The 144179-nt window shown below is 41.0% G+C and overlaps 3 protein-coding genes across 3 annotated transcripts; 2 read left to right on the top strand and 1 right to left on the bottom strand.

Annotated features, from left to right (window-relative positions):
- The first annotated feature begins 11423 nt into the window (after nucleotides 1-11423).
- On the top strand, nucleotides 11424-22630 carry asb4 (ankyrin repeat and SOCS box containing 4). Its single transcript, XM_033974890.2, has 6 exons — nucleotides 11424-11750; nucleotides 14254-14553; nucleotides 18256-18498; nucleotides 18864-19111; nucleotides 19822-19935; nucleotides 20842-22630. Exons 1-6 carry the CDS (start codon nucleotides 11462-11464, stop codon nucleotides 21028-21030), a joined length of 1383 nt encoding a protein of 460 aa, XP_033830781.1. The 5' UTR covers nucleotides 11424-11461; the 3' UTR covers nucleotides 21031-22630.
- A 1164-nt stretch (nucleotides 22631-23794) lies between these two features.
- Nucleotides 23795-43895, bottom strand: pdk4 (pyruvate dehydrogenase kinase, isozyme 4). The gene is made up of 11 exons (XM_033975645.2): nucleotides 43664-43895; nucleotides 40478-40619; nucleotides 35712-35783; nucleotides 34792-34976; nucleotides 34321-34407; nucleotides 32431-32508; nucleotides 31453-31529; nucleotides 31285-31383; nucleotides 29389-29502; nucleotides 28675-28788; nucleotides 23795-26344 (listed from the first exon to the last, which is right to left on the bottom strand). The coding sequence occupies exons 1-11, from the start codon at nucleotides 43779-43781 to the stop codon at nucleotides 26216-26218; spliced, it is 1215 nt and encodes a 404-aa protein (XP_033831536.1). The 5' UTR covers nucleotides 43782-43895; the 3' UTR covers nucleotides 23795-26215.
- Nucleotides 43896-46047: 2152 nt separating this feature from the next.
- Nucleotides 46048-111051, top strand: LOC117378497 (cytoplasmic dynein 1 intermediate chain 1). Its single transcript, XM_033975108.2, has 17 exons — nucleotides 46048-46138; nucleotides 47142-47266; nucleotides 47765-47879; nucleotides 48589-48676; nucleotides 51535-51594; nucleotides 52066-52181; nucleotides 76767-76865; nucleotides 82306-82474; nucleotides 85604-85703; nucleotides 86091-86216; nucleotides 99868-100014; nucleotides 101274-101387; nucleotides 101692-101825; nucleotides 103631-103775; nucleotides 108586-108726; nucleotides 110723-110848; nucleotides 110941-111051. Exons 2-17 carry the CDS (start codon nucleotides 47150-47152, stop codon nucleotides 111049-111051), a joined length of 1908 nt encoding a protein of 635 aa, XP_033830999.1. The 5' UTR covers nucleotides 46048-46138; nucleotides 47142-47149.
- The last annotated feature ends 33128 nt before the right edge of the window (nucleotides 111052-144179 follow it).

Here is a 144179-nt window from a genome sequence, read left to right as displayed (position 1 = left end):
TCTCTGTGTAACTGTTGCAACTTTAAATTTGTAAATTGAGAGACTTGTAGTCCTTTGACTTGTTTGAGGCTCTGAGACTGGTTTGTTTTTGTATTTTTTGTAATTCATATTTTCTGGTTTGTTAGCTGTATTACTTTAAGTTATACTTTGAACTACTCTGTTAAGAGAAGATTTTTGTTAGTTTTTACTAAAGCATACTAAAAGCATTCTTTTTCAATAAATTATAACTTTAGGTTTACGATTTTCCATCTTGTTTGTTACTCCTTAGCTGAGCTGGGTTGTAACAGCCTCTCACCTCAGGGCTCTGGGTGGAGTATCACTCTGATTGTGTTGTGGCAGTGCTCTGAAGGGGGGAGTGAAGGTTTCGAGAGCAAAGGGAGGCGAGAATTCTCTTACAACCTTTTGATAAAGGCTAAATTGACCAAATTCTGGCATCAGAAGTGTTTTACCCAATGAAACAGCAATATGTGATGATCCAAGCAGGATTTCAATGACCAGCCTCTGACTGCTGAGCTACTACTGAACTTTAAAAACAGAGGAGCTCTTCTGCACCAGTTCTACCTAATGACGTCACAAGGTCAGTGCAGGGTTACTGTGACCTGAGTGAATGAAACATAATTTTAACATGGAGGTATTCATCTGTGCACATTTTTTCTCCTGAATCCAGCCTTTTTCTGCTCTTTGAGGTGTAACAAAAACACCATGGCTGCCTCCCCCCAGTGTGAACTGATCCGGCGACATGGATCAGGTAGGCCTCAGTCACACCTGGATAAACGAGCTCTTAAACTGTCACACAAAAGACCAGGTCAGGACTGTGTGACTCAGTGAAGAGAAAGAGAGCTGTGAGAGGTAGAGGGAGGAGAGAGAGAAATAAGAGGAGCGAAAGTTAGAGGAGGGAGGGAAAAGGAGAGATAGAGAGAGATGAAAGGGAGAGAGAGGGAGGGAAGGAGAGGGGGAAAGAGATAGAGACAGGGAAGGAGTGGATAGAGATTGAGAGGGGGGGGGAGATGAAAGAAAAAAGAGGAAAAAAGAGGGAACAGAAGAGTGAGGTGAAGAGCAAAGGAGAGAGGGGAGAGCTAAAAAAAAGTGTGAGATACAGAAAGAGGGGAGAAGAAAATTATGGAAAGAAATGAGAGAAAAGAGAGAGAATGTGTGTGTGTGTGTCCTGTGTTTTGTGTGTGTGTCCTCGTTCGTGTGTCCTGTGTTCACTGTCCACAGGATGATAAACAGTGTTTTGCATGTTCTCTCTGTGCTCAGTCCATGGGTCTGTTTATTGTGTGAGACAGAGCTCAGTGATGAACATCTGTAATTAAAATAAAAGATGATAGCAAAGATCTAACCCTTGACCCCTGGCCTCTAACCCTAATGCGAAAGAAAGAGTTAAAATAAAAAGTATAACAAATATTTTAAATGACTAAACATAGTATAATAATTTAAAATGCTCAAGAACAGTCTGCATCAACAAAATGGCAGCTTGTTCCTTCCTGATCTGCAGTGCTTGCCACAGTGCTCTGTGACCTCTGACCTCTCATCCATATACATTTCTCACCTCAGTTTAAAGACACAGGTCAAAGTTCACACGCAGGAGATAACAGTGCACTCAAAAGAAACAAGTAAAGTTTGTTTTTCTGCGCGGAGACGAGATTTGTTTAGTCTCACCGGATCTGTGCCAATAATCCACTTCTGTCTCTGGACTTTTTCAGATTTTTTATTATCTTGGGTACATGTCTTCCAAAAACTTCACATATTTAAAACAAATGTATTGTTAAGATCAGGTTCTGTTCCTCCAAAGACATTTAATTATTATTATTATTTTATTTATATAATTATCCACAGTGTGATATAATGTGTTCTCAGTCCAGAAACTTGCATGGGACTAAACCAGGACTAAATCAGGACCAAACCAGGACTAAACCAGGACTAAACCCAGACTAAAGCAGGACTAAACCAAGACTAAACCAGGACTAAACACAGACTAAAGCAGGACTAAACCAAGACTAAACCAAGACTAAACCCAGACTAAACCCAGGCTAAACCCAGGCTAAACTCAGGAATAAACCAGGACTAAACCAGGTCTATTATTTTGAGTTTAGTTTGAGTTTGTTTTTGAGTTTAGTCTGAGTTTCTAATGTCAGTTTCTGCTGCTGTAATGTAGTCCACTGTGGGGATCTGGTAGGATGTTACAGAGAAGTTCGGTGCTTTGGCTGAGTTCTTCCCCTTTGCTCCTGTCTCTCTGATCCCTGTGGTTAGGTTGGTTTTGGAGTTACATTACAGTTCCAGAAACTTCCTATAGAAACAATAAACTTACAGAGACAGAAGCTGGAAACCTTACACTGAAAGTAACAGCTGCTGAGCAATGCCAAACCACCTCCCTCCAACATAACATCAGAGGAAAGGAAGGCCACTGCTCCAGAGAAGAACCACATCATCAATATTCTGACACAGGGAGAAGCACTGTGATCCTGAAGTCAGAGGATTACGAGGCAAAGGGGAACAGTCTCCTCAGTGATGTCACAACCCATGAATTACTGAAACGTGACCCTACTAGTGGGTACAAGAAGAACATCATAGACTGCTTACAGAAATTGGAGAAGGAAGAAGTCATTGATAGACAGCTGTATTACAGACTCAACCCTGGTGACTGTTTTGGCCTCATTTCCAGGTGCTTGGTATCGATACGTGGATGACACCTAGACTAAAATCAAAATTCAAGATCTGGAACCATTTACTGCACATATTAATGATGTGGATCCAAACATCAAGCTCACACGGGAAGAGGCCAAGAACAACAAACTGGCCTTAGAGTAACTATAGGAGAGGACCAGCGACTCAAGGTAGAAGTCTTCAGGAAACCCACACACACTGACCAATACCTGCTGTTTGATTCACTCCAGCACAAACTCAGATGTATCTGCACACTACAACACAGAGGGAAAAGTGGTGCCCACAAACACAGATTAAAAAGTGAAGAGGGAACAACACATAGAGAAAGCCCTCTCTGCTTGTGGACATTCAAAATAGGCCTTCAATAGATCTAAGAGAGCTAAAAAAAAAACAAAAACAGGGCAACAGGGAATCTGAATCTAGAAGGAAAGGTGTAACCATTCCTTACACAGCTGGTGTGTCTGAAAAGTTTCAGAGGGTTTTCAGACAGTATGAAATTCTGGTCTATTTTAAACCTACTAACACTTTACAATTTTTAGAAAAGGCAATACTTCCTTGAACAGGAATAGGGGCCTCAGACATCATTTATCCCCCATCTATAACTATAACTCCTCAAACCCAAAAGCAAACAAGGGACGAAACAAAGAGAATAATAGAGCAAGCAAGGATGCTGATAAGTGTGAAAACACCCATTAAAAGCTGAATGACTTTTAATGTGTCAGGCAGAGTACACGCAGAGTGCACGCTTAGTGTAGCTCAATAGACCTAGCCTACATACAGAAACTGTAAACAAAAGCTGTTTACAGTTTGTTAGCTCCTGTCATGATTCCTGTTCCGCTCTCCCTGCGCCCTCGTCGTCCCCCTCCCTCACCTGTCTGTCTCCGGAGCTGGGCGGAATCCTGACTCCTCCCGCGCGCACCTGCTCCCCATCAGCGCAATCAACGCCACCTGCCGTGGATAAGAGGGGTCTGGACGAGTCACTCGGCGCCGGAACGTTCGCGTACTCACGAATCCGCCGGGAACCAGCTCCGGACCTCCCCTGTTTGTGCACCTCAGCCCTGGTAGGATCCTGTCTCGCTCTGCTCCCCGTACACCTCGATCCCTCTACGTCCACGACTCCGCACCCACGCTCCCCAGCTTCTATGGTTTTTGGACTCTTGCCTTGTTTTAAGATTACGGACTATACGACGAACTATTACCCTTGTGATCACGATTATTGTGAATAAAGACATTGTTAAACCTTTGCGAGTCTGCAACTTTGGTCCTTACGTCACGCTGGTTACGACAGCTCCTCCTTTCACATAGATATAAGGCAGTGTCCACCAGTAATCTGACCAGAACTGAAGAAGTGTCTTGGATGAGCAGCAAAACGTCTTCACTCCTACAACTTTTTGTCCAATTCACTGATTTAACTTTGACTTTTACTATGGATCAGACCTGGATGACAGAGGGATCACACAGACAGTGAGCAGCCCTGTAACATTGTATAGCCTATAGTTTTAGTCATGCACATGAAAAAAACTAACACTATTACTTCATCACACTCAATAGGCCTAGTATTCATTTAAAGTCCACTTACTTTAAAGTGTTCAAATAGATCCACTGCTCTTGAATGTCTCATGAACTGTGAGCCAAGATTGTGAGGTTGGACTAGGTTGCCCTCCCAGAAACAGATAAGAACATACAGCTTTTTTTTTTGTTTGTTTCATTTAAGCTTTCATCAGACATGGGTACAAACATTCTAGGATTGTTGACAAGTGAAGTTTTATCTTTGCCACATGAACATGTTTTCAGAATTTGTGAATCAGGAAACATTTCTCAAAACTGTTCAAAAATGCCTTCATTGGATGCATACGAATGATGCCACACAGCAGTATGTAAACGCCACACGACCTCCTCCAGAACCAAAAGTTGCATGACTGTTACTACACATCTCGACTGGGACTAGTGGTGGTGGTCTGCGGCAAAGAAGGCAAAACAGCAGAGGTAGTGCTCACACTTCTAGAGGAGACTGGTGTCATTTTCGTGGCCATATCAAACCGTAAAATAAAAATAAACTGTTTATTTGCTGCCTTCCTTTTGCAGCCAACTTGTGTCTTTCAAAGCACATATAAGATTAAAAGGTGTTGATCCCCATAGTTCCCAGTTTAAAAACTTTCACATAAAAGCGTCAAAATCCTTCTCCATCTTGATCCATTGCAAGCTTTAACCACAACTTATAAACTTCAATATCAAGACTTTTGTTGAAACTTGCATTTCCCCATAAGTAATTTGAAGTTTAGCCACTGTAATCAGACTCACTGCAGCAAGAATCCAAGAGACGACATCCTGCAGGAGGGAAATAAACATCCGGTGGTGTTTGCCATATAGAGCACTCTAAGAAACAATCCGGGCCATGTTACACACATTTACATTAACAACAGCAAAATTAACTTAATTGAATGTAATAAATGTTAATTTGACACTAGAAATACTTAGGCACAACTATTTCATCATTATTTAAAATGTGACTTGAAATAAATTTTGTGCTTTTTTTAAAGCCTTAATTTTTATTTTTGCTGCTTGTGGCATAGTGAATCTTCTTGGGGAAAACTATGCAAAAACAAGAACCAGACTCGGGCAATTTGCTGCAAGTCAAAATCTCTTACTGCCAGCTCCTTCTTAAAGTGGAACAAAACTAAAAGCACATTTTTCTGCTACTTAACTGTGTATATGGTGTTTTAATAGCATTATGTACTGCCCCAAGTCATTTGTTTTGGCAATTTTAGTGCAAACTAGGTAAATGTGCAGCTTTGTGATCAAAAACCCCTAAAGATGAGTGTATGCTGGCTCCAGTATCCACTTCAGCTACTTGGTGACATCACATGAGACTGCTCCAATTTTGCACTACTGGTCTGACAGGTATCCACACTTCAAACACCCCTGCAGTCAAGTCTTTGTAATCAGAAACGCAAGTCTGGAAGAACGAGGCTGCACAGTAAATCAAATACCAGGTACAAACCAAACTGTAATAATCAAAAGGAAACATTTTGTGTAATTATTATTATATAGTTATTATGTGAACCAGTTACACATAGTTGTACAGTTTCCACAGACATACCAACCTGGTGCCTGTGGATTGGGTGATTCTGGTTGAGGTGATCCAGGTGAAAGATGAGACTAGGTTCATGTGTTGGGCATCTTTTCAACAGCTGCTGACTCTCATCTACAGTCAGTCTCTAAATTCTATCCTGGAAAGACAAAATCACAGTTGGACAGTTAATTGTTAGCGCTTAAAGAAAAAACATGAGATTTATTCATGCATGTGTTCTAAACCATGGTGATGATGTGCTAAAAGGACAGTTTGTGCATTACAGTTTAGATTTGCCAGAGCACAGTGATTATGTGTCCTTATCCGTCTGACACACAGGGGAGGGTCTTTTATAATCACAATGAACTGAAAGTCTCAAAAGTTTACTCTGAACTCAGTGTAAAATGTCCCTCTTCCAGCTGTCCTGAGCCCACAAACATCACACAGTGGTGCAATGTCCAAAGATGGTCTGGTTTGTAGATGTTATGGTTGAATCACAATCATATGTTTATACAGTGTTTTAGCTTATTTTCAAGTGCAGTATGAGAATAAAAGTGCATAAACTGCTAAAACTGCATTCATACCTGTGCACTTGCCCTTCTGGACCCTTGTGGCGGTCTTCTCCTGTTACAGATCACCCAATACGGCTTCAGATCTGTCCCCCGCCTCATCAGGCTCCTCCTGCTGCTCTTCCCCTGCCTCTAACCAAATGCCAGTTGTTCTTACTCTTGAGGTTTAGTACAGAGGAGCAGTGGAGGAGGGGGGATGTTGTTGTTGTTGCATCCACATTTTTAAAAACCCAGTCCAGTTCAAAAAGCTGCAAAATCCTCCATAAAACCTTAAAGGCACAGTTAACCCCCCAACCCCTCTAAAAAAAAACAAAAAACCCATAAGATCTGGATGCGAATTGAGCCGTATACATTGCCCTCCTTCTCTTCACCCTTAAAGGATTTACATTTCCTGTAAAAAACAAACAAATAAAAAACATTATTTTTGGAGTCCCATCTTCTTTACATTTTTCATACATTGTTTAATCATTTGGAAGAATTACCACAGTTTCATGATAAAGAATTAAGATCTATACCTTGAAACATAGGTACTGCATAGTGACTTGGCTGTAAGTTTGCTTTATGAGAGGAACTATTATATGTGGACAATAGTAAACAATAGATCACAGTTACTGTTTGAACACAACACATTCCCCTGAAGTAGCAGTTTTACAACAATTTTACACCAGGACCACATGGAGAGTATTGTCGGACATGTTTGGGAGTACAACAGCAACAGTTTTTATACAATACAGTCATAGGTTGCGACCTTTTAGTTTTAGCTCTAATTGTCTCTCATCTGTTTTTGAAGGAACTCTGTTTAGTTCACATTTGGTTCTATTGTTCAAGATATATCCACTCAGATTAAATTTAACCTTTAACTTTCAACAAAACAAAAGTAGAGGGCGCATGTTATGGGTATTTATTCACCCATAGTAAATATAAAATAAAACACTACTTAAATGAAGGTCGCTTAAACAGAAGGTGTGGGAGCGGCTGTCCCGCGCTCTGGAGCAGACAGAGTCTGGACACAGCCGACCTTAGACCGACCTACGCAGTCGACTGTGACAATAGAAAAGCTTGGAACTGGGTAAAACAGAGGTCAGGTCATGTATATTTGTATGAATGTGCGCTGCAAAGCTGCATTTTGACACGCTCGTCTGAGGAGGGACTTTGAATAAACTTAAGATCAGCGACAGTGTCCTGCCTCTGTCTGCGCAGGTGAGTCTGGGTCTGGGTCTGTCATTCAAAACGCCTTTTCTCCTCCGCCACCAGCGCGTACAGTCCTCACAGTGTATTTAGCCACAGGTGAAAGAAAAGACCAGTGTGCACAGGGGCAGCGAGCGCGTATTCACTGGGCTCTGTCCCTTGAAGCGCGTTATCGTAAAAATAAGTTCTTGGATCAGCTGATGGACTGTCACGTGGCTCATGGCGCGTGTTTGGGGTGAATGATGCGCGGTGTATGTGAACAAGGTCGACCCAAAAGTAAAGTAAACAGAACTAAATCAAGTGCACACTGGGGTCACTCCACAGAGCGTGATTGAAAACGTCCTAAAATAAAGGTCTTAATTGGTGCGTGTTGAGGCTCATGTTAGGCGCTTTGCAACATGCAGTAAATGTTTTAGCCCCCTCAGCTGTATAAAGGCTGTACTGCATCCGTAACTTCCCCAAAAAAAAAGCTAACTCTAAAACATTTCATAATTCTACTCAGATAAAGTTTGAAAGAAATTTCCACATGGTAAATTGATTGGGAGCTGTCTATGAAACACCAGTTTGCATATTAGGCCTTGAGCCAACTTCTTGTTCAGCAAAACAAACACAAAATACACAGACACAATTGCTTCAAATAGAACATTATAAATATTAAGTATTTAAATATAAATCTATTTTTATGTAATTTTTTGATAATTATGAACATTTTGGATTCTTATTTGGACATCCCTTTTATATAGTGAACAAAGTGAACCATGAGTTAGGACAAGGGTCAAATAGACGGGGAGGCCAGTGCTTTTATGAAGTAATTTGCACTCTGGATGTGTTGACCCCTGAGAATTCCCCAAATGTGGGAATCATAACTACTGCTAGTGGGACTGTATCGAAGGAAGTGTACTACTTCTTCCATTAAGTTTAGCCTGGCCTCCTTTGAGTTAGAGTGTGTGTGTGTGTCTGTCCAGTTGGTTGTTTACTTATTTCTGGCTCTGTTTGCTCGTCTGTGTTTTTTAGTGGCTTTATGGCAATCCCACACCTTCACTTTCTGCCAAGAAGGCTCAGCTGCACAGGATTACAAGCTCCGCCTCTCTGTCTGCGCAGCACACGCAGCCCCTCCCTGCCCCTGTATCTGCGCACCTGCTGTAACCATCAGTGGGAGGGTGTGTGGGGGCAAAGCCCTCAGCTCTGTGGGCCCATTAGTGGCATCGCTTCACAGCCTTTTTCTAACTTCTAACTTCAGCTGTAATATCCTGCTGCACTGCTCAAAGCCTTGAGTGGAGACAGTGATGGCCTCTGAGGTCCTGACAGTGTTAGCCTTTGTGGCATTCATTATGGGCCTCATAGGATGTATTGTACCTTTTTTGTTCTCTTTTCCACGGCACTTTACTTGTGTGTTTGCACTTTAAGGCAGTACAGCATCTTAATCCTGTAAGTAGCACCTTATTGGTTTGAGCTGCACATATTTATTTTTTGTGTGATTTTAACTGTTTTTTTTTAGCTAGTTTTAGGCTTTTTAAATTGGTTTTAACTGTTGGTGCCTCCAGAATGTCGGCCTCCCATGCCGGCAGGAGGATGCACCACAGCGTCTGCTTCACCCTGAAGGAAGTAATTGGAAAAGTGCCACAGCTTTCATGGCTGGACTTTTCCAGGCATCTTGTTCAAAATGCTCAGAACTTCAAATCCGATGATCTGAATTGTATTTTGTCTCTGCCCTTCAAGGGTTTGATGTGAGTGGGAATCATGGGCACTTAGTGGAGGCCTGCACTCAAGTGGTCTGCGGTAAGTGTAGAGAAATTGGGTGCACAATCTCTTTTCAGAGGCTTCTGTGGCTGTGATTTGTAAGGCAGCAGCTACAGTTCGAGAGGTTTTAAAAATAATTCAATGAAAATTTGACTTTTAAACTATTAACAGTCCATGCCTTGGAGTAGAATAAGTGCATAGAGAAAACACATATTCAAGCCCAATTTGAAAAAGTTACCTGAAGACAAAACCCTGAAACACCTTTGCCACAGTAACCAGGGCAGATGGAAAACTGCGTGGTCAAGTGGTACGACAGCAAGCCAGTTGTGATGCTCTCCACTGTTCACTCAGAGCAGCCAGAAGACACTTGCGAGTGGTGGTCCTAGAAGGAAAAAAGTATCCTCCCATCTTTGAGTCCAACTCAAAGATGGGAGGAGTTCACATGTCGTATAGGATGATACTAGTGAATGTGTGTGCGGACGAAGAAGTGGACCATTCACATGCTGATGCACGTTTTCAGAGAGACTCTTTTGCAAGAAATGGTCAAACAAGCCAAGGCTTTGACCACAGATGCTGCCCAACGCACAAGCTTTATAAACATATGCGTGCTCTTGTTATCTATGGGTCGGGTTTGGCCAGGAAATTATCACTAGCCTACATAGTGTGTCGTGTTAGGAGGGTGTTAGGAAAAGCTGACCGACATCTTGTATCTCTGCAGTACACGTGTATCATATAGGCACGTTAAAATTACTTTTTTCCTTAGGCTCATTTGCTGTGAATATGAGTTGGATTGTAATAAAACACACACACCATATTACAGTGTAAAAAGTAGAGGCCACATCTCTGCAGTCATCACTGGCCCCTCTGTCCATGATCTCTCTGTGTGAGTTACCTGTGTCTGCCTTTATCCTTGTCTGTTCTGCACCTCTGTTATGTGAGCAAAAGCGAGCAAGGAAAAGAGTATACACAAGATGTGAAGGCAAAGATGCAAACTCCCAATTAATTTTAAATGATTATTAGTGTCTTAGACAAATTAATTTGTTAAAAAGCATTATTGTTCAGGTGCTGATCCTATATTGTCACCAGTTTAGTAGGACTACATTCAGAAACTTTTCAGACTGAATCAAAACCATAGTTGATAAGGATGTTGCATTTCAATGCACGGCCTTTTTTAACAGACAAGGGGGGTGTTTCACGTGAGTTAAAAGAATAGATGCCGTGATGTGGGACCCGCACAAAGCACTAATCAGTTGGATTTGAAGGCACGAATCTGGATGGTGCGCAAGAAAGAGAAGATAAGAGGGAGCAGGTGCACTGAGCTACAATACATCTTAAAGATTTTCTGCATTAACATTTTTGAGACTAAGTAGGCGTCTGTCTCACAAGACTGTTTTAGCGGCAGTTATGATTTTGTTATATTTCCCACAAATGTTGAACTTTATCATTTTCTTTATGATTTTCTGTTTGGGATTGGCTCCACAAACAGTCATATTAATCTTATGTCTTAATATCCTTGTAATCTGCAGTCTGTTAAACATTCTGACCTGACCTCCAGCTCAATTGTAAAGCCCCACCATGTACTTCTACTTCATTACAGTGTTTTATGTCTCTAAAAATCCTTGCTATTAGTGGGAGCAGGAACCAGGGTAGTGCTTAGGTCTCCACTGCAATCTCTCTCTCTCTCTCTCTCTCTCTCTCTCTCTCTCTCTCTGTCTCTCTCTCTCTCTCTCTCTCTCTCTCTCTCTCTATATATATATATATATATATATATATATATATACGGCAATAAAATGAAATGGATTCTAATGTTTATAAGTTAGCTTCTTTTCTTTAAATGAGAGTCCTGGTGTTTGTAACACACGTCTGGCCTGTTGTATTTTGTTAGTGGTGTCTTATATGGTGTCTTATAAGCCCGTTAAAGGGCTCGGCTTTTTTTTTTTTATAATATAAATTTATATTTATATTATGGTTAAAGTGGAAACACATGGAAATCAGTTGGGACTGTCAGACATTGGCTTGTATTTTATACAAAGTACCTATTTTTTCTTTGTACGTACGTCCCCACCTCTGAGGTTCATTTGCAGTTAGACCTGACCCCTCATGGAGTAGGCCTAACATCTATTTTTACACATCTATTTTTACGCCCCTCGTGTTACAGCCGGGTATTTTCATTGCCCCACTGCCCTGCTCTCTCTAAACATGCACACAGCCCCGGGCCTCCGCTGGGGCCATGTTAGGACCTCTCTTGGCTGCGCTCCTCTCGCTGACCGCGTATGTGGTGGGAGCGGTGTGGAGGGCGTTCTCAGCTGAGCGGGACAAGCCTTTGCCCGTGAGGCCCGGAGCCTCTGTCCGCGGGGCCATGGCGGAGCTGAAGCGGCAGCTGAACAGGCGCTTCCTGGAGGCGCTGCAGGCGGACGATGCACGGCAGGTGCAACAGATCCTGGCCACGGGCAGACTGGACATAGACACGGTCCTGGAGGTGGACGACCCCAATATGCTCCTGGCCTCCTACAAACAGGGTCAGTCCTTAAAGAAGACATAGTGTGCTTGTGTCTGCTATATAGTTGTGATTTATGACACCTGTGGATCATTATGTTATAATTTCCAAATTTTAATTCGTAATATTCATCTAAAACAACTTAATAAAAGAAACAACTCCACTGACTTCCGTGAAAACTGCGTGCCCAATGGGAGCTGACGTCGTAAACGTCATCACAACAAAGTGGCATGATGTCTGTGGACGGCTGCACATCACACTAGAGCAGCAGAGGGCTTTTTTTGTTTTTTTTGTTTTTTGTTTTTGGACCAAATTGACTACGCAGCGCTGCCAAATCCTACATGCATCACCAATTAAGAAAATAAAACTGGAGAATGAAGTACAGAGCAGTGGTGTATGCCAGTGGTGGTGAGTTGATCAGCAAACTGGCCTCTTGATAATAGACAATTAAACATTTCTCAACCATGCACGAATCACTCCAAATACAACTTTGTTTGAGTAAATGGCGAAGGGAAACAACTATAGCATGATTAAATGCACTAAAAAGTCGATTTTGCTTGAAGGTTGTTAGGACATGTCTTTGTAATCCCTCAGTCATGCAGGTCTGATCCAAAGTAAAACCTGTCAACTGGACAAAAAGTTGTAAGAGTGAAACTGTTTCTTCAGTTCTGGTCAGATTACTGGTGGAAACTGTCTTATATCTATATACTGTTTACAGTTTCTGTATGTAGGCTGAAATCTGTATTGTGGCCCGCATTTGAAGTCATAATTCCACTTGCTTTACACATTTAAAGGTCCTATATTATGCAAAATAGACTTTTAGTCATGTTCTAATGCTGTTCCCTCCTCAAAAACAGACCTGGAGTTGTGTTTTGTTTCATTCACTGATGTTTGAGTAATACTGCAGTATTAAGATATCGATGTCTTCAAAGCTCAAAATGCTCAGCAAAAGTTGTATCTTTTGTTCAGTTGAGATTGCCACAGATAGTCTACAATATCTACCAGTGCACCGAGGAGTGAAGACGTTTCAACAAGGCTAAAACAATAGATAGAGCTTCAAAGTTTGGCACTTTTAGGGCTGCAACTTATTCCTATGATTCTAGAGAAGGTGTTTGGAATTTAGAAACCACAATGCTTCCTGTAACACCACTCAATGACTCAAATGAAACAAAACCCAACTACAGGTATGTTTTTTAATGAGGATTATAACTTCAGGCCCTTTAAAATATAATGTGTTACATAATTCTTAGTAACCTGTATTTTGATTGTATGTACAACAGAGGGTAACCTATATGTAAAATAATTATACACAAAAGTACCCTAAATAAAATAGCTGAAACACCTGTAAAAATATAGACTGCAGAGCCACAACTTCCTCACATCTATAGTTTACCCACTAGAGAGTGCTATTCCTCTACAGGGACAGGATTGTAATTTCAGAGTTTTTTTGAATGATCATTCAAAAGATTCTCCTAAAAATTATACAGCTTAGGTTTAGGCAGGTCACACATCTGCTTTTTCTGGTATTTAGTTGTCAACTATCACTTATGTATGTCATAATTTTACTATTTGTTTATTGTAAATTCCAATAGTGATCTAAAACTACTACCAAGCCTCCCAGAGAAAGCGGACAGTGTTGACTTGTCGGTGCACTTTATTATTACAAACAGCCCCAAACAGGAGGGGTCCCAGTTTTTGATTTTGAAGATTGGTTCACCTCACATTAGACCCATTGGAAAAATATGAACAATGCTCTTCTTGTCGACAGTAGTAATTACACTGACAACTGAAGTACAACTCCAGCTGTACTTCAGGTCGTGGCATTCTCCAGAGAGGAATACAAGGCCAAACTGAACTCTAACTGACCCTCTTTTCAAATTTCCAATAACTGTAATGGCACACTTTGGAACATTTCAAAGCAATAACAGGTCTACAGATCCTCCACTAGAAAAGTTACATAGAAGACCTTTAAAGCAGACGTATTCTACAAAACCGACTTTTCAGAGCTTTTAACCATGTTATAGTTGTTTTCCTTCTCATTTACCCTCTCGAAGTGGGTAATCTTTATTCTCCTGTTTTCAAGACATTGCTCCTGTTTTCACCACCAGGGTATACGCCCACTGCTCTGTGCTTACTTCATTCTCCAATTTTAATTTCTTAATCTGTGATACATCTAGTATTTTGCAGCATCACGTAGTTATTTCGGTGCAAATGAAAATGTGCAGGAGCCAACAGCTGCACGGCTCTTTGTTGCGATGACATTTACAGCAACTTCAGCTCCTACTGGGCACTGCAGTTTTTACTCCAGAAGTCAGTGGACTTGTTTCTTTTATTATGTCATTTTAGATCAATATTGTGATTTAAAATGTCCAAATTATAACATAATGATCCATGGGTGTCATAGATTATAACTATACAGCAGACACAAACACAATGCCTGTTTTCTTTAAAATAATCACACAAGGAAAGCTTATTTATTAATTGTATAGATTTTCTATTAAATGTGTCTGTGTCTCTGCCTACAGGGTATTGGCTGCCAGGGTACAAGCTGGAGAAGTCTTGGGCCATGGCTCTGCACGTGTGTGTGATGTACAACTCTCTGGAGTGTGCTGTGCTCCTCATACAGGAGGGGGCAGCGCTGAACCGGATGCCAAATGGGAAGACTCCTTTGCATGTGGCGTGTGAGGTGTCCAACCCTGAATGTGTGTCCCTGTTACTGGAGCACGGAGCTAAGGTGGAGGCTCTGTCCCTGAGCGGTCACACTGCCCTGCACTACTGCATCACTGCCCAATCTGTGCCCTGCGCCCACCACCTCCTCCTCCATGGTCAGCACCTGTCTGTCAGTCAAGCTTAACCCTCATGTTGTCTTTGGGTCATAATGACCCGCCACTGTGTAAAAAACAAACAAAAAATCACCTTTTCACATAATCACGATTATTTTTGATCCTGAATTTTTTTGACTTTTCCTAGATTGACCCAAACTTTAGAAAAAGTGAATTGTTGCCTTTATTCACATTATCATGCATGCTGTACAAAAAAAGGGACACAAGTCATCATCGGGTCAAAATGACCCAACAGTGAAATTCAATTAAAATCACAGTCACAGAGTTATTTACACACCACAGAATGTGAGAATGTTTTAGTTCTGTCTCAGATCAATCAGTTGCAGATGTAAACAAGACAACACAGGTGGCCTTCTCGTGGACAGTGCCATTGATCTGTGGATTTCCAGAAGTTATAAAGGTGCTGCAGATGACATTACTCCGAATTCTTTCTGTGCTGAAGCCGTGAGTGCGCGTTATAACATCCAAAAGGCTCTAGAGGTGATTTTTCCAGACATCCAGCAAGACAACTCTGATTCAGAGAAGGAAGTGGAGGATGTATCAGAAGAAGAAGTTCGGGAGGAATACAACCCAGAGCATGATGACTCATCTTCAGAAGAAGAAGAAAACGCTGAAGATGAAAGAGACTTTCCTTTCAAAAAAACATGGCTCTCGGAAGCATATGACCAACATGGTAGAGAGGCAGAACAAACTGTCATAAAGATGAACCCAGGACCCACAAGATATGCGGCTGCCCTACCTCTATAACCCAGGGCCTGATGCAACAGTGGCTGAGCAACTGGTTCCATTCAGAGGTAATTTATTTTCATATTTCTAATAAAAGTGATTTTCACTATTGAATTCTATGACTGTTTTCTGTGACTCTGATACAAATCACTGATGCTAATCTCTTCTGTCCAAAGGTCGTTGTCCTTTCCGGCAGTATGTGCCCAGCAAGCCCACAAAATATGGGATCAAGTCATATGTGGCTTGTGATGCCAAATCAAGCTACGCTTGGAAGATGCAAGTCTACACCGGGAAGCCGACTAGTGGAGGCTCAGAGAAGAACAAGGGGATGCGAGTTGTGCTTGATGTAACAGAAGGAGTGAGGGGTCACAATGTGACATGTGACAATTTCTTCACCTCTTATGAACTCAGACAGCAGCTCCTGAAGAGGAAGATCACCATGGTTGGCACAGTTCGAAAGAACAAGCCTCAGCTCCCACCTGCACTGCTTGCAACAAAGGAGAGAGAGATCTTCTCATCAAAGTTTGCCTTCACGCCCACCACCACCCTAGTTTCCTACATCCCAAAGAAAAATAAGCACAGTGCACACAGACGCTGGCATTAGCGATCGTGAGGACAGGAAGCCATCCATCATCCCAGACTACAACTGTAACAAAGGAGGTGTGGACAACCTAGATAAGGTGATTGGAACATATAGATGCAGAAGGAGGACTGCCCGTTCGCCCCTGGTCATCTTCCACAACATCATTGATGTTTCCTTCTACAATGCCTTTGTGATTTGGAGAGAGATCAACCCAACCTGGATGCCTCGTAAGCAGAACAAGAGGAGGGTGTTCCTGGATAGGAACACCCCCCTCTAGGGAGTTCCTTCACTCTGTTCCTCTATACAGAGTGAAGGAACTCCTGATCAACCTGAGGATCCAGCTTCCACAGCCGCTGCCCCAGCTGGGGCAAGTGAGAGGAAGAGATGTCAGTTCTGCCCGCCAAAGAAGGACTGTAAAACACATACTGTGTGCTGTAGGTGTAAGAAATATATCTGCAAGAGCTGTGCATTTGCATACTGCCCTACATGTGCTTATTAGTTGAATGAGTTATATTGTTTTTTTTTTGGTTGTATATTTTCTTACATTGTTCACTAGCAAAAAATAAATAAATAAAAATCTGAAGAATCTGACTCATTGGGATGAATAAAAATGCATTAAAAATTCATTTTTGCACATTTCTTTTGTTTCTAAAGCTATAGAAATACAGGTGAAAAGGGGAAACTCAAATTTCACATATTTTGTGGTGAATGTTTCTTCAAGCAAAATAAAATTTGGTGTTTAAAATTCAATTAAACTGCTTCTATTGGGGATTTAGTGAAGATGGGTCATTTTGACCGGGAGGACACATATATACAGAATATGAGGACAACATGAGAGTTAAAGCAGACCATTGGAAAAAAATGCTAAATTATCTCTTGAATGAGCTTTTAACCATGTTTTTTTCCCTTCTCATATACCCTCTTGGAGTTGTATTTAGTGTGATTCATGCATGTTTGACTAGTTTCGATTCTCCTGTATTCAAGATATCATTGCTCCGATCTACCCCCCCTGCACTTACTTTATTCTCTAGTTTTATTTTCATGATCAGTGACACACATAGACTTTGGCAGTGTTGTTAGTAGAAATGAAAAAAAAAAAATCTGCTAGTTGGTAGTGATGTGCAACTGTCTATAGGACGAGTCAACAACTCTTTGCTGTAATGACGTTTACACCAATGTCAGCTCAGTTTTAGATATTGCAATTGTCCAAATAAGTCCACGGGTGTCAGAGGCAAGGCAAGCACAATTTGTACACAAAGTAATTCAAAGTGCTTTATAGAATAAGAAAGACATTAAAATCACACAAATCAAAACATTTAATGAGTTGTTCATTTGGAGAAAGTTAATAAGCTATTGGTAAACAACTTTTTCAAGGACTTTGCATAAAAATGGCAGATTTGAGACTGGTTGGTGATTTTTGAATATTGTGGCAGCAAGACTGCTCTTCTTTAGGAGAGACTTGATAACTGCAGTTTTCAAAACTCTTGGGAATGTTCCAGACTGAAGTGACATATTAACTATGCAAACGAGTTGTGACAGCAAAGTATTGAGCACAGACTTTAGTGAAGAACACATTGAGGCAGCATGTAAATGAACTCAGACTGGTGACAATCTCTTGGACAGTTTTGTCAGTTACAGGTGCAGAGTGAATCAGTGTCTAGGAGGCTGCAGGGTTGTTGTTTGCATTGTGCAATTGATGGCCATTTGAAAATGGGGAGATTCACCGGTGACCAGGCTCTTATCTTAGTAAAGTATTGAAGAAGTGTGTATTCTGGATCCCAGGCAATGATTTTACCACTTGTTCATTGTAAATTACACTAGAGATGTAAAACAACTTCACCTTATTCAGGAAGTTTCTTAGACTGCATAGCTTAAAGCAACTTATGTCAAATTTTAACACGAAGACTTTTCTCCAGTTTTCTCTAGAAATGTTAATACAAACTAAATGCTTCCAAATGTTATTTTGAGGTACAATAACCAACAAATGTACAAACTAATAATGATGGAATGGGAGCTGTGGCTCATTTTAGTCAGGCAGCAGTGGGGTCATTTTAGTCTGGCATTTTAGGAAAACTCAGCCCTAATAGTGTTGCTTCTTAGGTACTGCAGCTTTGGCACAGAAAGAATCCTCCCCTAGAGGACAATGTATTTATTTGTTCAGCTGAGGGGGGCCTACAAAGGTAATAAAGGTCGGCTCTTGTAGGATTATTTTCTATTTACACGTTGTTTAGATTTAGCCTAGCTCCGCTCTGTATCGTATCACTCTGATTGGTCACTGTTGAGCTCCATAAAGGTCTACATTTTAACACAAGGAACAAGGAAGGAACAAGGAAGCCTGTATTTGTATGTTCTGAATGTGACCTTTTGTCTTTCAGGAGCCAATGTGAACATAGTGAGCAGTAACCATGATGAGGTGACACCCCTCCACACAGCAGCACGGTTTGGGATTCCAGAGCTGGTGGGTCTGTACCTGCTCAATGGGGCCCAAGTGGACACTGTGAACTCGGCCCTCGAGACACCCCTGATGACCGCAGCCTTCTGGGCCTACGACCCCAGGGAGCAGAGGTACAGCCCTGAGCACCAGCTGGTCTGCAGACTGCTGCTGGACCACGGAGCAGGTCAGAGCCTGGGGGTGGAGGATGGGCAAGAGGAGCAGAACAAAACTGAGAAGGAAGACGTGCAGTGATATCCCTCAAAACTAGATTCAAGTGTGATTTGGGAAATTCATGCAGCTGGTTCAAACTTCAAGACCAATTGCGCTTTTGTCTGCCACATAGTTAATTTATGACACCTGTGGATCATTATGTTATAATTTGCACATTTTAAAATAATTTGAGAGATTTGAGAGAAGAACACAGCCTAAATATACAGGACTTATGAGTTAAACGTGTAAATGAATCAAAACAAAACTATGTGGTATGTTTTTGAGGAGGAAACAAAATTATAACATAGGACCTTTAAAATAATGATGTCTCTCTGTTAGACCCAAACGCTCAGGAGGAGGACCATAAGACGGCTCTGCACAAAGCAGCATGGAGCTGTGACGAGGTCCTTCTGCACATGCTGCTGGAGGCCGGAGCCGACCCCAGAGCCATGGATATAAATGGCTGCTCACCTCTGCACTACCTGCTCAAAGTGTCCTCTGTCCGGCCCAGTGCTACGCCCGAGAGGTGCTTCCAATTGTTGCTCAACTACAACACCGCCCGCATCTACCCTCCACAGTTCCACAAGGTACGACTCCCATATACTTTGTATGAAATGTTTTCTTCTTCATAGTAGGGGCATGAGAGAAAATAATTGAGAAGCACTGCCTTAACTTCAGCACAGAGAGTGGGTAGAGCCTGTACGTTGCATTTAAGTGGTACCATATAATGAATATTAAGTGGACAATAAGACAGACAAAATGCAAAAAAGTTCATAGAGTGGTTCACAATGATATTGTACAATCCGGTTTGTTCAGTTCATACACCCCACAACCCCCCTCAGTTCAGTTCAAGTGCTGAGATCAACTTAGAGTCCAAACACATCAATAGTTAATAAATACATTGAGGTAGACTGTTGTATCAAATGATCTTAAAGGCGAGGTGCGAGGCAAAAGATGGGCTACAGCGAGTCGCCTACCCGGCCCGACCAGAGCAGGCGCAGTTCGATGTAGAGAGAAGTCTTCAGATTAAGGCTCAAGGGTTATTCCATAGCTCACCATCAAGGAATGAGAACCTGTCCAGTTCCTGGACCCGGGATACAGGAAACAACTACAATGCAGTTAAAAGCTCAAAAAGGTTTGCTTTAAGAATAAATCAGCATTACTGTTGTTATTGGTAAAAGCTATATTTGATTTGAATGTGTTTACCTCATATCTGAGGACACAGACAGGTAATGTTTATGACATTTAAAATCAAAATCTTACATATGGTTCCTTTAATATAGTGTGTGATGTCCAGGTTCTGCAGGCGTGCCATGAACAGCCGCGTGTCGTAGAGGTCATGGCCAACTCCTACGAGCGACTAAAGCCCACCAAGAAATGGAGGTCCTCCATCCCAGACGAGTCCTACCAGGTACAATGTGACCAGTCTGAGCACGTGGCATAGCAGCAGGTACTAGCGTCGTGCGTTATCCCTCTGAGTGGCACATCCCCAGAGCCTCGGTAACACTGTAGAAAGACGTAGCCTCAAACAGCAACAGTCAGACACAGCAGGACCAAAGACGCAGTTCAGGTCAGTATATAGTTAGCCACGTTCCTTTACTTAACGTGTTAGGGCGTTGCTCAAGTCTCCTGACCTCCCACCAGCTCATGCAAACATACATACATACATACATACATACATACATACATACATACATACATACATACAAACACCAGCAAGTTACTATAAGTAGCCAATTGACTTCCCTCAGACTGAACGTAGTACACAATCCTTCACGACTGGTCCTTGCCTCCGTCTCTGCCTTCTTCTCTGTTCTTGTTTGTGTACCGTTGGCCACATCTTTATCTCCCTGGCTGTTTTCTACACTCCTGTGTGATTGCGAGCTTATGAAATACACCTCCACTCTCCTCTGTTCATTCAGCACTATTAAACCAGAATCAAAAAGACATAGAAAACAAAGATGCACAATAAAAATTCACTGCAAACATGAACTGCAATTGTTACATGCACTATATAGACAGTGGACCATTAGGATAAAATAAAAGTGCCACTGACACCAGCAAAGAAGCAGACATAATATTTCATCTTAGTATTTAAATAATGCTTATTTTGAAGGTTAAACTCTACCAACATGTTCTGAAATGCATGTGATCTTACAATAGCTTACCAGTCCATATTCCATATCACCCACTTCCTTTCTGAGACACAGCGAGAACATGCAAACTTCACACAGAACCTCCCTGTTGGACCTGTGCTTTACTGTTGAACATAGTGTCTCAGATAAACCTGGCGCTGACCCCGTGTTTGTTTCCACAGCGCTACAGAGCGTTCTACGACTCTCTGTTCTCGGTGAGCTCTGGGCCCCCCCGCAGCCTCCTGCACCTGTCCCGCTGTGCCGTGAGGGCTGCCCTAGGAGGGATGTGTCAGAGAGGGGTGGAGCTGTTGCCTCTGCCCCCTGCCATCCAGAGATACATCCTGCTGGAGCCTGAGGGGGTCCTGTACTGAGAGAAACGGTGTCTCTGAGCTGACTGGGGGGTGAGGGACTTTATAAAGCATTACTCGTATCACTTCATTCATATTCATTCAATCCATACTTGGTGGTGGTAAGATACTAGTGAAGCCACAGCTGCCCTTGCGTAGACTGACAGAGACTGAGATCAGGCAAGTACAGGCTTTGACAAGGACGTTTGGTCACTTTAAAGGCTACAATCTGTGCAAATAGCAACTCAAGTAACGAGTATTGATAAAGGAATATTATTTATCAATTCTTGTGTCATAACTCTCTTTTAAGAACTTACATTAGCCCAAATCGACTTTTAAAGCATGTCACATTGAGTAAGATAATAATGATGGAAACCAGACTTTTATTTGAATAGTTTGATGCATGTTTGAGTACTCCTGTCCTGTCCTGAATTTGAGGCTTGACTGCTCAGAAAATTCCAGTTTTCAGATGCCTCCTTTCCCTGCCCACGTTTTTACTTGGAATTTCGTGAAAAATTCTAATTCCAAGTCTGCTCCTTAGAACCCAAATTTAATTTTAAATTGTAGTATTGTGATGTAAATTAATTACATATTTGTTTTGATCTGGCTGGTTTTGGTGTAGTGCTGATGTTTATTTCAATTTTAGACATGGTGTAGTCTTAGTTTTGCGTGAAAATGATGGACTGACTCTTAAGGTGAAGATACTTTGAATATTCTACAAAATTTACTTTTTTGGACCTCTAACCATATTATACTGTTGTCCTCTCATCAAAAATCATCCCTGGAGTTGTATTTTTCTTCTTCTTGCACACTTGTTTCATTAATCCATTAATCCAAAGTTGTTCTCTCCCCATACTCCATTCTCCATACCCATTTGCCAGTTTATAATTGCCAAAGATAAAACACATTTTTACACACATTTTTGAGTCCATAAATGGCCTACTGTCAAACTATAACTGTTACATTGAATGCATGACTCTATTAGCACAGTATTCACGGAGGATAAAGACTTCTCTTGTGCATTTTGTCTTTGTTTTGACAGCAGAGGGAGCTCAAACACCTTGATACAAGGGTCTCAAACCTCCACCCCCTTCCAAGTAACTTGGAAGGGGGTGGAGGGTGGGATTTTTTAATTATACGTGTTGTGCTGAATAACAAAAAAATGATGAATTAATGCCTATTACCATTGTAAATGTTTAACTTTGTGCACTAAAAATAAATAATGGTTAGTTTTTCATAAGTATCCAGCAGCACCCCATCTAAGACTTGCTGTGGCTCTTATATTTATTGTTTCTTATGATTGCTGAAATTAGTAGTTCTCTGGCGTTTTTGTTTTGTAAAGGTAGCTCACTGGAGGAAAAAAAGGTTGGAGGAACTCTTTGGAACTGATGGTGCAGTTTATAAAGTGTGAAATACTTTTTCCAAGGTGACCAAAACCCAGTTTAAAAGAGAATTAAAGCCACCCATGAATAATATATGTGTATGTTTGAAAATCACCAATATTGATTCATTCCTACTTGGAATGGGTCCTACTAGAGATAAATTTGCAGTTTGTGTATCAGGAGCAGGTCTAAAGTCCACACATCAGGAGTGTCCAGTGCACAGGCAGGACGGACCTTTGTGCCACAATAATCAGTGGAAAACCTCGATAAGATAATGAGTTTTATATGTTACTCCTGAGAATGTTCATTCAACAAACTGATGTTCCGTGTTGTAATATTATGCAGGGAATTGTATGTCAAAGTGTAACACTGTGGTAGTGTCAGTGTATTAAAGGTGCATTATGTAACATTTCTGACGGGGGTCGGCTACTTCCTTGTTTCTATGGAGATGTTATTGTTTGATCCACAGTATTGCGATACACTTGTCAAGATGGTATTTATTCAACCACAGTTAGGGTTATAGTCTTTAAAAACATGCATGTCACTGTGAGGTGGGTCGTCTCTCCACAGATCTAACCCAAGTTTAAAGGAGACCTGTGATACAAAATGGACTTTTCAGAGCTTTTAACCATATTATAGTTGTTACCCTCTAAAGTTGTATTTGGAGTGATTCATGCATGTTTGAATAATCTTTATACTCCTGTATTCAAGACATCCACTCGCTCCAGTTTTTGTGCCCCCGACTACCTTAGATTTCACTGCCACTGGTACACGCCCAGTGCTCTGTACTTTTTCCAATTTCATTTTCTTAATGAGTGATATATATAGGGTTGAACAGCGTCATGTGTCATTTTGGTGCAAATGCGTAAAACATTTCCTCTGAATGTCTCTTTGCTCTCCTGTTCACACCTATGTGGATTTTGATCTGCATGTAGAACAAGAGTGCTCTCAATGAATCCATGGAGAAATCTGACTATAATCACATAAAGAGCCTACACAGACTCACAGGTGAGTAGTACTCAGTAACAGTTACTCTGTTAGATTTTTCATAAATTTTACTTTTCAGAGTACTTTCTTGTACCACTCCTTCAGATATGATTTAATTTGTGCCATTTTTGCGTCTACCAGCAGATTTTGTGTAATATTGAATGCATTTACCTTACTACATTACTTCAAATCATAAGTCAGATATTACATCCCGACAGTTACTCTAAGTTACTCTCACTTGAGTAGTACGTTTCCCAGTTACTTTTTTACTGTTACTTGAGTAATTTCTTGGACCACTACTTATTTCTACTTGAGAAATATTTTGAACGTTACTTAACATTATTTAAGTACATTCTTTGGCTGCTTTACCCGCGTCTACGTGGACTTCTACTGTGCAAGAAATGAACCTACAACAGAATGTAACACAATGGGAGACTTTTATAATACGCATTCCCTGGTTCAAACAATCACATTTAGCTTTAAAATTACACTCTCAAACTGTGCACACAAATTTGCTGAAAAAAGTACATAAAATAAACAATCATGTTAACATTTCATATAGCAATAGTCTAAAAGCACCAAAATATAGACCTGTTTATCCCCTTTGACAGGAGCAGGGAGCTGTATATGCTACAGGCTGCGTGGTTTTGCATAGTCAATTTCAAGTCATGCAAAAATAATTAGTAACAAACAAATAAACGTTTGTACTGACTTATGAATAATTGCGTGATACAAAATTGTGATCTTAGAGGTCCTGTACCTGATTTTTTCCCATGTATTTGTAGCTGCAGCTATTGAGGTCAAAATAAGTCCACTGTGTACTATCTGCATCTAATATGCGTCTGATTGTCCGATAATCAGGAAGTACACGGTTAGCATGATAGATGTTAGCTTTACCGTCACAGCCAAACTCTGTACTGGTCTCTAGAAATTGAAAAAAGCACTTCATCACTTTGAATAATTAGGATGCCCAGAATGCACAGGGTGAGTGAGGAGCAGCTTTGGGTCACTGCAAACCGTTTAAAATGAACTAGTGCCATTTTACACAGTAAAATCAGGTACAGTATCTTTGAAGGACTTATCGTAAACTGAGCTGTGTTGTAGAGGCGGCCAAAAAATGATCTTCAACAGAATAACAAAATTCAACAGAATATGGAAATAGTTGCTGTGTAGATATTATAGAAAAAAGACATGCTAATTTACAAAAGGAACAAAACAAAAAAAACAAAAAAAAAAAACTTATTGTGGTTGATTTTACTGTCCATTCACGTTTGCGTAACACCTGAAGAAAGATTTTAGGCACATTTCAGCACATTTACTACAGGTCACAAAAATACAATCCATAAAAAAAAAAATTTCGTCATTGGAAGAAAAATACATATATTGAGAAATGTATTTTGATATTGTTTTCTTTGAATCTCAAAAACATGTTTGAGTATTGATTTGTTTAAAGTCATAGAATGTAACTTTTTTGCCGAAACATATACTAATGTGTTTCATTATGGATGTTTTTATTACATTGAAAAAGAAAGAAAAACATCCATATTTACCATGAGTGGGCTTGCATCTCCACAAACCTGACCCTTATTTAGCCTGGAGCAGGGCCACTTCAAGCTTGTTTCCATGGAAATGTTCCTTTGGTATGACATTAAACTATCTATTGCCATGGAGAAGTATGGTTTTAATTTCTGTTTCCATAAAATTATCCAGTTGACTCTAATACACACATGTTTAAGTAATCCTGTTTGGTGAAATCCTCTCCTTCGACCATTTTGGTTTCTCCCACAGAGCATCACATTACGCACCAAATTCAAGAGTTCTCTGTGAAAGTGAAAGTCCTGCTGTCGACACAGTGCACTGTTCTGTGTTGAAATGCCTGTACCTCATTTTAAACCACGAGTCAAGAACATGTTTAGTTTGAACTTTTAGCCCCGCCCACTTAGTCCTTTCTGCCGCGGTGATGTTGCTCCACGACACAGAAACAACTGTCCGGGATCCTGCAGTCGTTTCCTTAAAGTTCTCTAATCTCTACCTACTATTTACCTTTTAGGTGCTCTTGAAAATGAATGACAGAGACTCATATAGACAGTGTCAGGCAGTTGGTTTCCCATAGTTCTTAGTGAACAATGTGCCTGATTGTCTTAGTTATTACCCAACAAAATGCTAAAGAAAATTAATAGGATATATTTTAGTTTTAGTTGTTTCTTTTGTATGTTTTCTCATTTAACAGTACTTTTCTTGACGAGAATACATTAAAATCAGGTACAGGCTCTTTAATACATGGAATACTGCTGTCAAAATAAAATTACTCAATGTTCTTGATATGATATGATTAGGGTGGGCGATATATTGGTTCCAGTCTCGGCAGTTAAACATTAATTGATGTCGGTATCGTCCGATATTGATATTTGATACCAATATTCGATACTGACATTCCCCTTTTTGTATAGAAGGGTATATGGCAGTATGTTTCACAAGCATGGAACAAATGATTTTATATCCCAGATCAAAACAATAATTTTGTTATTATTTTTACAAAAATGAAAATTTTATTTGTGATCTTTACTTCAAGATATATGTTTGGCCTGTTAAATGGATTTTAAACGATAAATATCAGTATAAGCAAATATCGGTTAACAGTCACAGTAGCAGGTCAAATATCGGATGTCGTATTGGCTCAAAAAATCCTTATCGGCCCATCCCTAGATATGGTCTTGTCCTATGAGACAGGGGTCGTCACCACACATCCATGAGTTTGGTGAATGTGAAAGTAAAAGGAAGAGGAGCTTATAGAGGCAGGTCTCGGTTGGTTGGTCAGTTCATATGGGTGGTTCTTGGTCTCACTTGCCCAACTTCTTGGGCTCTTTGCTGGGCAGGCACCAGTCGTCAGCCTCTGTGCTGGCCTGGTAGTGTCGCAGGACGGACTTGTTGAAGACGGGGAGTCTCTCCACAGAGCTGGAGGACAGAGCCTACAACAGAGGGCACATGAGACACTATTACTGTCAGAGTACGGCTGGTCACAGGCAAATTTGTTTGTTTTGATCATGCTATGCTCACCCAAAAATAATGTAGCAAACAAATAATATGAAAACGTATTAACATGTTTCTCTTGTTTTTGTCTCCCCTCCTTTTGTTGATTTCCCAACATAACACTATCACAATATAAATCCACGCACATACTAATTATTCTGCTAATTTCCTTCTTTTGTGAACATTTTTGGTTTGGTTATTATGTTAGTAAAGTTGCTGTGAGAGGATACAAATTACCAAAAAATGTGCAAGAGATAATGAGAGACAAAATACTTAGATTCCCTGATACACGTAAATCACGTCTGCAGAAAACAGACTCTCCCTTGGTAGAGATCTATCAACTGCACGAAAAAAGGCTGTTGGCCCACTGATTATTAGGAGGGTTCCAATAGTGTCCAGGAGAGGTCGGTAGATTACTCAAACATGCATGGATGACATATAAAAACACTTCAGGCATGTTTTCAATGAGGGAACCACATCATGACAAGCTCCAAAAAGTCATTTTGCATAATACCCCCTATTTAAAGGAGGCATAAGGCAAACACGGCCTTTAAGAGCATAGGTTTCCCCATTAACTTTGAGTCTTATTTATACATGTTTGATCCTGTATTGTCCTGCATTTGAGGCTTGAATGCTCCAATTTGATTTATGTTTTCATGTAAATCTCCTCCTACACACCTGTAATTACACGTGATTGTATTTACTGCAGGTCATACAGAAATGTTCAAATAGGTTGTGTAACCGTTTGTAAAACTAAAAACACAATAGATGATAGCCTTGTTGCTATGGTGAAATAACAATATAAAACTCTGTGATGCAGCATGAGCATTAAACACAATACATTAAATCTTTATAAGTGACGCTATGGCAAGGACATTTCTGCAAGATCTTTACCGTCTTACGAACATGAAAAACAAGTTCAAAAACGAGTTCATTTCAAAAGGTTTCCAATGGTCCAGAGTTATTCCTCACTTCCCTAATCCATTCTGAGCATCCTAAGTATTCACTGTGATGAGTTTACAAGCGATTTTCACAACTCTCAGAGCGGAGTTTTGCTGTAAAAGTGAAACTAAAAATAACTAGCATGCTAACAGCAAACCAGTGGTACTTCCTGGTTCACTAAAGATGAGATGCAGACAGTACACAGCAGTCTTATTTTGAGTGTAATAGCTGCTTTTACAAATGTTCTGTACTGGAGAAAAATATGACTTTATTAGACGTTAAAAATCTGGAACAGCTGCTCTAAATCAACGTATCATTTGATATTAAGTGATGACTGCAGGTTTGTGATAACAACTCCAAACATGGTATGAATGGCTCCTGTATCCCAACATAACCTTACACCTCTAGAATCCCCTGACTTCTAGTACAAACCTTCAGCTCTGTGGATTTATAATGGTTTTATAAACATCTGCTTTGTGATTCTGCAGTGCACTGTCATACATTAACTGGCCCTGTTTGTCATTACAGTACAACATGTGGAAGTCTGGGTCTAGAGGACTAAAGGGGTGAGAAAGTCCACGGCTTTATCAGTGTGAGACATTTCCACAACTCAGCACGGGATGTTACTCAACTGCAGTTTCTTCTTTACTCTGAGAACAGGCTTCACTTCCCCTGTTTTCAGTTCTTAGCTTTAAAATGTCTCCTGCTCTTTCATATACAGACATTCAATGCAATAAAGTCAATGCTTACTGTACAGTCTATACAGAGCTAATATGGAAGAGCGGGGCGCGTTATCCTGTTAATAAATAAATCGTGATTAATTATTCTGTCACGCATTAACACAGGTCACATGTATCAGTCCAAAACACTAGAGCGCCGCTTTCATCTCTCACTCTTTCTCTCGACAAACACATATTTCAATGATCTTGCATATTTTGTCATTCTTCCTCTCTAAATTAACAGCCACCCCACCTTGTGATTTCATTAGATGGAAATTCAAACATAAAATAGCAAAGATGTACAGAAAGTTTAAAGTGTTTCTAATCAGACACACCTGGCTGTAATCAGGGCAGTCCTGTGTGATGTCACCAAGCACTTAGAATTGCAGTGGCCAATGAAGGCAACGCATACTCAGTTCTATAAATGTTTGACTAGAAAGCTGCAAATATACCTAGTTTGCACTAAAATGACCAAAAAAGCACTAGGAACCATAGATAATGCTTTTACAACATAATATACACAGATTAGTAGCAAAAATGACGCCGTGAGTGTTGTCATATAAAATGTTTTCTTGTTGGGTTGTTGCAGTTTGTAGACGTGTTTGTACCTTGAGATAGATGACAGCAGAGGTGCCGTAACCCTCCATGGAGTAGAGCTTGAGGTCTCCCTGGAAGTAACGGGCGTAGAGGCGGGAGATAGGAAGGCCATAGCCAAACCCAGCCTGGAACCACCAGAGGGCAGAGAGGAGGAGGTCAAATTCAGTGCCTAGTGTGACTTGAAAACACCATTCTCTGTGTAATGTGCTCATTCATCCTCGTGTACATTATGTTATGAATAAGTTGCAAGAAAATGTAAGTAAAGTCATGGGAATAATAAGACCTACTGTGCTTGTGTCTGCTATACATTTACAATTTCTGACACCCGTGGATAAATCGCAATATTCATCTAAAACAACTTAATAAAAGAAACAACTTCCACTCTAGAAAAACTGAGGTGTGAAATCGGAGCTGAGCAAAATGACTGTGATGCTGCTCAATCCTATGTGCATCACTGATTAAGAAAATAAAATTGGAAAACCAAGTTAATACAGAGCGGTGAGTGTGCAGTGATTGTCAAAATGGCATCTTCAAAATAAGCAATTAAAGATTGTTCAAACAGGCATGAATCACTCCAAATACAACTTTGGTGAGTAAATGTTGAGGGGAAACAACTATAACATGGTTATAAGCTCTGAAAAATCGACTTTGCAGAATAGGCCTGTTATGTCTGAGCACAGGCACAGGAACAAACAGGTTGAGGGTTGTACTCCGGTCGTGCTTACCAGAGGTGCATTGCGGGAGTTGTCCATGTGCACAGGGCTGGGGGCTGTGGTGTACATGTAGGAGAAGAGACGCTCGATCTTCCTCAAAGGGACCCCACCTCCCCGGTCCGACATCTGCAACAGAACAACCCGGTAATGTCAGACACTACTACACTGTGCTCAGGAACCCTTAGTGTGGGATGTCAGATTTATCACTTGAAATGACTAAAGAAGCAATAACTTATCTAAATATAGACATTCCAATAACACCACAGACACATGTATTCAGGGGGCCTTAGGGATATCAATTCATACTTCACCAAAAAATACAAAAAAAGAGTTCTTATCACTTTATATTATAACCAAAACAATAATGCTCAAAATGTATTGACACGGACAGTTGCATTATGACTGGTGTACACATGTAGTAGAAATGATACTGCAGCTAGATTACCTAATTATTTTGATATATGGAAACCCTTATAACAATTTTTACTCAATCCTCAAAGAATTTTAAATTATTAATCAAATTTAAAATCACTCAAGTCACTCAATCACTCAATCAAGTAATCCTTTGTGTAATTCCTTAGTAACTATGATGGCAAAACATTGTAAGTTTTATTCTTGTGCATTTTCTTTTGTATTTTTTTTGTAATGTAATTTAAAGTGTTGGAAGTGTATATGTCCACCTGTGAGAGCTGGGATTGAACCTTCAACCTGTGGGGCGGTGGATCTGACTGCTGTACCTACTACGCTTATGTCGGGAGCAGGATTCAAACCGCCGCTCTTCGGAACAACTGATATTAAGCTGATACTTTTTTCAATTGTTTTATATACCTGCTATATATTCTTTTTCATCTTAAACAACAGAACGTTTGATGGGTTAATAATTTATTAAGCACTCTTTAGAGACAGGCCTAGATATATTAAGTAACCTCTCCCCCTGCACGTCTCCAGTCCGTCTGTCATCATCTCTGTGCTCTACCTCCTCCTGTAGCAGCAGCAGCACTGATAGTTCTGTCCCTCCACTGCTCTCCAGCACCTCTGCTCTCTTCTCCTCCATTTAACAACTTAATATAATTTAGAAACAGTAAACATGTCTAAACTAATAATTTAGTAAAAAAGCAAGTCAAATAATGTCTGAAAAAAGCATTGTATCACCATGGGCTGTAAATAAATAGTTTCACATTTATTTAATGAAACTGTGTTGTCTAATTAAAAAAAAAAATGTTAATGAAAAAAGGCAGGGCAGACATTTTAAACATACTTTAACTTAAAGATCAAGTGAATGCTTCCTATCCTACTCCAGGGCTGTTTAACACTTCATTATGTCAATTTAAAACAACAATAATTACAATCTTCCAACAAAAATTTGAATAATTGCCAGCCCTAAATCTACAATAGACAATAAACATTTGCATAATACATCACTTACCAAATACATTTCTGCGAATTAAACGTGCACTCTGTAACGTTTGGATGTAAGGTTTGTCACCTACTTGTGTCCATGGATACACTATTACTTATATTCCACAGTAAGGCTTTAAATGTGTCTATCTCCATGGAGACAAGTAGGTGACAGTCTGCCACTGAAAACTGCTACTTGGTTAAATTGGCACATTGGGAATCACACTTTCTGACTTCTGATTGAATAATGAGAACGTTTACACTTCCAGTTGAGTCTGTCATATATAATCCCGATAAAGAGTCAGTAAAATGGATAAAGTGGCTGTATAAAGCGGAGTTGTTTGTCAGTGGTGCCCGCTCAGACTGGCAGCTGATAGTGCGGTCTAAAGGTTAGTGCAAACATCAATGTACTCAGCGCCCTGTTTTTACTTTTGCTGTATTTTAGCAGTCTCTCCTGGCCCCGATCTGAACCCTCCTTAAGGTCAGCTGTAAACCCGCACTCAGGCTCACCTTGATGGTCAGGTCCTCACTGCCCAGGGACACACGCACTTTGATGGGGGGTAACACTGGGCTGCTCTCATGGGTCTCCACTGTGGCTCTCATGGCATTCTAAAGAGGGTAATTGGTTTAGCTTTATCTGTGCAATACTTTACTTGTGATACTACAAAGAGCATGTACCTTGAAGAGCTCGAACAGCATATGGTAAAGATGAGAGGGCACGTACACGATGTCCAGGGGCTTTCCCGGCTGCTTGGCTGCGGACAGAAAACAACGTGAGGCTTGTCCCATTACATGACACGACAAAGATGGGTAGTACTTGGTTACATTTACTTGAATAACTTTTTGAGTACTTTATTAGAGCCATACTTTTAGTCCTACATGAGATGATGAATGATTTGAACATTTGTGTTTCTTGCACCGCTCCTTCAGGTATGTTTTAGTTTGTTGTGTCTATCTTTTGAAAATACCAGATTTGTGCATTTGTGTACTTCAAATTATGAATCAGATGTTACATCCAGATGAGCTTTTAACCATATTTTAATGACTTTGTATCATCATAACTTTACTAAAAGTTGTATTTTGATTTGCATATGTATAAGTAATCATGTATCCCTTATATTAAAGACTAGAGTGTGCGGAAAATTTCAATTGCAATAATTAGAAATATTTTTTTCATTTCTCTAAAAAATGAAATTCTGAGGAACAGTAATTCGGTTTAAACACAAACAGTAGAAAAATGGATTTAAAAATAAAAAATAAAATAAAACATGAGGTGCCAGCATCTCCTATGGACAGCTGCACATGACACTAGTGACGAGCCACAGATTTTTTTTCATTTGTACAATTCTCAAGAATCCTAGATGTATCACCAGAAAAAAATGAGTAAGCACAGAGCAATCGTCTTGTATTGTGGGGGTGAAAATGGGGGTTGACTGGAGCAATGATATCTTGAATACAGGAGTATAAAGATTACCCGGACATGCATGAATCACTCTCAAAAACAAACTGTAACATGGTTAAAGGGTCTAAAAAGTAAATTTTGCAGAATAGGTCCATTATAAGAGTTGTGAAAACCATGGTCACAGAGCCAGGTGAGTCTCTCCTCCTCCTGTCACACAGCAGTAGCAGAGTAAAAAGGCTCTGTGTGCGACTCACCGTTCACCTGTGTGATCTCCATGTCCGGAGAGGTCAGGTAGAACTGCTCACATAGCAGCTTGGACGTTTCGTAGGCATCTGCACACAGAACAATGCACAATCAAACCTTCAACATCTCTGGATTCACACTGAACAGACATCAAAATGAAGGTCTAAAAAAATAAATCATGTGTAAATGTAGTATTTTACCCCCACAGAGTCTAGCTCCTCTAAAACAGACAAAACCAGATCCTTTTATTGATCGCAAACCCACAATAAGTAGCCCTGTCTGTCACTGTATGTCCCTGTGATGCACTTTACTGCTTTTACTGACTGTGTTGTGAACATATGAACATTTGGGTCCACTCGATTCAGACTGGTGAGGTACATTTTAGGGTGAGCGAGTCAGGATCCATGAGTGACAGAGACATGACCCTAATATGAGCTGCCGTTTACTTGTAAACACTATAGCTATATGTTATATAAATGCTTTGCTTCACATTGTGTTTAGAGAATATGCATCTTTTGAACAATCTTTCACAACTTTAAACTAAATTCAGTAATATCTGATGGTTCTGTGCACATGCACCAGGCAGAACTTTGCAGTACAACACAAGGTAACTATTATTTTATAGGCCTATAAAGAGTTTGAGTTGTGTCATGTTCCAGTCACTCATGGTCCCAAGTCTGGAACAATATGGAAACTACGGTAGCTTTGAGTGGACAAAAAAACATGAACTAAAATAGAAACAACTCTGTCCACAAGGGGAGTGCACACTGGACCCAAATGTTCACTCAGAAGAAGCAGATGACTTCATTTACCACTTAAAAGCAATATAAAGATCTGACGCCAAGAAAATTGTAATACTGGCATCATCCAACTCTACTATAGGAACGAGTTTGATGTGTATTACCAGACAAAGTTTTTCTTTGTTAAACATGTTACCTTTTATTGTTTTGAAAATGCTACATTAGCCGAAAACAACATATTAACATATTTTATGAGTTTCACTTTCATTTTTGAGTCTCTTCATGCAACTCCCCCTTCACAGCACAACACAACTGATGTGAAACTAAATAAATTAATACCACAGGTACTATCCCACCAAACCAAGTCAGAATTACTTGCAACCTCCTTGGTCTGCCATTCTTCATGAAGATTAAGTTGCTTTGCCTGGAATGTTCCATGTATGGCATTGAACTTCTCTATAGGGACAAACAGGTGACACCACCAGGCTAAGGTAGAGAGATGACCACACTGAAAGTAGTAATACATGTTTTTCAAGGATTTTTGAGCAATAAAAACACTAATCAAATAGGTGTGAGGTAGATATGTTTAATGTAATATAGTGTAACATTCCAGACAAAGTAAAAACAGACCCTCCATCAGAAAAGTTACATAGTGCACCAAAAAAAGGAATGATTATAGAGGCAAACTATAAAAAACTAGGGCATAGGTTTCATTTGGAGCAGTAGTATACAACAGAATTTTCTGCAAAATTAACTAATTATTTCAAAGTATTTTGTTTAGGTGGTGCTCTAGCACTGATCATTGTGTTTGATCAATGTAATATCAGCCAGTGTAGAAGTAACGCAACCCGGTCAGACTAAGCATGTGTATGTAAGATTTTTTAAAGTCTTTGCTCCCTTGTTGACCAACTCTGAAAAATACCCCATATCCAAAATAGATTTTTTTTGCATCTTCTTATGCATAGAATTTTACCCCAAAGTTTTGTACAAATCAGATAATGTTGATGTTTCACGTATTGGGTAGGAGGCTCTTTAGTGTACACTGGTCATATGATTATTAGTCCATTGTATTCAGGTCAGGATCATGCAATAGTGTGAAAACATTTGGCCCGGCACGCTCAGCTGAGAGTCCACAGTACACACACATGGAGCATGACTTACCATGGATGACCTCTATGACGTCACACGATGGGTCCACACTGCCGATGTGTTTGGGATGGGCCTGGTTACTGCCATCGAAGATCAGAGCTGGAACAAAACCACTCATTTACTATAGACCCAGTTAAATAGTAATAGCAGTAGTAGTCATCAGTCCATTACTTTACCTATGTTAATATTTGTCATAATCTTACGTAATAAGTAGTAAACAAAGCTGTAATAGTAGTAGTAGTCAGTCATTAACTTTATACCCATGTAAATATTTATTATTATGATTATGATGATGATGATTATTATTATTATTACTACAGTTGACTTTTCAGGGCTTTTTTGACGATGGTGAGTGTGGATGAGTCTCTGATGTGTTTGGGCAGGGGGCAGCAGTAATAGCAGCAGTAGTAGTAGCAGTAGCAGTAATAGTATTAGCAATTGCAGCAGTAGTAGCAGTTGTAATAGTATTATCGTATATCTCACTGTGCTGGTTCATGAGCATGCGTGTGGAGATGCGGCTCATGTAGAAGCGGTCCAAAAAGTACTGGACGTTCTGGTTGGTGACGGGGTCCACCCCAAAGGCGTCCTTGTACTCCAGCACGCCCTGCGCCATGGTGGGCATCACGTTGTTGTGTCGGCTTCGGATGGTTATGAGCAGGTTTGTGAAGCTGGGCACAAAGCACATGTTTAGCTTCTTCAGTTCTGGTGCAGCTCTGGTAAGGGACTGGCTTAAAGGCTTGTGGGTTGTGTAATGTTTTTCTATAGAACATACCATTTTAAAAACAATAATGTGTTCATTAATTACCCCATTGAAGAGTAATACCCTCCTCTTTTGATTATCTTTCTGATGGGAGGCATTAACCGCACTCAAACTAATACACCCTAGTTCCTTACAGTAGGGAGGATCTGCACAGTTTTCTCCAGATTCCAAACATATCTTAATACACTGATCACAATATCGATATGATGACAATGTAAGAATTAAGTCAAGTCTCAGAAGAACAACAAACAAATACTTTCCTTATTATTTCTATGGTTACTATCAATAAACACAACATTTTATTCAATTTGCTGTTCAAATATAGCAGAGTTAGGCCTTCACGGAAATGTTTTTGTACGTAACTGCAAAAGTATTGAACAATTACCACGCTGGCGCAACGACGTGTATTACGACGGCGGTGTTGCATTTTGACATGAATGAAAAAAAAAAAATCCGCTGCTTGCTAGTGTAATCCGCAGCTATCCATAGAAGGACCTCAAGCCAGTCCTTTACCAGAGCTGCGTCAGAACTGAAGAAGCCTTGTGGATATTCATTCTAAAAACGCAGTCCAGGTGATAGAATTCAACTTTCTTTCGTCACTATTCAGCAGGTTAAAAGAGCTCCTAAGAGTGCCGCGTCTCACTTTTTCAGGACGTCTTTGTCGTAGGGGTCCTCCTCTAAGAACTCCACCAGGTCCATCAGGCTCTGGGAGTACCTGAGGAGAAGAGCACACACTTAGCGCTAACAGTGGGATGAAACACTATTCAAAACTGTTCGTATTGTCTAAGCCCAGGGGTGGAGTTTTATGATAAATCTTTCTACATTCCACCCTTGTTTTAGCACCAAAGTACATTTTAATACATCTGTTATTGCTTGCAAATGTGTGCGTGTCAAAAGTGTTATTATAGTTTGTTGTTGTTATGCCATATTGGAATAATCTACATCTACGTGAGCGATAAACCTTTGCCTTTCTTATCAATGTAGTTTTATGGTTTACATTTCAGGCACAAACATGAAGTTCAGTAATGCAGTTTCGCTCAGGCAGTAAAAACACTATAGATAAATCCATGACATGAGCTGAGAGGTAAAGAGATGTGCAGCGCTGCTTTCACACTTCCTCTGACAGTGCAGAAAGTAGAGGAAAGGTCACAGACGGACGGAGGGAGGGGCAGAGAGAGAGAGAGAGGCACGAGGTGAATGGGAAGGAGAGAGAGACAGAGTAGCAGGGGGGGAAGGGTGAGAGACAGGAAGATGGAAGAAGGAAGAGACAGAGAAGAGGGAGAGGAAGGGAGGGAGGAAGGAAGAGAGATATAGGGAGATAAAAAGAGAGAGGGAGGGAGAGACAGGGAGAGAGGAAGAGAAAGAGATGGTGAGAGAGTAGAGGAGAGAGAGGAGCAGGGATAGAGAGGGAGGGTGGAGAAAGACAGAGGGGGGGAGGGAAAGAGGGAGAGAGATGGAGAGAAAAAGAGGAAAGAGTAAAGAGACAGAAAGAGGGAGGGAGAGAGAGACAGGGAGAGAGGAAGAGAAAGACATGGTGAGAGGGTAGAAGAGAGAGAGGAACAGGGATAGAGAGGGAGGGTGGAGAAAGACAGAGGGGGAGAGAGAGAGAGAGTGGGAAAGAGGGCGGGACATGGAGAGAAAAAGAAGAAAGAATAAAGAGACAGAAAGAGGGAGGGAGAGAGACAGAAAGAGAGGGGGAGGGAGAGAGGGGTGAGAGACATGGGGGGTAGAAGAGAGAGCGACAGAGAGGAAAGGTAGAGAGAGAGAGGGAGGAAGACAGAGAGAGGGAGGTAGAGAGAGAGAGGGAGGGGGAGAGAGAGAGGAAGGGAGGAGTGAGAGAGGGAGGGGGATGGAGAGAAAAAGAGGAAAGAGTAAAGAGATAGAAGGAGGGAGGGAGAGTGACAGAAAGAGAGGAGGAGGAAGAGAGGGGTGGAGGAAGGAAGAGAGGAAGTGAGAGACATGGGGAGAGAGTAGAAGAAAGAGGGACAGAGTGAGGGTAGAGAGAGAGAAAGCGGGGGAAGGAGGCAGAGAGAGAGAGGGAGGTTGGGAGAGAGAAACAGGGAGAGATAGGGAGGGGAAACAGAGAGAAAGGGAGAGAAGGGCAGCTGACTTCACCTTCCTGTGTCCTTCCGGTCACCTCTGCTCTGTGCCATGGACTCAGTCATTTAAAGTAGAGACAACATTTTCAATTTTAAGACATTTTTTGCACGTATTTTCTACACAAATGCAAAGTTGTAGACTGTCTTCCTGTCAGTCTTTCTTTTGTCTGTTTTTAAAGTGCCTTAGGTTTGTACATTAGCATGCCCACAATATTTACAATTATTACAACACAATGAATACATACACGATAGAGGTAACCATATACTACCCCTGACAATAAAATGGCTAACCTTGTTTTTTATCCATCAAGAACATTTTAGATTAGCCGTAATCTTTTTCCCAACATATCTTTCTGTCTGGTATCCACACTATTACATCCCCATTAAGAATCTAAACCACATGAGAAAAAACAAAGGTACGCATTACATAACATTCTGTACAGAGCTGATGGTTTTCAGGTGGGGCACATGAGCGAGTAACAAGGAGCCAGCCAATCAGAGGCCTCTGTTAGGTCACGTGCTTCTGTGATGTGTGGTCATGTAGACCTTCACATATCACCAGCAGCCACTAAAATGACTCCGTATTTAGTGCAGTGATAACCATACTCTTATATATGTGTACCATGTATAGGTGGAGGGCAGATACAGTCCTACAGTACAATGGAGTCTCAAAGGTGAGTTATTCTGGTAATCACACTTAACATACACCATCAGCATATATACCTCCACATATGTAAGATATAGATATATGTGCGTGCGTTTACAGAGAGAGCCAAACCGCTAACAACAGCCTCTAGAACAATCCCACATGAAACAGGACACTATGTACTGCACTGTACTGTCTCTCTCACATACACAGGGACACATGTACAGCAGGTGGAGAAGGTTATACTTGAAACTATATTAACATGATAAGGACACCAATCTGATTCACTGATAAAAGTATATCACTCACACTGATTAATAGTCCACACATTTTTGCTGAGACTTCACTCCTCCACCTATCCTTTAAATTATTCAGGCTTTTAAATGACTTTGCGATGGTACTTATCTATCTCAGAGACAGGTCAGATATATGGAGAGTCCGTTCACTTTAAGAATGAATGTTTGTTAAAGGTCCTATATTAAGCAGCTGTGAGATTTTAGTCATGTTAGAATACTGTTATGTCATCAAAAACAGACCTGGAGTTGTGTTTTGTTTCATTCACACGTTTGAGTAATCCTGGATTATTAGGCATCTCCAAAGCTCAAAATGCTTCATTCCACCTTGTGATGTCATTTAGTGGCATTTTTAAAGTTAACAGTTATATGGGCCCTAATGAAATAATGAAATAAATGCTCGATAGATGCATTTAATGTCATCCTGTGGAGCATTCCAGGCAATACAGTGACATCGCCATGGCAACAAGCAGGTGGCAAATCCTCCCTCAGAGATGTTACATTTCACACTTTCAAAACAACAACATCTGAATGATCAATACTTTTATATATTTCCATATGAACACAATGTTCATGTGACATGTGTTTAGGTTTTGGGGCCCCTGTATTGATGTGGGGCCCTGCACACAGTCTGCTTCTAGCTGTGTACAGTCCGTGTTCTGGCCTGTGTTTTGGCCTGGTCACACATGAAGGTGTGCCAACTGACCTTATCTCATTCACACATACAGAGCAGGCTGGCCTTTAGCTCCTACACTCAGCCTTTGTTATGGCAATATCACGACTATATACGAAGAGGGCTATAGACCTTCTGTAGACCTTGTTTAGACATGGTTTAGACCTGGTTTAGACCTGGCTTAGACATGGTTTAGACATGCTTTAGACCTGGTTTAGACCTGGCTTAGACATGGTTTAGACCTGCTTTAGATCTAGCTTAGACATGGTTTAGACCTCCTGGTTAAGACGTAGTATAGTCCTGTTATAGTACTGCTTTTCACTTGGTTTAGATGTGCTTTAGACAGGGTTTAGACCTGTTATAGTCCTGGTTTAGACCTGTCATAGATATGAAGAGAATGAAAAATACACTGTAAAGCATTATTAGCATTATTAGCATTAGAATGCAGTAGTAGCCATGGTTTGCAGTAGTAACACTAAGCAATGGCAGCAGTATAAAATACAGCAGTAGTTTGTAGTAGTAAAAAAACTACCAAAACTAGTAGTATATAGATGTAATAGTATGCAGTAGTACCTGTAGTGTGTATTAGTAGAAGGATGGAGAAGGAGCTGGAGATAAAGGGTGCTGATAGAAGTGGTTTAGAATAGTATGTAATAGCAGGGTTAGTATGCACTTGTAGTAGTGTGCAGTAATAGTATTATGTGTAGTAGTAATAAGCAGTAGTATAGCAATACTAGCTGAGCAGGAGCTTGAGAGATGGAGTAGACGTATGTAGTAGTGATACTAGTACTAGTAGTTATAATAATATGCAGTAGTAGTAGCATTTCCAGCAGCAGCTGAGAAGGAGCTGGAATCTGAACAATAATGGTGTGTAGTTGCAACATAGTAATATGCGATACTAGTAGTATTTGCAATATCAGCTGAGCAAAGTGCTAAGAGTGTAAAGTCTGTAGTAGTTAGTAGTAGAAGTACTACTAGTACTAGTATTAGTAGTACCAGCTGAGCACCAGCTTGAGAAACGGTATAATAGTTTGTAGTAGTAGTGATATGCAGCAGTAGTAGTAGTAGTAGTAGTATGCAGTACCAGCATGCTGAGCGACAGCTTGAGGGACAGCTCAGTGGTTTGCAGTAGTAGTATAATTATATGCAGTAGTAGTATTTGCAGTACCAGCTGAGCACCAATTTAGATTCAAGATTTTACTGTCATTGTCATAGAAAACAATGACATTACATCCATTAGTACAATGCTAAAGGTGCAAGAGCCTGTCCAGTAAACCCATAGATAACCCCAGTGTAAACATTAGCACAATAATGACAGTGCAGTATATGTGTAATAAACAGTAACAGTGTATCAGAGGGACATACAGATATGTGGAGTATTTCATGTCATTATGCAACAATGCAAAGTCCAGTTCAGTGTTATAATATTGGTGGATGTGGTTATTGTCCCTGGGAGGGAGGCAGTGAGGGGAGGGGGGCACTGTTCATGCACTAGCAGAAGTATTTACAGTACTGGGTGAGCAGCAGCTTGTCCAACAACGTGGTAAGTCTGTAGTGCTTTCAGTACTAGTATAATAATATGCTGTACTAGTAGTATTTGCAGTATCAGCTGATTTCTAGCTGAGCAGCATCTGTAGTGGTTTGTAGTAGTTGTATAGTAATATGTAATAGTAGTACTAGCAGTAGTATTTGCAGTACCAGCTGAGCAGCAACTTGAGCGATGGTGTGCTGAGCAGTTTGTCAGGGAGGTAGTCGATCTCCTTCATAATGTTGGCGAATCGCACGGGCAGCTCCTGGCGCAGGAACACGAAGGACGTCTTCTCACAGGCATTGGCCGAGCCTGGTCACATGACACAGAACACAGGTCACATGGCACAGAACAACAAACTAAGGTTGTTTTCACACTGCCACTACTTAAGTTGATGCAGAACTGCATCACATTCGTGTAACGAAGAAATTTGGATCAACTTAATATCACTGACACGTTGCCTCCTGCCTCAGTCTGTGCAGCTCAGCCGGGTCTATGTGCACAGGTGAGCCTGGGTCTGTCTGTGCAGAGGAGCCTGGGTCTGTCACTGTGTATCACTCCAAAAGCTTCTCCCCTGCTGTCATCAGCTTGTATAGTCCGCACGGAGTACTCAGCCTCAGGTAAAAGAAAAGACCACTGCATACAGTACCAGAGAAGTGAGCGCATGCTCATGCATACTTAATAATATGTTTTATTAGTAATGTTTTATTGAAGTAACAGTAATCTTACACAAGTGAACTGAATAAACTACAGAGACATGATATTTAATGTTCAAACTGATAAACTTTATTGTTTTTATGCAAATATTCACTCACTTACTCATTTTCAATTTGATGCCTGCAACACGTTCCAATAAAGCTGGGACAGGGGCAACAAAAGAATGACAAAGTTAGGGAATGTTTAAAATACACCTGTTTGGAACAGGTTGAACAGGTTAATTGGAAACAGGTGAGTGTCATGACTGGGTCTAAAAGGAGCATCCCCGAAGGGTTCAGTCATTCACAAGCAACGATTTGTGTGAGCAAATACCGGTAGTCCAACAGTCTAAGAACGTTTCTCAATATACAATTGCAAGGAATTTAGGGGTTTCATCATCTACGGTCCATAATATCATCAGAAGTTTCAGAGAATCTGGAGAAATCTATGCACATAAGCGGCAACGCCGAAACCGACATTGAATGCGCGTGACCTTCGACCCCTCACGCGATACTGTATTAAAAACAGACATGAATGTGTAAAGAATATTACCACATGGGCTCAGAAACACTTTAGGAAACCACTGTCAGTTAACACAGTTTGTCTCTACATCTCCAAGTGCAAGTTAAAACTGTACCATGCAAATCTAAAGCCAGATATCAACAACACCCAGAAACGCCGCCGGCTTTTCTGGGCCCGAGCTCACCTGAGATGGACTGACGCAAAGTGGAAAAGTGTACTGTGGTCTGACGAGCCCACATATCAAATTGTTTTTGGAAATCATGGACGTCGTGTCCTGTGAGCCAAAGAGGAAAAGGACCATCCGGATTGATAAATTCAAAAGCATCTGTGATGGTCTGGGGGTGTGTTAGTTTTGGAGAAACATATGCTGCCATCCAAGTAACGTCTTTTTCATGGACGTCCCTGCTTATTTCAGCAAGACAATGCCAAGCCACATTCCGCACGTGTTAGAACAGCATGGCTTTGTAGTAAAAGAGTACTAGACTGGCCTGCCTGCAGTCCAGACCTGTCTCCCATTGAAAATGTGAGGCGCATTATGAAGTGCAAAATATGACAATGGAGACCTTGGACTGCTGAGCAACTGAAGTTGTACATTCAGCAAGAATGGGAAAGGATTCCTCCTGCAAAGCTTCAACAATTAGTGTCCTCAGTTGCCAAATGCTTATTGATTGTTGTTAAAAGGAAACGTGATGTAACACAGTGGTAAACATGCCCCTGTCACAGCTTTATTGGAACATGTTGCAGACATCAAAATGAAAATGAGTGAATATTTGCATAAAAACAAAAATGTTTATCAGTTTGAACATTAAATATCATATCTTTGGAGTTTATTCAGTTCAATATAGGTTGAAAAGGATTTGCAAATCATTGTATTCTGTATTTTTTTTTGTTTTACACAGCGTCCCAATTTCATTGGAATTGGGGTTATAATGTGAAATGATTTGAACATTGTGTTTCTAGCAGCTCCTTAAGATATGATTTAGTTTGCCTCATTTTTGAAAATGCAGTATTTTAGTAGTTTAGTTTAGTAGTTACCCTAACCCTAACTCTATAAATTACTCTTACTTGAGAAGTAGTTTTTCCAAATACTTTTTTGCTCTTACTTGAGTAATTTCTTGGACAATTACTTCATACTTCTACTTGAGTAATATTATTTTGAAGTGACGTTACTCTTACTTGAGTACAATCTTTGGCTACTCTGCCCACCTCTGTGTCTTGCCAAAGAACACCACAACAATATGCACTGATATGAGCTGGGATAGAACCTCTGAACTTTTAGTTGGTGGGCCAGTGTTCTGATCACTGAGCCACAACCAGCTGAAAACACAGCACTGGTCACATGTAACAAAGAACTTTCTCGTGACCTTTGACCCTGTGCTCTGTGGCTAGGCTGGCGTCTGCAGTGAGGGAGGAGCTACAGCTTATTACAATGTTACTGCAAATGATATATCAAAGAGTACAAGTAACAGATAGTACAATAGTTGTAGGAGTGGAGGTAGTGGCTTGGTAAAAGTAGTAGTGGTACTAGTAGTAGTAGTAGTAGTAGTAGTAGTAGTAGTAGTAGTAGTAGTAATTATGTCACGATACTAAAATTTCAAGCTTGATTTTGACACTAAAGAATAGACTCCATACTCAATACTGATTCTGATATCACAATGATAATTAAAAATAGTCTTTCAGTCGAATGTGATTTTCAACATTCAATTATAGTACTTTGTTTTATATTCCCATGTGGCCTTGTATGTGTGTAATCCCTCAGTTGTCCAGGTAGGTTCTATAGTGGTTCATGGGCATATATTAGTCTATGTAGTAAAAGTAGGAATGCTGTAGTATAGTAGGCTAACTTACACTACACTAATTTTTACTTGATCTCTTACAAAATGCTACATTTATCTATCTAAGAAAATCGGATTACTCTACCCTCTCAATAGGATAAACAGTATATGCTATTAAGAAGTAGGGCTACAGTAATATGAGCTTTATACACCCATACAATGTCAGTACAACCCTAGAAAAGTACCTATTGGTCTTACATAAATGAAAAGAACGTGATCTGTGCGTGCGCCATGTGACCGCACAACAGCATCTTACCCCGGGACAAAAGCCAAGCGGACCCGGGCGGTCTGAGCGGGACTCACCGAAATCAATAAACTGCTTCATGGACAGAGGAGACGGCGAGAACTTGGCGAAACGCTCCACGAGTTTGGGTATCCCCGCCGCCGAGCCATTCTTCAGCAGAAACTGAGCGAACTTCATTTTTACGCACAGCCAGACGTAGCTTTATCCACTTTGTCGGCGCTTTTTACGCACTCCTAACCCTCACCAGGCCATGTCCCGTGCGCCTAAAGTCCCCATGTCCCGTGTAGACTCAAGGCATGTTGATGGAGTTGAGATTCTAAACATTGTGTTCCGAGTGAATTGTTATGGGGCGGAGACAAGGAGGAGAGGAACAGGGCGCAGCCAATCAGAGGCTGCCATCCAGTGATTTTTTTTTTCTTTTTTTCCCTTTTTTATTTTAGGGTGGAACTTTTTTCATGCCTCAAGTGACTGTTCTGTTATCTCAGTGATAAAGTCAACATTAGACCAGGATTAACGCGACTGCAACTGGAGGCATCAGGCGTGTACTGTCGTTACATGTATGAAGTATCTGACTTTGTGATTCGCTTTGGGCACGTCATGTCCCGCTTTCACGTGCTCCAACTATGGCTATACTTCACTATAATGTTGTTGTGCAAAAATATTGATACATCAATATATCGCGATATAACGTAACTTCAAACTAATATTATTCAAGTAGAAGAACAAAGTAGTGGTCTAAGAAATTACTCAAGTAGAGGTAAAAAAAAAGTTTAAGGGAAAATGACTACTCAAATAAGAACCACTTACTATTACTTTTACTTTTGTTCATGTAAGAGTACTGTTACTTAAAAATAATAATAAAATAAAATAAATAAATAAATAAAGTAGAAGTAAAAATATCCAGCTATCAAAGTACTCTGAAAAGTACAGCTTCTTTCAAAAGTTACTCAAGTAAACTGAGTAAATGTAACTGAACACTACCCACCTCTGCAAAAAAGCCCATTTATTTACGTCCAATCATTTTATTTTCATAGCATAAAAGGTGTGTGATTGAAATGTGTGTGTATTCAGGTGTTTAATTATTTATTTAATTATTTATTTAATTTACTAATTTTTTTTCTGGTGCTACAAAAAATAGTTCTACGGCATATTACTATTATACTACTACATGTGCACACTAATACTGCTATTACATACTATTATAAAACACTACTAGTTCAGCAGATTTTCTCTGCAGTTCTTGCTTCGCTGGCACTACACACTATTGCTCCTACTGCATACTACTACTAATACACACTGCTGCTACAACTGCAGTCTGTTATTACTGTACACTACTGCTACTACTGCATACTGTTACTACTGCACACTACTGCTTTTACTGCATACTGCATACTATTGTACACCTATGCTACCATTGCCTACTGTACACTACTGCTAGTACTGCACACTGTTACTACTGTCTACTACTGCTAGTACTGCACACTGTTACTACTGTCTACTACTGCTAGTACTGCACACTGTTACTACTGTCTACTACTGCTAGTACTGCATACTGTTATTACTGTACACTACTGCTACTACTGCATACTGTTACTACTGCACACTACTGCTTTTACTGCATACTATTGTACACCTATGCTACCACTGCCTACTGTACACTACTGCTAGTACTGCACACTGTTACTACTGTCTACTACTGCTAGTACTGCATACTGTTACTACTGTGCACTACTGCTCCTACTGCATACTTTACTAGTAGCAGTAGGACTAGTTGTAGTAGTTTTACTGCTGCTATTAATGCATACTGCCACTACTGCATTCTAACTAACAATAATGCACTGGATTTATACAGCATGTTTCTAGACAAGTGCTTTAGAGTGCATTATTCAGTCTCTCCATATCTGCTCGTGTTAAGATATTATTGTAGCAACCGCTGTCCTGGTGTACTACTACTACTACTACTACTACTACTACTACTACTACTACTACTACTACTACTACTACTATTACTACTACCACTACTACTACTACTGGGGGAGAGTAGCTCAGTTGGCAGATTATTTGTCATCTTTCATTCATTTTACTCTAAACTTTTCAAAGCAGAACAGTTTTCATTCCTCATCGTCCGCAGTTACACGTGTGTCCACCAGAGGTCACTGTTGCCGCTCTCAGACTCCGCGCTGCGTGAGGAGCTGCGTGAGGAGCTGCGTGAGGAGCTGCGTGAGGAGGACTGACTCATGAGTGGATGAGAGGCGGGATTTCCTCTCTCATCCGGCTGCATCCTCCGGCTCAGGAGCGCTGATGTGGACGTGCAGCTGTGATCCATCAGCACACGGCGGAGCACAGAGCCCAGACACGCCCGGAGAGGAGCGCTGAGAGCCGGGCAGAAGGCAGACTCACACACCGGGCTTGGAGTGCAGAGAGCCGGACCGAGCGCAGGCGGCACACCCGGGGAGGAGGAGGATGTGCGGAGGGCTGGGGCTGGAGCAGCAGTGAGACAGCATCTTTACCGTGACACAGCGGATCTACGCGAGGTGAGGAGGTGTCTGAGTACGACATGAAGCTCTAGTCTGTGTGTCATATGTGCTGGAGATGTTTAAACACTGGACACATGCTATAGCTAGCTGCACACTCAGGTTATTGTGGTAGTGGCATCGTTCTTGTAAACATGCATGCTTGGTTTAGTCCAGCTCATGTCTACAGCATGTAAGAAAAAACAACAACAAAACATTAATATACGGTAAAAGAAGAAGAGCAAGGAGCAAAATGTGCCTGTACAAAGCCGTGTGTTTAAGCCTGCAGTGGATAAAAGAACTGAGTCTGACCCTAAACAGGTGTGCACGATATTACAATTACTATTTTATTACTATTTTTATTTATTTATTTAGTGCAATAAACAAAACCAAAATGAAAAAAACATGCTTTTATTTTAGTAAAAGTTTGGCCAAAATGTTTAATAAAAAATAGTCTGATTTCACTGACGATTGGCTGTGGATCTCCCCTCTCCATTAAAAAGACCAGAGCTGAGCACTGATGATTTGAAACAGTTTGATTCCTAACAAAGGAAGCTAAGTTAGTAATGAATTTATGTATTAGTTTATTAGTCTGTCTACATCTCAAAAGCTGAAAAAGCTCTGTTCCACCTTGTGATGTCACGTTTTGGTAGTTTTACATTTAGTTCAGTAGAGATTGGCAATTCCAGGGCTGAAATTATTCAAATGATTCTAGTGAATGTGTTTGGAGTTTAAAAACACAGTGGAGCACTTCCTGTATTACTACATGACATCACAAGGGGGAACAGAGTGTTTTTTATTTCAAAGAACACGGCCTAAATATGCAGAGTTTGTGTGTCAAACACAATGAAACAAAACACAACTCCAGGTCTGTTTTTGATGAGGAAACAACATTATAACATAGATCAGAAAATGGCATAATATGGGCAATATATTGTGGAGGAAATTATGGTACTGAAAAACTTGTGGTCTGCTAATTGCATCCATTGAAATTGCAATTTATATATATTTGATTATTTTTCAGTGGCAAACATGTCGGACAAAAGTGACCTGAAGGCGGAGCTGGAGAGGAAGAAGCAGCGTTTGGCTCAAATCCGCGAGGAGAAGAAGAGGAAGGAGGAGGAGAGGAAGAAGAAGGAGGGGAGGAAGGTCAGGTCCAAACACCACATTTACATAAAGTTACTATTATCTATTTTCAATTCACTAGTCATTAGTCTTAATTAGCTCTTTTCCAGAGTCCCCTTGCAATTTGTCGCATTATTCATTCATTCCCCACTTGGTGATAGTAAACTTGCTTAGCTTCTGAGGTCTAAACTTAACCTGGAAGACATCATGATACCTGATCTATAATCTATGACACCTGTGGATCATTATGTTATAATCTGGACATTTTAAATCACAAAATTCATAGCAGTAGCAGTGAAAACAGAGGACAGATTAGAGCAATAATGTTTTGAAACTCAAACATGCTTGACTCACTGTAAATACAAATTCAACAGGGTAAATGAGAAGGGAAACAATGAAAACTCTTCCCAAAAGCACAAAGTTAAGGGTTAAAGCAAACTAAGAAGTTGTTTGTTTGTGTGTGTGTGTGTGTGCGCGCACACGTGTGGGGGTGTGTGTGTGGGTGTGTGTGTGTGTGTGCAGACTGAGAGCCAGCAGAAGCCTGAGACCACAGCTGAGGACTCAGATCTGGACAGGAAGAGGAGAGAGACGGAGGCATTGCTGCAAAGTATTGGCATCTCCCCCGAGCCTTCTCTAGGTACACACACTCACACACGCACACGCCCACACACACACACACACACACCCACATGCGCGCACACACACACATTGCTGTACCGTTCCCATTCATTTCAAATCAATTCAAACACATCATAGGCACTAATAATAGAGCTGAGGAAACGAGCAAACTATTATTTTTCCTCATATTGATAATTCACATTTTTAAAATTATTTATTTTAGTGCAATAAACTAAATACATTTTGGCTAATTTATACAGTCCATGTATATACAATCCAAAGACTATATTTAAAGGTACAGTATGTGTTTCACCTGCTTTTGTTGATGGAGACGTTATTGCTTTGCCAGGTATGTTCCACATTATGGCATTAAGCTAAAAAAAAATATTCAGTTGCTGGTTTCTTAAAAATACTGTGACAAACATGCATTTTTGCCATGTGTGGGGTATCATCTGCACAGATCTGACCTGTAACTTGGTTGTCTCCATAGTGATAGATATATTTAAGCTGTAATGAGGAACATTCAAGACAAAACAATAACAACTTTAGGGAGACAAGCAGGTGGCAGACTGCCTCCAGAAAAGTTGCATAGTGCATCTTTAAAATACTAGAATTATGTAAACTTGAGAATTTCTAACAAATCAAGAATGGACTTTACAAGTAAAAAGAAAACATTAGGTGTAAGTATATGCTTTTTTTTATCTAAGCTGAGTTGTGTCTGTGTCCAGTGCCCACCCCCATGTCTCCATCCAAGTCACTGAGCACGCCCAGTGAGACAGGAAGTCAGGACTCTGCAGAGGGAGGGGCCGCGGGAAGGTGAGGACACGCCCACTCATCATACCAGCAGTAACATGACATAACATAACTTAACATCACTTTAGCATGCAGTGTAATGCAGTGTTGGAAAGAATACTTTGCTCTCAAGCTTTTTGAGGCTGTGAACCCCTTATTGGCATGAAAAAATATCCTAAGGACCTCTTATTGTTCTTCACTATGGTTCGCAATGAATTTCAGAAGGTTGGTATTAATTGCACACATATTATATTTAGATCACCATGTTACCTTTTATTATTTGGAAAACGCTATATTCGCTGAAAATGTATTTACATGTTTAAGTCACTTTCCCTCCAGAGTATTATTACAGTCAGTGTGCATCCTGCTAATAAAAGTCAAGTCAACTCAATTTTATTTGTAGAGCACTTTTCATGCGCACACACAGTTAAAATATATTAATTCATGTGTAGCTTCCCATTCATTATTCATAAGCAGTATTAAAAAGATGTCTCTCATTTGGATTAAAAATATTACATCTTATTTCAAGGCACAGATTTTCTGGTAAAGAGTGACACAGGTCTGTCAGATACTTTATGAAACTACTGCGTATCACATCAGGTTTATGAAGTTGTAGTGTATTGTTTTGTATCCTACTTTTAAATACTTTTAAAAAATTGCTGTGTGGGAGCATGGGTAACGTATGTTTGTGGGTCTTGTACAGGATCGTACTGCTAACCATAAGGAAGGTTTGAATAGGGCCTGGGAGAGATCACTTGATCACGCAAACAACATTGTAACATGTTAGAAAGCTCCAAAAAGTTGTATAATATCCCCTTTTAAAAGATAGCTTATTTATGTGCTTTTAACCTGTAGAACATTTTTCCATAAAGTATTTCTCATTAATGTTGTTTTCTTCAGAGCTTATGTAACCAATTAAAACCAGACCAGTGTTTCTGTCAGTGCAGTCTGTGGTCATCAGGCTCCTCTTCTCAGCTCACACGGCTTTAGGAGTGTGTGGTCAGTCATATGGTTACTAACACCAGGCTAGAACTGGGACACTCTAAACGTTTTGTAAGTTAAATTAATATATCACAACAACACAACGTTCTCTCTCTCTCTCTCTCTCTCTTTTTTTTTTTTTTTTTTTTTTTACAGGCATTTGCTGTTTTTGGAAAGTAAAATGGACGAAAAGATTGTATTCATGATTCATTTTAGTAACATCCTGCATTAGATTTGAGTTTATACTGAAAAGTGGTCATGGCTCCTAAAACTATTACATATCTCTGTGTATCTGACCCAAACTGTTCTCACAAGACTACACCTCCTCAAGAGTTCACGCAAAAACAACTGTTTATGCATGTATTTATATAAAGAAAGATTAAACTTGTGAATCATGAGTTTAATTTGCATTTTTTCAGCTAAATACCAAAAAATACCAAATCTCACTCACTCACTTCTCCTTTCTGCTATTATCCCATGTAAATAATTATAATCTAAATGAAATGATTTGTTGACTACAGCCCTAGTAATAACACAACATCTCATGGAAACACATGTGTCATTGTACTTAATCTCAGTACCATGATGAAGGCTCTGCAGAGTCTTACCATTAACCTGCGGTTTATTGGATCAACATAAGAGAGTTCTGAGTGTCCCAGATCCAACTGGTCCATGGCATGTTCCTCTGAGCTCCTCCATCTGTGCTTTTGTCCATGTATGTGTGTGTGTATGTTTAGGTTCAGGCACCAGGCATCAGCTCCGAGCTCCAGGTGAGTCCTCCACACACTCATGCCCATGTGCTACCATGATCCATGTCCTAGGACAGTGGTTCGCAACCTGTTTATATAGAGACGTAAACACAACAGTCACTGGATTAAATACATGTCTGTTAGTTGCCCGGCAAATCCAGAATGATATCTCTCTGTTTTTCTTTTTTTTTTAATACAGATTGATATTAGTCTGGTCCCCAGTTCCTCTGTCACGTCTCAAGCCAAACCAAACATGATCGTGCAATCAGATGTTTATTTCAGTGACACATGTGGAGCAAAGGAGCTCATTGATCACCTACGATTTACAAATAAAATTACATTTCTTTCACCTCAGCTAAACAGTAGTGCTTTGCTTATTGATTCTGCAGAAATCCACTGTGTTTTTCAGCCCCTTGTGATTTTTTTTTCCTTTATTTATTTATTTATTTATTTATTTATTTCCTTTACTTTAAAATGATGTGAGTCTAATTGTGTTAACTCCCCTTCCCTTGGCTGCTCTGGCATGCCCAGGCCATCATTGTAAATAAGAATTTGTTCTTAATGTTTTGCCTGGTAAAATAAAGGTAAAATAAATAAATAAATAAAAAATTTATAACGATGGGCCATACTTGATTGGCTAATCCACTTGTCAATCATGCCCATCTGAAAACCTGCAGATTCACCTGGACCTGACTCATATCTTCATAAAGTATTGAAGTGTATATTCTGGATCCCAGGCCTGTGAGCAATCATTTGTGATGTATTTGTGAGGGCCTTGGTTTTAGACTAAGGGCCCTGGCAAGTCTCCGGTTCATGCAGGTTGGGAACCACTGTTCTAAGATGTACATTATTTAAAGGGATTTGAGTTCAAAATACTATCCTAGGATTTAGTTGTTTTGACAAATAGGACCTGACTGATAAACTGTCCTTATATGTCTTATGCTTTGGAATTCCCACAATTGAATGGTTAGATCTTTTCCAGAGTGTATTAACCACAGCAAGCATACAAATACACTAAATATTGATGTTTTAATCACCCCCAAAACGTGGCCTGTCAGGACCTGGTATTTGTTGAAATTGTGTGTTTGTAATACCGTCCTTTACATGTGTAACCTGCATGTGCTCTCTCACCCCCTCTGTTGGTGTGCACAGGACACTGCAGTGGGACACAGACCCCTCAGTCCTCCAGCTCCATGCCGACTCTGAGCTCGGGTACTCCTCCTCTCTTCTACAGTTCTCTCTCTGCTTCTTCTTTCCTTGCCTCTGCTCCTCTTCTTTAATTCCTCCTCCCCTTTGCTTGTCTTTCCTTTCTCCCTCTCCTCTGTCCTCTCTCTTCCTCTTCTTTCTTAACATCCTCTCTATCCTCCTCTCCTTCTCTTCTTTCCTCTCTCCTCTTCTTTTCTTTTTTCTTCTCTATCCTCCTCCCCTTTTCTCTCTCCTCCTCTTGTCTTCTACATTTCCTTCTCTTTTTTCCTCTGTCCTCCTCTACTCTCTACCCAGTGTTACTGTTTCTGGAATAATGTTTGAATATAAACTACCATACATGCAAATCATTACTACTACTGCTACTCTATCTTCTACTACTACTACTACTACTACTACTACTAATACTAGGTTTAATAGCAGAGATTGATAACTAGTGCATGCATCTAAGTAATAAATCTCATGTGTTTCTCCTGGCAGGCGTAAGCTGCAGAGGCTGGGGCCATCCAGGATCACTCAGGTGGACTTTCAGCCCAAAGAGCTAGTTTCCTACAGCAAGGAGACACAGACGCCCCTCAGCACACTGCCCCATGAAGGTACACCCATGTCCGCCAACACTCACAACCACCAGCACCCACGTCCACCAGTACCAGCACCCACTCAGAGTTCTATGCATTTGAACATGTAGGGAATGTTAAAAAGGGCATATTATGCAAAAATATAATGTTTAGAGCTTTCTATTAGGTTATATCATTCGTCCTTCAAAAACATGCCTGAAGAGGTTTGCGTGTTTAACTAAATCTAGCGATCTTTCCCGGGCCCTATTCAAACTCTCCTTACAGTTAGCTGTACAATTCTGTCCAATGCTCCGCCCACAAGCCTACATCGTCCATGCCTCTGGATGGCCTTTTGTCATAAATATACAAAAGAATGATACAAAACTGTACGCGATAACTTCATGCAATGTGCAGTTTCATTAGTGAGATGCACACTGATGTGCTGTGATAGTGCTCTGAAGGGGGAGGGTGTTAGTGAGGAGAGCAAAGAGGCTCAGAGCATCTAAAAGGTAACTTATTGAACCTGCTAATACTTTGTTTTTTGCAAATATAGCATTTTTAAAACTATTAAATGTAACATGATCTAAATATGTTAGCAGTTAATACTCCACAGATGTCTAATTCTTCCCTTTAAGCAACTTGGTCAAATGAACACTGCTAACTACATAACAATAGTGCAGTGAATAGTGCTGTCAGCTGAGTTAGTTTGTGCTGTATTTGCTGGTGTGTTGTGTGTTAAAGGTCCAATATTAGCTCATAGAGGACATATGCTCCTATCTCCACCTCCCATGTGTCACCCGCCCCTCGCCCCCTCTGTGCAGCTGGCAGCCATGTGACCACAAGGGGCAGGACTTCTTCTTTCCTGTCATTATAATAGCCGGTCCCCCCCCCCCCCCCCCCCCCCCCCACACACACACACACATACATGTGTTATATGTGACCCGCCTCACTCCCCCCATGTTCTGTCCTGACAGAGCCTAGAATAGAGCCGTGTTCTACAGCACATGCACATGTATTATGATGCAGATATGTAAATGAACTATACTAAGTTATTCATAGGAATGTACAATAGACTGGAGATTTAAATGACCTGAATGTAGCCTCCGCTCTGACTGTTTAAAAAATGAATTACAATTACAACTAAACCTGGGTTCCCAGTGCCTTAACCTGCAGAGGACACATACAAGGGTTTCTTATTCTCAGTATATGGACAGGCCTCATGTGAAAGCTCAGAACCTCCGAGTTCCCTCACTGAGCTGCAGAGGCTGCACTAGCACTAATTCATGACTGGCTGCAGGTGCTGGGGTTTAGGTAATGACCATTCAGATCATAGTGATCTGAATGGTCACTATTCTTTATATTATATTACGGTGAGATGGTAATGTGTTTCATTTAAATAGACATAATTAGCAAATCGCAAAGGCTTCAGTTTTTGAAGTGCCATTATTTCCTCCATTAACAACAAAATATCCTGTCTTATTCTACATAAACACTGTTAACCCTGTAGTTTAGATCTGTACAAGCATGAAATGTGATTCTTCTCAATGAGTTTAAAATGTGAACTTGAATCTTATTATTAAAACAAAAATAACCAATCTAATGGGAATCATCCAACCCTAATTGAGGATAAACCTGCAATGTTGACTTTTGTTGAAACGTTTGTGCAAACCAGCCACAAGAGGTCAGTAAAGGACCACTGTAACTGGATGCGCCATTTGTTCTGAGGGATGGAACTAGGGTCAGTGTACTCATGGGTATTTGGTATTTCTATGCAGAAACGACAGTTACATATCAAATAATGGGTTGTTATTTATTTTAAAATACTAAAACAAATGATAAAATACAGTGCATTTTTCTATTATTCATAATAAAATTCAAAAAATAAATTTCAAAATATATTTTTTTTCCCTATCTTCTCGATAATCAAATTATACAAAACAAACCAACACCAAACTGTTTTTCATCTTATGAAACCATATCATCATAAAAAGCACCAAATTCACCACAGTCAAAGCAGCTAAACATAGGAAAGCTTGGCCCTATCTCCCGCCTACCACACGCCAGTAGGTAAACATGGACCCAGAGGACTCTCTCCACCTGCTGGCTTGGATGAAGTGTCTGAAGAGTGGTGGTGTTCAGAGGCCAGTGGTTTATTTTACGCACAACTGACACATGCTCCAGCCCTAGGATGTGCTCGTAAGGGCAGGTGGACACACCACCCCAAAGTTACTAACAGCATCCGTCCAGATCCTGGTGTTAATATTCTTGGTGACACATGTCCTCTCTAAAAGGCATTCAGGTCCTGGAGTGTGGTCAGACACACACTCTCTCAAAAAGAACGCAGGCGCAACTTTGCTTCACATTTCTCCAAAAGAAGCTGATGTCTTCCATGGTGGTTACCAGCACAGTTGCAGTTGGATGCATGGTTGTTCTGTTTTAAGCTGTGGATCTGGATGGCAACTTTGGGATGGTCCACTTGATCTTACAACACATAAATGGATGAGCGCAGTGGCCAGTGCACGGCCACCTGGCCAGCTGTATGTAAAGTGGTACCATTGGCTCCCAAACACCACCCCTCTTCTCCGGTGATATTTACAGACACATCACCCAAACAAATGAGCAGACAGGGAGGTACCAACCAGTGATGTGTGCAGTGCCTAATGTGCTGTTTTCATATGTATTGGTCTTTTATCAAATTAGTGTTGAATATTTTAAATAATTATTTTAAATTTTGTGATATATGTTCACTTATAACTATAAAACAAACTACCGGTACACCGGTACTGGTGTTCATCAATTTTGGGATCTTTTATGACCACGTCCCATTTCATAAATGTCCTTCTTGTCTTGTGTCTGCGTTCTTTTGTCTTTACATATTCTGATTATTGTGTAGATAAAATATTTAAAAATTTAGTTGAAGGTGATGAGTTTGTGGCTGGGTCTGAAGCCACTGCTGGGGCTGTGATAGGCAGGTCCAACACCTGTGACCAGGGTCCTGAGGGAAGTGATGAATCCTTTGCTGGAAGGTGGTGGTGGTGCTGAATCATTCTTTGGGGAAGGTGGAGGTGCTATTGACTCGGGCTCTGAGGGAGGTGGAGGTGGTGGTGCTACTGGCTCTTACTCAATCAATCAATCAACTCTAGGAGAGGTGGAGGTGCTGATGCTACTGACTTGTTCTCTAGGAGTGGTGGAGGTGCTGTTGAATCCTTTGCTGGTGGAGGTGGTTGTGGTAGTTGTGGTGATCCGTGCTTGTAACTCATTCATTTCTTCTTACTAGTTCCAACAGCGTTCACAGAAAGAATTCCTTTGGTTTCTTCCCCCAGACATGCCCCTAACAAAAATGTAAAAATGGTTTAAAAGTCTTTTACTTACACAAAAATCGTAACTAGAATGATTTTCCAGCACTGGATAACGTCTGCATTCTTCAGTAGCAGGATGTGCCCAGAGCATGAAAAATGTGCTCAGGAAGTTGATACTTTGTTTTTAGCCAATATAGCATTACAAAATAATAAAAGGTTATCTAAATATGTTATGTGTTAGCAGTTAATACCCCATACAAGTGGAATATCCCCTCTTTAAAATACATCCCTGCACCAAGCTATTAATTCTCCATTGTACCATGTCATATGAAACCAATACACGTTTACTGCAGTTATGTTTATGGCTCATATTAATATATTCAATCAAGTGTTGACTTTTTGACCTTCTCGCCCACTCCCCAGCTTGCCCCCTCTGTCTGCTTGTGTGTGTGTCTTTATTGGGTTGTAGGTTGTATTCCTCCCCTCTGTCCCATGCATCGTGTGTGTGACTCTCATTTACTTGCTTAATATCATCGCGTCCTTCTTCCTGTCTGGTCAGTAAAGTGTAGTGTCCATTGTGAGGTCAACAGCAGGAGGATTGTTGGGATAAGATGCAGGTTTTTATTGGCTGTGAATGGACTGTAGAGGACAGAACTGTGCTCGGCATTGTGTTGTGTAATTCAGTATATAACGAAAAACAGTAGCTTCATAGAGCTGCTCATAAATGATTTTGGTATATTCAACGAGCGGGGAGTTATACAAATGAGTGAGGTCCACTGATTAGTTTTGTTGCATGGATAAAGTTTGGTGCTCGAGGAGGTAAGACTTAAGATGAAGGGAGAGAATGATGTGGAGAGATGGAGGGATTACCCTAAAGAAGCATCATGGACTTGTCTGGTGGACCTGCTTGTTCTCATGGAGATGCCATTGCTTTGCCTTAAATGTTTCAGAGTATGGCATTAAAGGACACATATTGTGCAAAAGTGAATTGTTGATTTAACAATTTTATATTGTTGTTCCCTCATCAAAAACATGGAGTTGTATGTTGTTTCATTAATCCAAAATCATCTTCTCTGAAATGCTCCATTTGAATTTGCCCATTTAGTTATGTCATAGATTTTTAAGACCATAAAACATCACCAGACTCAGTCTGCTGTCAAATTGTGAGGCACACATGGCTCTGATAGCGCAGCATTCACAGGCCTTCCTCATACTGGACCTGCTCAACTGTGAGTGGCCTCATTCCAAGGCTCTAATCTAGAGCACTCAAACAGTGATAAGTAAACTGAGTCAGGGTCTCCTCTGGAGTATGAGCTGTGTCTCTTCCACAGTATGAGCTCCACTGTGGTATGAACTGGAGCTCGCTCCTCTAGTGTATGAGCTGGGTCTACTGTGGGGTATGAGCCGGGTCTCCTCTGGGGTATGAGCCGGGTCTCCTCTGGGGTATGAGCCGGGTCTCCTCTGGGGTATGAGCCGGGTCTCCTCTGGCGGTGTGAGTAGGGATCCAGCTTTTTTAGTTATGATACCGATTCCGATACTATAGGCTTAAGTATCTGCCGATATCCAATTTTAACTGATACCAGTGCAGAGACTGACAAAAACATTTATTTACTTTACAAAAATAAACACAAAACTGACAAAACTGTGATTTATCTCTCTGGTAAGTAATAAACAACTTTGTGTAAATAAAAGTTCAAACATTGGATGACTTTCTGGGTCAACTGCAACCAGTAAATATATTACATCAATATATATGCCCAACCAGGATATCGGCTGAACTAATGGCTGATCCAGCAGTTCTTTCAGTATTGATGCCGATATAAGTAAGTATGAGCTCCTTTGGTGTATGAGCTGGGTCTCCCCTCGGCTGTGAGCTGGATCTCCCCGATGGTCTGCTGATGCATTCACAGAAAAACAGAAAAAGGAGTGCTGTGAGCAGGAATGTGATGGGTCTGTATTTATCACAGTGTGGAGACTCACATCATGGAGACCTGTCTCCCTTATGGGGACTTCATGGAATAAATACAGTTGTTAGATCAACCACATAAGTCCAGTTATGAGATAAAAAGGTTAAGGTAAGGGTTTAGGTGAACATCAGGCCATAGTGACTATAGTTAAGGTTAAAATCAGTTTATATGAAATGAAAGTCAATGGGATGTCCCTGTAAGACACGTAAATGAAACCTGTGTGAGAGTGTGCACGGGCCACATGTGGAAGAGCCTCTGGATCAGGGCCAGGGTCAAGTCACACACTATCACAGACACAAGCACAGGAGAGAGGAGGAGGAGAGGGGGAGAAGATGAGAGAGGAGGAGGAGAGGGGGGTGGAAGAAGAAGAAGGAGAGGTGAGAGAAGAGAGAGGTGAAAACAGGGAGGGCAGATGAGAGAGAAGAGAGGGGACAGGAAAGGAAGGAGTGGGAAGAGGAGAGAAGTGAAAATAGAGGGAGACAGTAGCGAAAGGAGAGAGTAGAGGGAGAGGAAGAGAGACAGGAAAGAGAGGAAAGAGAAGGATGGATAGAGAGAGGAGAGGAGAAAGAAAGAGAAAGGAGAGATGGAAAGAGAGGAGGGAGTGGAGAGAGGAGATGATAAAGGTTAGGAGGGAGAGGAGAGAAGAGAAGGATGGAGAGAGGAGTAACATGAGGAAGAGAAAGATGAGAGTAGAAAGGAGTGATGAGAGTAGATTGTAGTGGTGGTGGAGAAAAAGTGGAGAGACAAGAGAGAAAAAAGGCAGAGAGAGGCTGGAGAAGAAATGAGAGAGAGGAAAGACGCTAAAGGGAGAGAGGAGGAGAGAGGGGAAAACAGGAGGAGAAAGGGAAGAGAAAGGGGAAGAGAGATGAGGTAAAGGAGAGAGAGAAGAAAAAGAGGAGGGAGGGGAGAAAGAGGACGTAAGGGAGAGAGAGAGAAGAGGGAGGGGAGAGAGACACTGGCATTGACAGGGCCACCAGCTCCTCTTTTGGTGGGACAGTGTTTGTGTTTCCAGCCAGTTCCCACAGCTACAAAAACATGGAGCTCTGTGGTGTGTAGTTTAAGGTTTGACACAGACAAGGCAGACGACTGTTGGGTTTTATTTAACTGCTCAGGAAAAGGAGACAACATCCCTGAATTTTTTGGACTTTTACTAAAAAGTGTTTTGTAATGTTGTTGTAATGATCGCAGATTTTATTTTCTTTCTTCTCCATTCTTGTCCCTTTAAACTTTCTAAATGAACTCTATATGTCAGGTTAGGATACTGTACCTAATTTTTTTGTGTTAAAAACATGACAAACAAAACTATTTAATTTTAGACCATTTGCAGTCGTCCTAAGTTGTTTCTTACTCACTTCATGCATTCTGAACATCCTAATCCTAATATTTCAGCGTGATGAGTTTCTAAGCCCTTTTCACAACTTTTAGAGACCATTGTGCAGTATTGCCTTAACTACAAAGCTAACAACAACGAGCATGCTAATACACACTTTCTGATTCTTGGACAATAAAAAGATGTTGGAGTTTAAGTAGTGACCATTCAGATCAGAGAGAGTCCTTTTAGGTTTAAACCAACTGGATTTCAGTACTGGAACTGACAACTGGCAAATGCTCTCTGACTGGATAATAATAAGAACCAAAAACTCCAAATTATTACATAAGCAACTTGGCCATCATGTCCAATGTTTTTGCAACTAAGAATAAATCAGCATTACAGTTGTTAGCAGTAAAAGCTATATTTGATTTCAACATGCTTACCTCATATCTGGGGCTGGACACAGCTTAGTCATGCTCAGGAAATGTATAAAATCTAATCTACAGTTCCTTTTTTGTTGAAAATACTGTTGTCCAAAAATTGTGTTTCCATTATCATTGTGGTATTGAAATCAGAGTATCAAGCCTTTCGCTTAGCATTGAAGCCGAGTTTGAAATGTTAGTATGGTGATCCGTGACAACAGTAGTAGAGAGATGGTTGGTTTCTCAAATTCCTCTGCAATTCTGTGACTGTGCAACCTGACAGCCTTCTTCAGATCTTCTATCCTAACTACCTGAGCATGTGAGGTCCTCAGCAGAACCTCCTTCACCTCCTCTGCTCTCCAGGCCTGGATCCAGAAGCCATCATCAGAGTAATGTGTCCCAGCTGAGGTGCACTGGAGAAGGGCCGGCTTTGGTTTCACAGCCCCTTTGTTCCAGCCGCAGTGTCGACTTAGATTCTGACCCCAGCACTTCTTGCGTGTTTTGGGGGGTGTGTGAAGGCAGTTGGGGTGCTCCTAGGTGGTCCTTCGTGTCTTTGGTGTTTTCATTGTAAAAGTGCGTACAGTTCATCGCCTACAGCTCAGAGCGACGAGAAGGCGCAGAGTCCATGAAATATTAAAATGGTGCGCGCTCGTTCAGGAGGTCGTTTTCCCAGTGCTGTTGGGTCACTTGTGAATATGCAGCTGAGCACTGGTTGCCAACTGGTAATACCTCCATAAAATGAAGTTACACCATTCAGTTCTGAAGTATAAAAAGGGCTGAGGCCAAACAGAGAATTATGTTTTATTTCATCATCAAATGTATCAACACGTGGAGTTGTGTTTTATTCAACTTTCATACTAAGTAACCTCATGCTTACCATAATGCTACAACTTATCTCTCATCGTTGGGTACATTAAAGCCTCTTTTCCTCTGGCCCAGTCCTCTTAGGGCCGTGTTTGGTGAGAGAAAGATTATTATTTTATGTTTATATCTGCTTTTTACCATCCTGAGTCTACGTTCTCTCTTGTTGCGTAGCCACACCTTGACTAAAGTGATCCGTACCGCGTTCGCCATCTCTGGGAGCTAGTACCCTCCAGGGTCAGACCTTCTGTCAGACCTTCTTGCGCTGTGCTGTTTGCATTTAATTGTAAAAATTATTATTGATCGGGAACTTGTTAAAACAACCATGTGTTGCTATATGAAGCTTTGTTATCCACGCTATTTGACCATTCTGTTCAAAAAGCAGTTCTATAGCTGTGCACAAAATGTTTGCATGTGAATTCTAGCAGGCTACCTGACACTCAAACTCCACTTCAATACGTTTGAGTCTTTGTTGTCGTTTGTGATTGTGGCCTGGTATGGTGGCCTGGCTCTGAAAGAGATAAATTCCCTGCAGCAGGTGGTGAAGTATGTCAGAGCTGTACTACTGCAGCCGCAGGATAACAGCAACAGGAGTGGTGTCCAGGTGGAATCTCCCTTTTAAGGAGCACCTAAAGTTTCTGCTAGGACTATAGTAGACTGGGACTATGGGAGACTGCAGGAGGGCATTTACCTGCAAACACATGTACCTGCAGATACTAATAAAGAAACCTTGAACCTTTGGCCACAGAACGTTGTTTAACTTGCTAAAAAACTCACTGTGGTGAAGAATTAGGAATGCGTTAAGAAAGTGACGAATGAGCTTGGACCACTGTTAACCGTTTAAAATTAAAATAGTTGTGTTTTCGATGGGTACAACTAAAGATGCACTAATCCTATACTGGTTTAAGATATCGGTGCCGATACTGAAAAAGTTGCTGGATCAAATATTGGCTTCCAAATATTAGTTCAGTGGATATCCGATATCCTTGGGCATATAATTTGATGTAATAAGACTATTTACTGATCGTAGTTGGCCCAAAAAGTCTCATAATGCTTGAACTTCTATAAAGTTGGCAGATACTTGAAGCTATAGTATCAGAATTGTATTGGAAGTGAAAAAGCTTGATTGGTGCATCCTTAGATACTCCAGCATCTATGAGATCTGTTCAAGTCCCCCTTCATGCCGTATCACACACAACATAGTGACCCGAGCAGTGATGATGGCGTCCACCAGGGGGCACTGTTGGCACACAAACCCAGTCTCTCTCATGTTTCTCTGACAGAGGATACACTGAAGGAGTAGTGCCGGAGTAGTGTCTGGAGTGACATTGAGATGAATATGTCTGCTGCTGCTGCTCAGGAGGAGGCCACAGCTCTATATCCATCTTACTATTTCACTATTTCACTTAATCAATCAATCAATATCACTTTATTTGTCCAAGAGGGGTAATTTAAGCACCTTGAGCAGTAAAATACAACAATAATAGAAAGCTCAGACAAAAGTCTCCGTGCAGCTCAACAGGTAGGGTCATGAGATCCAGTGTCAGGCAGTTTGAGGTGAGTAGGAGCCCTCAGGACTCTGTGTCTTACAGCTTCACAGCAGCTTCCAGTGGGATCCAGGTGAATTGTGGAGACACAGCAGGAAAGCCTTTTCTAAACCTCCCCCTCTCTCTCTTGTTTTGGTCGGTGATGAGACAGACCATTCACTCTGGTACGTCTTCTGTCATATTTAGTGTAGAACGTCTTTTGCATTGTTGCAAAACCTTTGTAGCATTTCAGAGCTTACTGGTTAGCAAAGCTAGCCCCATTCAGGGTCGCCATGGATACAGAAAAAACAAACTCAAATCACACCATCCAATAGTCCTGAACGTCTGTCCTTTGAACTGCAAATGCTACACTTCTTAGTTGGTCAAAATGGTGAGTTAAAAATGTAAGATGAAAATTGTGAAAGAAAACAAAAAAAACAAAAACAAAAAACCAAACTGCTCATTGTGCTAGCCAGTCAGCCACAAGAGCAGCCAACCATGACCATGGCATAACCTCCTTGCAATCTGGGAAATGAATTTGGCATGTTTTTCTGTTTATTACACATTTTTGCTTCTTGTAGTTGAAAATTGAATTATTTTCTTCTTGTAAACTGCCTGTATTCTATAGCCTGGTAGCCCTTCCATACAATGCATTTTTAGTTGGAGAGCATAGACTGTATATATAAAAGGACATAGGGCACCACTGGGACTGGTTCCAATTCACTTTCTATTGAAAAATAGAAGCCCTTCTCTCCGTAAATGCTGCTAAGTAATAATAATAATAAAAAGAAATAAACATTAACATCAAACTAATCAGGTGCCTTCTTTCCCTGCAGTCACTTCCGCTAGCATTAGCAACAGCTTTGATTGGCAGCGTTGCTAGGTGCCCGCTGCTGGTTTGGCAGGGGCCAAACCAGCAGTGCGGCTGGGAAGGGGCATTACCTTCAAAAGCCTTGCTCCAGATTGGCTTTTTCGTTACTACTCTTCTCACGATCCAAATTCCAAATATGGAACTCAGCTCCAAATTCGCCCCATATCCGCTAGCCACGACGAGCTTCATTTGACTGAAGGCGAATGCTATGGGTCATGTCACACTCACTTAAGCCACTTCTTTACACTGATTATGTGTAGTGTTAAAAAAAAAAAAAAAGGACTACACAGGAGTAACATCAGAACCTTGATTGAAAACAGTAACATATGTAGCAACGTTATACTGGATAATAACAAACCAAAATTATAGCAGACCACAGTAGCTGGACAGTAAAATATTGTTTTTTTTAAATAGTACCACAAATCCTTCACACGCTAGTGAACTTTACAAACTGGAGCTGCATGTTAGGTATGGGATTGTATTAGTTGTTATAAACTTATAAACATTTGTCTGCACTGTCTACAAATGTCAAAATTAAGTTTTAAATTAATCATTTATGATTTAAATTAAATTTAGTTTTTATTTTGTTGTGTCCCCGCCATGTGCATAGCAATTCTAAACACTTGTGAAGGAGTCTAGAGTTATATTATTTAAAGAAGACATATTGTGCTTGTGTCTGCTATATAATTATAATCTATGACACCTATGGATCATTATGTTATAATTTGAACATTTTAAGTGACTTATAAAAGAAACAAGACCACTGACTGTGGTACCCAGTGGGAGCTGATGTCACAGTAAACATCATCACAGCAAAGAGCCATGAAGCTGTCGGCCCCTGCGATGGACAGCTGCAGATTACACCAGCGAGATGCAATTTTTTTTTTTTTTTCATTTGTACCAAAATGACCACACAACTCTGCAGAATCTTACACATATCACTGTTTAAGAAAATAAAAGAAAAGAAAGAAGAGAAAGAAGTTAGTACAGAGCAGTGAGAGAAGTTAGTACATTACATTTATCATCTGTCATTATATTTGTGCAGGTTTATGAGTAGTTTACTCATGGCGGTTTAGGAGTAAGTATGAAACAGCAGATTTCTGCAGAAACAAAAGAACCACTAAACTCTTATTTATCTCAGGTAAAATAAGTTATAGATTTGTTCTCAGTCATAGGAGAATTTTCAAGAGGAGATGTCATTGAAGAAGCATGTGATACAAATTATCGGCTGTGGTTGGACCTTTCCAAGTTAGGACGAAGGTTTGTCACGCTGGATGGTCCGATTCCAGATCCTTCTGGATTCTAACAGACTGACACCACAGGCACAGATTTGACCTCAAACCCGCAGGTTAATGAGCATTTGCTCTACCACTGAACCACTGCTTCCCAATAGGCGCAAGATATGACGAAGACCCAGCCATAACCCAGCCATGGACAGAGATTACATCACAGCCTTCGACAGATCAATAATATTTAATACAGATGGGGGCAGCTAAAATGGATATTGATAGAGAGCTGTTATTTGTTGTAATACAGCGTGTACTTGGGTCTAGTAATCAAAGTGATCAGGTTCAACATTTGGGTTTATCTTTTAGATATTTCATGACAAAGTACAGTGTTATCAGTGGGGAAAAGTGGTTCTTGCCCCCGTCTGGGAGTATGACATCACCACTATCTAGACTCTGAAACCACCTATACTGTTTGGACGGGTTCAGTTGGATGCTCTTCAGCAGCCTGTAAATGTGAGTAGTTTGTGTGTGTATGTGTGTTTGTGGAAGTGTGTGGAAAATCTGAAGTCATGGTTTTAATCAGACTGTGGCCGGGCTCACCGCACACACAGCTACAGAGCTGTGGCACCATGCCGTAAAGTGGGTTTGGAGCTGAGCCAGGCTGTGCCACCGGGAAAGGGAGGGAGAAAGGGAGAGGCAGGGGTGAGAGAGGAAGAGGGAGAGAGAAGAGAAAAGGAGAGACAGAAGAGAGAGGGAGAGGGGAGAGAGAAGGGTGAGAGGTGAGAGGTGAGCAAAAAGCGAAACAGACAGAAATAGAAGAGAGAAAGAGAAGAGAGAGGCAGAGGAGAGAGAGGAAATAGAAGGCCTGGAAAAAATTGAAAATAAGTCCAACACTTTTACCTCTGCTAAATGGTTGCCATTCAGCAGAGGTGGGACCAAGTTGTTTTGCAAGTGTCAAGAGGACTTGGACTTGACTTGGACTTGACTTGGACTTTGAGGCAACTGACTTGGGACTCGATTTACATACTTGAGATGTAAGCTTTGAGCTTCAAGTCATTTCAAGTCTTTAAACTGAAGTACCGAATACAGCTTGCATTATAAACTAAATTATATGCTTTTTAAACTAAATTGTACTTGGTGACTTTGTTGCATGACTTGTAAGTCATACAACACATAGGGATGTAACAATATCCAGATCGCACTGTATGATACTTATTGTGATACTTTGGTGAGGCGTACAAAATTGTATGTATCTACATTCTTATTTTTTTATATCTTGTGAATAATTACTGTCATAATCCACAAAATTAAGAATTAAGTAATAACAGCTCTGAAATGGAGCAAAGGATTATGGTCTATGTAGTTTCTTCTGTTTTAGCTGTTGCCGCATCAAAACAATGCATTCAAGCAAAGGATCTTATAATCCAATTTAATGTGACAGCTGCCAGTGTTATTGTTGACATTTGACAACATCACAGTATTTCAGTGACTGTCACAAAGTGTAACTTAGAGATTAACCGACCTTTAGACAGAGCGGTGACTATAGTTAGCATCACAGCACTAGGGAATGTTAATGACATCAGCTGCAAACTATCAACTGCACTTTTCAAATTTGCCAAAAATAGATTGTGACGTCACATCGCAAAGCATTATGGGATACCCCCTTAGACAAAGAAACGCTAAAGCAAAGTCTTCCTTCGTCAAAAAAACCCAAACATTTAGTAACATTAGCTTGGTTTTTCATACACCTGCTTTTAGAAAATATCAAACTATATTGTTGTTATTATAAACCTGTTTCCTGATGGTGCTTTTGTTTACCATGTTACCTGTTTCGTTTACTCTGTTATTCTTTTAAAAATGCTAAATCCACCTACAACAGCTTGTTAACATGTTTTATAAGTTTCACTTTAGTTTTTGATGCTCAGAGTCAAAAGCCACAGCCCCACCTTCCGCTAATGAAACTACCGCACATCGCATCAGGTTTATAAAGCTGTAGTGAAAAATTTTGTATCGTGCTTTTGTATATTTATGGAGAATTGTCATGTGGGAGAATGGGTGACGTAGGCATGTGGGCGGAGCATTGGACAAATCTTACATCTAACAGAGAGTCAGGATAGGGCACAGGAGAGATCACTAAATTACTAAAACATGCATGGCTGACATCTAAAACATCTTCGGGCATGTTTTTGACGAGGGAACAACATTGTAACACAGTAGAAAGCTCGAAACATTAGCATAACACCCCCTCTTTTATGGAGATATGTAGTTTTGGTCACAGTTGTATTCTCCACTCCTCTGGTTACACATTGGTATTCATAGCTGTGTGAGTGCAGTGCTCTAGATGGCTCTGGCCTCTTACCTCCACACTGCAGCCCTGTTAACCCTCCCGCTGTTACAAACACCACCCAGAAACATATGGAAGTGAGCTGGAAGGAACAACTGTATGAAGTTTATGTTGCTGTGCTAAGATAAGTTCTCTGGTATCAACCCAAAACATGCACTTGCACTGTTAAACCTGTTACGAAAATTACTACATTGACTTATCGCTCAATATATGATAGCTGGAACAATATACTTTGGGGTTCAATATTTATTGGTTGGGCATTTTCTGGGGATTTTATTTTTGGGTTGTTGGTGTGTGTGTTGTTTTGTTTTTTTGTTTTGTTTTTTAAATATATATACTGTATAGAGTTTAAAAATGTGTTATCATGATGTTATTGCTCATCTATCGAGCATTTGTTTCGTTACAGGTGATTTTTTTCTTAAACTTGACCTCTGTGTCCCCAGATATGAGCTAAACACATTCAAATCAAACATAGCTTTTCCTGATAAGAACTGTAATGCTGATTTATTCTTAATTACAAAAACATTATACATGACAGGGCATTTGTTTATATTATTATCATTTGGTGTTTTGGTTCTCAAGACGATTATCCAATCAGAAAGCAGATTGAGCCTCCAGTTGGTTTAAACCTAAAAGGACTGTCTCTGATCTGAATGGTCACCACATAAATCTCAGCAACCACAGGCAATCATGAATCAGTGCTAGTGCAGCCTCTGCAGCTCAGGGAGTGAATTCTGGAGGTTCTGAGCTTTCACATGAGGCCTGTCCATAAACTGAGAATGAGAAACACTTTTATATGTCCTGTTTAACTGCAAAGACTTAGGAGACATACAGTTAGAATAAGCAAACAGAAAAGCCTGTATTTTGACGTATTTGATTAAAAAAGCATCAACGCATTTCAGCTCGACATGCACCCTGAAGAAGACTTGGTGTAGCTAAAATGTGTTATAAACATTTTTTTTTTTTCTTCAACTTTTGTAACCTTAACCCAGAGTTGGAGTGCCTTAGTTTTTTGTTTGTTTATTTTCAGACTATTCTTTATATTGTAGTCGAAGAATTCACCCGGAATCTCCCAAGACGACCTGCCCAGTTCTACTTTTAAAGAGGGCATGTTTTACTTCTATGGAGTATTAACTGGTAACACATAACATATTTAGATCACCATGTTACCTTTTATTGTTTTGAAAATGCTATATTCGATGAAACGATATATTAATATGTTTCCCTTTTACGCTTTTGGTGCTCTAAGTCTCCGCCTCCCTTTGCTCTCCACACTAAGTCACTCCCCCTTCAGAGCACTATCACAACACAATCAGCTATCGTGCATCCCGCTAATGGTACAACAGCACATTGTATCAGGCTTGTGTAGTGGCTGCGTACAGTTTATTATCTTGCGTTTGTACATTTACGGAGAATTGTCATGTGGGAGTACAGGTTTGAATAGAGCCCTGGAGAGAACGAGGAAATAATGTTATAACATGATATAGAAAGCTAAAAAAACAAACAACAAAAACATCTCTTTTATATACTTTTACATCCATGTAAAAGTGCTCCCCACTTCTTTTTCGAAATCTTAACCCAAGTGTCCTGATTCTGACCCCTGGCAGGTTGTCACTGCGCCCACACTACACATGTTTAATGACCCATCTGTCCCTCACCTAAACCACCACCATCATCATTTACCATAGTGTCAGTGCATGGGTGTGATGGCCGCGGGTCTAGAGCTTTACTTTAGTGTTGTGCCAGTTTCTCATTAGAACAAGTTCTAACTCCTCCTCCTCTTCCTCCTCCTCTCCTCTGTCCCTATGTTGTGGTCGTCCCCCGCCCTGTCTGATGTGCGGGGTATTCCCAGTGCATTTGTCCCGGGTCCTGCCCCCGTGTTCTCCTGTCTCACCTCCTCTCTTCTGGTTGAATACAATAGTTTGGTTTCTAGAGTGTTTTATGAGTTAGCGTGTTAGCTCCGTGTCCTGACAGGAGCCGCCCGGAGCACATGCACAAAGCACTCCCCTTTAATAAATGAGACAGCAGCCTACAGCAGCCTACAGCAGCTAAAGGGCCCATATTACGCTGTATTCTGATCTATGTTATAATGTTGTTTCGTCATCAAAAACATACCTGGAGTTATGTTTTTTTTTCATTCACACAAGTTTAATACATAAGTAGAAATCATGATGTACACTACCAGCCATAAGTCATTCAATGCTTTTTATGTTTATTACTATTTACATTTTATAAACACACAGAAGACATCAAATATATGAAGAAAGATATGTAGAAATATGTATCAAAGAAAAAAACAACTTAAATAACTCCTCCTCAGAGTATCCTCCCTTTGCTTTGTTGACAGCTATGCAAAAAACCTTGGCCATTTCCAAGTCCACCCCTCCATGTTCCAACACGTTCAACAGCATGCCCCTCTTTTTCTGCTATTTGAGTTGGTCACTTGCTGTTTAAAAACTATGTTAGCAACAGTTGCAAGTGATGTGTTCTGAAATGAACTATTAACAACATGGCTACAGTCACCATGGTACTAACATATAGATACGTTGTTGGCAAAGAAATGACCATATTTGCTGCATTCAGGCATTTGAACACCCTAGTCTTTGTATTTTCTATTTTGTTTTACCTGGTAACACCTAACATATTTAGACCGCCATGTTACCTTTTATTATTTCTATGCCTTAACATGTTTTAAAAGTTTCATTTTTGTCTCCCTTCCCTTTGATAAGTCACCCCCCATTCAGAGTGCTATCACAACACAAATCAGCGTGCATCTCGCCAATGAAACTACAGCACAATGCACCAGGTTTGTCATGTTGCTGGGTACTGTTTTGTATCATGCTTTTGTATATTTATGAAGAATTATTGTGTGTGGATGACATAGGCTTGTGGACTGAGCATTGCACAGAATCTAACTGTAAGAATAGGGCCTGGGAGAGATTACTGAAACACCCATGGATGACACAAAATCTCTCTCTTCAGGCGTGTTTTTGATGAGGGAACAACATGGTAGAAAGCTAAAAAAAAACAAAAAACACTGAGCGTCAGCAGAAGGTGCAAGAACCCCTGAAGAACATATTGGCACACTGCGGAGTGAACCCGGTATTATAATGTCATTGTCTAGTGTCTAGCAGTGTTGAAGATGGATCACTTCCTGGTTATTACTTTCACAGTACAAAAATAATAATGCATGCCATTAGCAGACATACAGTATATGCTTGTAGTGCTTGTATCTACTGTATTGCTATAAGGTATGACATCTGTGGATCATTATGTTATAATTTTAAACCTCAGTATTGATCTAAAATGACATCGCCACAAACGTCACCACAACAAAGAGCCATGAAGCTGTCGACCCCTCCTATGGATAGCTGCACGTCACTCTAGCGAACAGCAGATTTTTTTCTTTTATTACCAAAATGACTATGCAATGCTTACCAAATCCTATGTGTATCACCGATTAAGAAGTAAATGCAGAGTAGTGGGTGTATGCCACTGGCGGTGAACTTTGGGGTTGATCAGCAAAATGGCGTCTTAAAATAAGCCATTAAAGATTCATCAAACTTGCATGAATCACTCTAAATACAACTTCAGAGGGTAAATTAGAAGGGAAACAACTATAACATGGGTAAGAAATCTGAAAAGTTAATTTTGAAGAATACATCTGCTTTAAAATAAGCTTTCAATAAGAATGCAAAAGTGCTCTCCACACGACTGATAGTTGCTGCCTACAGAGAGGTAATGCAGCTTATTTGAGCTAATGAAAGTCCCAGCGGTGCTCCGGGCTTCATTAACAATATGTATCACAAACACTCACACAGAGCTGTGAAACTAGCACCAAACCACTGGATATTTTTGTAAACTCACAAAGTAAACAGTACATAACAGAAGGCTGAGCGCAGTGAAATCTAGGAACTAGAGCTAGGTGAGATCTACTTCATTTGAAATAGTTAATTCTGAGCATCCTAATTATTCACCACGATGAGTTTATGAGCTCTTCTCACAAATGTCAGAGCACTAAAGCATTTATATGTTGTGAATAAAGATAATTTAGTGATACGGTATTGATATTGCGAGCTATGTTGATACTGCAAAGAGAATTGATGATTTTGTGATACATTTGACGTATTCACTGTTTTGATGATTAAAATGGGTGTGTTTCCTTTACAATATGAGCAGGTAGTGTTTAACAAAAACAATTAAATCAGGGCTAGGACAGGACTGAACCAAGTCTACGTTAGGACTAAACAAGGCTCAAACCAGGACCAAACCAGGACCAAACCAAGACCAAACCAGGACCAAACCAGGACCAAACTAGGACCAAACCAGGACCAAACCAGGACCAAACTAGGACCAAACCAGGACCAAACCAGGACCAAACCAGGCCAATGAACTCCCCCTTAGTGCAATCACTCAGGCTAAAGCTGTTAAAGCTGTGGGGCTGGCGTGTGCAGGGCTGGTGCATTGTGGGCCTGCTGGGTGTGTGGGGATTGCCAGGGCCCGGTCATTGTATGGACACCCGTAAAGATAATGGAGTTTTGGTGCAGAGGATATCATTACCAGTGTGTGTGTGTGTGTGTGTGTGTGTGTGCGCGTGTGTGTAGGGGTGTGTGGGGGTGTGTGTGTGTGTGCGTCTGTCACCTCAGCTTGGTTACCTGTGGTGAGGGGGGTTAAGAGTGATCCCTGAGTGCTGAAACTGATTCAGAAACTAAAAGTGTCAAGGGCAGAAACAGTTTTTTCTGATCTGTCTGTCTTTCTTTGAACAGTGTAGTTACTTTTTGTGTGTTTTTTTATGCCAATGTTTAGTCCATGTTCTTTTTAGACTATGGGGGAGGATTTTAGACTATGGGGGTCCACCGGAGTCTCTTCTATGAATGAGAAACACTGGACAATTACTCTGACACTTATATTTCTGTAATATGTCACATTTGACTCTTTTAAATACTTTTGATCATATTAGATTTAGAAGTTTAGATTTTTTCATCTTGACTGTTCCATAGGTTCACACCTTTGGCTGAAACACATTTTACATTGTTGTTGGTCTAAACCTGTTTTATTTGTTTTTAAGACCTCAATTCCTTTCAAACTGTAATGACTTTCTCTCTATGTAAATCTTTTTTTGTAGATTGGTGGGTTTGTTTTTTGCAGTGCATTGGGCCTCTGGCGGGTTACTGCAGTCTGGAGCTAACCGCTAACCACCAACTTGGACCAGAGCGAGCTGCCTGGGATTTGACTTACCTCCTCATTTAGTCCTGTCACAAAGCACAGAGTGTACTTGTAGTAATGGAGGGAAATCTTGGCATCTGGTGCGCTCCACATATTTAATGTCTTGGCAGAGGTGGAGAGAGTAGACAAAATTACAAAATTATACTAAAGTTAGTCTGTTTTTTTTTTGTCAAAATAGTATTATTCAAGTAGTAGTACAAAGTGATGGTCTAAGAAAAGTATGTGGGGGAAATAACTACTCAAGAAAGTGACAGAACATAATATCTGATTTATAACGTAAAGCTGGAAAAACGTAAATCATATCTGAAGGAGCGGTACAAGAAACACAAATGTTCAAATCATTTCATATTATCGACATAAAGCTTTTATCACTTGTGACTTACTCACAGTGAAAAGCGTCACCACAACTGTTACATTACTGTAATCCTTTAAAATATATAATTACATAGTTAAGATCAGAAACTTTAAAAGGTATTATTTAATTTGTTTAGTTATTTAAAGCCACAGTATGTAACTTCATAGCCACAAATTATTTTTTGTTTGTTTTTTGTTTTCATTTGGTCGTGTTTATATTGCACTAAAAACATGTGTCCTTACTGTGAGCAGGCATCTTCTTACATCTTCACAAATATGACTCTGGTTTGGTCTGAGGGAGAGCCTCCTCCTGCTTGTTTCCATGGGAATGTTATTCCTTTGGTTATATTTTTCCACAGTATAGCATAAAGCATATCTCTATGGCGAATATTCCGAAGTATGGTTTTAACTTTCTATTTCCATAGAATCATTCTGATGATATGCCACCTCTAGAAAGTTACATTTTGCACCTCTAAGTAAATGTACTTGAGTAAATATAAGTGATTACTGCCCACCTCTGGTCATTTTAAACACAGGCTTGTGGACTGGTGAGACTCAGAAGTTGTTGCTGTGCCTCTCTGTATCTCGATGGATTTTTTGTTCAATCATCTCAAGGTACTTAAAACCCACCTAGATTTAGATTTAACATATTGTCAGTGATTATCTGTTAATTTGCTGAATAAGTCTGGGTAAAGACAATCTGAGACAGGAAATAGATATGTCTATTAATAACTCGGTCTGTGTGGCCATGTGCTTCAGCTCTAAGTGAAGTGGACAAGCCGGACCTCTCACTAAAACCCACTGACCCCTCACAACTCCCCAGGCACAGCTCCTCACTGTGTTGCAGACATAATGGACAGAGCCTATTGACAATTTGCAGCTGATGTCACCAACATTCCATGAGTGTGTGATGCTAGCTGGCAGCACTGCACTGTCTGAAGTTTTGTTATACATTTTTACTCAATCTGACCATAAAGAACTGACTTAGGCGAGCTGATTTATGCTGCTAACGAAGTCCCTCTCAAATAACATTACAGTCACAAGCTAGCCAACAGATTTTTTTTTGGAGTTTGATAACGTGTTCATTGTATCACCATGGTAACTATTGAACATTCCTCCATACACACACATGTACACCCCCCCCCCCCCAGCGTGATGTCACTGCAGAGTATCAATGTGCCCCCCCTCCAGAGCACCCAAACACAGCCAGGGTGCGTGACAGGACAGTCGTGCCCCCTCCACAGCGCTCTGAGCCACTGTTGTGAGAGTGACCCCAGACCAGTTAACCTTTGCCCCCTCTTATGTCCAACAGGCTCCCACCCTCCCTCTCAAGTACAACAGCAAAGTGAGACACTTGTTACTTTGAAAATCTGTTTTATTGAGTATAGGCTCAGACTCATCTATCAAGTTACATAAAGTTGTGTCAGTACAGCACAACACAAAATTCCGACCCCGCCCACTTTTGCCTCTAAATGCTGCTAAACCGCATTTTATTTGTGGTGCCGCGTCCAGTTAAGTGGAAATCCCATTCATTTTATTGGAGAATTTGAAAAAAGTTTTACAGCTAAAATCTGACATAAAGTAGATTGATTTGTGTGAAACATTCAATGTTCATGTGGCTAACAAGTCAACACTGCACTGATTCTCTGGCAGGTTTTAAAACAGCTCTGTAGTCTGTATAGAATTTATTTGCTGTCAAGATTGGCAGCCCCAGGCAAAATAATACAACCCGAATAACGATAGCGGCGCCCATGGCAACTTCCGACATAAAGAGGATACCAAACATTTTAGGTTCGACATATCTCAATCATTGAAGTTCCCAAATAGTGAAGAAGGAGTGTATCAGGCATGTCAGATACAAGTCCAGTAACACTTTTTGACAGGCCAGGTCCTTTTTCACTCATCCACTGCAACAATATGTTCTTCCTGTTCCTGAGGGGGTATTATGCAAAATAGACTTCTTAAGCTTTCTACCATGTTACAATGTTGTTCCCTCATCAAAAACATGTCTGAAGAGGTTTTAGATATCATCCGTGCATATTTGTGTATTTTAGTGATTTCTCCTGAGCCATGTTTGAACCCTCCTTACTGTTAGCTGTAAGATTCTGTTCAATGCTCAGCCCACAAGCCCACGACACCCATGTCCCACATGACAATTCTCCATAATTATACAAAAGCTTGATACAAAACTATACACAGCAACCTGACAACCCTGATGTGATGTGCAGTAGTTTCATAAGCGGGGTGCACACTGATTGTGTTGTGATAATGCTCTGAAAGGGGAGTAACTTTTTCAATTCAATTCAAGTGTAGTTACAAAGCACATTTAAAACAACTTCAGATGACCAAAGTGCTTCATAAAAAATGATTTCTACAGAAATCATTGTAATTGTGTTAGGTATAATTCCAATATAATTTATTTAGATAAGCACCTCACCGCTTCGTCTTTGCAGACTGCGCTCCTCACTAACTGCTAATGAGCCACTTTTAAAGAGTGTAGTCTTACTTTTACCACAGCCACACTTTGACCAATATGGACATGCTATGCCTCTCTTAAAAGCCCTGAACCTGCTCTATTCAGTTTACGAATTTTTTGTCAATTACAATAAGTTACAATGCATACACAAGCAAATAATCACCAGCACCACTTAGTAACATTAGCATGCTACTCCCGTAAACACAAGTACTGCGCTTTGAGAAGTGCAAAAACCTTTAGAGTTCTAAATATTTTCACAGTTCATGTGACAGTTAATGTGATTAAAGCTGAACTTAATGTGCACAACAGTCAAATAAGGTGCAGCACAATTACAGTGGTATCGCCTCTTGGTATCGGCAGCCCATGGACAAGTATTGATATCGGTATTGATGCATCTCTAAAGATTGGTATTGACTCAGTATCTGCAATTGCAAGCATTAAAAATCTGATCAAGAGCCAAAAAAACTAGATTGAGGCATCACTAAGACCAGTAAATTGCAGTTATTGACAGGACCAAAGACAAAAAGTTCCAGTTTCTAGTTAACATTTCAGGCACATGTCAGAAACATTTCTATTAAATTTGTCTGAGATTGGAGAGGTTGAAACTTAACCAGGCGCTTAGAAAGAGCCCAGTGTTCCCCCCCAGCTGTCTGCAGGTGTGAGGGTCTGAGGAGCAGGGAGGAACATGCCCAAAGGTTAGCATCACACAGCCCCAGGGCGTCTATGGCGGCTGGGGCGGAGGGCAAGGGGGGGCGGAGGGTGAGAGAGGGTCGGAGGGCGCGGGGGGCTCAGAGCAGGTGCCTGCGCTGACAGTAGCCCTTCACAACTAAGCGCTCTCTCTCAGTCCTCTCCAGTGGTCTTCAGCTCTCTGGAGGGTAATTGTGCTTGATTGGACAGAGAGCTCAGGGAATCCCCACTGATTCACACAGAGCCGGATCACACTGCCGGGGTCAGAGGTCGCGGCACTGCACACTTCCTGCTGTCTGCGCGCACGATGAGCTAAACTCACATGTGTCAGCCATGTGGAGAGCAAGATCCAAGTTTGACTAATCCTACTGTGCGCTGGTGTGTATTGGGTCACATGTGTTGGGCTTTTTAGGTTCCCAAGTTGAATTTCAGTTTGTTTTCTTTAGTTTTTTTTGCTAGTTTACCTTTTCCTAGCTGGTGTACATCATAGAGAATCTTGCTGATCTTTGTTTGTTCATGTATGTATATTTCTCGGCAAATTACAGAAACAGTGTATCCATGTTTACTGTTCACGCTTTACTCACACAACATTGCCAAACTGGGACTAAATGCACAACTTAACCTGAATTGGAAAAACCTATACTATAACAAGCCCAAACCAGGTTTAAAATGGGATTAGACTTTCACTTTTGTACTACTACTACTGCTACTACTACTACTAATAATAATAATAATAAAAACAAAATATATTTCCATTTTGACTTATTAGTCTTTTCAATAAGAGCACAGAGAATGGGGCAGTGACAAAAAGTATTGTATATAATAGCAATAACGATTTGTCATTATCTGTATTGATATCGGCCGATACCAATACTGGAACCACTATATCGCCCATTCCTGAAAAAAGAATCTAAGGCAGTCATCTGGACACTGTTTTAGAGACCAAGACGTTTTGACTTCCATCCAAAAGTCGTTTTCAGTTTTCATGTCTAAAACATTGTCCAGATGACTACAGTTGAAAACTTAATGACTTGGGTTAAAATAAAGACATAATGAACGTTTTTGAAATACAGTTGAAACCTTTTCTAGTATTTTGTAACTAATATTACAACGGTGATATACTGGAACTTTTGAGGTTACTACATTTCTGTGCTCCAGTAGTTTACGTTTCACCAAGCTACAGTGATCACATTGTCCTCCACATGAAGATCAAGTGTAGCCACATGTAGGAGACAAGTGCAGTGTTAGCTTAGGTTTCAGCCGAACCGTTGACCGTGTTCAGTAATAGGGCCGTGTTTGTTTACCTCTCTCTAGTTGAAAGTACTCTCTGATGGTGCCAGTGTAAGATTATGGAAATCCTTGTTTTCTCCAGCAGACCTGTGTGCATTTCAAGGTCCAATAGTGACTCACGTGAGCTTTAAGCCATGTTATAATGTCATGTCATGTTAACAGCTGCATTTTAGGAAAATGTAATCGAAATATGCAGAGTCTGTGTGTTCAACATGTGTGAAGGAAACAAAATATCAATCCAGGTATGTTTTTGTTGATGATACAACATTATAACACATTATATGATAGATATGGTAGATAATAGCATAATATTGGCCCTTTAAACCAAATGTGCTCCAATGTCAGGCAGACAGGTGCGATGCAGTCTGGGAGCGATTACTGTGACGAGTTTGTGTGTGTGCGTTGTGTGTGCGTGTGTTGTGTGTGTGTGTGTGAAGGGTGTGGATCTGTCACTGAAATTGCTATATAAACTTATTCAGTATACGTGAGACGGATGATAAGATTTGAGCTGTAGAAGGTTGAATAAATAATTTCTCTAACTCATGACAAATGCAAACCAAATACTAAAGTGTTTTATTCTGCTATTTATTTATTGCACAATATTGCATATTTAGAATAGTTTTTGAGACATACAGTTGTATGTTTCAGTATTATCGTCTATATTTGCTTCCCCAATACATCGCACTTCAAAATGTGTTACTGTGACAGACCTAGCCCCCTCTCACCTGATAATGCTATGATGCTGTGCTCTGTGTTACAGTGGAGGAGGAAGAGGAGGATGAGGAGATGATGGAGGTGAAGCCTGGCCTGGTGGAGATGGAGACACAGGATGAAGATGAAGCAAAGGAGGCCAAAGACGGTAAGGACCTGTGTAAAGTGAAGGTGAAATGAAAGTATCATAGCCTTAATTACAGCAAAATTACAATATATCAATAATTCCTTTTATGAACATACAGATCCCTCCAGTGTTTCTAAACAGAATGCGTGCATTTTAAAGGCTGGTACTGTTCCATACATTATCTTAGGGTGACCAGATTTTCAAAATTACAAACTGGTACATTCCCGGGCTGGGATGACTGGTATAAATAGATGATCATATTTTATATATTTTATTTCATATATTTTTTTTGATTTTTATAAGTTTCACTTTCATTTTCTAAGTCCCCTCCCTTTGCTCTCCATGCTAAGTCACCCCCCTGCCCCTTCACAACACAATCAGCGTGCATCCCACCAGTGACATTGTAGTGTATTATGTTGTATCGCTTTTGTATCTTTGTGGAAAATGTCCGTGTGGAAACATGGGTGACATAAGCTTGTTGGCTGAGCTCTGGATTTGATCGTACTGCTAAGTATAAGGGAAGTTTGAATAGCGCTTGGGAGAGATTGCTAGATTACTCAAACATACATGGATTCAATTTATTTATCTATATAGCACATTCAAAATACAGGCAAAAACAATAAAACACTAAAATATTCTTCCTAGCTAGAATCAAATGCCAAGGAGAAGAAGTGGGATTTTAGCCTGGTATTAAACAGTGCTACAGTCTGAGGATCTGACAGGCAGAGGGAGGCTGTTCCATAGTGTGGGCGCTGCCACAGTAAAAGCTCTGTCTCCTCTGGTTTTGAGCCCAGCCCTGGGCACGGCCAACAGGAGCGGGTCAGCTGACCTCAGGGCTCTGGCTGTAGTACAGGGCTGCACTAACTCCCTCAAATAAAGAGGACCCATAGAGTGTCGTCATTTAAACACCATCAATAACATTTTGAATTGCACCCAATATGAAATAGGAGCCAGTGCAGGTTGCACAGCACAGGCCTGATGTGCTCTTGTCTCTTAGTTTTTGTGAGTAGATGAGCTGCAACATTCTGTAAGCACTGCTTGGAACAATAATCGAGACGCAATGTTACAAATGCTTGGATTGATTTTTCAAAATGTGCTTGGAGAAGTTAAGGCTTTGGTTTAACAAAGCCTCAACTGAAAGAAGCTAAACTTTATGACAGAGCTAATGTGCTTGTCGAGCTTGAACACTGAATCCACAATCACCCAAAGATTCCTCACTGCAGAGCGATAATAAGAGGACCCAAGTCAGGCCCAAGCAGTGGGTGGGTTTGGCCAAATACCATGATCATGATGAAGTTTGTGCTAATCTAAATCTGCACACCCCTGAGACAGTCCTACAGAGCTTTCAATTGTGGTCTGGCTGTCATTGGCAGATATATTTGAATGTAATTGGCAATACAATGAAATACCACATGGTGCTTTTTTAAACATCACCCAGGGGAAGCATGTACAGAGCAAAGAGGGCCGGTGCTAATGTAGAACACCGTAGAACTGGGGCACACCTTACTCTAAGGCAGTGGTCCCCAACCACCGGGCCGGGGACCGCTACTGGGCTGTTATGCATTTGCTACTGGGCCGCACAAAAACAGTAAATAATTTATCAGCGACCTTCTCTGACGTAACTTTCGCCCGTCCCTCATGACGTGCTAATAAGCTTGTCCGGAGATATATAATGAAAATCCTGATAAGAAATCGCCACTGAAATCTATTTGATGTAGTGGCAAGTACATTATCTGCTCTTGTCTCCGCGAGTACTGTGTACTGTTGAAGATTACGGTGTTGGGATTTAAAACAAGATTGGAATTTTTCACCAATTTTGTTCAGATTAAGGTAAGCCTGGAGTTGGTCATATGCAATCTTCTCTAAAACCTTAAACACAAAAGGCAACTTTTGAGATGCGTCTAAAGTTATAAAGAATATTTGGGATTGGACTTTTTGAGTGGCTGGACCACAGCATGTTTCAGGGCAGTAGAAAAACAAGAAGATATCAGAGACACGTTCACAGCATTAGCAATATAAGGTCTAACAGACGACTAGGAATAATATCTAGTGTTAAAGCTGCATGGATGACATCTAAAACCTCTTCAGGTATATTTTTCATGTGAGAACAACGTTATAACATGGTAGAAATCTCCAAAAAGTCAATTTTGCTTAATACTGCCTATTTAATGTCCAGCCCAATGACTTACACAGTTTCATCATGGAAAAAACTCAGATACCCCTCTCTAACTCATAACTTACGAGGCGGTTGGTCAGTTCGAGTGGCATGTCTCTGTATCAGATAAGGGAGGGGCTGTGGGGGACAGGGCCAGGGAGGGTCAAGCTGTGGGGGTCTATGGCATGTACAGGTCAGCCCTAATTAAACCCTCTGTGCTTGAACTTCAAAGTCACTGAGACAAGACCAAGTCCATGCACACAATGTTATAATGTTCAGGGTGTGGTCAGTCTGCACAGCTCATCTTCATTTTCAAAGTAATTTTTGGAATGCTCCTGTTAAACGAAGAAAGAACAACACAGAGTCTTAGTAAACTAGGCATGTGCAAACTAAGACTGTAATCTTAAACCATGTTTTAATGTTGTTCCACCTTGTTATGTAACGCAGTGGTAGTACTCAAGTTAACAGCTCCTTTTACCTTTTATCCAGTAGAGATTGGTAATTCCAGGGCTGAAATTATTCAAATGATTCTAGTGAAGGTGTGTGGAGTATAGGTTGCACTAACTTTGCACCTATGATTGCTAATAAAAACTACTACCACACATATAACCACATTTTTAACAAACACAGATAAGCCTCATCTTATATACATTAAGAATTTACTTTTCAGACATGTTAAAAACTTCTTTACTCACAAGTTATTTGCACCCCGCAGCACAAATAAGCTCATTGATTTTCCGGTAGAATTTACTTTCACTATAACATGAAACAAGAGGATCAAAACAAAGCAACTTGTGCTTGGTCACAGTGACAGCTCGGTGGAGAGGCTGTAGTTTGTCATCACTGCTGATTTAAAATGAGTGAGTACATGTTCATACATGTGTAATATTTCCATGGCTGTTTCTTACCCCAGGCAGTTGAATGCCTCTCCTGGTCTGCTGTAATCAGACTGCGCTGTTAAATGCAATTGGTAAGCCAGTAATCTGGTTTTCCTGGCATGTAAACGTAGTGTGTGTGTGCGTGTTAGTGAGGTCAGTGCGGGCACCTCTGATCTACAGTGGGCGTGTCTGACAGCTTCTCTTTATGGACTTTTAACTAGTGGCTGGCATTCAAACAGGGCCATCATGTTTAGACCCCCTTATCTCCCAACCCTCAGAACCTGGAGCTATAACACTCACATGTTGTGTTTTGGTTATACTGCATATTAAATGTGTTCTGTCAAGTATAAATAGCAGACTATTTTAAAGTAGCAGTGTGATTCCAAGCAGAGGAGATAGAAGCTAAAATTGCGTGGATCTTAGAGGCATATTTTGAAAAGCGGCACACATGAAGGAGTCAAAGGTCAACAGATTCTCCTCGCAGGCTCATTATGCGTGAGAAGTGCAGCGTTTATGTGAAATCATGTTTTATTTCACAGGGAGTTGTTTCTCCAGCTGGCAGGGAAAAGGGTTTAGGTAATGTATCTTGGTTACAGCGATGTCATACGTTGTTCTTTATATTAAAAGAAATGCCTTTAAAGTTTGTATTAATTTATTATTATTTAAATTGTTGTACTGTAAGTCAATTGATAAATTTAATAGAGTGTAAACAACAAAACAAACACAAGATTCAAGAGTAGTCTGCATTGGATTAAAGACAGTGTTTACTTACCTACTGCAGATAAGAATTATATTGATAAATACATGATCAACAATATTGGCTTTTAACCATGTTATAACAATGATTAAAATACCTGGATTTTATTTAGCTTCATTCACATTGATCTGATGAATTCTTTTTAGGACGTCCACTCCTTCTGAGTATTCACAAGATACTCAGATTCACTTTTCCCTGGATTGTTAGGTCACAGGTAAAAGCCAAAGATCTCTTGCACTGTCCATCGGCATCACTGGTTCATCTTTCTGCTGGTTCATCTCCTACCTCTCCTCGTCTTTATTAGGGCTGGAGCATGAATATGCGAGGACGGTAACTGGTAACTTTTGCAAACATCACCAAATTTAAACTGACCAAAAATAGCATTTGTGTATTTTGATGACCTGGACACAATAATATGTTCATTATATTTATATCTTTGAAAATGGTTCTTCAGCGCCCCCGGTAATGGTAAAGCAGAGAGCAGCAATTTCTTATCAAATATCAAGCCGAAGTTGATAGAACACCCTCCCACTGAAGTGCACCTTTCTGTGCTCGCAAGGCTTGCGTGGGCCCTTCATCACTGCTTACAGTTTTAATACTCTACTCGCTTCCTCTTGGTCACATCATCCACCAATGTGGACTCATTTCATTGCTATGTTGATGACACTCAACTTTAACCTTCCACCAAAACCATTACTCCTGCTACCACCTTCACCCTCTCAAACCAGCTCTTTGTCATAAAATCCTGGATGACTACAACTTCCTCAAACTCAACTGCAACAAATATAAAATCACCATCAATCCCAAATCTCGCTTCCGCTCCGCACAGAATTTCACTCTCACCATTGACGGCCATACAGTCCCCCCCCCCCCCCCCCCCCCAGATCGGACTGATTCATCTTCAACCCCACTTCCCCTTCAGAACCCACATCTGTCACATCACCACTGTCAAAGCCCCCCGTAACCAGGCCCCTCCGTATCTCTGTGACCTCCTCCAGCTCCACTGCTCCTCCCACCGCCTCCGATCAGCTGACTTAAACCTTCTCACTCCCACAGTCAAACCCAAGCAAGACATTGGGGGACCGAGCCTTTGCCTTCACTGCCCCCAAGCCTCTGGAAATCTCTTCCCCTCCACATCAGAAACTCAGACTCACTAAACATCTTCAAAAAAACAGCTCAAAACTCACCTGTTCTTCATAGCGTTCTGTCATTGGGTCCTTAGGCAAGACACTTCACCTGAATTGCCTAGTATGAATGTTATTTATTATTATTATTATTATTATTATTATTATTATTATTATTATTATTATTATTATTATTATTAAAGTAGTCATTATTTTAAGTTCTAAATCATGAGAAAAGCAAAGGTACTCAAGAGCATGTTTAAAGGACAACAAATACACAAATAATGCAATAAGCTTCCAAATTATGGTGTGAAACTTACATTATAACTTCCAAATTGTGGATAGTGCAAATCTATTTGTGGAGTAGGCAAGTGTCCTGTGCCTAAATGTATTGTCTTTTATGGTATTTATCAATAGGAAAATAGTTGGCCAAAATTAAATATGACATTGATTTTTCCACCTTCTGAATACAGATATCATACACACAGACATTGCTACAGCCTTGATCCTAGTGATGACCCGTGTACTGGTCTCTGTGTGTCCCCAGGCCCGATGTCTCTACTGAGGGAGCTCACAGAGGAGGAGAGGCAGCAGATTCTCCACTCCGCAGACTTCCAGAGCTTTTTCGACTGCTCCATCAGGGTCATGGAGAGGGCCCTGGCAGAGGACAGCCACATCTACTTTGACTACAGCGGCCGTGACCACCACAAGGATGGGTGAGACCAATGTGGTAGAAATGTACTTTTGTGAAGTGTCTCTCCACATTGTGCAGCTTTGCCGTCGCCACAGTCGCTCCACAGATGAGATACACACAGGTTTCTTTTACAGTCGTAAAATGTGTTGTAAAAGTGATACTTTTTTTCCTGCCATGGTTTTTGGAGTAAGAAACTGCATTCAGCGCATCTTCACAGCACTCACGAGCTGAGCACTGGTTTTGTCACACAAAATAAAATTTTAGATTCAGCTCATTAGTGAGTTTTGCCATATTTAAAACTGGCCAGCGGGCGACTCATGTGGTCCTTGGGGACGACTTGGTTTAGACTAATGTTGTCAAAATACTAAAATTTCAAACTCACTTTCGAATAATGTCATTACTCCAATACCAGTTTCTATATGTATCCATATCGATACCTGCTCAAATGAGTATCTAGACTCCGTACTAGTTTTAATATTAATATTATTATATATTTAATATTAGAGTCTGATTTTCAATACATTTCACAACCCAAGTTTAGACTTTTACTAGCTGCTTTCATCTAGCTTGATTATATCTCTCTGTAGTTTTTTTTAATTTTTTTATAGGGAGGGATATCAATCTGGTCACCACTCCCTCTGTCGCCCCTCGAGACAGAGCCAAACACAACTATCCAGTCAGATTACTTTATTTCAGTGGCACATGTGAAATGAAGGACCTCATTGGCCACCCACTATTGGTGGGGAAAGGGCTGAAGACATGGAAGAAATATCTAATTGTGATTTTTCTGACAAGCACGCAATTGCCATTAGATTTACAATTTATGTTTTAATTATAGGATTCAAAGTTCACATTTTACACTAAACTACAGGCTTAGCAGTTTTATGAACGAGACAGGATATTTTGTGGTTTGTGGAGGAAATTATGACAGGCCACTTCAAAAAATTGCAGCCTTTGCGGTTTGCTAATTGCGCCCATTCAAATTGTGATTTGGATACGATTTTGATTATTATTGCAGCCCTGTGATACATTCATTGAGTCTGAAATAAAAAAAAAAATGCTGCCCCTATAATATTTTTTTCCTTTCTTTTTGCCTCCTCAATGTAATTATTTTTTTTTTCCCAAACACCGTTCCAAAATTTTGTGATTTTTTTTTTATTTGTTCAGGGGATCAAATTCATGCTCAAAGAGCAGAAGAAAGAAGAAGTTAAAGCCACAATGCACTCAGTAACAGACTTTTTTGATTGGGGTGACCTGAAGAGTCACTGTGCCAAATTTCACATTCTTCAATGAAACTAATGAAAGTTGTTTTATTACTTTGAAATTTAAGAAAATGCTGACATTTTGCATTAGGATAACGTTCGGTTTCCATTGTCATTGTGCCAACTTTCTCATTATTCCATGATACTAATATTTTTCTTATTAATGGGAAATCTCCCATTAATAATTACCACCATCAGATTAACACTGGCGCTTTTGTGCATTACTCATCATGCACCTTCTCGCTGGGGTCACCCACTGACTCCCATTGCTTTCCATTCATTTTAGCAGTTATAAATATGAGCACTGATGCCTGCAGTATGGGTGCTTGGATACTACCCTTAATGTTTAATCTCTGCAAAAACCAATAGGCCCTATGCCCTGTATGGGCTCAGGCATAAGTCCTGTTCACCTGTTGTCCCTTGCATCCCAGCTCTACAGTGGGCCGTGTGTTGCGTTGAACATGTGTGCTGCCTTGGTGTCTTTGAGCCTGATTCACCGCAGGCTGTGTCACCGCAGGGACCCTCTGTTCCTCGCGTGTCCCCACTGAACTCACCCTCTCTGGGGCTGTGGTGGTGGATCATCCCTCTGTCATCTGGCTCCATGAAAAGTGTGGTGTCAGAACTAAAGAATGATCTACTCCCCTGGTGCTCCTCTGGTCTTCTGCTGGGGGAGAACCACACTCACTTTCAGACAAATCACACAGGAACTATCACGTTTGACATGTCTTTTATTGGGATACTGAACCCATTAGTCTTATTTATTTAGTCTACATCCTCATAGGCACACTACCAGTCAAAAGTTTGCACATGTATTTTTCTTCTTTATTTTCATGACTGTTTACATTTTAGATTCTCAGTGATGCATCAAAACTTTGGATGGACACACGTGGAATGTACTAAACAAAATAAACTCAAAATAATTCCAAATCTGTTTTAGATAACAAGTTTGGCTTTGAACCCTGGGTTGCACTTTCATCATTTCTTTCCCCTGACACAGCAGTGAGGTAAACCATTTCAGGAGACTTCATCATGAACCTTACTGAGAGAAGGCCAAGGGTTTGCAGAGCTGTCAACAAAGGGTGGCTACTTTGAGGATTTTAATATAAACTATTAAATATATTGAGTTATTTAGCTACACTAAATGAGAAGGTGTGTCCAAACTTTGACTGGTAGTGTATATTGTAAAAGCAGCTCTTAAGGTCAAAATGAAATCTAATTATAACCCTGGGCTCAGACTGCATGTGGTGCAGCTCTGGTCACCACAAGTATTCCGTATATTTACAAATAGTGAGAAGAGCTCAGATCATTCGCCATGCAATCCGATGGTGCTGGCGGAGGTGTCATGGCAGTCCGGATTAATTCCATTGGGAGTCTATTTTTGTCCGACGCCGGAGCCCACCGCAGCCTTTTCCCTTAATAAATATATAGTTATCGCGTGAAGTTGTGGTCTTGTGCATGCAGCTTCAAAGGCACAACAGCTCAGCAAAGCACCTCGTGGGGAGTGTCCTACTGCAAGACCATACCCAGGGTGAAAGGGGCTTAGGCTCAATTCTTCTCCAGGTGCATTTTGACCTGGGTATACCCTGGTCAAAATGGGACAAACTATACCCAGGTTTAGTCTATGTGCGGTTAATTAGCCTTCATCACCTGTACCAAATTAATCTCATATGGTTAAATACATAGTACACAAATACATTTACATCTATCTGACCTCCTCATCTGCATGCACCTTTCTCACTATCTAACTTCATTGCACTGCATCCATGAATCTCTACTTTGATCTTCTTGTTTCTTGCTGTATTTAACCTCAGTATTTTTCTATGGTCTTTTATTATTTCATAAATATTTCTTAACTTCTTCTCAAAGTCACAGTTGTTGTCTTGTCTCAGAGACGTGTCGGGGGGCTCCAGTCTGTCCTTCTCTCGGGTCTTCTATGATGAGCACTGGTCCAAACACAGAGTCATCACATGTCTGGACTGGTCTCCTCAGGTCAGTCTATGCCACCATCTTATGCTTTTAAAGTGAGATTTAAACATAAAATAAGCATATGAACAATAATGAATAGTTTTAACTCGTCACAGCAGCTTCTTTTTGTCTGAAAACAGGATGGAATTGTGAGTGTTAAAATTGACATCTCGTAACAATCCAGTTTGCAGCTCAAGGTTGCTAGTTCCATTCTCAGTGCTTGGAGTACCATTTTGAAGTAACCTGTCCTTCTGTGCAGTATAATAGAAGTATGTTTTCTTCTGTGTAGTATTTGGAATATATTTGAAGTATGTTCTCCTCCTATGTAGTACTTGGAGTAAATGTGAAGTTTTGTTTTTTTTCTCCTCTGTAGTACTTTACTAGAGTAAAGTATGTTTTTCTTCTGTGTAGTACCCAGAGCTGCTGGTGGCCTCCTACAACAACAACGAGGATGCTCCACATGAGCCGGATGGAGTGGCTCTGGTCTGGAACATCAAGTTCAAGAAGGCCACTCCAGAGTACATCTTCCACTGCCAGGTGCTGATACCACTACACATGTACTTTTACTGAGTGCTGGGTCGGCTGAAGCGCAGCCCGTGAGAGCTTTCAATGCTGCTTGCAGCTTAATTTAATAAACTAAATATTTTTGTAAAATGCATTCCTACATCATGGGTCCCTGGTCACTGACGGGCACTTCAGTTACACAGTCATGCTTTCACGGCCTTAGAAAACTAATAGGCCATTCCCCAGCTTCTGGTGCTCAGGCCTAATTATTGTCTTAAAGAGGGGGGGTTTTACTTGTATGGAGTATTAACTGTTCACGCATAACACATTTAGATCACTTTACTAAGTTATTGTTTTGAAAATGCTATATTCACTGAAAACAATATACTAACATGTTTTACAACGTTTTTGTTAGTCGTCCCTCACTTTGCTCTCTGTACCCGTTCAGAGCACTATCACAACCAAACCAGCGTGCATCATGCTAATGAAACTACTGCACATCAGGTTTGTCAAGTTACTGTCGAGACTTTTGTATCATGTTTTTGTATATTTATGGAGAATTGTCCTGTGGGAGCATGGATGGTGTAGGTTTGTAGGTGGAGCATTGCACAGAACCTCACAGCTAACCATAAGGAGGGTTTGAATAGGACCTGGGAGAAATCATTAAAATACTCAAACAAGCATGGATGACATCTAAAGCCTCTTCAAGCATGTTTTTGATGATGGGTTGGTCCCTCATCATTATAACAGTATAACAGTAGAACGGTAGAAAGCTAAAAAATAAACAATTTTGCATAATACCCCCTCTGTAAATTAGCATTTCATGACAAAATCCAAACCTCTGTGCACTGACTGTATCTAAATATAAGACATTTCACAAACACACAGCCAGAAGTAAGCGCCATAAGCTAGGATCATCCACCCTTCTTTACTCCTCTTTCTGTAAATGCTGTTCCAAAGCTGTGCATGCAACTGAAAATTCAAGCATGCGAATACGAGTTATGTGCAAAGGGATAAAAAAAAAAAAAGTACACTGTTATACTATTTGAAAATCAGGTACCCCAGTAACACTGGCAAACAAAACTTAATGCCTAAAAATTGAAGTAAGCACAAACATAACCCAATAAAGTGGTTTCTAATGCAAACAGTACTTGGGCAGAAACTTTTGCATGTGCAGTGACCAGATTTATTTAGCATATTTCTTTTACTCTATACAAGAATGCAAGTTGTTAACGTGTTTAATTAGTGGAGTGGTTGACTTTATGGCTTTTCAGTGGGGTTTGGTATGGTTTTGAATGGGGTTTGGGTGGGTTTCATTGGGTGTGAGGGCTCTGGAGGACTGGGGCGGTACTTCCATGTGAGCGACCACTTCCCCACACAGAGCTGACCACACACAGGCTTCTATCATCACACATTCCCCAGACCCATCTCATGTGTGGAGATTTACAGAGAATTTACTGCCGTGGTCACTCCGGTGGGAACGTCCACACGCACGCCTCATTCTTGTAAACAGATAAACATTTTGGATTCTCGGAGTTGGCAAACTGTGACAATCTAAAGTCTCATTTGAATTTGAAGGCTTTTTAAAAATTAATAATGATTTTGTATTGTATCGTAATTCACTCATCAAAAGTTATGTTTTGCTCGGTTTTATTCACGCGTGTTTAAAGTACATATGACAGGTTTTTATGTTGCTCTAATTATGGTTTGGTGGTATAGTACCTGTGGTAAATAGTTATCATAGTTTTATATGGCAGTGGAAGTTTGTGGGGAAAACGTTTGACAAGAAAAGTACAAAATACAGGAAGGAGTTCTAAAATGCACTACCTCCCATCCAAAGGCATTTGTCTGACAAATTAAACCTTCATTTAACAAAATAAAGGAGTTATAATGCATTATTCTATGAGTCTAATCATAACTATGGTGTAATTTTGTTTTGGCTCTTGGTACTATTATGGTTGCTAGATAGCTGTTATAGAATTACCACTATCCTGTAATCCTGTATTGTCCTGCGTTGGAGGAGAGAGCTAACTTGGCCAATAAGATGGATTCTCACGGTGTTTAGGAGAAACTCCCAAGAATTCATCTGGCCCAGCTCCTACTGTTGCAATTATCCGGGTTCACGATGGTTCCAACCAATCACAGGACAGCATTGTGGTTTAGGCGGAGCCAAAGGTGAAGCATCCAAGTGAACCAACACAAACATGGTGATATGGAGGTGATATGCAGGTACACACCTAGTTTAGCAAAAATATGAGCTATGTGAAAAATGTGCACATCCCCATGTTGTGGATGGGATATCTTTTTTCCAGAGCACAGATGTACAAGTTTTTGTTTTTTTTTTGACTTGTTCTGCTGTTGTGACACTTTGACCGATCAAATTCAAATATTTGTCATGAATTTCTGCCTTTTTGTGAACACTTTCAGTGAGAAACACTGGATGAGCCTGGACTAGAATAGGCTTTGTATGTAAACCCGATGCCTTTGACGCCACGGTCTGAATGTAGCATAACACATTTATATTTTTGGTTTAAAAGTTTTAAAGCATCAAATATAAATGCCAGCATATCCCAAAGTATTCCTGAAAGCCAGAGTAAAGTATAAAGTATAAAATATAGTCGGTGTAGTTGGTGGTGCTCCTGGTGTTATCGGCGCCTCTGCTCTGATGACATACGGTCTCATGGTTATTACTCATACACAGAGCTGAGACTTTCCATACGCCTCATATGAAACACAGCACACTTCTGAATACTGTGGTGTGTGGTTTGGCCGAGCTGTGGACTCTTAGTGCAGGAGCAGACATGTGGACGAGGTGTTCAATTTCAGCTGCTAAAACACAGCTTTTATGAAAAGAATCAACAATCAAATATTACTGAATTTGTTCATATATTTATCATGCTAAAAATTAACAGCTCTGAGGTACGGTTACAGGTGGGACTCTTCCATAGAATTTGGGACATTATATGACATATTGTGAGATAAATCAAAATAATAAAATACTTGATGCATTTAATTTAAAAATACAATTCTGTGATCTGTAGACATAATTGGTTAATGCAGCAACACAAAAGGTCCTGTATGCATTTAAGGTATTACAATCACAACTGCCAGAGCTTTAACCTCCAGATAAAGGACAAAGTTTTAATCTGGACAGGCCATGCATGTGAAAATTCATTCACTGAGCTGCAGGGGCTGCACTAGAGCTGATTAATGATCGACTCCAGATGCTGAGGTGTAGGTAGTGACAATTCAAATCAGAGATAGACATTTTGGATTGATAATTAGTCAACAAAGTAGTCATTTTTTTTAATTCTAGTGTAAACTTGGTACATTTGCAGGGAGTATGTGCTCTCTCCAGTGGTCACTGCAATTTTAAGTATTACATGACATCACCCAGGACTGCCCTGATTCCAGATGAGAGTTTGAAGTGTGGATGTCTCTAAGAAAGTGCCCAGCCACCCTGCAGAGGAAACTCATTTCATCTGCTTGTAAAGACAATCTTGTTCTTTCAATCATTACCCAAAGCTTATGACTGTAGGTGAGGGTAGATTGAACAGTAAATAAAGAGCTTTTGTCTTTCGACTCAACTGTATCAGTGCAGATACTGTACCAATCTACCTATCAGTCTCTCACTCCATCCTTTCCTCACTCGTGAACAAGACTCAGAGATACTTGAACTTCTCCACTTGAGGCAGGGCCTCTCCACCCACCTGGAGGGGGCAAGCCACCTTTTTCCGGTGAAGGAGGAGGAGCTGATCTTCATCCCAGCTGCTTTACACTTGGCTGCAAACCCTGCCAAGGCATGTTGCAATTTCTAGTCTGATGAAGCCATCAAGACTGTCCATAAAGACAATGAACAGAACCAGTGACAAATGGCAGAGTCCAACATGCACTAAGAACAAACACCTCCTTATCAAGAGGACTCCATACTCTCAGAGGACCCCACAAAGGACATCACAAGGGACACGGTTGAATGCCTTCTCCAGATTCACAAAGCACATGTGGACTGGTTGGACAAACTCACATGAACCCTTGAGCACTCGACGGAGAGTATAGAGCTGGTCCAGTGTTCTGCAAACAGGACAAAAACCGCACTGTTCCTTCTGAATCCAAGGTTTGACTATTGTTTGGATTCTCCTCTCTAGTACCCTGGAATAAACCGGAGAGGCTGTGGAGTGTGATTCCTCTGTAGTTGGAACACAGCCTCCTGTCCCCCTTCTTAAACAGAGGGACCACCACTTTGGTCTGCCCGTTCAGAGGTACAGTCATCCAACAGTCTCACAACATCCAAAGACTTAAGACACTCAAGACGGATCTCATCCACCCTGGGCACCTTGCCACCAAGGAAGACTTGGCCTTGGGATTGAGGAGATCCTCAAAGTATTCCTTCCACCATTCGGCAAAATCCCCAGTCGAGGTCAACTGCTCTTCACCCACACTGAAAGCATTGAACACATCTGAGTGTCTAAGGCACACAGCCAGAGGTCAAATGACATGACAACAAAGCCTCTGGCCTAGGGTGTCCTGGTGCCACGTGCACTGATGGACTCTCTTGTGCTTGAACATAGTGTTGTTATGGTCAAACTGTGACTGGCACAGAAGTGCAATAATAGAACACCACTTGAGTTCAGATCGGGGAGGTTGTTGTTCCCAATCACCACCTCCAGGTGTCACTGTTGTTGCTGACATGGGTGATACAGTCCCACAGTAGAACAGTGGAGTCCCTGGTAGGTGCACTGACTCCAAGAAGGTGGGGTACTCCTCGAGTACTGGGGTACTCCCTGACCCAAAGGTGGGGGAATACCATGTAGATTATAGTGAATGACAGGGTCGCATCCTCTCATTCACTAGAATCTACATGTTATCTGTAACGCTAAAACCAAAACTAGCATAGGGATTGTGTTGAGCTGTCAACCCGGCTCCACACCTCCATCAGTCTTCAGACCAGCACAGCTCAGAGCAGAGCAGAGAAAGGGGGGGACTCTGGTGCTCTGAGCCCAGGATCATAGGGCTTTAAAATGTGTGAGCATGTTCGGCCGTTTAACCTCCACACCCCCAAGACCCCCCAGAGACCCTCCCCACCCTCCTCCTCTTCCCCCTAAACCCCAAACCACAGGCTCACCCCCTCCTGTAGCTCCTGTCTGCTTTCACTTAGCGTCAAACATGACAGATCCAGAACTGATTTACTTTAGTATTTATAACTGAAATAGACCCTGGAAAACACTTCTTAAAGCTGCACAAAGTAACTTTCCTGTTTCTCCCACTGTTTCTCTCCTGTCTTTATCCCCTTGGTCTCCCCTCTCTCCCCATATCCCTTTCTATCTCTCTCTTTCTTTCCCTCTCCCCTTCCCCATCTTGCTCTTTTTCTTTCACTCTCTATCCCCAGGTCTCTTCCTCTTCTGTCTCCCCCTCTCTCTCCCCGTCTCCTCTCTCCTCTCTCTCTCTGTACACTGAGGTCAGAAGCAGTATTTTCCCAGGTGCTGTGAGCGTGCCTTCCCTCATCGCCCCCACAGCCCCACCCCCTCCCCCCCTCGGGCGTCCCGTCTTGGCGTTCTCAAGTGGGACAGGCGACCACATTAAAGACCCACACCCCTCCCCTCCTCCTCCCTCACCCCCTCCACCCAAAAAAACAGATCCAAACCCCACCCGGCACCCTTCCAAGCACCACGGCTACTGTCCCGTCAGGTCTGGGTGTGTTTCGGATTAGCTGCGGGTGTTAGCAGATGTGGGGTTTACTGGCAGAGGGGCGCAGGACGTCTGGAGGTTATTGGATAATGTATGGGAGCTTGTTTCATTAGCTTAGTGTTCATCTTTACTGGAAGACATTCATGAAGTTATTTGTGTTCTATTTATGGGGGGAAAAATTTGAAGCACACACAGAAGTAATATTTATATTTGACATGATCTAAAATGGAATTCTTCAGAGGAGTTAATTTTAATTTTACAAGGAACTAAACACTGAATCAACGTCTTTTGCGACTAAACTGTGTATATGGTGTTTTTATAGCATTATCTACTGTTCTATCATGTCATTTATTATGTATTATTATTATTTTAGAGCAAACTAGAAAAAATTGGCGCGTTCATAAACAGTGTTTGAGGAGTTTCACCAATCACACTGTTCCTCATATGCCTAGATCCCTCCCCTCCTCCCCTCTCCATCTCCCCTTTAGTCCACCAGACCCTGTGCCTCCTCCCCCGTACATCTCCCCTTTACTTTTCTGGACCCCACCCCTCTTCCTCCCTCCTCAATCGCCCATTTAATCCTCCAGGTACTACACAGTTTAGCACCTCTATCTGAAATGTGGTTGTGGGTGGAGTTTAGGTGTTTAGTCCTACTTAAATTTTACCAGCAGTTGAACTCAAGATGATAATTTTTTATGAATTTATATATTTATTCATGAAAATTACTAATTCATTGTCACATATGAGATTGTCCCATTTTATTTTTCTATTTATTTGTTTTTTGTTTTTTTTTGCCACATTTTAATAGTCGTTTTAGCTGGTTTTAACTTCCCTTTTTGGTTATTTCCAGTGAAAGTTAACAGTTTTGATAAGGAAGTTTATCAGGCAGGGCATCTGATTTAAAACTTTGAATGTCATCTGGAGGAGTCTCTGTGTGAAGCAGGAGTGACGAGGCAGAGTTTCAATGCCAAACTATCTCTGAGGGGAGAGAGAGAGAGAGCCAAACCCTGAACCTGAGCCAGACCTCAGACTGGGCCAGAGGAACAAAAGCCAGGCACCACAGAGACAGATGGAGGGACGAGGGGAAAAAGGGGGAGCAAAAGAGAAGGGGAGCGATAGAGAGAGAGGTCTACAATATCAGGAGAGACCTGGGTGCCAAGAGAGAGAGAGAGAGAGCCCAATGGTGTCAAGGAAAGAGGCAGAGTGTGTATGCAGGAGAGAGAAATACATACTGTCAGGAGAACTGATTAAGAGAGAGAGTGGGAGCAATAGATAGAGACAGAGAGAGAGAGAGAGAGATCACCAGTGTTAGGAGAGAGTGAGATCATGGGAGAGAGAGATATAGAGAGCCCACTGGAATCAAGAAAATCAGGGGAAAGAGTGACAGGGGGAGAGAGAGAAACAAAGAGAAGACCTGATAGCATCATGTGAACCAAAGAGAGAGAAAGATTAAGAGAGAGAAATAAAGAGTCAGACAATCCAACAATGTCAGGAGAAGCAAAAGAGAGTGAGAGGGAGACAGTCTGACGACATCGATGGAGAGAGACCAGAAGAGAGAGAGAGAGAGAGATCAACAGTCTAAAAAGAGAGATAGAGACTAATGGTATCAGGAGAGAGACCAGGCAAGAGAGAAATAACAATTGTTAGAGAGATAGAGACTAACACCTTTAAATGGTTTGAAAGACAGAGGTGGAGAGAGGGAGAGACAGACCAGAGAGATAGAGAGCCCACTGGAATCAAGAAAATCAGGAGGAACAGATGGAGAGAGAGAGAGAGAGAAACAAAGCGAGGAGGAAGGAAAATTATGATGTCAGAAGAATCAAGAGCGGGAGAGATACCTCGGCGGTGTTAGAGGAGAGACATTGGGGGAAAGAAAGAGAGGTGCAGAGAGACTGGAAAAAGAGATCAGGGTAGAGAGAAAGAGAAAAGGGGAGGGGGAGAGAGAGAGACCAAAGAAGAGAGAAATAGTGTGAAAGAGATAGAGACAGGCAGGTAGAGAGACATGATCAGCACAGAGAATCGCACTCCAAAGCTTCAGATCCTCATGTCTACGCTCCCACACTGAACACAGGGGGCACTGTTGCTCCATAGGATTGTGAGTGTACAATTTGAGAGAGAGAGAGAGAGAAAGAGGGACTGTGAGGGATAGAGAACGAGAGATGGGTAGAGAGAGATGACTGATGTTTAGAGATAGACACCAGCAGGGAGGGGAGTAAGATGGAATGTTAGACAGAGTGTCAGGAAAGAGAGACACCAAGGAAGAGAGAAAGTGAGAGAAATAGAGAGTGTTTGTGTGTGTGTGTGAGAGAGAGAGAGAGAGAGAGAGAGAGAGATGAGATGAAGAGAAAGAGAGCCTGGAATTGCACCGCAAACCTTCAGATGCTCGTCAATGCCACCACACTGAACACAACTGCTGCTCTTTATGGCTGTTAGTGTACACTTTGAGAGAGGAGAGAGAGAGAGTGAGAGGTGGAGAGAGGTGGAGAGAGGGAGAAACCACTAGCCTCAGGAGAGAGCGAGACCAGGGAAGATGGAAAGCCCAGTGGAAGCAAGAAAATCAGATGTAAAAAAAAGACAGAGAGAGAGAGGGAAGGAGAATGGTCATGTCAGAAGAAATATGAAAGAGAGAGAGAAACAAGGAGAGACAGAAAGAGAGTATGTAGAAGTCAGAATAAACAGAAACAGAGAGACAGTGTTGTAGTGTCTGGAGATAGAGGAGAGAGAGAGAAAGAGAGAACCCACTGGTGAGAAAGATAGATGAGGGCAGAGAGAAAGAAGGAGTCTGGAATCACACCCCAAACGTTCTGATGGTCATATCCATGCTTCCACACTGAACACAGGGGGCACTGTTTGCTTGGGAGAGAGAGGAGAGAGAGGGGAGAAAGAGGGGAGACAGGGGAGTGGAGAGAGTAAACAACAGCTGGAGTGTCCTCTAACAGGTTACTCAAGAGTACTATCTTAAGACCACTCTTGTCCCAATCTACAGCGGGTCAAAAAGCCAAATACCTGCAGATGGGGTGAAAAGAAAGCTAATGCAACTGACCATGTTTAAAGATTTTTCCCTCTTCAAAACGATACATGGAGTTGTATTTTATAGGATTTTTGCTTCATTCATGCTTGTTTACGAGGTCCCTTGAGCCTCAGATATCAGTTTGATAAAATTTTATGCCACCTGTAAAAATCCAGAAGGTCCTGTGTCCATAAATCATCGCCAGATCATTATTACTAAGTGCTTATATTAAAGGTCACATATTACGCAAATTGTTCCTTCATCCAAAAACTTACCTGGAGTTGCATTTAGTTTAATTCATACTAGTTTGATGAATTCTTTTTAGTAAGTCCGCTTCCTCTAAGCACCTAAAAAACATGCAATTTTTCTTGTTACTTCACAGGTAAAAGGTGACATAACAAAGTCTCTTGTTTTTAAGAAATCTAAGGGATCAAATTGTGTTCATTACAACTGCATGCCTTCATTAACATGTCGGGGCATGTTGCTAATTCTAGTTGTTGGGTAATTTTACAATAGTAATTCCCTCTGCTACCAGTAGATGGCGACCTAATGCAGGTTACCAGGTTATTTGGAGTGCATCTATAGCAACAAGGTGTCTATTGTCAGAAGATTGTCAGAAGAAAACCGTTGATTATTACTCCTAAAACATGAAATACCAAAGCAAAGGTGCTCAAGAGTATGTTTTTAAGGCCTATAATAATACAAATATGCATAATGTTTATCCTTTAAAGAGGGGGGATTACTCGATCGACTTTTTGGAGCTTTCTACCCTGTTATAATGTTGTTCCCTCATCAAAAACATGCCTGAAGAGATTTTAGATGTCATCCATGCAGGTTTGAGTATTTTAGCGATCTCTCCTGGGCCCTATTTGAACTCCCCTAACAGTTAGTAGCACGAGTCTGTCCAATGCTCCGCCCATAAGCCTACATCACCCACGCTCCTACTCAACAATTCTTCATAAATATACAAACGCTTGATACAAAACTGTACACAACAACTTGACAAACTTGATGCGATGTGCAGTAGTTTAATTAGGATGGACGCTGATTCGGTTGTGGTAGCGCTCTGAAGGGGGGGGTGACATAGCACGGGGAGCAAGAAAGTCTACATGTGTAAGGTAGAGTTCTTTAGTGAAGGTTTTTTTTAAGGATGTGGTGATGGGTAGAGAATGAATGTGTAAGTCCAATAGGAAAAACTGATTAAAAACTAAGGCTTTGGGAGATGAATGTAGCAGAGTTTTTGACAGACAGGTGAGTTGACAAAAAGTGCTAAATGTAACAGCCTGTTTAAGAGATAGAACGGTAGAGACGGGATAATAGAGCACTGTATTGATGAGTCCTTGTTCTCCTGGAGCTCAGCCTTGGTTGGCCGCTTCTTCTTCTTCTCTCCTCTCCTCTACTCTCCTCCCCTCCTCTCTTCCCCACTCCTTTGTCTGTTCTCCTCTTCTCTCCTCCTCTCCTCCTCTCTCCTCCCGATGAATGACTGTGGTGGCTGGCTCAGGATGTGCAGAGACAGCTCAGAATTCAGAAGGATGTGGGCGGCGTCAAGAGCAAGCCGCAGAGGTCAAAGGTCACAGGGTCTTAACATCATCAATACAAGTTCAAACAATATGGATTTGACTCTTTTAACTGTGCGGGGAAAACTGAAAGTCTTTACAGGTCATAGTGTTTACAGTACTATTTAAAAAGTTGGCATTATTAGGTTGGTCATCACTGCCCAAAGTGCAAATTTAAGATAAAGAATAAAAGATTGTCATTGTTGCTTCGCTCCCCTCTCTTGTGCCTCTTACTGTGCGTCTGTCTGTCTCAGCTTCAGACTCCACATGTGTCTTAACCTCAACAGCACAACGCGCCAAATCAAAGACTGTAGGAACAGTTTAGAGTCCATAAAGATGGACTACACAATAGACTTTTTTTTTTTTTTTGGGACCGCCTCTAATTAGCGATGTTATGAGCAGAACAGCTGATGATCAGTTGAAATCTCATAAAAGCAGCATAACACTTAAGTCTAGGGGTGTGGACAAAGGTTTTAGACTGGAATATGACTGTTCTCTGGAGCGTTTGTCCACAGCCCCGTGTGAGGCTGCTGCTCAGACAGTAGCTCAGTGTGATGGAGCAGGGCCGGAGGCAAGACAAGTTTATTTGTATAGCACAATTTGTACACAAAGTAATTCAAAGTGGTTTACAGAATAAGAAAGACATTAAAATCACAATACAAACAAATCAAAACATAAATAATCATAAAAATTAACCCTTAAACCTTTCAGTTGTATGCACAGCTAAACAGAACCGAGCACACGGAGGAAACAGAGGGCCGGGGCTCCACAGAGAACCAAGTGATCAGACTTTCCGAAGTGGAAGTTTATGACAAGTATGGCATAAAAGTAGGCCAGTTGATATAGTCTAATAAGCATTTGCATGTTTTGAATCTTGTAGAGAAGTAGAACAAGGAGCTTTTATCCCATTGTTCTGTAGCCTGCTAAAAAATAGGATTTTTTTTTTATGAAAATAGGATTTCTTCACCAAAAACATCCCAGATAACAGAAGATTACATTTATTTTTATCGAAAGCTCCTGGGGGAGGGACCCTAGATCCCCCTCACCCTTCTTTTTTGCTCTGTCTCTCTTATTTAAAAAAAAAAAAGGTTCTTGTTGGTCTCTCAGCTCATACACATATACACACAGTTTTGCAGCTAAACCTCAACAGGCACACGCTTAAAAGTAATCTCTAAAGAAGAAAAAGCATTTTTGCTTACTTTTAAAACCCATGGATAAGTTCATTTTAAGCGATATATATATATATATATATATATATATATATATATATATATATATATATATATATATATATATATATATATATATATATATATATGTGTAAGACTGCAACTGGAATCTGCACAGGTGAACCCGTGTCGTGTCACGCCCTCTCCACACTTCCAATTCACCATAAAAGGACCATGCAAATTGACTCAATAGTGCAATAGTGAGATCTGCCTAAACATGAGCCTATAATTAGTGGATTTGACTGAGACGTTCGGTACCGAGAGGGAGACGCTCCACGCAGCATATGCGTTGTAGCCTATTTTCCGATAATTTCCTGATAAAACATTTCCTCCAACTCTCTTCACTTCTGCTCCTCTCCACAAGTGTTGCCTTTTCTCTTCATCTCCAGGCTTTGTGGAGAGTGCACGGTCCTAGCTGGAGCAGAGATGAGCAAACTGCTGTGCTTAGTAGGAGTTTTATAAAACTCAACCAGTCTACCAGTCAACCAGGTGGATGCTCACTAAAACAGCACTCATAAAATGCTGTTTCTTAGCTGTCTTTTTTTTTTTTTTTTTACTCATAAGTTGCCACAACGATTCATGACAAGACAGATAATATATTTCTGTGGCATCATTAGTGTGCTGCAGTACTCTGGTGCTGTACGGCACAGCTATCTCTCAGTCACTGCAAAATTTGGAAAGTTTTGATTAAAATATGTTCCAAGATTGTAAGACAAACTCTTTGAGGCCACCTACCGCAGTAACGTCATGCAACTGGTCAGAACATCATCTCTGACCACAGCCATGTTCTAAACAAAGGCTCAAACAATTCTTCATACATCAGTCTATCCTAAAGCTAAATCAGTTAATCAACATCACATTAACTGTCCTCGAGAGGGCACACTAAGTGGCAAAATAATATTAGCTAATTATTCACAGTTTTTGAGCACAAAACTAGCATTGAAAAAAAAAATATATATATTAAACATCCGGTACAGAAAAAAGTTGCTATTTTTATCAATATGATCCACCCCTAACCTATCTGGACCTTACAGTAGAGAACAGCACAGTAGTTATTTCTCATAAGTGTCGTGACGGCTGAGTGGTCCGTGGTGGGGTTGGCGGCTGGAGGGGGCAGTCATACGGGACAGGCGCAGTCAGAAGGAACCAGAGCCAATAACCACAGTCTGTGATGATGGGGCCTGATGAGCTCCGCTGGATGGGGCCGGTCTGGGTCTGCTTAGGGTCTGTAACGTGAGGCGATCGGGCTGGGGGACACTACAATCCCCTCTTTGTCCTCTCCCGCCTTTCCCTGGGACCCCCCTTCCCCTCTAGACCAGGGACCCTCACCTCCGCTCCGGCAGCCTGCCCGTGTGCCACCCAGTCCGCCCTCACAGCGCTGTGGGCTCCCGGAGCAGAGCGGAGGGTTCCCATGGCCTTCACAGTGTCTGCTCATGTCTAAGTGCATAGGTATCCAATGGTGTCATCCGCAATTTTATAAAGAGCGGCTGTGGTGATTAAGATTCACATGGTTACTCAAGAGATACAGCTTATAGTCTGGAAGTCAATAAGGCCTTGCGTGCTGTCATAAATGACCTTTCCGGAGCGAGATAGTGGCTATTTTAAGTAAAAGAGACTTGTGTATAAAATGTATATAAAATTTTGATTTTGAAATCTGTGTCCCTGGATAGAAGGTAAATGTGTTCAAATCAAATATAGCTTTTACTGATAAAACTCATTTAGTCTTAATTACCAAAACATTTGACATGATGGCCAAGTTGTTTATGTTAGAATTGGATGTTTTTGTTGTCAAGAGAATTATCCAATCAGATAGCAAAATGAGCCTCATGTGAGTCTCTCATTTGGGGTGCCAGTTTCAATGATGAAATCCTATAAGGACTGTCTGATCTGAATGGTCACTACCTAAACCCCAGCACTTGCAACCAATCATTAATCAGTGCTAGTGCAGCCTCTTGAGCTCAGTGAGAGAACTCTGGTTCTGAGCTCTCACATGAGGCATGGCCTGTCAATGTACCGAGAATGAGAAAAAACTTGCGTTCTATATGCACTGGCAACACAGGTTCAGTTGTGCTTGTACTTTTGTTAGAGCAGTATATTTGTAGCTGCAAACAGTTCCATTCATTTAGTCTGAATACATGCGATACATATTTGTGGTAAAACACTCATACCTAACATTGGTTGAATTCCTCTGTGCTCTCCCTCAGTCTCCAGTGGTGTCGGTGGGCTTTGCCAGGTTCCATCCTAATCTGGTGGTGGGGGGCACATACTCGGGGCAGATTGTCTTGTGGGACAACCGCAGCCACCGCCGCACCCCAGTGCAGAGGACCCCACTGTCTGCGGCTGCACACACGGTGAGCACACACACCTATGTAAGTACACCATTCAGAGCAGGAGAAGCACACACGACTAATCATAAGGGCAGGTTTGAGCCACTGAAGTCTTGAGTTAAATCATTAATCCCTAATGAAATCATTAGTCCCTAATGATCCTTTGAGTGACAAATGTATAATGGTCTTGATGAGAAGTTGTGCTGAATTAGGCACTTTCAGTTTTCTACTTGGTCACTTTCTACCTCAGAACATGGATAAAAACAACAGTGAGGCCTTTAAAAGATGCTCAGTTCAGCGTCCACACCAAAGAGTAAATGAAGGTTTCAAAGAGGTAACACAGATGTCTTTCTTGTCATTAAGTTTTAAGTGTCTGCAGAGCCTCCACAATCTGCATGTAACGTCAGCAGCAGCAGTGCTCGCATCTACGGGTCCTCACTCTGGAAATACAAAGTGGTATTGGATGAGTGATTTGGTCTGAGTACTTAGCCGATACTGATACCTGAACAATGTCCAGAATACAAGAATCGGCATCGGAACAACCCTAATTAAAATACATAAAACTTAAGCACAATCTACAAAAAATAAAAAATAAAAATCATTATACAAAAACAAAAGAAAAGACACACATCTGATTTTAATTATAATTTTGTTAACTTTTGCCATAACAATTCTGTTTTGGCAATAAAAATTGACCAAAATAAATAATAAATAATAATAAATTGCAAAATAAAATACTGTCACTGTCAACTGGACTGTGCATAAGTGTCTTGCCCAGAGCCACAGTATGATCTTTAGACCACAAGCACTCGGCTTACTACATTTTACCTGCCATCTCTGTTGCCTGAAACAGTTGTCTCATGAATTCCAATTAAAGGTTCTATATTATGCTAAATGGGTTCTTGTGAGCTTTAAGCCATGTTAGGATGCTGTTACCTCATCAAAAATATACCTGGAGTTTTGTTTCATTCATACATGTTATTATTAGACTGTACATATGTTTTCATAGTTTTAAAGTTAACAGCTCGCTTTTATCTTTTATTCAGTAAAGATTGGCTATTCCAGAGCTGAAATTATCCAAAAGATTCTAGTGAAGTTGTGTGGAGTTTAGAAACACAGTGGGACACTTCCTGCGTTACCACCTGACATCACAAGGTGGAACAGAGTGTGTGTGTTTGAGAGAAGAAATACAATTGCCAGGACCAGGAAATAGTGCCGTATGGGCCCTTTAACTGTATGGACATAATGAATGTTGTTCTGAAAATGTGCGTGACTGTCCCCAGCACCCGGTGTACTGTGTGAATGTGGTGGGCACTCAGAACGCCAACAACCTGATCTCTGTGTCCACTGACGGGAGGATGTGCAGCTGGAGCCTGGACATGCTCTCCCAGCCACAGGTAAAACCACTGTACCACAACACTACGCCCAGATCTACACCCAGACCTACACTCAGGCCTACACCCAGACCTACACTCAGGCCTACACCCAGACCTACACTCAGGCCTACACCCAGGCCTACACTCAGGCCTACACCCAGACCTACCCCAAGGTCTACATCCAGACCTATACCCAGACATGAACCCAGACATAGACCCAGGTCTACACCCAGACCTACATTTGATATTAAGATTCCATGTACATTGAATATATTCATTCTCATGATTATGAGAGCCTTTACTAACAGATGTGTGTGTTCCACAGGAGACCATGGAGCTGGTGTATAATAAGTCCAAGCCTGTGGCAGTGACGTGCATGGCCTTTCCCACTGGAGACGTCAACAACTACGTGGTGGGCAGTGAGGAGGGGACTGTGTACACCGCCTCCAGGCACGGCAGGTCAGTCAGCACTGTGGACATCCAGATAGTTTTGGGTCTCAAGATGATTTTTCAATCAGAAAGCAGAATGACCCTCACATGGGTCTGTCATTTGGATTCATCACTATCTAAACTCCAGCACTTGCAGCCAATCATGAATCAGTGCTAGTGCAGCCTCTGCAGCTCAGTGAGAAAATTCTGGAGGTTCTGCCTGTACATATACTGAGAATGAGAAAAACATGTTTCCTCTACATCAGTGGTCCCCAACCACCGGGCCGGGAACGGTACCGGTCCGTTACGCATTTGCTCCTGGGCCGCACAAAAACAGTAAATAGTTTATCAGCGACCGCATCCTCTCCTACGTAACTTTCTCCCGTCCCTCATGACGCACTAATAAGCTCGTCCGTAGTGTTGTGAGGTGTGTGTCTAGCTCCTATGTGCTTTGGTTCAGTGTGGTGCGTGAGCGTGAGTGAGAGGTGACGTGCGCGTGCATGTGGCGCACAGTGTGGTTCAACCCGCGGAGAAGCGGTGAGTGTGAGAGTCTACAGATGCACTTGGACAAAGACAGTGTGTGAGTTAGAGCAGAAGTGATGTGTTATTACAGTGCAGTACAGATAATAAAGACACCAACTCTTGAGCAACAGACTGGGGTCTTTGAGCTCGCACCACACTCCAAACAACTTTGAGGTTAAGAACAGGGAGTTAAACCCCGGAGGAAGAGTGACCCTTCGGCCCTGGAGAAGACGGATCTCCCCTGTGTCTCCCGACCATGGTCAAGGGACTGAAGCAGGAAAGGTTTAACAGTAGATATATAATGAAAATCCCGATAGGCCAGAAGAGGAGACTACGACCTCCAAGAAAAAGAAAGCTAAATTTAACAGACAATAGCAGGAGTCCTACTAAAAATATGGGTTTGTCGCTGCAGGTGAGTCTCACGAGTCTGCTCTGTGTAATATGCGGGAAAAGCAAATGAGGCAATGAAACCTTCAAAACTGCTTTGGCACATGGAGACTAAGCACCTGGGATTAAAAGATAATATTTAGAGTTTTTTGAAAGAAACAAACATGAGCAAGAAGGAAAGAAGAAACAAGTGCAGGGCTCCCACTGATGCGATGGTATACTGTGGTGAGTTGTATTTTTTATGCACTTAACTTATTTTTGCCATATTTATCTGCCACATGTAGATGGCCGGTCCATGAAAATAAAACCTACATTGTTCCGGTCCATGGTGCAAAAAAGGTTGGGGACCACTGCTTTATATGATTGAAAAGAGCACAGACTACATACCCTCTTTTTAAAGTATGGCTACACCTAAACTCGACACACAGCCACATTTCAAATAGAGCTGCTAATCAGAGAACACCTTTTGGCAGACACAACTGAGGCATTAGTCAAGGCACTAAACCTGCTCATAATTACCCCACTTGTGGTTAACTTCCTGTATAAGTCTGGAGACAACACAAGAGCCAGCTGAGCACAAGAATGAGGTTTTTTGTTTTTTTTTTGTGTGTGAGCTCACTGTAATCAGGCAATCATGTGTGATGTCACATAGTTCTTTAAATTACAGAGGCCTTTGGAGGGACCACACACTCAGTTTTTCACAGTTTTTCAACACACAGCTACAAATACACATAGTCTGCACTAAAATTGCCAAAAAGCACTAGGAACAATAGACAGTGCTATTAAAACACCATATACAGCTTAAGAGCAAAACAACAGTGATGTATTTAACATTGTCTAGTTAAGTTCAAATGAGTTTCTCAGAATTACAAAATTTTCAGCCCTCAATTGTAGATCCTGACCGTGTGCTCCTCCTGTCCCCACAGTAAGGCTGGGATCTGTGAGATGTTTGAGGGCCACCAGGGGCCGGTAACGGGCATTAGTTGCCATGGCGCTGTGGGCCCCGTGGACTTCTCCCACCTCTTCATCACCTCCTCCTTTGACTGGACTGTCAAGCTCTGGAGCACCAAGGTACAGTGAAACAGGGGGCTGATTGTGGTACTGCATACTCTAGGGGTGGGTTAAGGTTAAGCCTTCAAGAGTTACATTACTTGAGAAGGTGAAATAGCAAAAAACTAGCTACAATCACAGCAAAAACATTATACTTTTTATATATATATACATTATGTCAATATTTCATCTTGTCTGTTTTTTGTGGACCCAATCTTGTGTCTTGACCTTTAAAGCAGGCAAACTTGACTTTTTATAGCTTTTAACCATGTTATAATTGTTTCTCTCTCAATGTTGTATTTGGAGTGATTCATACATATTTAAGTAATCTTCATGCTCCTGTGTTCAAGACGCCATTGCTTCAATCTACTCCTGTTTTCTGGTACACACCCACTGCTTTGTACTTACTTTTTTTCCAGTTTTAGTTTCTTTATCAGTGATACCTGTAGAATTTGGCAATGACGCATAATCATTTTGGTTCAAATGAAAAGAAATCCACTGCTCACTAGTGTGATCTGCGGGTATCCACAAGATTCGTCAACAGCTGCTTGGCTCTTTGTTGTGATGACGTTTATGGCGGCGTCAGCTCCCATTGGGGACTGCAGTTTTCTAACGCAGAACTCACTGGACTTTTTTCTTTTATTTTAGATCAATATGGCAATTTAAAATGTGCACATTATAACAAAATGATCCACAGGTGTCATAGATTATAAGACTTGACTTTTATTTCATCTAGTTCAGAAAAACCCTATACATTTGAAAAGGCTTTTAGTTGGATGAGAACCATAAGGAAACAAGTGCCAGGGACAGACTATTTTATCAGATTCATTGTTGGATGAGAGCTATAAGGAAACAGCTGCCTTCGACTAAGGGCAGGAGTTCCTCAATCATGGTTCAAAATCAGATTCTGGCCTTTTAAATCATGAAGAATATAGGAAGAATAGCTAAGAACATGTGACTGCTTTGCCTAGAATGTTCCACAATATGAAGTTTAACTAATCTATCTGTCTTGCATTTATTCATTTGCTGTTGTGGTATCACCTGCTTCTGTCCATAGAGATAGATATGTAAATGCCATAATGCATAACATTCGGGGCAAAGCAATAACATCTCCACGGAGACAAGCAGGTGGCAAATCAGAAAAGTAACATAGGGCAACTTTAATGTTTTGACCTTCCAAGTAAATGAAGTAAAAATGATAAATCTGATGTTATGTCCAGTTATTCTTATTGGAGTAGTAGTTTTCTGAAATACTTTTACTCTTACTTGGGGATAGGGGGAGAGGGAGAAGGGAGGAAAGGGAGACAGGGAGTGGAAAGGAGAGAAGGAGAAAGGGAAAGGAAGAGAATGGAGACAGAGCAGGGAGGGAGTAGCAGAGTCAAAGAGGGACAGGGGAGAGAGGAGAGAGAGGGAAAAGGAAGAGAGGGGGAGAGGGTCTGATTGGCCTGGGTGCCCTTGACCCCTCATTCGCAGTAGAGTTGGAGTGATTGGATGGTTAATGAAGAACCAGAGCAGAGTCAGAGCAGATGGGACTGAGCTCTCACAACATGGAGGATGTGTGAGAAAATAGAGAACAGCAGTCACTCCACAGAATGCTGACATCTGGAGTTTTTAGCCATGTTTTAAAGGAACTGTATGTAGCCTGTGTATTTCTTTTGAAAACAATCACAACTGAACCTGGGTCGCCAGTGCCTCAACCTGCAAATAGAGGACACATACAAGTTTTTTTCATTCTCAGTTTATGGACAGGCCTCATGTGAACACTCAGAAACTCCAGAATTCACTTATTGAGCTACAGAGGCTGCACTAGCACTGATTCATGATTCACGGCAGGTGCTGGAATTTAGGTAGTGACCATTCAGATCAGAGAGAGTCCTTTCAAGTTTAAATCAACTGGATTTCAGAGACTTATGTGAGACTTATTGTGCTTTCTGCTTGGATAATCGTCTTGAGATTCAAAACTCCAGATTATAACGTAAAAAACATGTCCATCATGTTCAGTGTTTTTCTATTAAATCATATTTTTTATCAGTAAGAGCTATATTTTTTTGTGAACATGTTTACCTCATACCTGTGGACACATTTAGGTCATGTTTAGGAAATTTAAAATCTAAATCTTACGTATCACATCAAGTGTAACTCACTACATTTGGCAAAAATACATTGTGTTCATTGTTTGACAGACTAAAATTGTAGTAACTAAGTATTATACAACAATTACCTCAAATGTTATTCTGCTAAGCAACTGAATAATACTGGCTACTTTTGTCCATCAGAAGTAGCTCTTGTGGCTACCAAGCTCACACACATTTTTTTTTTTTTAGCTCAGTTTCTAACATAATTTCTTGAGATCTTTTTTTCCTGTGTCTATAACAACCGTTAAGGAGCTAAGTTGCTACAGACTTTACTTTTTACACCTGAACCTGCCCTGACATCTGACCAGTCCTGTTGAGCTACACTGAGACCTTTGACTAAACTTGAATTTCACTCAGGGTCAATAAAGTATCTATCCATCTATGTATCTATCTGTATGTCTATCTGTCAATCTGTCTAGGAACTTGGACTTGGAGGAACTATATATAACTACATTATTCTTGAGCTCATTTGAAAAAGGTTTGTTCAGAATTGAGCGTCAGTCCCTGTGTTAGACGTGCTCCTGTGAGACGGTCTGCTCTGAGACTGGAGATCAGAGTGGGCTTAAATTCTAGTTTATGTTTTGGAGCTTATCTCTGTCTCTTCTTCTCTTCCCTCTCTCCCTTATGCTCTCTCCCTCTTACTCCCACCTCCTCCCTCCTTCCTCTCTCTTTTAGATTCTCCCTCACCCCTGTTCTCTCTATCCGTCTCATCCTCCCCCCTCCTCTCCTCCCTCTCTCCCCTCTGTGGTTTGTGGTGCGTGTGGATGTGTGAGCTTTTTAATTATCCCGTTGAGCAGACAGGCCCGAGGCAGAGGCAGCGTCGCTCAGTCTGAGGTTCATGCCTGCGCTCTGCTCGAACACCAAAAGGACTTAAACACGCTCATTCTCAACAGAGAGTAACAAAAAGTTGCATCTTAATTAGGGCTACCATGATTAATCCACTGTTCATGACACTTGCTGTAGATATTTGGATTATACAAACGCATACAAAAACACTTTTTATAACACCTTTAAGACAGCAGCGTTATTATATTATTACGATTATTGTGAATACATTTAGATCAACAAGTCACTCCCCCTTCAGAGCACTATCACAGAATCTTACGGCTAACCTTAAGAGGAGATCGAATAGTGCCCAGGAGATATTGCTAAACTACTCAACCATGCATGGATGACATCTCAATCCTCTTCAGGCATATTTTTTGCTGTAGGGACAATGTTATAACTTGATCGAAAGCTCCAAAAAGATGATTTTGCAATATACTCCCTTTTTAACACCTCATTTAGACCAACTCCACCAGGTCAGACATTAGTTTTAAGTTTTAAGGTAGTCTGAAAACTTAAGAAAAAATACAAAATGGATTTAAACAACACATTTTCAGGAGCCTGTGATCAATACAAGCATTCATTATCCTGTTTAGGTGATTTTCAAGAAAAAGGTGAGAGTGTGACTAATGGAAAAACTGTTGGTTGCTGCTAGCTAGCTTGTGACTGTAGTGTTATTTGAGAGGGACTTGTTTAACAGCACAAATCAGCTCACCTGTTGTAGTTCCAGCTAAGGCAGTTATTTCTGGTCAGATTGTGTTAAAACGAAGCTCGGTTTAAAGTCTAACTTGAGTAAGAGGGCTTCAGACAGAGCAGTGCCTACAGTTAGCATCACACCCCCAGGGGCTATTGATGACATCAGCTGCAAAGTATCAATATTCACTGTTCTTTGTGAATCCACAAAGCCAGTGTGCTTTCTGCTCCCGACTCTCAACAAGTGCTCCACAGTCACGTTGCAGTAAAAGCACAAAGTAAAGTCTTGCACTGACAGAGGCCGTGTGCGCTGGATTTTGTAAACATCCCACAAAATCCTGAATATGTACACAAGATATGTGAGCAAAACTGAAATCTGTCAACGAATAAAGTTTTGGCCAGGTAACGTGGTCTGTGTTGACGTCCATCTTTGTTTTTTTTCTACCAGAAACGAAGAGATAAAAGATTCTGCCTTTCTGCCTTGATAGAGTAAAGTTCCACTGAAAACAGATTGTTTTCCTGTGTTTATCTTCTGTGTGGTTATAAAGCTGGTACAAAGTCATTAATACCTCTGTACCATCTGTAAAAAATATACTCCTTGCCTATTTTTGCCGCAGCCCTGCAGATAGATTGAAGATGTAAGACACATTCTGTTATGAGAGATGAGTCTCGGACCTGAGACGTGACAGTTACCTAAACGAGGCCTTGCTCAAAATGTCCAAAAATAATAAACGATAAATACATTATTTTTTTGCACTTTATTTGTAAATATTTTCCATCCAGAAGCCTTAAATTGGCATATTTAGATTAGATTAGATTTAGATAGATTAGATTTAGAGGACTAAAAGTTCAAAAATAATAACTGGAAACACAAGAATAAATGTTAGAATGCATTTAAAGAAATGTTGGAAAAAATTTAAATGTATAAATAAATAAAAGATATAGATATATTAGATATTTATTTATTTACAGTTATGGTCCTCCATATATTTCAACCTTTTTTGGTTTGTAATGTATTTAAAAAGTCTCTGAGTAAATCTGAGTAGTCAATGAAACAAAAATTATCTCAGCTACTAATATTCATCTGAAATGAAAACCAGTGGCTTTCAAATTCAAACAAAGAAAAGATTAATCTTTCAGAGTACCACTCAGTGTCCCATGTTCTTCTCTGCTCGCAGCACAACCGCCCGCTGTACTCGTTTGAGGATAACGCGGACTATGTGTATGATGCCATGTGGTCACCGGTGCACCCCGCCCTCTTCGCTGCTGTGGATGGGATGGGCCGTCTGGACCTGTGGAACCTCAACAACGACACAGAGGTAGACACACATATGAAGGGAGCCTGATCTGAGCTTCAACATTCACTACGCCTACATGCGCAAAGTCCAAGTGCCCCAAAAAATCTGTCACTCTTGTCCCATTCTTCAGCAGATCCAATAAATAAAAAGGATGCAAATGGGGGACTACAAGACACTAATTAAGCAAACTAATTAAGCAATTAGCATTAGCACTAAAACTTTGCAGCTATAAATGCTGATAAAAATGAATATCATAAATATAACTACACATTTGGCCATAGCCTGTGTAAAGAAGTGGACTAAGAGAGTGTGACACCACCCACAGTATTCAGCTCCATCCAAATGAAGCTCGAGGTTAGAGCGGTTATAGAGACGAATCCATATTTTTAGCAGGCAGCAGGTGCTTTGCAATTATATCAATCAAATCTATTGCTAATGGTAGAAGGAGCAACCTCAGGGATAAGAAGGCACCCAAGTTTCTGTTATTAATGTTCATATCTTGATTTGCAGACCAAATATTGAACTAAAAACACCAGGATCATCTAGAGCGGGTTACTATGAACATTTTAAGACCAAAATGATGAGCCTGACAGCAACAGTCACAGAGAGAGGGGCAATGTTTTTTCAATAGTAAGTGAATTGGAGCCAGAGCCCATAGAGCTGAAAGCGCACCCATACTTTCTTCCTGGAGAGTTCTGTGGAACGCAGCGGCTAGCGGGTTAGGTATGTCTGTTGATTTATACAGTCTATGCTTTGGCAGACAGATAAGAATCCGCATTGAACCATAGATAATTTCATCTACACTGAGCATTTGATTTTCAGACATGCTAAGAATTACGTTACTCACAAGTTATTTGCTCTCTGTAGCACAAATATACATTGAAGTTTCATTTTGGTGAGTTTAAGTTTCACTTTAACACATCAGACCAAAACAAAGCAAAAAACTAATTTACAAAAATTGGTTTAAATTGAACTAGGCCAGTTTATCTGGTTTTCCTGGTGTGCATGTAAACGTAGTGAGTGTCTATCTTTCTACCGTGGAACATTCTCGACAAAGCAATAACATCTCCATGGAGACAAGCAGGTAGTGGACCACACCACCAGAAAAGTGACATAGTGGCAAGGCAAATTTATTTGTATAGCACAATTCATGCACAAAGCTTTACGCCGGGATTTGCAGAATAAAAAAGACATTAAAATCACAATACAAACAAATCAAAACATAAATAATGCAGATTTACATGAATTCAACCCACAGCTCATGTACTGCTCACACATTTGCTTTGAGTTGGGGCTGCACATTTCTCCTTTGTGTGATCGATGCCACTTTAAACATTACACAAATAATACTCTTTCACTATATTTGCTTTTCCTTGTATTTCTGTCTGTCTCACAGACACGTGTCCCATTCTGTCAATTCTCGGTACATTGTGTGTATCCTGTGTGTATCCTGTGTGTATCCTGTGTGGTGTCCTGTGTGGTGTCCTGCCTAAACCAGTGTTTCCCAGTTATCCTCACAGCAGGCTCTTCTCTGAGGGAGGAAGGAGAAAAGTGTGGTTCTGTGAAGCTAAGTGGTTAATTTGGCTAACTATGTGCTTATGACAAACACTGGTCACACACAAAAGGATGTGCTGTCTGGAGCTTACTGTAGTGTGTTTAGACCACACACACACGCACGCACGTGCGTGTGTGTGTTTTTTTTTTATTGTTTTGTTAGCTACTGTTTAGAGCCTCTTTTGTTAGTTTTTACCTTAACATTCCTTTTAAATAAATTATAACTTAAGTTTACAATTTTCCATCTTGTTTTGTTACTTCCCCTTTCCCTAGCTGAGCTGGGTCGTAACACTGTTACTTTTGAGAGGCAGCACAGCCTTACCAATATCGCTTCAAAAAACAAAACAATATTAAAAGATGTCTCAGCTTTTTGATAGATGAGATCTTCCTGGAGTGAAATGGAGGATTGAGGCTGTGGAGAGAACCAGCTCACTCTTCACACTGCCTTGTGTCTGATGCTCAGGTGCCCACAGCCAGTGTGACGGTGGAGGGAGCGTCAGCCCTGAACCGCGTGCGCTGGTCATCCGGAGGGAAGGAAGTGGCTGTGGGGGACTCGGAGGGCAGAGTCTGGGTCTACGACACTGGAGAGGTGTTTGGAAATCTGCTTACAGACTAGTGGGGCGAAGGTAGTGACAAATAAATTAGATTTTCTTTATATAAATGTCTTTTCTTCTCTTGCAGTTGTCTGTGGCTCACACTGACGACTGGGCGCGCTTCGCCCGCACCCTGGTGGAGATCAGGGCCAGCCACGGGGATGGGGAGGAGGAAGGACCTATGGAGCTGTCCTCATAAAGCCCACAGCACCCAATGGCCCACAGCACCCAAGGGCCCACAGCACCCAAGGGCCCACAGCACCCAAGGGCCCACACACTTAATGGCCCACAACACACAAACTCCTACAGCACCCAAAGGCCTGGGATCCGTCAGGGCCACTGTAGCATGGACACTTACACTGCTGCTGTTACGCTGCATTTTCCAAGTCCATCTGGACAAAAACACATGAGCCTATATTCCGCTCCATAAGTCTACATGTGTGTACCATATTATGATGATGTACTTTCTAAAACATATCTGGAGTAGTACTTTACCCATGTATTTCCAGTAAGTGTGAGCATTTAGTGAAGTTGTCTCCTTGAACTCTGCATATTTCTGTTTGTTTAAAATTATGATCTCATTGACACACTGGTGGCCACGTCCGAACCCCGGGGGTTGGTGTAACAGGGTTGATGGACTTGGACTGGGTTTTTAGATGAGAATGACTTGAATCCAATTTTGAACTTGCACTGGAAGAGTTAAGGACTTGATCGAGACTCAACTTGGACTAGCTCCAGGTGACTAGGACTTGAATGTGACCTGGACTCTTGCACTTCTGTACACACCCAGGACATTTGGGGTATTGTGTGGCTTTGTCATTTTGCTTGTCTGTTTTGTAATTGATCTAACACACAACACGTTTACATTTTATGGTTATGGTTCAATAGTATGTACCCAGACAAACCCCCTGCTTTTCTGGGTAAATGGGTCATTCCAAAAGTGAGATACAATCAACTGAATACATATAGAGAAAACACAAGGTCCTATGTCATATATATTTGCTTCATGTATTTGACACATACACACATGGTTATTGGGGTAGGGACCATTTGATTTTTCCCCTCCTAAGCAACATATTAAACTTTTTTTATGCATGGAATTATCTTTTTTACTATTGGTGCACTGTGTAACTTTTCTGTTGGCTGTTCAACCACCTGATTGTTTCCTTGGAGATGTATTGCTTAGCCTGGATGGTTCTACAGTATGGCATTAAACTTCTCTATCTCTACAAGTTCAGGTCAGATCTGTGGAGAGGTGAACAGTGAGGTTGCACAGCAAGATGAATTCTTGTGATATTTGTGAGTTCACAAACTCACAAGAATCCATGTTGGCGTGCAAGATGCATCCACTGTAAAGTTAACTGGGCGGGGTGTTTGTTTGGGTGCCAAAACAAACAAACCAAAACAAACATGGCGACATCGACAGACGTACTTAAGCCTATTTTAGCAACAATGCGGACTATGTTGTTTGTATAAACCATGCAGAGGGTAAACGCCATGTGCATTAGTGGACTGGGAAGATGTCAATACTTTTCTTTCAAGTGGATATAACAGAAGTTTGACTTTTTGGCTTGTTCTACTTTTGTGACGACATTCCCATTTCCGATTGCTTTCAGCAAGAGCCATCCCAGACTGATGTGTAGAACTCAATTCAGAGAGCTACACATCAATCTATTGTGAGCCTGGTTAGTACATTCCAGACAGATTCAACAATTTTTCAGCTTGTGATCTTGCTTTTATGTCACCTCAAGGCATCTGGTGATGTTCTGACATGACTGTGGGTTATGTTTCAGAATTTTATATTAAAAGGCAATGAACCCAATTTTTACTCTCTTAAAAACCTCAAGAGCTGGAACAAGACAAATTTTGCTCAAATACATGTGGAAAAAAATTGGGTACAGGGCCTGCTCCTGTTGTATTAAGAGCCTTATGGACTGTAACGCTTTGCTAATTGCACTATGTAATATTTACCATGTGATGCTGCGGCATCCATCTTGTTTTGTGTCTGTATGTCATTCTGCATGCTCATACGAACCAGTCGTATGGAGCCATGTTCAGTGTAAACAGCTGTATTTTCCATAGACTATTATATTGTTTCAAATGCTTATGGTTCATGTGCCAATGTTTACAGCAAAAACGTAACTGAAAATGTTCTGCTTTTAATGCGTCTATAATAAATGGAGTATAAATGAGTACATGGTGTGTTCTTGTTTTTATGCACTACAATGGAGAATATTATAATTCATTCATAAAAGAGAGATGTTGGCCTATGTCATCAGAAGTATAATACTCCCTACAGCAAAAGAAAATGGACTGCACTGTACTAGAATGGACAACTCTAGCTTCATGTCTTTTCTCTCGGGCTAATATCTATCTATCTATCTATATATATATATATATATATATATATATATATATATATATATATATATATATATATATATATATATATATATATATATATATATATATATATATATATACATATATATATATATATACATATATATATATATATATATATATATATATATATATAATACAGATGGGTTGTATTATAGCAAGTTCTAGGGTCCAGTCACTAAAAGACATGATCAGGTACAACTTTTAATTTACCTTTTGGATATTTCATGGCAAAGTACAATGTAATCAATAGTAAAAACTCTTTTGCCCACATCTGGGAGTGTGTTATCATCATATTCTTTAATCCGAAAACCACCAATATCTGGACTGCCGAAGTTTTCCGTCTCCTAATAAGCAACAAAATTATGCCTTTTTGGGCTTTTATTACGCTATTTTCTGGTCTGTGTTATAATGTTCCCTCATCAAAAACAAACCTGGAATTATGTTTTGTTTCATTCACATGTTTAACACACAAATCCTCCATATTTAGGCTGCATTCTTGTCATAAAGAGAAAACACTCCGCCTTGTGATGTCATGTGGTGATACAGGAAGTGCTCCACTGTGTTTTTAAACTCCACACACCTTCACTAGAATCACTTGGATGATTTCAGCCCTGCCAATCTCTACTGAACTAAAGATAAAAGGAGCTGTTAACTTGAAAACTACCACCACGTGACATCACAAAGTGGAACAGAGTGTTTTGAACTTTGAACATGTAGACAGCCTAATAATGAAGGATTGCTCAAGTATGTGTGAATGAAACAAAACACACCTTCAGGTCTGTTTTTGAGGAGGTAACCGCATTGTAACATGGCTAAAAGCTCACAAGAATCCATTTTGTGTAATACGGGACCTTTAATTTGTGTAAAATGCAGCCATGTGTTCTCTAATTGGCTACTCTGTCTGCCAATTTTCCTCCCATTGAAAAAAGGTTCAAAAGGTGAAATGTGATAAACAGTACTCAACACTCCAAATAGTCAAATTAATTCTTTCAGATCACAGATGAAGGGTTGATAAATGATAAAGTGTAGCTGGTATTTGTAAAATGCCAATTCATTTGTTTGTTTCTCCAAAAGGTCATGTGATTATTTTAATAAAAACACTGATGCATTAAGGTATTCACATGGCAAAGTAGGACTATTACACAATACTTTCACACGGGACTACTTTTTTACTGAGGAAAAAACAGAACTAGTTCATTTTGCAGTGGTCCAAATCTATTCCTCACTTACCTTATGCATTCACAGCATCCTAATTATTCACCATGATGAGTCTATGTGCACTTTTCACATGTTTCAGAGACCACAGTGGAGTTTGCCATCATAGATCCCACGTCACAATGTTAACAACTCACATGCTAACTGCCCACTTCCTGAAACACTTTATAATTAGATGTAGACAGTACGCACTTGAATTATTTTGACCTAAAGAGCTGCTTATACCATACATTAGTACTGGGGAAAGACACATTTTGCTCAAATACATGGGAAAAAATGATACAGGACCTTTAATGTGCGTGATACTGTCTATAATATAATAGAAAAATAGTTTGTTTGAATGGAATATGTGCATAATGATCACTATTTAAGAAACCAACAAAAACTACAAAAACTGACTGAGGATTTCAATACATCATGAACCATTGCATCATTGACGGCCATATTTGTAGTCCAATAAGCTTAATGTGGGAAGAATCCAAATGTAATGTCAGCCAATCAGAACGTCTTGGACCTAATTGAGTCCTGATATGTGGAGCTCAATAGTCCCGTCCACTTTGATGTCCATTTCAGAAGTAAATTTCACATACATTTTTCCCAGGCTTTCTGAAAAATTCTAATATAAGTTCAAACACATCACGGAGAGTGTTCCATCAGCAGTTTTGCGTTTGGATGGAGCACACGGCCTGAGGAGTGAAGAACATTGCTGGAACATGTCTCCTCCGAGCAGGACTGAGGTCTGGACCAGAGCCAGACCACGGACCATCTGACCATCTGATCTCCAGTGCAGAGAGCCGCACACATTCAGATCATTCCACACGTACAGACAACCTCAGGTCCATCTCTGAGGCTCTCATAACACATATTTGTTTTATTACTCTGTGGGAGTGGGGTTAAAGCGTTGTAAATTAGACTTGGAGTTAGGAAAAAATATATTTTATAAAATACATATTGATGATTATATCAAATTCTTGGAGAAAGATCTTTAAAAGTAATACTAACTAAGACAAAACATATTTAGATCACAATGTTTCCTTTTATTGTTTTGAAAATGCAATATTTGCCAAAAACAATGTATTAACATGTTTTATAAGTTTTCACTTTCACTACGTTTTTGATGGTCTCCCTTTGCTCTCTGCACTAAGTCACTCCCCGTACAGAGTAACATCACAACACAATTAGCATGCATCCCACTAATGAAACTACTGCACAACAGGGCCCGGGAGAAATCTCTAAATTACATGTATAGATGACATCTATGATCTCTTCAGGCGTGTTTTTGATGTGGGAACAATCATATAACCTGGTAGAAAGCTGAAAAATGTTGTGTCAATTTGGGCCGAGTTGTGTCTCCGAGCTTTGGGTCCAGGGCTAGGGCTCTGCTAAGACACTGATGTCACCCAAACATAACAGAGAAAAATTAAAATCAAAAGCTATCTTGGCCTACCTCATCAGAGGTCAATTCTGTTTTTCAATATCAGTCTGTTGTGTTGTCCATTGATTTTATCTGTGTAGCTAGTCAAAGTCAACTAATATAAATGACAAAGCCTTTTTACATGTTTCTCTAAATAAACATTATCACTGCCTTTGTCCCTCATTTTGCCAGACTTGATCAATAAACCTGTCGGCTCAACGAGAAAATGTGGCGATTGATCACAAATCAAGGCTATTTATATCTGTTTGTTTTTGAATGGATCACCTCAAAAGTCTTTTTTTCCTCTCCTTCCATTTGACTGTCACATCTCAATATTTTAATGTCACAAATACACAATTACTTCAGATCACTGAACACTGCACTACGCCTCTGAAAACACCATCACTGGGTTTATAGGCCCATCTATAGAGCACTGGTACATATTCTCATCTTTGGGTCAAAAATTCTTCTCTATTTTCTTCTTCTATTTCTTCTCTGCAACACACATATTAGAACACAATTGAAATGTGAGTGATGGGGTAAAATAGCATTTCAGTTCCTATTCATATTCTACAGCTCCTCCACACACACGTGCACTCGTGTACAGTAGGTGACATTAGTGTATTAGCCAGTTAGCCTGTTAGGGTGTGTGTCAAATGTTCTTATGTGTGGACTCACACTCAGCCTTAAACTCTTTATCGGCGGAGGCCATTATTGAATGTCCACCTCTTCCCCTGCGCTCTCCTGCGCTCTCTGGGGCCGGCCTGTGAAAAGGCCCAGACAATGGCAGTAATGAGCCCAGTGGAGGTGTGGGGGTCCGGGGCAGCCCTCTCCAGCCTCTTAGCCCTGAATGCTCCAATCACCCTGGGCACACTCATTACCATCAGCTGCCCTCTTGGCCGCCGCGTTCAAGTCTGGCTTCTTGGTTTTTTGTTCAAGGCCAAACGAGCTATTCAGTGGTGCCTGATCAACTGGCCCCTGAGCCCCCGCAGTAGAGGGCCACCTGCTCTGAGAGGTGAGCGAGAGGGATCTGACCAGAAACGCCAAGTCTGTGGCAAAATGTGAAATGTACACTTGAGCTGCTTTCACCATAATTAGAGGCATTTGAAGAAAAGAGAGTGAGAAAATGGTCCAACTTTTATTACACAGATAACAATGGAGAGCAGTTCTGCACAATACATGACTAACAATGAACGACGCACTGTTCTGTGCTTCCCAACCTGCGGTACACGGACCAGAGCAGGAGCAGGGCCAGGCTGCAGGAGCTGCTTCATTTTCTAATTTTTTCCTATTTTTGTTTGAATAATCTACCTCTCACTCAAACACTTGCTCCTTAGTGATGAGGCTCCTCTGTGTTTTTAAAGTCCATACCTTCACCTGACGCATTCTGATTATACCAGTGCACAAACAGCCGGCACTGTGCAGCTGATCAACTTCTGTGTTTAGATTTGTATCAAATGCTAGGTTTCTGATGACATCACAATATTTTATAGACCAATCATCTGAATATAGATGGGGGTTTGTTCTAATACAATGAGATCTTGGATCTAATCAGTAATAAAAAAAATGATCAGGTACAACATTTGTGAATTTACCTTTTGGATGTTTCATGGCAAAGCACAATGTGATCAACAGGGAAACCTCATCACATTCTGTAATCTGAAGACCACCAACGGGTGAGGGAGCTCGCCTCTCCACAGATATTACTGTAATTTAGCACACCTTTTTTCTATGGAGATAGACACGCTTAATGTCATACTGTCAACATTCCACAGCATGGCAAGTGCTTTTAAAACTGCAGCAAGATTTCAGTGAAATCCAAAATTAATTCAATTATCATTTAATGCAAATAAATGTAAATAATACACTAAACAGTGCATTGATTGAAAGAGTCACCACCTCTAAATATCTTGGGTTTTGGCTTGACGAAAAACATATCCTTTAAAAAACTAATCTTGGAATTATATAAAAGGTTGAAATCAAAGTGATCTTTTTATTACAGAAATATTAAACTACAGAAAATAAATTGTTCAAAGAACCTTTCTTTCTGTGTAGATTATGGAGATACAATGTACTGTACATGCAGACTTCAGCCTCATTTGAAACCTTTACATACACTCTTTCACTCAGCTCTTTGTTTCATAAGGGGTGATGAATTTAAAACCCATCACTGTTCACTCTATGGAAAAGCAGGTTGGCCATCACGATCTGTGAAAAGAGAACACTGTATGAAATGCATTTATAATATATATAATTTGATCTTTGATTTCATCCACGCAGTCACAGAAGGACCAGCAGTACACCAGTGGCTGCACATGGGACATTTCTCGGATAAATGATCATCATTAAGATGGTAAAAAAAAAAGGTATAAACATAAAATAATAGTTTCTCACCAGACACTGACTTGATCTTGTGATATCCTACTGTGTTTCCAGCAACGGCAACTTATCTGTTGAGCTGATATGCCTCACAAAAGTGACCTAGCCAGTTTCCTGTTTATCGATGCAAGCCAATCCAGTCAAAATAAAAATATTACACTTGCAGTGTATAATGCAACTAGCACTTGCAAACCTCAATCTATTAAACAAAGAGAGGTTAAAACACGGCGTAGAGGTGCAGATAAATGAAATAAATGCAAATGCAAAAAACTGATAATAAACTGTAATTCTCTAGTGTTTACGCTAGCTTTAGCCCCATCTTACAGCGCCACAAACTTGGAATACTAAATGTCTTTTATGAGTCGCTGTCACTGAGCTCAGCCTTATGAGAGTATAATTCATGTATGGTTTAGATTTTATTAAGTTAATATTAGTTAAGCTGTACCAGGAGCGTGGAAACGCAACTTAGCTGGAGTTGCTGCTAGTTCTCCAATATGGGGATGTAACTAGCACTGCTCCACATGACCTGATCCCAAGACCCCTTTGGGCCTCCAGCAGTCCGCTTTGGACTGATGCCCTATGGAAACGAGGCTGTGATGTTCTTTGTGGTTCTATAAAGTTTATTAAAGTCAAAGGAGTAACATCTCCAAGGAAACAAGCAGGAGGTAGAAACTCCACCAGAAGAGTTATGTAGTGCTACATCTTTAATGTTAATCGATTCTTATCTCATTGGTTGTGCATCTCCAAGGCCTGGTCCTCTGATCCAAAGGTTGGCAGTTCAAATCCCGCTCTTGACATAAAGATCATTGGTAGTGGGCAAATACACAGACCCACAGGTTGGCGGTTTGTTTTCAGTTCCCACAGATGAATACTGTCATTGTGTCATTGAGCAAGACATTTAACCCCCCTCGGACCAGTGTCTGTGTGAAATGGTTTATGAGTGTGTGCAGTTTACATTTTCAAAATAAAAGAAGTAATAATAAATATCTGAATTATATATATATATATATATATATATATATATATATATATATATATATATATATATATATATATATATATATATATATATATATATATATATATATATATATATATATATATATATATATATATATATATATATATATAATAAACTAATAATAATAAACTTCCCCTTGCTGCAGAGAGGTGGCGCTAAAGTGTCATAGCTACAGCTCCTCTAAACACAGGCCGAGCATCAGGATAATTACCCAGACAAAAGGCTTGTGTGCCTGGGTACAGCTCTGTGGAGCCAGCCTGTCTGGAGAACAGGCTGGAGCTCGTCCCTCCTTCAGACTCCTACTCCTGTGAGAGCCAGTGCAGACGAGCATGCACGAGGAGAAAGGAGAGTGCATGAGGACGGAGGAGTGTGCACGACAGGAGTGTGCACGACAGGAGTGTGCACGACAGGAGTGTGCACGACAGGAGTGTGCACGACAGGAGTGTGCACGACAGGAGTGTGCACGACAGGAGTGTGCACGACAGGAGTGTGCACGACAGGACTGACAACTGTGCACGAACAGAGAGGGACAGAGGAACGTGCATGTTTACAAATGAGCGTGCACAAGGACAGAGCAGTGTGCACAAGAACAGAGGGGCATGCATGAGGACAGAGGAGTGTGCACGAGCACAGAGGAGTGTGCACAAGGACAGTGGAGTATGCACGAGCACAGAGGAGTGTGCATGAGGACAGAGGAGTGTGCATGAGGACAGAGGAGTGTGCATGAGGACAGAGCAGCGTGCACGAGCACAGAGGAGTGTGCATGAGGACAGAAAAGCACAAAGGACAGAGGAGCATGTAAGTGTATAGAGGAGTGTGTACGAGCAATGAGTGCACAAGGATAGACGAGTTTTACATGAGATCTCTCTTTAGCTCAAGGATAGAGGAGTGTGCATGAGGACAGAGTGTGCAGAATGACAGAGGAGTGTACATGATGACAGAAAGGTGTGCATGAGAACAGAGTGAGCACGAGGACAGAGGAGCTTTAATGTCATACAAGACAACACAAAGAGGCTTGCTGTTTCCTGTGCATTACTGCTGTAAAAATAGTTTCCATAAAATAATGCCATTAGAAAACACAAACATGTAGTCTATTCACTTCACACTTGGTGGTGGTAAACTTAGTCACTGGTTTAGTTTTTCTATTTTTTGTGCTGTATTAAAATATCACATCATTTGTCATATTATATGTTTCCCTTCCTATCACAGGTTATATCCTGGCTTACAGTTGCTATCGCATCGCAAAAACATTTAATTCTGATAACTGAACAAAAGTTGACAAAAAAAAAAAAAAAATGTTCTTATGGAATCGATCCTGAGAGATTACACAGTTAGGGTGTGCTCACACTGGCCCAATCGAGCCCAACCACTAAAGCCCCTAAAGAGCCATACATTTGTCCAGTGGAAGTGCAAACAATCCATGCCTAGGTACAGTACACCTCGGACTTTGGCATGATTGGAAGAGGTGAACTAAAGCAAGTCATGGTTGCTCATGTACGCACACACACAACCTGTGTTTACAATCCCTCCACTCCAATTAACACACAGTGCATATGCACTTATTTTACAGGCTGATTCCACATTATGCAGCTCTGCTCTGCTGCACCACGTCACTGAATTGTCTCCGACAGAAGGCGCACACACTTGCTCACTGAACGCGTTACATCTCCTCGCTGTGCAGGGCTGCAAGTCTCAAAGAGCAGAAGAAATAAAAGTCCCCTTTTAAGACCAAAATAACTATTTATACAAAAACATCAGTTTACATGAAGTTGTTTTGAAGCCTCATCTGTTGTTTCCCTCTGCTTCATACTGTTGTTTAAACCAAAACCTGACAGAGAAGCGCATCACTGCGGGCCTCAGATCTCACTGTTTAAGAGAGATTTCTTGCTGCTGGCCTTATTTTCTCTACTACAGCATCAGCACTGATGTCAACGGGCTGTGGTTTGGTTCAGAACGGTCCACAACCATGGTCAATCTTACTTGATCCATTTTTTGGATACTCTGCGAAACGTCTGCCTCGAACTGAAACACCGTTCTGAAGTACTAACTACAATAGAGAATATCTGTTGACTGTCTAACAGAACTGCATGTGATTGATAAACACTGGTAGAAATGAAACAATTCTTCATTTGCAAAGGTCATGTGACCTGAAGAAGTGCTTCAAAAAAACTTGCTCAAAACCTTCCGCTTCAAAAGATTAAAGCCTGTGTCAAGTAATGTTACGCTTATCAAAACTGATGCAGTCCACACATCTTAAACGTATTTGTGTGACTTTCTGTAAGACCACCAAAGGAAATTCATCAATATTTTGGCGCTCGTCCACATCCTCCTGTTCAGCTCCCAAAGTGTTGTGGCTAATATCGCATTGGTCTAATACGTCCACACTGTAATTTCAGTCTGAGCTGAAAATAACAATTACTGCAATTAAGGTTAAATAGGGCTTTTAGCGTGCGAGCCCACCGGACTCCAAGCACGGCTGATTTAAATGCTACTGTGCAAATGCAATTGTGTTAATATCCCAAAGTCCTGATTTAGTCACAAGTGAGGATTGTTGTGAATAATATAAATACCATACAAAGGTGGGCACTTGGCTTCATAGTAATTAAAGGGCTTTCCCAAACGTGTTCAAGTGTTCGCTAGTACACGGGCTGACGCTAAACATGGGCTGATGCTAAACTACATGGATCTGTGTGTCAATTGTGTATTTATAATGTATTTATTATTTTTTTTATATTAATAATAGTGTTTCAATCAATCAGTATAATTTGATTTGTACACAGGGGGCAGTTTAAGCACATTGAGCAGTAAAATACAATAATAATAGAATAGCACAAACATAAGCTCAACAGTCATCAGATCCAGTGTCAGGACAAAAGTGTCCCTCCTCTCTGTCTTGAAACCCATGCATCACAGCAGTGTCCTTCAGGGGGAACCAGACTAAGAACTCTGCAGGAACAGGAAAGTCTTCTGTAAGCCCCACTCTCCCCTTTGTTGTTTCTGTTGGTGATGAGACAGAACATTCCCTTTTCCTTTTGGAATATCATCTGCCATATTTGCTGTAGAAAGTCCACTGCATTGATGTAAAAAGTCTCTAGTATTGCAGATCTAACGGGCTAGCATAACTATATCTATGCATGGTTTTCATGAATATAGAAAAAACTGCTCAAATTATACAATCCAATAATCCTTAATTTCTATTCTATGAACTGTACCAGCTGCGGTTCTTAGTTGGTAAAAATCCCAACATTTAAAGTTAAAAATATAACATAAAACTTTTAAAAGTTTAAAAGTGCTCAGTCTGCTAGTCAGCCACAAGAGCAGTCAACCACGATCATGAAAACCATTGTGGCCATAATGGCAAAAAGTGAAGGTCCAGTTCCCAGATTGGGCAGGGTGTTAAGTGGGGTTTGAAATAACACAAATGTAGCCTTCTTTCCTCCAACCAAAAGACAACAAGTATATTGTTAGCTTCCAAGCCTAGGTGCTTAAGTCATTTTTCAAAGTTTTCAGGAAAATAGAAAAAGAAAAGAGAAGAATAAGACAGAAAACTCAGTTACAAAAACAGTTACATCAGGAAGTCAATATATTTTAAAAAATCTGATCTGTAACTTGGCCTGGTGGCATCACCTGCTTGTCTCCTTTGACATAGATGTGTTATGCCACAGCATGAATCATTCCCCATATAACATAACATCTCCATTCAGACAAGCAGGTGGTGAACCCTGCACCGGGTTGGCTTAGAATGGTTCTAATAGTCTGACCTGAGCTGGTCTAGAATGTCTCTATTAGTCTAGCCCAAGCTTGTCTAGAACAGCGCTAAATGCCTGACCTGAGATAATAGTTCACCATGAGCTGGTCTAAAATGGCTCTAAAGGCCTGACCCGGGCTGATCTAGAACAGCTCTAACAGACTGACCCACACTGGTCCAGAAAGGGTCTAAAGGGCATGAGTCTTTGCCCTCTCTCAGACCCCTCTCTCAGACCCATCTCTCCCCTTGTGCACTTGTTGGGTTGTTGCCGTGGGTAACCACAGTGACGTGCAGAAAAGGGCCATGCACCTCGCAATTAGACCGCAATCTGTTTCCATGGTGGCGTGCTCCTGAAGGCTTTGTGTTTGCCTCCGTTGTCCCACTCTTTTGCTCTTTCATCTCCTCCCTTTCTCCTCTGCTCTCCTCACTTCTTGTCTCCATTCCTCTCTTGTCTTATCCTTCCTATTTTCTCTTCTTTCCTCTGCTCCCGTAACCTCTTCTCCTCTCATATCATCTTTTCTCTTCTGTCTTCTCCTTTCCTTTCTTCTTCCCTCTTATGCTCTCTCTTTCTCCCTCTATCTCTTCTTTCCTCCTGCACTTTCTTCACATCCCTCCTCTCATGTACCCTTCTCTTTCAGTCTCTTCCCTTCTTTCCTGTATTCCCTTCTCCTCTCTTTCAAAGTCCTCCCTTTTCACCTCTTCTCTTCTTCTTTCATTCCTTCATTTATTTCTCCTGCCATATATCCTCTTCTCATCTCTCTGCTCTTCTTTTCTCCCTTCCCCTCCCTCCAGTATTGCCCTCTCCTTCTATTCACTTTCTTTTTCTCCTCTTCCCTCTTTCTCCCCTCCTCTCTTCTCCTTCGATTCCTTCTTTTCCTTCCTCTCATGCATCTCCCTCTCCTCTCCTTCTCTATGAACTGGCCTCTCTCCCTCCTTCCTCTCTGCCTTTCTTCTCTTCTCTCCTCTCCTGAACTCCCCTACATCTCTATCTTCTAATCTCTCTCCCATCATCTTTTCTTTCCTCCTTTTCCTCTCTCTCTTCTCATCTCTTCAGTATCCCCCTCTCTTCTCCTCCCTCATCTTCTAGTTTATCTCTCTCCTCCTCTTTCTCTTTCCTCTTCTTCCCTATCCTATCTTCTAGTCTCTCTGTCATGTATCCTTCCCATCCTTCCTTCCTCCTTCTCCTCCTCTTTTTTCTCCTCCTTTCATCTTGTAGTCTCCATTTCATCTCTCCTTCCTTCATCCTCCTCCCTCTCTCCTTCCCTACCTTAACGTCTCGCTTGTTTCCCTTCTCTTTTCTCTTTTCCTATGTTCTCTTCTCTCCTCTTCCGTATCCTCCGTATCTACTCTATTATTCTCCTTCTATTCTTCTCTCCTCTTTTTCTCCTTCTGTCTTGTGTTATACTCGCTCATCTATCCTCTCTTCCCTGTATCCCCCTCTCCTCTCCTTCCCTCACTCCTAGTCTTGCTTCCTGCACCCCTCTGATGTCATTTCCTTTCTTCTCTCCTCTCGTGTCATGTATTCCGCTCTTCTTCTCCTCTCTGTCTTTCTCTGTATGAATGATAGATTGTGCCCAGTATAGTGTGGTTGGTCTAAAATATCTCTCTATCTTCTCAGCACGTTCCTCTGCCAGTTCCTCACCACAGCTTGTTGGAAAAAGCAGCTGATCACATGTCTCATAGTGGGAGCTGTACACACAAGTGGGTTTGGCAGTGGTCCTCTCGGCGCTGCTGCATCTGTGGGCCCTGATGAGCCCGGTGACGCAGGAGATGGGCCTGGAGGAGAAAACAAAGAGATCTGTATTTTCTGGACTGCAAGGGGTTATGAGCTGAATCAAGATGAAAGTAAAGTGGAGGCAGATGATCGCTATACAATAAACTTTTTGGTAACACACACTAATGTCGTAAAAACACAAACAGAACTGGTTTATTATTTGAGGGTCCCAACTGTATTCCTCACATTCCTTAAGCATCCCTACCATCCTAATGATTCATTACAATAAGTTTATGAACACATTTAACAACTTGTAGAGTGCACATTTTTGCCATCATTATTAGCAGCAACTAGCATGCTAACAGTGCATCAGCGTTACTTCCTCAAAGAATAAAAAGCTCATCAAAAACATACCTGAAGTTGTGTTTTATTTCTTTCACTCATGTTTGATGTAGACAGACTAATAATAAATACAGTAATTTCCCTTTATTATCGGTCTACTTTGACAAAGCTCAAAATACTGTTTCACCTCCTGATGTCATGGTAGTTGTAGTGGTAGTTACGTTAACAGCTCCTTTTATCTTTTGTTCAGTATAAATTGGCAATGCCAGGCATGAAATGATCCAAATGATTCTAGTGAAGGTGTATGGAGTTTAAAAACACAGTGGAGCACTTCCTGTATTACCACATGACATCACAAGGTGGAACAGAGTGTTTTCTGTTTGACAGAAGAACTCAGCATAAATATGCAGGGTTTGTGGGGTAAACTCCAGGTGTGTTTTTGATGAGGAAACAACATTATAACATAGGTCAAAATATTACGGCGTGTGTGTGTACCTGTGTGTGTATGTGTGTGTGTGCCTGTGTGTGTACCTGTATGTGTGTGTGTGTGTAGGCATGTGTGTGCGCGTGGGGGTGTGTGTGGGGGTGTGTGTATGTATATATATATATATATATTTATATGGGTGTGTGTGTGTCTGATTGCTATGGCAACGGTGTTCCATCACTCTCTCTCCTCTGGCCTCACGAGGCCGTGATGATGTCATATTCTAGAATCAGAGGTTGTTGTAGGGGTAAGTTCCCGCGCTCACTTGGCTCATAACTTCTCAGACACCGATGGAAACACACGCAGGAAACGATCGCTCCACGACTTTCACCATGAAGCCTTGGTACTTGTACACGTATGAGGACGACATGCACCTCTACGATGAGGACTTCAACCTGGAGGCTCTGCTCTGTCCCACACCATCAGGGGACGATCAAGAGCCAGAGGAGACCCACCTGGCGTCTCCCACCACCCAGGACTCCTCACACCCAGAGGAGAGAGGTCCGGCCCAGGTAACCCTGGACGAGGTACCCCTGGACGAGGTACCCCTGAACGAGGTATCCTTGAACAAGGTGCCCCTGGATGAGGTACCCCTGGGTGAGGTATCCTTGAACAAGGTGCCCCTGGACAAGGTGCCCCTGGACGAGAGCGCTCTGGTCAGGGCGCTCCGCCAAGAGTTGGAGCGAACGAGGGCCGAGCTCGCAAATCAGGTCCAAATGAGCCAAGCACTGGACCTGAGGCTCAAGAATCAGGAGAGGATCGACCAGGAGAAAGACCTGGAGATCCAAAATCTTACTGATGCCCTCCAAAAGAAGGAGGAAGAACTGCAGCAAGAGACTGAGGACCATCGGCAGAGAAGAATCAAGCATCTCAAGTCAGTGATGGAGATGATGGGGGTGAACAAGGAGCTTTACAAGCTCAAAAAGGCCACAGCAAACACAGATTTGGAGTTTCAAAAAGTCAGTACTTTACTCCAAGAGAAAGAGAAGGAGATGGTTTCCCACGTCAGCGCCCACAAACAGCTGAGAAACCTGTACATCTACGCAGGACAGGAAAACAAGAGGCTTAAACAGGAGCTTCACAACACCAGAAACCTGACAGCAAAAATGGAGCTGGAGGTGTATAACATCAAGCACAAGCTCCATAAGAAAGAAAAAGAGCTGGATAATGTCACCAGTGTACATAATAATATCACACAGCAGTTTCACAGTACACTGAGAGACAAAACACAGCTCACGCAGGAACTGGCCTTTGCCAAAAGAAACAATGAAGCGATGACCAGTCGAGTTAAAGAACAGGACACTGCCATCGCTGCCCTGAAACGACAGGACTGGCCCCATCCAGAGGCCTCCAGTCGGAAAGGGACAGGCCAGAGCACGAGCGGCACGAAGGACGACAAAACAACGGCAACAAGGGACATAAACACAAGCATCAAAAAAGATGCTACATTCAAAAAAAACCCAACTGTCCAGAAAGGTGCCATCTTCAAAGCTGCAATCGCTGCAGTCGTCCGAGAAAGACGTGAGCTTCCTAGAAATAGAGAAGACAAATCTTGAATCTGCTGTTGAACCCTGCATTATAACTCAATAAAAACATTTTTAAAATGTATTATTCGTGTTTTATTGTTTTACTGTCCACACCTGACTTACATGCAGCTGTACAACTGGTCACTATTATGAAGGATATGGGTGAAACCTGAAGTAAAAATACAAAAAATACACAAGTAAAAGTAAAAGTATTAAAGTACCTGTTTAAAACTGTATTTAAAGAGTAAAAAGTAAAAGTGTTTAGCTGTTTTAAGATTTTGAGATCTTATAAAGCAGGAGTGCCACACGGAGGGTCACAGACCAGTGGTGAATACAGTCAATAATTCAGATGGTGCATTTAACATAGTTTTGACTTCATACTTTAAATAAGTATGAAGTCAAATGTACAGTAAAAAGTACTGTTTAAGGCAGGGGTGGGCAAACTTTTTGACACATGGGTCACAATGGGTTCTACAATTTGAAAGAGGGGCTGGGCCATTATATATGTGTGTGTGGGTGTGGGTGTGAGCACGTGTGGGTGTGTGTGTGTGTGTGTGTGTGTGTGTGTGGGGTGTGTGTGTGTGAGTGCCTGTGTGTGTGCCTGTGTGTGTGCCTGTGTGTGGGGGTGTGTGTGTACCTGTGTGTGTACTTGTGTGTGTAGCTGAGAGCTCCTGGACAGGAAACTGTGCTCTGGTCCACAGCCAAATACAGGTGTAGGAGTCTTGAGGTGATTGTCACCATCAATCCGTTCCCTTGGTTTTGAGCTTTCTACATTTGTTTAGACTTGTTTAGACTTGTTTACACTTGTTTACACTTGTTTACACTTGTTTACAGGCTTGTAGATCCATGCACAACTCGGCAGTGGCAGTTCATGTCATGTCTACCTGAAACATCCACAGATAGTGGACGCAGTGCTCCAGTCTCTCTGGGGAGTAGCTGTACTGTAGTCGATTCCGCATAAAGAATTCAGGATCAGGGACTAAAACCAGTTTGAACTCTGTGTACTGGACTAAACTGTTCACCCTAGAGATAGAAACAGCACAGCACAGCGGTCATAGAGATTAGACTACATTATAACTGTTGTGTAAAACCAGGGCTGCTCAGTGCATATGTCTCCACACGCTCATAACGAGGGGCTGATGTTTTTTGAACGATGATTGTGCAGTGTCCCATGTTTAGAATAGTAGAGAGGTGAAGCTAAGTGGAGCGGAGTATGGGGAAAGACCACGCTCAGGCTCCACCTGTTTGCGCCTCATAGCACAGTCTGTGCAGAGCTTGGTGCACCCTGCCCGATGGGCCCCAGGGTCCACCAAGCTCTGCAGGATTTTTCCAAAGAGTCTGGTCACTCCACTGGATGAAAACGTGGCCTACTTCATTCAACAGTTTGTGATTGGTGCACAAGAAGAGAGGAGAGGTGGCAGCTAAACTGTGGATGTTGTCTAATAACTTACAAACATATGGGTGAAATGTCAGGATTTGAAACTTTGACCAGCTTTATGGGCATTTATGTAAGTCACCTCATCCAAGAGTCTTCTGCAGTCTGCATTCGTTTTGATTCAGTCATCCCCTAAATCATTAAACCATGACTTTATTTTTGATCAAATGATGTCTTTTTTTGGCTACAACTTAAATTTCAAAATATTACGACTTTTTTCTCCTAAAATTATTACTTTTATGTTGAAATGTTATAACTTTATTCTAGCGCCGCATAATTTATTTTTTTTATGTGACCCTTATACTCTGTCATAGAATATAGCATAATATGAGCCTTTTAAATGTCCACCAAGTCAAAGGAGCTATTTCATACACAGGAGAGTCAGATGTTCTGAGGAGATGATGGAGGGGAGCGAGATGTTCTGAGGAGATGATGGAGGGGAGCGAGATGTTCTGAGATGATGGAGGAGAGTGAGATGTTCTGAGGAGATGATGGAGGGGAGCGAGATGTTCTGAGGAGATGATGGAGGGGAGCGAGATGTTCTGAGATGATGGAGGAGAGTGAGATGTTCTGAGGAGATGATGGAGGGGAGCGAGATGTTCTGAGATGATGGAGGAGAGTGTGATGTTCTGAGGAGATGATGGAGGAGAGTGAGATGTTCTGAGGAGATGATGGAGGAGAGTGAGCTGTTCTGAGGACATGATGGAGGAGAGCGAGATGTTCTGAGGAGATGTTGGAGGAGAGTGAGATGTTCTGAGGAGGCCATGGAGGAGAGCAAGCTGTCCTGAGGAGGTGATGGAGGAGAGGCGTGATTCTTCCTTCTCAGTGGAAGAACGAATCCTTTCATGTAGCTCTGGTAGAGGCAGCAGGCAAGATGAACCACACCCAGTAGCTGTGGTTTCAGGCCTGTCATTAACAAACCAGAGCTCCATCAGACAGAGGGCTTCAGACCTCCTCCAGTAGGCTGCTTCATGTGTGGCTCTGGCCTACACCACCCCAAGTGCACCGCAGTGTGTGTCGAGTGTGTGGACGGGTATTCATCACAGTGTGGGGGCTCAAATCTGTACACACTCACATCAAAGGGACCTGCCGCACTTCTGGGACAAAAATCAGGCCGTCTTAATGTAAATCCTTTATTTTTAGATCAACAACATGGTTTAAAGAAGACATGTTGAGCTTGTGTTTGTGTTATAACAAAAGAAAAATTAAATCTGTCAACTGGACAAAACGTTGTAGGAGTGACAACATCTAAGCTGCTTCTTCAGTTCTGGTCAGATTGCTGGTGGACACTGCCTTATATCTATCTGAAGGGAAGAGGAGCTAAAGACACTGAAACTCAAAACACAAAGGTCTATAGTACTGTGTGCACTATGTGTGTGTGTGTGTGTGTCCTCTGTGCCTGAATCCTGCTTAGCATAGTCATTCAAGCCCCTAATGAGTGGTTTCACACCTATTAGCATCCTTGCAAACCCTTTTTTTCTCTTTGTTTTGCATTCCTGTTCAAGAAAGGATTGTCAAGGAAACTTTTTTTTAACTCCTCTCTCAAACCATTTCTTTTCTCTGGCTAAGATCTGAACTTCACTATCTTCAAAGGAGTGGTTAATGTCTTTGAGATGGAGATGTACAGCAGACTGGGGTCCAGAGGAGCTCTCACAACAGTGTTGTTACATTTTCATATGGAGGGGCTGTTTAGTTTCTCCAATGTAACACTTACTCTTCACTACACTGAACAGATTAAACCACATTGCTTTGTTTGTGGCTCGGGGTTTTTGTCCTATGGGTGAAACAGTTTCTGTCTTAAAGTGTTTGTAGGTTTGAAACAGGCCAGAATTTCATACTGTGATACATACACACTCCCTAAAGCTTTTCAGCCGCATACGCTGTGTAAGGAATAGTTACACCTTTCCTTCTAGGTTCAGATTCCCTGTTGTCCTGTTTTGTTTTTTTTTTTAGCTTAGATCTATTTAAGGCTCATTTTGGATAACCACAAGCAGAGAGGGCTTTCTCCACATGTTGTTCCCCCTTCACTTTTCTCTCTGTGTTTGGGGGCACCACTTTTCCCTTTGTGTTGTAGTGTGTGGATACATCTGAGTTTGTGTTGGTATTGGTCAGTGTGTGTGGGTTTCCTAAAGACTTCTACCTGGATTTGCCGGTCCTTTCCTATAGTTACTGCACAATCTAAAAAGGCCAGTTTGTTGTTCTTGGCCTCTTCCCGTGTGAGCTTGATGTTTGGATCCACATCATTAATATGTGCAGTAAAGTGTTCCAGATCTTGAATTTTGATTTTAGTCCAGTTGTCATCCACGTATCGATACCAATGTGTGAATGGAGTGCCTGTAAATGAGACCAATGCCTCCTGTCCAAATCGTTCCATATATAAGTTAGCCTTAATAGGAGATTGCGTCTGCTATGTTGTTATAATCTATGATACTGTGGATCATTATGTTATATTTTAAACATTGCAATACTGATCTAAAACGGCTTCAGTTCATACAAGAAACAAGTCCCCTGACATCCAGGTTGGAACATGGAAATGGGAGTCCAATAAGGTATTAGAGCTGATTCTCGTCTGCCCCTTTGCAGTATGTTAGCTTAAACGTCATCACAACAAAGAGACGCACGCTGTCGGCAGCTGCAAAAATAACTACATGATGCTGCAAAACCCTGAGTGTATCACAGATGCACTACAGAGGAGTGGACGTGAACCGTTGGATGTGAAAACAAGAGAAGATTGGAGCAATGATATCTTGAATACAGGAGAATAAAGATTACTCAAACATACATAAATCCCTCTAAATACTTTAAAAGGAGAAATGAGAAAATGGTTAAAAGCTCTGAAAAGACAATTTTGCGAAATAGGTTAAGGTTAGGGTTTCGGTTAAGGTTAGCGAGTTGTGAGTATAGTTAGCGTTCAGATCAGTCTCCATGAATACAAGTCAACGTAATGTCCCCAAAAAGCATGGGAACTCAACCTGCGTGTATGTGTTTGTGTGTCGGGCTGTGTTTGTGTGTGTGTGAGGAGGGGAAAGGAGAGAGAGTCCAAAACCAAGCAGTCAAACCTTTACTCAAACCTCAATTACAGCCCACACAAGACCAAAATAAACAGCATCATTAAAACCGAGCATTACAGCAACCCCCCCCCCCCCCCACCTGATACACACACACACACACACACACACCCACACACACACAGACACACATACATACACATAGTACACATTACACATACACTTTGGTAACAGTTTCAATTGAAGTCTTAATTTGACAAAAATGTGCCCTTTTCAGTTTGTCCTCAGTGCATCAGATGTGTCTTTTTAAATGTACTACTGAGTTACAGTGGACGCTAAATGAAGAGGAAGATGTATGTTTACACAATCATCATAAACAACACAACACCTCGGCTCTATTTCACAAAGCAGGTTGAACTAACACTGTGTTTAATTCCTGACTCAGACTTATCTTACTCGGACAAGTCCAACTCTATGTTCAACCACTCACAGTTTGTTCCCTTTGAGTTTAGGAGGAGAAAAACCTCGATCAATGAATCCCAGAAAAGAGGATTCACCATGGCAACAGTAAAACAAAGGAAGCTTCCAATGTAGAGGGACAGGAAGTCATGTGACTGTGGAGCTTTGGTTACACTTGTACTAGCTCATTAAATACTATTTTAAAATTAAAATACTTGTACATACATACATATATATATGAACTGTCCAATCAGAGCTCTCTTTCAGGACCAGACTCTGGTTAAAGTCAGGGTTATAGGAATAAAACCTGTGGAACCTCTGGACAGGGTTAAGTTTACAGAGTGAGTTACAATAGTCTCAGTTTGGACTAAACCTGCTTGTTGGAACAGGGTCTTTATTTATCACAGGTATATAAAGTTTCTTGTTATTTTTACAAAAGTGAAAATTTTATCAGTGAACCTAAGCCTAACCCAAGTTGAGGGCCTTGATATCAATACATTGTATTCAACAGTGAGAACAAAATTCATATCAGACTGTCACTATTTTTAGTCCAAAAAAATGCAACTTCAAAGATTCAAAGAAATGTATTATTATGTACACAGTAAAAACCTTGCTTGCTCTTTACATATGTGAATCTGATCACTGAATTCAAATGGTCATGGTCCGCCGTATCAAAACAAATATGACTGTTATGAGGAAAAAGGAAGGAAAAAATACTGCAGAATTATTGAGCAAATCACTAAATCTGAGATGGGAAAAATGTAATTTTGTTTGAAATGATGGGTGACTATTTACTGGGCGTAGTTGGCCCAGAAAGTCCCATAATGTTTGAATTTTTATTTACATAAAGTTGTTCTGTAGGTACCTGAGAGATAAATAACAGCTACATAACACATCTGGATCAGCTTTGTCTTATTTTATTTTTGTTTAAAGAAAATAAATGCTGTCAGGTATAGGCACATACTTATTGCTATGGTATTGAAATCGGTATCAGAGCTAAAAAGTCGGTGCGTCCCTAAAGAGGTCCAGATGGATATCAGTCTGGATTTGCCTGGCAACAAACATCCCTGACCACTTGCTGCTTTCACTTTCACAAAGCAGCTATCAACCAGTCCAGGTTTGTAGAAGCACCTGAGCACTGAGACGATGTAAAAGGAGCTGATCATAGACTCTCCTTTTGACATCAACACGTTTCGGCTCCCATCCAGAAGCTATTTTCAGTTTGACAGTACTGGCTTTGGACACTGGGATAAATCCTACAAAGAGTTGGATTAGTTAACCCATAATGGTGTTAGCTAATAAACAAAGACTCTAAAACTCCTCCCTTTGGAAATAAAGAGGATGTTTTACTTCTTTGGGATATTAATTGCTAACACATAACATATTTAGATCACATGTTACTGTTTATTGTTTTGAAAATGCTAAATTCACCGACATCAACGTATTAACATGTTTTATAAGTGTCGTTTTATAAGTGTAGTTTTTGGTGCTCTGAGTCAAAAGTCACTCCCCCTTCACATTGCTATCACTTTACACAGTCGTCATAGCGATTCTTCTGTGCTCCGCTAATGAAACACCTGCACATCGCATCAGGTTTGTCAAATTACTGTGCACACTTTGCATGCTGCTTTTGTGTTTTGTGTATTCATGGAAAATTGGAATTGTCATGCGGGAGTATGGATGATGTAAGCTTGTGGGCGGGGCATTGGACAAATCTTTCAGCTAAATGTAAGGAGGGTTTGAATCACTAAATAGTTATGCATGCAGGGAAAATCACTTCAGGGATGTTTGTGATGAGGAAACAACATTATAACATGTTAGAAATTTAGAAAAAAAAAAGTCAGAAACAGTGTCCAGATGATTATTGGCTGAATCCATAAATTTGAATCTACATCTGTGCCTTCCTTTCTATTACTAAGCTGTTTTAAATACATTTTGAGATTCATAATTCCCACGAGGTTAGCTCTGTCAGTACTCACATACCACTGTGTCCCCCGTGTCTCCGGTGTCCCCATAACCTCTGATGGACCAGCGTCTCCATGGAGCCAGGACCTGTCTGTGTCTGAAGTCCGTCCCCTCCCCACGTCTTTGTGTCGGCTCTGAAACCCAAGGCCCTCTGTCCCCCCCAACCCCCCACCCCCACCCCTCCTCCCGCCTTCTCCCGGGACAGCACAGGTAGTCATTTGGCGCGTCTCTGCATGCGGTGACACAGGTCCGGAGGTATGCGGCCGGTATGCGCTCGCCGCTTCTCTTTGTGCCCCTGTGAAAGTCCCCCCGATTTGGGACACAATTGCTTCAAAGAGCCCCCACCCTCCTCACCTTTGATATGAGGCTTCCATAGACCATTGTACCTGCTGGCCCCTCACCTCTCCACACTGTGTAGGTTTAATGACATTCTCAGACCCTTCACCCCGTCTTTTCACGTTATATGTTCTTATATATTTTGTGCAGTTTTTCCACTGTTGTTCTGCCGTACTGTATATTTTGTATTGCATATCAAAGTCTATCTTTTACCTTATTTTAATGCATGCTCTTAATTTTAGTAAAAGAAAAACTTATTTCCGTCAACTGAATAAAATGTTTTTGTCCAGTTATTTAACGATGCACCATATCGCATAACAAAAAACAATAATTCATACTTTGCAGGTGGTGTCTGATACCATTTCGATACAAAACACTGGAACTGGTATCAAGACTGAAAACTGCATTTATTTTCTTTATACAAAAATAAAATAAGACAAAGCTGATCCAAATGTGTTATGTCGCTGATATTTATCTCTTGAGTAACTACAGAAAGGCTTTATGTAAATAAAAGTTCAAACATTACAATTAGCCAGTTTATGACCAGTCGTATTACATGAATTTATTTAGGATATTGACTGAACCAGTGTTTGGAAGCCAATATCAGATCCAGCAAACACACGACCATGAGCGCTCGTATTGATCACAGCCTCTTGAAAATGTGTTGTTTGCATCCATTATGTATTTTTGTCTTGAGTTTTCAGTCACTTTTTTTGCTGTATTTGCTAATATGTACGTTGTGTCACCATGGTAACTTTCTGACATACACATACACATACACACACACGCATACACACACACACAGACACATACACATACAGATACACACACAGATACACATACAAATACAGATACACCGACACGTACAGATACAGATACACAGACACATACACAGACACATACACATACAGATACACAGACACATACACATACACATACACATACACAGACACAGACACATACACATACACAGACACATACACATACAGATACACACACAGATACACATACAGATACACCTACACATACAGATACACAGACACATACAGATACACAGAGAAATACAGATACACATACACATACAGATACACCTACACAGACACATACACAGACACATACACATACACATACAGATACACATACACATACAGATACACATACACATACAGATACACATACACATACAGATACACATACACATACAGATACACAGAGAAATACAGATACACATACACATACAGATACACCTACACAGACACATACACATACACATACACAGACACATACACATACAGATACACATACACATACAGATACACATACACATACAGATACACATACACATACAGATACACAGAGAAATACAGATACACATACACATACAGATACACATACACATACAGATACACCTACACAGACACATACACATACACAGACACATACACATACAGATACACGTACACATACACATACACATACAGATACACATACACAGACACATACAGATACACATACACAGACACACCCCGATACACAGACACATACACACCCACATACACATACACAGACACATACAGATACACAGACACATACACAGATACATACACATACAGATACACATACACAGACTACACATACACAGACACATACACATACACATACAGATACACAGACACATACACATACAGATACACATATGCATACACATACACATACAGATACACATACACAGACACATACAGATACACATATACAGACACATACACATACAGATACACATATACATACACATACACTGACAATAATAAAACTGATTCTAATCATTACTTTAAATGTATCTAGTGGCACAATACGTTCAGTCTGTGCCCATAAATCAGAGGGTTGCTCACTGGATTCTCACCCAGCTGCTTACAGACATATTGTGCTTTTATCTGCTATATCGTTATAATCTATGACACTCATGGATCATTATTTTAAAGCAAAATATTGACCCGAAATGAAATGGTCCACATTACATTATTTTATGGTTTATGTTATAATGTTATTTCCTCGTCAAAAAGCAGACCTGGAGTTGTGTTGTGTTGTATTTACGCATGTGTAACACACAAACCCTGCAGATTTATGCCAAGTTCTTCTCTCAAACAGAAAATACTATGATAATACAGGAAGTGCTCCACTGTGTTTTTAAACTCCACATATCTTCACTAGAATTCAACCCTAAAATTGCTCATCTCTATTGAACTAAAGGTAAAAGGAGCTGTTAACTAGAAAACTACTGCCACATGACATCACAAGATGGAACAGAGCATTTTGAGCTTTGAGATGTAGACAGACTAATAATGTACCGGAGGCGGGGTAGATTGGAGCAGTGACGTCTTGAATACAGGAGAATAAAGATTACCCAAGCATGCATGAATCACTTAAATACAATTTCAGAGGGTAAATGATGAGGGAAGCAATTATAACATGGTAAAAAAACTGAGAAGTCAATTTTGCGCTTTAAGAAGATGACATCAACGTTCTACGGAGATCAAACAGTCCCACTCCTGTATTAAATTTTTCCCCAGGCCTTTATAAAAATTCAAATACTCAATTTTAAGGCACAGCAGAGGATAACCAGTGATCCAATACATCTGACCTGCCCAAGACAATTTTTACTTTATGGCCTGGAAAAAAAATAAATAAATAAAAATACAGTTACATCCCCTATAATTCATTTCTAACATATATGTCATAACTTACATAAAAGTCGTAGAGAAGGTGTTCATCCGGACAATGTTTTTGCGATAAAGACATTTCGGCTCCTATCCAAAAGCCATTTTCAATTGATGTTTACAGAAGTGTTCTCAACCCTTGGAATAAAGAAACAGCAAGCAAATCAACTGCTAATCAGACACTTAACAAAGCTGAAGGTGAGACAGCCAACACACAATTGGGGCATAATGACCCAAAATGATGTTAGCTAGAAAACAAGGGCAGGGTAGTTTCACTTTAAAACTCCTCTGTTTGAGTCTGGGCTTAGCTAACTCAGACTAGGATAAATCCCAGCGCTTTAAGCCAGGGCCTCAGATGGCTTCTGGGTGGGAGCCGAAACGTTATGATCACAAAAACATTGTCCAGATGAACACTGTTGAAACCTATGATCCACTCCTGGACGAATGGGGAATGACACCATTTTATTACCCAAAAGCTGGTCCTTAAATCTTACTGTTTGCTTCCATCCAAAAATAGTAAAACTGTCAAAGTTTTGTGAGATGAATTCACTTGTACAAACTAGTTTGTTTTGATCATACAGGCTGTAGGACAGGCCCAACAGCAGCTCCAGCCCTACCTCCACCTGACCCCTGACCTCTGACCCCTGACCTCTGACCTCTGATCCCTGCTCTATCTTGTGTGTGTGTGTGTGTGTTTGTGTGTGGGTGTGTGTGTGTGTGTGTGTGTGTGTGTATATGTGTGTGTGTGGAGGAGCACATCACCTGTTCAGATCTCCTGCTCCAGATAACACCTGCTCTAAAATGAAGCTTGGATGAGTCCAGCACTGCTGGAATAGGCTAATCTTTTTTTTTTTTTTTTTTTTTTTTTTTTTTTATCTCAAAGCAAGTCTTCTGTACAGAAGTTGAAGTTGTAATTTTTGTCACTATACATATTTATAATGAGCTGCAGAAGGTTTAATTATTATTATTATAACTTCTATGACTCATTGTACACACAAACTAACTACTGAACTGTTGCATTCTGCTATGTTTTTTTTGTTGCAGTATTTAAAAAAAAAAAAAAAAATTATACAATTGATACACGGGAGGAGCTCGAAGTAGAGCCGCTGCTCCTACACGTCGAGAGGAACAAGTTGAGGTGGCTCGGGCATCTGCTTAGGATGCCTCCTCCCTAGGGAGGTGTTCTGGGCATGTCCCACTGGGAGGAGGCCCCGGGGAAGACCCAGGACACGCTGGAGGGACTATGTCTCTCGGCTGGCCTGGGAACGCCTTGGGGTCCCACCGGAGGAGCTGGAGGATGTGTCCTGGGTGAGGGAAGTCTGGGAATCCCTGCTTAGACTGCTGCCCCCGCGACCCGGCCCCGGATAAGCGGAAGAAAATGGATGGATATACAATTGATATAATGTATTTTGGGGTGGCAGGGAGAGAGGAAAGAAAAGATATGAAGGGAGAGAGGAGAGAGGGAAGAGGACGGAGAAGAGGAACAAGGAAAGAAGAGAGAAAAGAGACAGAGGATAGAGGAGAGAAGATGGAGGAGAGAGAGAAGAGAGGGGGCAGAGGACAGAGGAGAGAGGGAAAAGGATAGAGGAGAGGAGCAAGGAGAGAGAGAGAGAGAGAAGAGGGAGACGATGGAGGAGAGGAGAGAGGAGCTGGCATGGAGCCTGGGGCCTGACCACAGTCTGAGCTCTGCCTGAGAGGAGCTGCCTGTGGTGAGACCGGCGTCTGCAGACCGGGGCCCCTCTGCTCCAGGGGCCAATGCCTGAGAATCACCAAACCAAACATGCACTGCAATAGAATTAAATGATCTGCGATTTGTTATTCATTTAAAAATTGTGATTCTGAAATCAATTAAAGAAGCACTATGTAACTTTTCTAGCAGAGGGAAGTGATGTGCGATATCTGTGTCTCTCCACTCCTCTCTCTCTTCTCCCCCTTCCTCTCTTCTTCCTCCTTGTTCTCCCCCCTCTTCTTCCTCCCTCTCTCCACTTCTCTCTCCGCTTCTCCTCGCTCTCTTCTTCCTCTCTCTTTCCACTCCTCTCTTTCTTCTCCACCTCCCTCTCTTCCACTTGCCTCCCTGGCTGTCGCAGAATTCCCATGCTCCCCTCTCTTTTCTCTTCTCCCTTCTTTCCTCTCTCTGTCTCCTTTTCTCTCTCGCCCCTGCCTCCTTCTCTCTGCTTTTTTCTCCCTTCTCCCCTTTCTTCTGATTTCTTCCGCTCCTCTCTCACGTCTCTCTTTCACCCCTTCCCCTCTCTCTTTTCTTCTCTCACCCCCTTTTCTCTCTGCTTTTTCTTACTCTCTGTCTAATCTCTTCTTCCTCACCTGTTCTCTCTCTTCTATAATGTGTTTTTTGTGTGTTTCTTTGACATTGATCAGAGCATGTTGTGGTTTTACTCTTGCATTAATTCCTCATCATTTAAACTGTCAGTATCAGTAAATCTTAAAGGTCCATGGCTTCATAATAAAGTCTATTTTTCACAAACATCTCTCTTTCTTTTTTGGTGATATATATAAATGAGATGTCCAGATATTACAGATTTAGGACACAGATCTGTACTAAATAACACTCGTGCCAGGTAAAGGTCATTAATGTTTCACAGTCACACAGTGAAGCAACGACAAGATCTTGGCCTTTTTCAATCACTCTCGTTATTAAAGATATACACTGGAATATACACTATACACACATCAGTCACAAGTCTGGACACACTTTATTTACACCATTATTTACATTGTAGATTCTCACTGAAGGCATCAAAACTATGACACATGTGGAGTGGAGTGAATAAAAGATAAATACAAAATTACTTCAAACTTGTTTTAGATTAAAAATATAAACAGAGAGAGAAATTAAACCATGGAACCTCTGGAAGACGATAAGAAGAGGAGACAGAGAGAGAGAGGGAGAGAGGGGAGAAAGAAATGGAGAGACAGACTAAACCATGCTCTGGAAGATAGCAAGAGATAAGACGGAGAGAGAGGGAGAGAGAAGAGAAAGAAATGGAGAGAGAGACTAAACTATGCTCTGGAAGACAACAAGAGATGAGATGGAGAGAGAGGGAGAGAGAGGAGAAAGAAATGGAGAGACAGACTAAACCATGCTCTGGAAGATGACAAGAGATGAGATGGAGAGAGAGGGAGAGAGAGGAGAAAGAAATGGAGAGACAGACTAAACCATGCTCTGGAAGATGACAAGAGATAAGACGGAGAGAGAGGGAGAGAGAAGAGAAAGAAATGGAGAGAGAGACTAAACTATGCTTTGGAAGATGACAAGAGAGGAGAGGGAGAGAAGGAGAGAGAAGAGAAAGAGACAGAGAGAGAGAAACAGACTAAACCATGCTCTGGAAGACGACAAGAGACAAGACAGAGAGAGAGAGAGAGAGAGAGAGAGAGAAGAGAAAGAAATGGGGAGAGAGACTAAACCATGCTCTGGAAGACGACAAGAGACAAGACGGAGAGAGAGGGAGAGAAGAGAAAGAACTTGGACTTGGAGCTAATTGAGAGAAGGCCAAGGGTTTGCAACACTGACGACAAAGAAAGGGGTGATACTTTGAAGACTTTTAATATGAAATGTATGTATTAAAAAATCGATCACCTACTTCCGCTCTAATTGTGATAATGATTTTCCATCTGTAAAACTGGGGCAGGGTTCTATAAAACACCAGGATACTGTTAAGTGACAGTTTGCACCTGCCAGAGTATGAATTGGTGACCTGCTGGTTGGTGGGCGAATGGTCAACACACTGCACCTATAGCTTCCCGTTTTTCATTGGCTTTTACAATATTTAATTACTACATATTTCTGTTTTGCATTACTTGATTTCTTGACTTGATTCTCTTAAACTTTTTCAAAGCCCCACTTAACAAAACATAAAACATCACAGAGTTCCCATGCTGACAATCGTTCATTTACATTCTGAATAGGACGTGTGCCTGTGAGTAATATTTGCCACAGACCTAGCAAACGCTGTAGTGTTTAAGCTAACGCGTGTACATTGATGCACGCTGCCTTAGCCCGGCGTTTGATGGAGCGGTGCTTTGTCTTCAGCTGTCAGTGTCAGGAGGTGTTTGCATTATGCTAACTGCTAACTCGTCAAAATCAGATCGCATAGTGTTATACAGGATTAATGTAAAAATATGAAAGTTGGGTCTACATTATTATTACTTTTCTGCTTGTCTCCATGGAGATGTTATTGGTTTTGCTGGAATATTCCACTATATAGCATTAAAGGTTTATAATGCAAAATTGGCTCATGTGAGCTTTGAGCCATGTTATAATGCTGTTACCACCGAAAAACAACCCTGGAATTGTGTTTTGTCTCATTTTGAGTAATCCAAAGCTGTGAGCTGTGAGAAACTTTGTGAGAACATTGAGTTGTGCGAACTTTGACCTATGAGGACTTCCCGCTGTCAGAAGTTAGAGCTGTGAAGACTGTGAGGACTTGGAGCCATGAGGATTTTGAGGTGTGAGAAGCTTTGAGGACTTGGAGCTGTGAGGAGCTGTGAGGAGCTGTGAGGAGCTGTGAGGAGCTGTGAGGAGCTGTGAGGAGTTGTGAGGAGCTGTGAGGAGTTGTGAGGACTTGGAGCTGTGAAGATTTAGAGCTGTGAGTATTTCAAAGCAAAAAACAACTAAAATAGCAGACAATGCAAAGACAAAGAATTGATAGTGACAAAAAAGCTAAATGGCAAATGTTCTCAAAAAATACACTGTATATAACTATGATAAGGCAAGGTGCTCCTTTTATATGTTTCCCTGTATTTGACAAATGGGTCCCATGTGTGCACCTCGTCTTTTCAATATGAATAAACCTCATAAGATCATTTATCCACTGGTCATGTGTGGAAAGAGTTTATTTTCTCCACCTCTTCATTATTTTTATGTAGATGAAAATCAGCACCTCCAAATCTCCAAAGGCCATGGTTCCCCAAAACGTGGAGACTTCTCCTGATGGAGGAGTATCTTGGTATCACTTGTTCATGAGTGAGGGAAGGATAGAGCATGAGACTGACAAGCGGATCGGTGCAGTGTTTGCAGTGATGTGGTCTCTGTATCGGACTGTTGAGTCGAAAGGCAAAGTGTTTGATTAATTGATAGATCGAATCTAAGTTCCTACTCTCACCTATGATTATGAGCTTTGGGTAATAAGGATGGTGGAAACAAGAACGTGAAATGCGCTCATGTGTTTCTTCAGGAGCTCAGTCACATAGGAGGAGCTTGGAGTAGAGCTACTGCTCCTCCACATGGAGAAGAATCACCCGAGGTGTCTCAGGAATCTGTTCTGGATCCTTCCTGGATGCCTCCCTGGAGTCATGTTCATGTCCCACCAGGAGGAAGTCCCAGGGAAGACCCAGGACACATTAGAGGGACTATGTCTCAACTTGGAATCCTCTCAGAAGAGCTAGAGGAAGCGTGTGTGGAGAGGGAAGTCGGGGCATCTCTTCTCATACTGCTGCCTCTGTGATCTGGCCCAAAGAAAATGGAAGAAAATGGATGGGTGGAAATTTGGCAGCAGTGCTTGTTGTTGTAGTTGAGTAGTATTCCATGAGTGCAAAATTTCGTTCCACCACTAAGAATATGTGACCTTAAAACAAAAACAGTCTAAAACACAATGATCTCATGAGTAAAGTTGTAATGAGTTCTGGTCCCCTCTCACAGCTGAACCACTGCAGTTTATGGGTGGAGGAAGTGGTGAAACGCAGGAGTCTGTGACCACAGAATGGGACAGTGTGAGGACATTCCACTGCAGCTTTAGCTGGAGCAGACTTTTACGGTCTTAAAAATGTGAACAACAAAATTGGGTCATTTCAAATGGTTTGCTGTGGTTCAAAGTTATTTCTCACTTACCTTATGCTTTCTGAACATCGTGATTATTCCCAACAATGAGTTTATAAGCGAGGAGAAGGGAGAGGTGAGACAAGGGCAAGGAAACAAGATGTGAACAGGCCCCAGGGCTCATGAGGACACACACATGTTTGTGCTGCTGCACAGTGGAGATGATGGGGTCATTAAAGGAGAGTTTGTGGCAATGTCTGTGTAAAAGTACTGCACGTAGGCACCATATGCTCTTATTTAATGTCTCTGTGACATCACAGGTGTGTAATGTGCTACACTGCACTAAAGGTCAACTCAACAATGTCCTTCAGAAACCCCCTTTAAAACTAGAGCCTGGTCAGCTAACACACCTGTCTTTCCCCAGACTTTATAAAGACGTACAGTCTGACACCAGGTCTTCTCCCTTTAAGTGGGCGTGACTGATGGGCAAAGATAAACCAATCACAGAAATACATGGTCTGTTTGTTTCATAACAAACATGGCTGCTTAAAAAAGAGAAAAAAAAAAAAAAGACTTTGGAACAATGCAGAATACAGAATATAGAAAGACAATCGTCACAAAATCTGATTGGCTGTGAGGCTGGTCACAGAGCCTCCTGTATTTGGACAGAAAACAGAAAGTCCCTCACTTCATCTCACATGTCTGTAAAGGTCAGGCTGTGACAGAGCCCTGAGGTCCAAGTTAAAGCCTCAAATCTTTGAGCAAGACACCTCGTCACCTCAGTTGACAGATTTGACTTCGTTGTTTGATATGGATCAGACCTGGATGACTGAGGGTCTACACAGACATCTCATCTACATTGTTTACTCCAATTATAACTATTACGATGGTGATTAACTGTGTTGATCTATGTATTGGCAAACATGTTTTGTGATAAAAAAAAAACAACAACAAAAAAACAAAACAAAAACAAACAACCAAAATAATAATCAATGTAAACATAAAATTGACGTATCTACAAAGTGATATCATCATAATATTTGCTGCTGACAGTTTTATGTGGAAATGTATATATTTATTTAGATTCTATTGATAAAACGATCTATAATTGGCATGTGTCTACAATGGACACTAGGAACAAATGTGACAGATTTTTATTGTTTTTTTTCTTTTGTAAGTACATTTCTTCAGAATAATTTACACATTTACAAATGAGGAGGGGAACAATATCCAGCTGAGATGCACAGAATTTGGACACACTCTAGCTGTAAATATCTGTAAACATCATTAAGGCCAGTCCAAACAGCAGTGCAGAGTGTGGTGGTCACTAGATGGCACTGTTTCCCTTACAGACCTGCAGGCTGGGCAGGGGCACACATGAGCAGACATAA

The sequence above is a fragment of the Periophthalmus magnuspinnatus genome, chromosome 11 (assembly GCF_009829125.3).
Source record: "Periophthalmus magnuspinnatus isolate fPerMag1 chromosome 11, fPerMag1.2.pri, whole genome shotgun sequence".
Classification (NCBI taxonomy): Eukaryota; Metazoa; Chordata; class Actinopteri; order Gobiiformes; family Gobiidae; genus Periophthalmus; species Periophthalmus magnuspinnatus.
Note: the sequence above shows the minus strand (reverse complement) of the source record. Positions and strands in the feature narration are given on the sequence as shown.

Excerpts from the sequence above, each read along its gene's own strand:
- asb4 (XM_033974890.2), top strand. The coding sequence starts at position 11,462 with ATGTTAGGACCTCTCTTGGCTGCGCTCCTCTCGCTGACCGCGTATGTG. Across the intron at positions 11,751-14,253 it reads CCTGGCCTCCTACAAACAGG|GGTATTGGCTGCCAGGGTAC; the intron begins GTCAGTCCTTAA and ends CTCTGCCTACAG. Across the intron at positions 19,112-19,821 it reads ACCCTCCACAGTTCCACAAG|GTTCTGCAGGCGTGCCATGA; the intron begins GTACGACTCCCA and ends TGTGATGTCCAG.
- pdk4 (XM_033975645.2), bottom strand. The coding sequence starts at position 43,781 with ATGAAGTTCGCTCAGTTTCTGCTGAAGAATGGCTCGGCGGCGGGGATA. Across the intron at positions 34,977-35,711 it reads GACAAAGACGTCCTGAAAAA|CTTCACAAACCTGCTCATAA; the intron begins GTGAGACGCGGC and ends CTTTGTGCCCAG. Across the intron at positions 32,509-34,320 it reads CGTCATAGAGGTCATCCATG|ATGCCTACGAAACGTCCAAG; the intron begins GTAAGTCATGCT and ends TTCTGTGTGCAG.
- LOC117378497 (XM_033975108.2), top strand. The coding sequence starts at position 47,150 with ATGTCGGACAAAAGTGACCTGAAGGCGGAGCTGGAGAGGAAGAAGCAG. Across the intron at positions 47,267-47,764 it reads AGAAGAAGGAGGGGAGGAAG|ACTGAGAGCCAGCAGAAGCC; the intron begins GTCAGGTCCAAA and ends GTGTGTGTGCAG. Across the intron at positions 76,866-82,305 it reads AGCAAAGGAGGCCAAAGACG|GCCCGATGTCTCTACTGAGG; the intron begins GTAAGGACCTGT and ends GTGTGTCCCCAG.